Here is a 143,096-nt window from a genome sequence, read left to right on the forward strand (position 1 = left end):
TTTTGACATTTTAGGAAGCTTGTTTCAATTTCTGTGTGATCTTTGCAGAACCGGGAGGAAACCAGACAGAGAAGAACTAATTTCCCTCAGTAATTTAGAACTCCAGCTGAACTCTTGTTCAGATCATAGGAAATACTGAAGAAAGGTTCACTTTCTGGAAGCCTGCCTGTGGCTTTCAGCAGAGATTTAAAGAAGAATTAGCTGGCTAGGTTAAATACTGCTTTACTTGCTCTTGTAAATCACTGCTCTTAATTCTTATTTTGCTTTCTTTGCAAGAATTACAGGCTGAGGATGTGTTCTTGTAACATGAGTACCTACAAAGCTTATATAAAAAGTACTGATTAATATACACTAGAGATGTACATATGGCTGGGATTAATAGAAGAGGAGATAATGGACCCTGACCTTTTTTGACCAATGCACTGCTCGGTTTCTGGCTCGTTCCTTTGTTCAGTTTTGCATGTGGTCCATCTAGCTCTTTCCACGAGGAAGCTCAGACAGGGTTCTGAGGAGGGCTCGCTACCTTAAATGCAAAGAAGCACTTTTATCTATCTTAGATTAATCTACCACTAGTTTGATCATGCTTCCCCTAGTTCTAGGGATGAGTAACCATTCTACAATCACCTCATCCACTGTCTTCATGATTTTGAAAACATCAGTCATAACCCACAGTTTCCTTGTTTCCAGAGCCTTCCTTAGAAGTTGCTTCATTACCTTGATCATTTTACTTGTCCTCTCTGCCCTTTCTCTAACTTCATTGGAGAGGACATGGCTTAACATCAGTAGGAATGCCTTCTGTGTGGGTTGTGAAGTGGAATTCCCTAACTCCAGACACAGTGGCGCCCTATGAAGTGTCCTTCAGCCTTTCTGTCCCGCAGGCCACCTCATCAAGGAACAGTTTGGCTGTTCCCACTACATTGTCCTGATCACATCTTACTGCACAAGTCTGCATGGGCCAGCATGGACCCTAGACAGAAAGTCTTTAAACTGTGTGAAAATTTATGATAAACATAGGCAAGTTCACCCCCCTTATTCCCTCCTACATACAGCGTGAAGTCACCCACAAAAACACCCAACAGTGTAAAGAAGAGATTGACTTTCTTTCAGTGCCTCTGCCCTTCTGTGAGTGCAGGGCAGTGGCAGCAGTGTCTGTCTGGTTGCTCTCTGAGGGATGCTCCTCTGAGGGCTGTGCAGCAGCAGAGCTGTGCTGCACCCACAGGGCCATGGGGACAGCTGCCTGCTCAGTGAGGCAGAACAGGTTTGGCTGCTGAAGGCAGAGGTTCTCTGGGCTGTTTCACAGAATCAGTTATTTTCACAAGGTAGTATCAAAACCAAAACTCAACAGGCCAAAGAAATGGAAAGAAAAAGAAAACCAACCCAAAACCAAAACCAAAACAAACAAAGAAACAAACAACCAAACAAACAAAAAAAACCAAACCAAAACAAAACAAACCCAAAAACAACAACAAAAAAATTCTCATAGGATCAGGAAAGCACTTGGTGGTTACTGAAGATTTTTCTAGTAAGTGGGATGGCTAATGTCTTTCCTTAAACTCCTGGCCCCCTTCCAGCAGCCAGCCAACTACCATGACCACTTGACAGCCCTGCCTTGGCTCTGGGGGAGCAGCTGCTCTGCAGTGTCCCTCGACAAAAGCCAGGAGCAAGTGAACCTCCTGCCAGCCAGCAATATGAAAATGTTCAGTTTTGCAGAGAACTCAGAAGCCCAGAGTGTTGTTGGGGTTGGGCGAGGGGAAGATGTGTTGCCAAGCCTGGCTTCCTGGTTCCACTGTCCTTCCCCTTTCTGTGGAATTCCAGCAGAATCATATTCATTTGTATGCATGCATCTATCTGTGCATTTTTAGAAGCGTCTCTATTACCCTTGCTGCAAGGCTTGAGCCCAATGGAGAGAAGAAAAATGTGGTTAGGAGCTAATAGAAATGCATTCCTACAGATTGCTTTTGTCTGACTCAGCCCATTACAGTCTGTGTTTAACAACTGAGTGAAGCAAAATATGCCCATCACTAGATTGAAGAGGAAAAGCAGTGCTTATCTACCTGCTTTACTATGGGAACTTCCTGGGGTTCTGCTAAAGGTCTTCAGATGGACAAAAAGAAATTAGTGTCTTTAAGAAATACATCTTGCACATCATCTGTCTGTCACCCTTGCCCAGGGTCAGAGCTGAGGCATGAGATGTTGGGCCAGAAACCAGTGTCTTTATTTGCTCTTTTCCCCAACACAACCATGAAATCAAGTTTATTGACACAGAAGTGAGTTCAGTTTTCATGAGAGAGGTCAGGTGGACTCAGGTCCATACTGCTATATCCAGCCTTTGTTGTAGGCTTCAGTAATGGCCACAGGTCTTGCCCGTCCCTCTTGGTGCAGCTCCATTGCTTTTAGCTCACAGCAGCACCCAGCTGGCATGCAATGGAAGGAGAATCATGTGTGGAGAAAACAAAGACTTTTTGGTCTTTTGGGTCTTCTGAGCTTACATTTCTCTTTGAGTAAGAATCAGTCTGCTCCCAAACAACACTTGCCTTGCTTGCTCCCCTCCACACATTTCCCAAGGACAGGCTAATTACTGTGGGCTACAAACCATCCAAAAGAGATTTTGGCTAACACAGGAGAGGAGTGAAGACAGGGAGAGAGGATAAAGCTGCACCAGGGATTGACAGTGGTGGAAATTAAAATGGGGCCAGAAATTAAAATGGTAGCAGCGCTGATAAGGGGCAGTGCATGTGCCAAGCAAGGCAGCAAAACAGGATGGAGGAGAGCAACAGCCTGATGGCCTCCCACGTCCTCCTTCCCACAAATCTGCCTCAAGCTGATGGAAGGAGATGTGTTCATCTATTTCCAGTGCTGAGGGTGCCTGTCCTTTTATAAATCAAATCTGATATCTCTGGTCCTGTTCTGACTGTAAGTAGCTGTGCAACTTCTGGGCATGCCAAGAATGAAAAAGGGAGTGGTGTAAAATTCTGAGAGGTGAATATATATTCCTCATGCTGCTCTTTGTGTTTCTTTATCCCTCGCTTTCTTACATGCTTAATATATGTCTTCTAACACCAGGTCCTGTGAGAGTGCAGCACTGTAATAGCTCTTTCTGTCTTCCTATAAATACCTTCTAAACATTAACCAATAGCTCTTCTGCAGGGTTTGAGTTTGTTCTTGGGAATCACTCCTCTTCCTTTAAAATGCTCTTTCAGTGGGACAAGACAGTCTGCCAAAGCTCTGCCGTATCTCAGCATTCACTCAGGGCAATCAGATGCAATTTAGGATTACTCCATCATTTCACGATGGGTTTGTGCTTTGTGCTGACCCACTTCTCTGTTATTCTTTTCCTATGTGTGTTTGTGTCCTGGTTTTCTCTGGGATAGAGATATTTTATTTTTTTTCTCAGTAGCTGGTACAGTGCTGTTACAGTTTTGGATTCATCATGGGAATAATGTTGGTAACACAGTGATGTTTTGGTTATTGTTAAGTAGTGCTCACCCTAAATCAAGGACTTTTCAGCTTCCTGTGCTCTGCCAGTGAGGAGCTGCACAAGAAGCTGGGAGGGAGCATGGCCAGGACAGCTGACCTGAACTGGCCAAAGGGATATTCCATACCACAGAACATCTTGACCAGTATATAAACTGGAGCCTGTTGATCAGGGGACAGACTGATAGTTGTTCAAAGATGGGCTGGACATTGGTCAGCAGGGGGTGAGCAATTGCATTGTGCATCACTCATTATTTTTTTCAATTAAGTTTTATGATTATCCTTCATTGTTATTGTTACTGTTGCTGTTGCTGTTATTGTTTTGTTATCATTGTTATTATTACATTTTACTTTGTTTCAATTATCAGCTGTCCTTATCTCAACCCACAGGGTTTTTTTCCCTTCCTTAACTCTCCTCCCCATCCCATGGGGGTAGAGAGGAGTGAGCAAGCAGCTGCATGGTGCTTGGTTTCTGGCTGGGGTTAAACCACAACAGTTTGTGTATGTGAACCATCTCCAGCAGAGTGATATACACCTATACAGATGGGATAAGTGTATTTCTGATGAAAGATGGGTCTGGTAATTGCATAAATAAAGTACAGATAATGGAAATGAAATCAATGTACCCAGGCAGGAAATAAGCAAGTATGATATGAAATGCACATTACACCACCGACAGGTATTTTAATATAGCTTGTGAATAAGGGATTTATTTATAAGGAAAACGTTAAGACAAAACCTCAGAGTCTAATTATTTATCCAGCTATGCAATTATTAGTTATAAATCTCTAGAATGGCTGAGAAACTGTTTGGGGAAATGCCAAGTCTGGCTCAGTGTGAAATGCTATTGCTAGGAACTGTGTTATTCCTAGCAATATATTATGGCCAAAGACACCAGAGACTTTCCATTTTCTGGGAGCTCTGCCTTTTTGCAGCAAAAAATGTGCTTTCAGTGATGGCTTTAATATCATGTTGCAGACTTCAGCCACACAGGGGAGGAGGAATGGAGGCAGTTCCATTTAATCCAGACCTTTCTGGATTAAATGTCTGTTATGTGGTTGCAAGGGACAACAGGGGACCAGGTTTAATGGCCCAGGTGGTCCCTTCATATTCTGTACTCATATCCTCTGCTATTCAAATGGTTCCTTGGGGATCTCTGCCTGATCAAATAAGAATGGCACTAAATCCTGAGACCTGTTGGAAAGCACTGACCTGAGTGATATAATATGTGCTGAGGCAGAAGAGGAGCGTGTGAGTTAGCCCAGGTCAGTTTGTCTTACCCCAACCCCAAAACTGCAGTATTTGAGGCACCAGACAGTGACAGGTCCTCAGGAGCAGGGGACACAGCTCTGCTTCCCTCACAGCTACTGCACAGAGAGGTTCTTTGTGAGAAGCTGACTCTGTTTCAGTGCTCTTTGCACCTTCCCTCCAAGGCACACCTAATCCTGTACCTAAAATCTCAATGTCACTAGACTTTTGTCAGTGGTAAAACAACAAATGCCATCATGTAATCAGTAGGGTCTCCTGGCACACTGAGGACAGTACTTTGCCCCCAGAACTTTAGATATACGTCATAATTTCATCTTTACCCACATTTATGGTGAGTATAAAGAATGAGCTATGTACCCCTGTATAGCTCTGACAGGGCTATATCACGACTGCACTTAGGGTAGGGATGGATACCTTAAGCAAATCTCCCACAAATTTCTGCTGTGTTTTATAAGGAAAGACTAAGAAACTGGACTAATAATCAACATTAGATCTCTTGTTAGTGTAAAACCTGTCACACTATTACATATATTGCACTAGCCAAACATGGGAAAAAGCTAAATGGAATTTGCCATCTGGGTTAGAAAACCCCACAAAGCAACAGCAAAAAATACTGATGTGTTTGGAATGAAACTTTTAGGAAATGATCCCCAACTGACACTTGCCAAAACCCAGTGCAGGCTGGTTTGAACTAGGGTTAGAGAGCTGTCCATATACAAAGATTTCCTGGGATGTGCTGCCTTCTCAGGCTTGGTACAGCTCCACTATAACAAAGAGCTGCAACACAGGCTGTGCTGAAGAAACTATTGCTGCATCACTCTCAGCCTAAAAGGGAGGGGAGGAAGCATTAAGGATCCTGCCAAATGTTGTCCTAAGCTACACTTTCACAGCTGCTGGAGCCACACGTCTGACCTGTGTCTGCCCCAAGCCTCCCCAAGCCTGGTGGCATTTTTGCTGAAGGAGGCTGAGCACAGGATGCAGGAGGCGTGACTCTGCTGGCTTGTGTGAGCTTCCTCAAGTGGACTGGGGATGACAATGGGATGCTTTACTCTGTGGGCTGCTGCTCCCATCACCACAAGTCCCAGGACACGTCCCCTTCACCCAAGCCTTGAGGAGAGTGTTCGCACCCACCTCGATGCTGTTACTGGCCTTGGGGCTGCAGCTCTGTGGAACTCCTGCACAAGAACTGTGGCATGCTCCAGGCCAGAAGAGGAGTCTCCTCCCCTGGGAAATGTCAGGAGATGGCTACTTCTCCATTGCAAGCCCTGGAGCAGCTTGGTACCATCCAGGCTTGAGGTCTGTGCGTGAGTCATGGTCATCAGATGGTGCAGGGAGAGAACAAGCCCTGCCTAGCTATGGTCTTGAGGGCCTGTGGACTAATCTTTCTCTCATTTGCAGTGTTGAGTTTTTCATGCTACACTGATAAAAGCCATTTGTACCATCCTGTAGTAATTTGCTGAATTGTTTGACAAAGAAACAAATTTGGCAGGGTGTCTCTTAGTTGTTTTGCAGTGTGCATCACCACTGTTCCCCTTGCCTTGCTGGACAGCAATGGTGTACTTTGCAAAATTGGCTGGGAGCAGAAATTCATCATAACATAAGATCAGCTGCACTGAGTCAACCCAAAAAATGCTTGTCAAGGTGATCCTACCTCTGATGGCAGCTGAGAGTGAGATCCCTGTGACTAAGTGTAAACACAAGGCAAACAGAATGATACTCCCCAGGCCTCCTATTAATTCTGGCTGTACTTAAAAGCAGCATTTGAGCCTGCACAGGATAAGCCTGTGCTGATCCCAAGTTCAACACCACAACTACTCAGGCATCTTCAAGTGCAGCCTCAGCTCCACTGAGCAGAACACACTGCACAGAGATGAGCACAACTTCCCACCTTGCAACTAAGCTAGCAGAAGATCTAGCCTCCCAGGCTCTTTCTGCAGGCAGGTGTAACCCACAGAAACGAGAGGTCTTCTGCCATTTGAAGGGATAGAGTGGTTCAGGGAGAGATTTGCTGAGTGCTGGTGCTAAAGCAGAGGTGGTGATGAGACACTGGGACCAGGACTGAAAAAGCAATGGTTGGGATAAGCACACAAAGTTATGAACCACCTCCTTCCAGTGCCTGCAAGATATCAAATGTGCTCAGTGGTGTTTGAAGCCACAGCGTTTTCATGTGATGTGCAATCTCACAACTCAACCTTCCTTACCCTCCAAATTTGCATGGTGGCAGGATGTGGGAGACCCACCCAGATCCCCTCACACCCACTCAGCAGTGCAAGAGGCTTCCTGGGGCAGCTCTGTGCATCACACAGCTGTCGGTGGGTCTGCAATGCCCATGGCCACAGATGAGCACCTCTGCATCCCACAGGAAGCAAACCAGCACGCTGTGCCCAGTGCCTGATGAGTGATGGGAACACAGCCCTGGTGGGATCCTGCTGTTTCAAATTAGCACATTGAGTATGCTGTCATCTGAAAGCTCCTCAGACCACACAGGGCAGGGGAAAACCAGAACATGCCACAGGGGATCTGGGAGAGAAGAGGGAAGAGAGGCAAGAGGTGATTCAGCATGCCAAATCAGCCCACCACGGAGTGAGTGGTGATGCAGGACACTCAACACCTTGGAAAGCAGGTCAGCCTCTTCCAAACACATTTTACAGTGAAGTACTGCAGGTAGCTATCACTGAGGTGCAAATGTGATAAGTCATGAGCTCTGGGCTTCAGCATCTGAGAAATGTCAGGCTTGGGGAAGCACATGCGATCCCATGGAGAAGTGGTGGCTCTGGTGGGATGGGGACTTGTCACCTCATGGGAGCAAACAGCCTGCTGACTCTGGGCATCTTGCTGAGTTGGCTGAGCTGTGAACAGGCAGGAGTATGTCACTGTTTGTCCCCCTTTCTGGTTTTCATTTCTGCTACAAAAGACTGTTTCCAAGGTTGTCTGAATTGTGTGGGAACAGGAAAAGTTCAGTTGACTTTTGCTAAGGAGTTGGAACTAATGTGTTATTAGCAACCTCTAAATTTGAGCCAAGTCTGTGCTGCTGCCAACGCTGTCAGAAGGGCTACATCCTTCAATTTCAGTCAGAAAAGCCCCCACAAACTTACAAACCAAAGACCCTCGTTGGGAAATGAAGGTACACTTCTGAAATGTAGCAGCCCAGGAAAAAAGCCAGCTGTGGGTGGGATGGGCAGTGACCAGCAGGGGTTTTGGTCCCCATAACAAGCTTGGGCAGAGTTTCCTGCTGCTATTTCACACCTGTGAGTGGTGTCACTGGTGTGTCATGGGTAAGGTCTGCGCTGACAGAGATCTGCAGCAGAGGTTGCAAGCTGGTCAAGAGCCCCAGGTCAGTCATGCTTTCTGTGCGGCGTGGGTGCTGTGCCAATCCTACAGACAGGGTGAGGGAGGAGAAGGAGGGCTGGCCTCTGGGTGACTCTGTGGTGACTTGGTGTGAGCTAGGGGAAGGACAACAAAACCCCACAGGGGCATTCTCGAGACTGAGATACATCAGCACAGCATTTACACCACGCAGAAGGGACACACCGTAAGCCTCACAAGGACCTCTGTTAAGGTCCCCACGAGTAGCAATGGGGACCAGAGACTTGAGGTAGGTGAAAAACAAGTCAATAAAGGGGAAAAAAGGTTGTTTTCAGCCAGATCAGGTATTGCTTATCAGGTGGCTCTGCCAATAGGTGCATTGATCAGGAGGGATATGGAGGAGACAACAAACACAGAGAGGGATGAATGAGTGAAGCAGGCACTGAAAGGAATGCTTGGGAAGCAGCCTGAAGGGAGAAGGGAGAGTGGGCACATGAGATTTGGGGAATGAGGCCAGGGCCGAACCAAGCAATGGGGTCATGCCATGAAAACTATTATTTTCTGCTCTTCAGCAATGCTTCTGCTGAAGGCAAGTGAGGCAAGATATGCTTCAAGAAACCTCAGTATTGTTAAACATAGCTCAGGACTGAGCTGCAGCTTGAACTGTGATAAATGACTGCCTGCTTTGGTTTATGTCTGAAGCTGCCTGGCCTGAGAGAAGGAGGTAAATCTGTCCACCACCAAAGGTGTGTGGTCCCCACAGTGGTGGTAGAGCACAGGGACACACAACTACAGCCTCACAGCTGCTGGCAGGAACTTCCAACATCCCCTCCCATCTGCTGAGGGCGGTGGCAAGGCTGGCACTGCCTTTTGAAAAGAAATTCCTTTGATGCAGCAAAAGGAATAGCAGGAAGCAAGTGGCCAGAAGATACCATGCTGTTCTGTTCAGTCCCAGAGGACCAAGGGGGCTCTTGCTGGATCAGACTGACACCCTCCGAAGTGCTGTGCCAAAAACCCAGAAAACATTGTTTGGGGATGAAGGCAGTGGTGGCACTCTCTTGGGCAAACACAGGAACAGTAAATCAATCATATGCATGTACAAATGGTGGTGAACAGCAGCACAGCAGGCAGCAGCCTGCTGCTCTGAGGCCTCCCAAAGCATCCCCTGGCCTTGCAAGAGGTCAATGGCACACAAGCAAGTCCCTGCCAGCTCCCAAATGGCAGAAACAGCACTGCCATAACTGCAACATCATCACACCTTAGTTTCTTTAGGTGGAAAGCACATCCCATTTCCTCTCTGCACCCCAAATCACAGCTGCCCCTTTGGTGTCTGGTTCCCTTCCCCTGAGGATGAGCAGGAAGCTCCAGAGGACAGCATCTGAGCAGCTCAGTAGGCAGCCAGCACCAAGCCCCGGGAGCTCCTCTGTCTAATGAAATCATCTCACAGTGTGAAGATCCTTGCAGCTGAAACTGAAAAGTTATTTATTTCTCCTCTAAAGGGGAAAAACATCTCACTGTGGAGGCTGTTTGTCCTTTGGGGCAGAATCTCACTTTTGCCAGCTTCTGTGTTTCTATGTGCTGGCTGGGAGCAGCGAGATGCTCTGGCAGGCAGGATGGAGCAGATCTGATGCTCTGCTGCCCACAGCCTCCCTGTGCCAGGGCAGGTACAATGAGGAGCACGGTTCACCACTCCCCTCTCCATGGGATGTGGGGATCACAACAGCCCTGCCAAGAGCACCTTTTCCTCCACTGCAGTCAGCCAGCAATGCAATGGCTGATTCTCCACCCTCACCCCTTGGGGCATGGAGCTGCCTTGATGGGAACCACGGCTGAGGTGTCCTGCATGCTCCCTGGCAGATCCAGGGATAGCAGTCTTCTGTACCCAAGGGGATTGTGAAGCTTGTATCTGTCCCCTACGTGCTCCAAAGGAATATCATGACATCCAAAATCCTTCCCTCTCCCAGGAGTCCGCATGTTCTCTGCAAGGGTGCTGGTAGGCTCTGCTGGGCTCTGCAGAGCCCCTCATTTTTCATGGGATTGCTCATCCTGCTTACTCCAGTGGGAACATACAACTGACTTAAAATCACACAATGAATGGTTTTACCACTATTCTCAGCTTTTACTGTCCTTTCACTTATCGTGGGTGGACTATTTCCAAGCATGGGCTAGTCTAGCTCCCAGTGACATCCACAAGTGGCACACCACTGCCTAGGGCCAGTGCTCAGTGCCTTGCAGTATCCCATTCCAACAGAGCATTGGAAAACTTTCTGTGACTATTAAACCTACTACTCTGCTAGAAGAAAGTAACCTCAGAGCAGGTGAGAGCTGAAGAAGGAGTCCAGTGACAGTCTTTTCTCCATGCCAGCAGAACTACTTTCCCAATCTTCAGAGACACATTTGGAATCCTCACCTGGCAGAGGTGTGACTTAGACCAAGCTGATACTGCACAGGATGATTTTTCAAGCTCTGGGAAACCAGGAATCTAGGAATTACTGCAGGAAACCCTTGTGGCTGGTGCACACAAATTTCTTATTTCACTCGGATTTTACTTGCTTGCTCAGATCCTGTGCTAAGCAGGACTGCTTCCTTTGGCACAGATAGGGGAGGGGTCCTGCTTCAGGGCTGGGCCTCCTATTTAAAAGAATAATAAAAACCAGCATTCAGTAGTAACAATACACCTGTTCAGAAATGTGGATGCTTTTGCATTGCTGTCAGGCTTCAAACCGTGAGGGAACGGCTCGTGCTGATGGGGCCGAGTTTCCACTAGAGGGTTGTAGTGCTGTGAGGAAGCAGACGTGGTTACTGTGGCAGAAATATTGCATGCATTCCAGGCCTTTGTCAGCAGATCAAAAGCAACCTGCCATATCCCGGCTTCCAGCAGGCTCTGCAGTGTCTGATGTGCACAGCCGGCAGGCTGGGAGGGCTGGTGTCTGAGCAGCCTGCTTCCCTGCCTTCCCTGAACAGCCTCAGCAACTACAACATGGTTAGAAACACAAATACACAGATAGATAGATAGATAGATAGATAGATAGATAGATAGATAGATAGATAAGAGAGAGAGAGAGAGAGAGATGGTAAACAAACACACTGTGCCTATGCATATGCACCGGTGGACAGAATGTTGTTTGTGCACCTGGGATTTTGATGCACGAACAGCCTCAAGGTGTGGCATTGGCATGCTGTGGCAGTGAGTCAGGGCACCATTGGTGAAGCAAAGCCCACAGCCTGGCAACACAGAGAGGGGAACAACTAGCAGCATCAGCACAATGATAGAATCACGGTATCATTCAGGTTGGAGAAGTCTTAGAAGGTCATTGAGTCCAACTGTTATCCCAGGACTGTCAAGTCCAACACTAAACCATGTCCCCCAGTGCCACATCTACACAGCTTTTAAATACCTCCAAGGATGATGACTCCACCACTTCCCTGGGCAGCCTGTTCCAATGCCTGACCAACTCACTCAGCAAAGAAATTTCACCTAATATCCAATCTAAACCTCCTCTGGTGCAACTTGGGGCTATTCCCTCTCGTCCTGTTGCTTGGCTGTTTGGGAAAAGAGACCTTTCAGGTAGTTGTAGAGAGCAATAAGACCTCCAGTGCCACATCAGTGCTGAGTACAGGGGGATGATCCCTTCCCTGGTCCTGCTGGCCACAGTGCTGCTGATCAGCAGAACTGGGAAGCATTAGCTCTTCACATACAGCTGTGGCTCCAGGTCAGAAGCTGCCATGCTGTGTTTTGCATCAAAAGTGTGCTCATCCCTGGAGCTTTCAAGCCAGCCTTACGCAGGAGCCATCAGCCACCAGAGGGGACTGCCACTTCTGCCACCAACCACATCCCCAAGTCCAGTGCAGCTCAGTAGGTCCTCATAGGCTCTTGTGTGTGACCCCCGCATGCAGGTTTACAGTGGTGTTTGCATTTTTCCATGTTTGTCTGTAGAATCATAAAATCATAGACTGGTTTGGGATGGAAAAGACCTTTAAAGTTCATCTAGTCCAACCCGGCTGCAAAGAGCCTGTGTGTGCAGCTTTCTGAGTAGATGGTGTGCTAAGTGCTGACAACTGTACCAACAAGATCAGTTTTGCTGCTGAAAACAAAAACTGGAGCTGTGTAAGACTGTGGAAAAAGCCCAAATATCACTGATGTTGCCTTCTTTTCACAGAAAGAGTGGGAATGCAACCACAAGACCTGCCTGTAATATGAAAAACACATTGTGACATTCACCAAGAATTTACATAGTAATCAATTTATGTTGCACCTGTTTGTCTGATACTGCCACTATTTCCATTTACAGATAGATGGAAAATAGATGTTGCTTACATTTTAATCTCTTTTGTTATCAGAAAGGCTTTGAGGAAGCAAGTAGGAGATGTTCTTGCAAAATAAAACATTGCAGCAAAAGATGGGGTTTGGTTCCACTGAAAGATGACCGGATCATACCTAAGTACAACTATGTAAAAACCAACCATGCAGTTGACAGAGAATCATAGAATATCTTGAGTTGGAGGGGACCCACAAGGACCATCAAATCTGATGGAGAGGGCACAGAGTGCTGATATGTTATCTGACCCGAAATAGACACTTGAATATTCTTCCCTTTATAGCTGGCTGGTGGAGAGTCACTTCTCATGCTAACAGGGGAAAGCAGGAGTTCAAGTGAGCTGTTTCTTGATATAGAAGACAAAAAATCCCCAGGGGAGACTCAGCCATCTGAGGAGACCTTCAAGGTGGACACAGAGTTGGAAGAGTCACCTCCCACAATAGATGGTTTCCTGTAGCAAGTCCCAGACCTCAGGGAGACCAAACAGGCTGGAGAGCAGGGACTGGTGCTGGTGAAGCTTTTTCTTCTCTGAACTGGCTAAAGGTGGTGGCAGCATGAGCCTTTGCTGATCCCAGCAATGCAGAAGAGCTCTGTAGCTCCAGACCACTGGGGTTACCCCTCTCCTCCTGGGGTGCTGCTGTCCCTTGGTGGGTTGACACCATGGTGCAGAAGGGTCTCCACCAATGACAGGCAGCTGGCATCAGCTGTGAAGAGAGCTATGGCAGAAAAGCATGGTGTGAGGAGTATTTGGAGTGTGTTATGAGAAGGATGGGAGGGAAGGAACATGAGTGCCCTGCCTGGGAATAAGGTGTCTCAGCAGCTATAAGTTGGAAGGCTAGATTAAATATTTTTAATTACCTCTTCTAACATTTGTCATCATCATGCAATAAATGTGTCTGTTACTAATCTTTCACATCTAAGATTCCTGTAGAACACAAAGAAAAAAAAAAAAGGTGCATGTGACTTGCCAGCTGCAGAAGAGAGCAACCGTGCACAAGCACCTTTGCCCCATGAGACAGAACCAAAATCCTCCAGCCTTGGTGTAGTAGAAAGGCAGATGGCTTTCTGCACCTGCTTTTGTGAACAGCTCTGCAAACCCTCATCTCACATAGCGAGGAGTCTCATTCTCTCCCGAAGGAGTCATAAAATACAGCTTTATCCATCCTGCATGCAGCAATCAGACAGGCTTAAGAGCTTAAGCGCTCGGAGGGTAGCAACGCTTAAAAAAATTGCACAGACCCGTTTGCCTGCCTCGGTCTACACCACTAATCAAAGCTCTCCTCAGCGAGGACTTGTGGAACACATGGTCAGAGCTGGAAGCAGAGCACTGAACGTGCTCACGGAGGGCAGCTGCTAAGCTCGGTTCTCTCGGGATGCGCACAGGGCGCTCAGCAGCTTGCACAGAGCCCGGTTCTCCTGCCCTTGCTCCACTCTCCAGCCAGCTGCTGAGCCACGGAGCACTGGGATCACACACCGGGCAAAGAAGACGGCAGCAGACACATCTCATCGCTTTAGACTGTTTTATTAAACAAAGCCAATCAAAACAAACCGAACCCCACCGGCGATACACCAGCTCCTCATTTACACACCACTCCTTTTCCCAGTTCTGGGAGAACAAAGAGGCTGAAGTGTAAATGAGATCAGTGTGGTGAGTGTTATGCGCATGAATATTTATCAAGGAAGACCAGAAAGGGGCCAATTTGCCACCCTCCCACAACAGCAAGAGCTTGGTCATCAACAAGTTGGAGGGAAAGGGTAGGTGAAGAGGCTGGCCCATGCCTTTGTGTGGGCAGGAGTGTGTGGAATGCTGGTGAAAGGCTGTTCTTGCATCTGAGTGTGACTGGGGGAGCCACCAGTCAGGAACGACACTGGGAGGACCCTAGGTTTTGGGACAAAAGCTAAGTACGACACAGTTATGAAGCAAGCATATAATGTCCCTTCCAGTCATGCAGTCAGCTTGCAAGATGCCCTTTAGGGAAAAAATTCTAAAGTATTAACTGAAAAGTTGTTACCATTCCTTGGCCATGCCAAGTGCTCATGATAAATCTTTTTCCTGAAGAAAAAAAAAGCAAGGCTAAATCAAACTACAGAGCTTGTCAAGCATGAGATTTACAGAAATCTCACTGGGTTATGGATTCGTTTCTTAAACAGTTGAATAATAGCAGCTTCTGGGCATCAATACATGAAGCATGCTGACCCCCGCAGTGCTGTGGGGAGTTAGGGTATGAGCAGCAGTGGAGAGATGGCGCTGGTTATCGTCTTAATATGTATTTCAAAGTCACTTCCGAAAAAGAAGACGAGATAATAGTTGAGTACTCCAGCCACAGACATGAGGAACAGGAACAAAATGATGCGCTTTCCAAACAAGTAACCAGGAGTGCTGAGGAGACAGAAATGGGGGAAAGCAATTTGTTAATGTGCATCATCTCACACGAGAATCCCCAGACTTTGGACTCTACTGCTGAGACCAACTGAAAGACCTCAGGGGCTGAGAGAGTGGGGGAAAATTTATTTTCTGTCTTGCATCGGGCAGTTGAGAGGAACTTAAATGTAAGGATCCTGAACTTAATGTTCAGGATCCATTTGGATCTGGATTAGGCCTTCTGTTCTCAGCGTAGGCTGCTGCTTACAAAGGTGTCTGTTCAGAGGCACTTGAATGTGTTCTCATCCATTACAGGCTGTGGGACAACTCTGTTTCACATGCTGTAATTTGCTTTATCAATATAAATAATATAAATATATATATAAATGGATAATCTTGTGCAAATAGTGGCACAAACATGCATACCTGTGTTTGCAGAGAGTCCTGTGAGCAGGAGCTGCAGGCCCCCAGACCCCAGTGCTGCTGCATGTCTGACATCTCCCACAGCTACCCTCATTCATCCAAAAGCGAGGGGCTTTCCTGCACTGCCCAATGCCAGCAGCTCTTGCAGGCAGCTCCAGAAGCCAGTGGCTCTGCCTGTGCAAGTGCAGCATCCAGCTGTGCTGCTACCACATTCTGGATTTTTTGAAGAGGCTCTGTGACTCCTTACCTCTGAGTCCTCTCCCCGAGGTAGCCCACAAAGTACTTCTGCCTCACAAACAGGTACATCAGGCCAGCAAAGGCAGCAGGAGCTGGGTAAAGGACAAAACAAGGCATTAAAAACACCAGCCCAGGTCTCACTGTACACACTGTCTCCATCTACTTCCTGGGCTGGAAAGGAAACAGGAATCTGCAGTCTTGGGTTATGGGACAAGCACTGGAACTGGGATGGAGACCTCTGCATGGGAAACAACACTTGCCTTGCCCTCACTCTAGCTTTTCTGAAGACTTTGTGGGTAATCCTGCACACAGCTGTGCCCACTGCAGAGCACACACTCACCACCATCCTTCCAGTACCTAAAGTGAGCCTACAAGAAAGCTAGAGATGGACTTTTCACAAGGACATGAACTCATAGGAAAAGGGGAAATGGCTTTAACCTGAAAGAAAGCAGGTTTAGATGACATATAAGGAAGTACTTCACTGCGAGAGTGACAAGGCACTGGCACAGGTTTCACACGGAAGTTGTGGATGCCCCATCCCTGGAAGTGTTCAAGGCCAGGCTGGAGGGAGCTTTTAACTACCTGGTCTAGTGGAAGGTAACCATGCCCCTGCCAAGGGAGCTGTAATGAGATGATCTTTGAGATCTTTTCCAACCCAAACCATTCTATGATTTTGTGAAACCCACTGTGGGCCGTACCAGGCTCAGGAAAGACAGTCCCAGCTCAGGCACCGTCCTCACCAGAAACAGAAGGCTGTTGGTAGATGTACTTCACTAGGAGCAGGTGGAGGATACACTACGGTCCAACACTGAATTCTGAGCATTAAAAAGGGGCTTTCCCCCACAATTCTAGCTTTTCCTACAACTGCAGATAAAATCTCTTTTTCTCGTGATCATGAATCCCATTTTTTTTCCACAAAGAATAGACAGGTACCCCAGGTAAGCACTCATCTTCATATTAGATAAATTCACAGTGCATTGGAGGGGATCACAATTAGAAATGCAGGTCAATAGTCCCAGGTGGCCCTCAGCACAGGGGAGAGCTGGCAGTTCTGGCAATTTAATAAATTAAGCCCATTTCCTGTCCCAAGACTGAATAATGTGGCAATAATCCAGCAACCAAGCACTAAACCTTCTAACCAAAACAAAGGAAACTCATCCATAATGCCAGTATAGGAAATGTCCCTGGCCTGGACTACCTTGAATTAAGTCTGGGAAACATCTATTGGCATAAGTCAAGCCACGCCATGAATGCTGCTACTCAAGCAGCATGCTTAGCCCCAGGACAGGGGGGCAAGAGAGGCTCCCCTGCTGCAGGAGGCTTGGTCCCTGAAAGTGTAACTTCCAAAATGCTCACCATCCTTTGCTGAATGTGATGCCAGGTTGAAGGGGGAAAAGAAAACAAACAAACAAAAGAGTGTTACCTTGGCTGCAGAGAAGGCCAGCACACCAAAGCACAGCGAGGAAAGTAGGGTATGCATGTCCACAGTTCTGGCTGGAATGGAATTTATAGGAGGGAAATCAGAGCACAGGCAAATAGAAAAAAAATCAGACTGGTGGCAGGTGGATTTGGGCTGCACTAGTGCCCTTGAAAGCAGATTTTACCCCAGAGCAGTGGGAGGCCCCTGACCTGCCAAGGGCTGGGCTCCTCACCTAGGTCTGCTTCCATGTTTTCCCACTCAGATAATGGATGCCTTTGTGCTGCCTGATGAGGAAAACAAACCACCCTGTGCCTGCCTGGCAGCTGTGAAAGCCACTTTCTCCCTAACCTGTTCGATCATGATAGATGATGTGAGCTTTATTGGCTTAAAGTCCTTTTAATTGAGTCTTATTAATAAAGCTATTGGATGAAACCAACGAATGTAGAATTACATCACAACTAAGAGTGTCTCACAGAGTTAACATGTGTCTTTGCAGGGGAGCAGGAATGGTGTCCAGCTGCCTCCTTCAGCTGTGAATGTTTTCTGAGGGGGAGAAGCGAAGAAGTTGAGAGTGATTCCACGTGACAAAGGAGTGGAGAAGTGGAGAGCTGTGTGCCAAGGGAGGTGCCAGAGACCAAGGGATTTGTGTGAGCTCTGCCACCTGCCTGCTCCTCAGCAGGCTGACGTCTCTGCTGGCTCTTTCCTTTTGAGCCCTTGACACTGTGGCTGTGCCTGTGCCACACTTCCAGCAGGGCAGAGTGAACTGGTTCCCAAATGAAGGGACACATTACTTGTGATGGCTGTAAGACCTATATAGATGCAGCATAAGGTGGCAAGAAGGGTGCTGGATTCAGCCAGCAGATATATCCAAAAACCTCATGTCTGCACACCGAGCCACAGCTAGGGATTAAGTACAAAGCCTTCATCTGAGGGAAGTTGGGATCCACCCCTGGCCCCCAAAAGTGTTTGGATTTAATGTTAATGCAGAGCATGATGAACCCCACTCTGCCCTCACTGACCCCTCAGTACTTGTCTACTCACTTGGCAGTGTAGACACGGTCGAAGGAGGAGGATCCCTGCCGCTGCAACACCTTCCCATTGCAGTGTCTGCTTTCATGCTCCACTTTGTTAGCAAAAAAAGCTGTTAAAAAACCACAGAGTATTCAGTCTGAGATGTCACCTGAAGATATTGCAGAAGCTGGGCATTGTGGGCTCAGCACTGTTCCCATGGAGAGATGGCAGGAGAAGACACAGGCAAGTGAGGGTGCAGGATGTGGCCAGTGTGCTCACACTGTCACCCAGGTTTAACCAAACCCTCCATGCCAGCATGTGACTGGTAGCAGGCTCTCACCTCCAATCCCTGCTTAATCCCAACTTTGCACTGCATCTCTGCTGCAGAAGCACTGCCCTGACCCAGTCCTTTGAGCTCCCAGTGGGAAAAGAACTTTCCAGTCAGAGCTGCCAACCCCAAATCTTACTCTCCAACAGAGTAGGGAGACAAGGGAGTCTGTTCTCTTTTAGTGAAACCCATTTGCCAAACCAAGGACATCCTGCAGGGCTGGTTCTTTTCCCAGAAAGGCCCAAAGAAAGCCTGGACTTAATGGCTGATCCTCGTTTTAAGCAACAGAGTTGTGTCTGAGTGTTAGCTGCTGCAAAAAGGCAACACCTCAAGATAATGTATCATGCTCTTGACAAACACGTTTTATCTGATGACACTAAACCAGAGACCATCAATCATATGTCTAAGTACTCCAGAGAGAGCTCTGGCAGGCTACAAGCTGCAAGCTTTCTGTTGTTGTGCACCCCATCTCAAGTGCGTCCAAATCACTCTATGGCTTGGAATATTAACCTAATATATACACATGAAAGATAGCCCATCAGGAAATACATTATTATAGCAATAAAAATTTAGCTAGATAAGCTGCAGGATTTCATCCCTGCAATCTGAAGAGTTGCCTCTTTTCTTCCCCTTCATCAATGCTGTAAAGAGGTCTTTTGTACTTCCATTGTCCTTAACAAAAACTACTGAGTTTTTTGGTTCCCAGTATTGTGGGATCCCCTGGGTACATGCAGCCCTTCTGCAGAAAAATCCACAGTGCTTTAAGCCAGCACCCCTACTCTGAGCAAGGCTGCAGAGCCTCCCAATGCCACCAGCACAGTGTGCTGGCTCCTGGGGGACCAGACACCATCTGGTGGCAGAGCTCTCAGCATCTCCATCTGCACACCAGCACAGCCTTTGGCAAGAGATTACCCTGCCTACAGCCACTAAGAGGACCTAATTGAAGAGGACAGAGTTGATCAGCACTTTTTTGTCCAGTGCTGAGCTGCAGCAATGGACTTTCTGCAGGTCTGGGACCACATGGACTTAGTAGCACACCTCCTCCCTTTCTTTTATCATGCTTGAAAATCTCTAGAAAATACCACATATTTGGCTTTCTCTTTTCTAAGAAAGCCAAGCAAGTTATTTATCTTCCTCTCCACTGCTGCAGGTGCTGCCACTTCCCAAATATCAGCTTGCTGCTGCAGAGAAGTTCCACTGTGCTAGGAGGCAAGAGGGTGCTTTCACAAGCCATCATGAGAGGAGTGAGCAGAGCAAGGCTGGAGTGGAGAGGTTTAATTCACCTCAGTTGTTCCAGAAGATAATGCCCTGAGGCTCCAAGGTTCCACAGACTGCCCAGAGGCTGAACAGTGGCAGTCCCACTCTGATCAAGGTAATGTGCAAGAGTTCAGTGTAAGCCTGGTTGTTTCACAAGTCCGTGCCAACAGAAACTGGGAGCTGATGATCCCGCATAGCCAGTGCTTGCAAATATGCCCCTTATTTCTTTCCACTTTGCTTCCTCTGTCCTGATCTGCTCAGAAAAGACCACTGATTTGCCCTGAAAACTGCTGGATTGCAACATATCTCCAGTAAAAGACCAAAACTTTAGGCTGCATGCGTCAGTCAGTGGTATGCGGCCACAGGAGTCTTTCCGCAGGATGTGGAGATTCCATCATGAACACGGTGACAGTAAATGGACCAGACTGGGGCAGCACCACAGCCCACCTCCATCCTCAGGAATAACAGCATTCAAGCTGTTTTCTAGTCCTGCAGCCTATGCAGAGAAGCGTTTAATCACAATTTTATGTGGTACTGACTTCATGCAGTCAGAGACAGTCAAGCAGAGGCCCAAGTGCTTTGCTGAACGAGAGTCACAGCAGGAGTTCAGCACTCCTGATACCCCTTGACAAACATTTCTACTGCTTTCATAACTGCATTCACTGCAAGACAGCGTATCAAGCCTGGTTTTCTTGAAAGCAAGCTTGGGAAGAGGAAATCAGATGACGCAAAGCTTGAATTCATGGTTAAGGCTGACTGCCTCACGTGCTTGGCAGACTCTGCCAAGCATCCTACTTCCCCTTCGTAGCAGCTGGGTCCATAAACTCACAGACAGATAAAAGGATATGGATGGAAGTCTGACATGTCTGAGTGAGAGGAAAAAAAACACCTATATATAAAGTCATATGATTACATAGCAAGAAACGTATATTTGACACATTTTCTTAATTATGGTATGTGCCCTGGTCTTAATGTGCCATATTCTGGTGATGTCACATGTCATGCATTTGCCAGAGAACAACATTGGTTAAATGATGTGGCATTTACTGCCTATGTTGAAACTAAACCAGTCTGCATCTCTTTTTTTTTTTTCTTTTTGCTCCTTGGCAGCTAGGCTCCCAGCACTTCCCCCTCTCTGCAGCAGCCCAAGAATAGCCCATTTCCTAGGACTTTGTGTTCAGTGGGAATCTCCCATTTGTAATAAGAAGCCTTCACTACAGATTTCTGGAATTTTCACCAGCTGCCCAGCCCACTGCTGAATCTCTTTGAACCTGGGCGAACTTAGTGCAGCTGAGGCAAAACTCAATCCTTTCTTTGAATTCAGGGCAAAATTTCCTGCTAAAAAAAGTATTTGTAAGAGAGGATGAAGAAGTTAAAATCAAATTTGCACAGGAGAGATACTTATTTAATTTAAAAGATTTTGAAGACTATACATGGGACTATATAAGGTCTGAGTAAGAGCTAGAGAAGAAAACTTCACCATCTCAGGAAATGTACAGTGTTCTTGGGACCACAGTTAATTGGGATTAGATATACTGCAGGACTTGGAGATGCAGGAAAGCAGGAGAGCTGCCTGCTCACAAATAGCCCACACAGACTCCTCGAGTTCTGTTCCTTTCACCCAGCTCCATGCAAAGGTCTGACCCATTGCAGCCCCCCGGGACTCCATCCCCGCCCATGGCAGCAGGGCTGCAGCCTGAGAGCAGCTCTGGCTGACAGAGGCCACAGCAGGGACCTAGGTCAGAAAAGGAGGTCTTAGTCATCAAATCAAAATTCATATTGCCACAGGGTATCCCAGCATATTAGTCCTTACATTAGCTGAAAAGCATAACAAACTCACTCCAGAATGTCAGAGAGTAAGACCATGTGGCAGTCAGGATACTGCCACAATGTCACACAAGATTCCATGCTTAGAAGGCCGTTTCTAAAGCCAAAGCCATGCCTAAGCATGCATGCACTTATAACTGAAGATTATCTATCCAAAGATCAGCTCAGCATATATCACCCTGAACTTTCCTCAGCTCCCTTCTATCCCTTAAATAAATATGTTTTTTTGTCTTACCGTTCTGGACGACACTGATCAGGGTGACAATGACCAGCAGGACAATGCTTCCCAGGGTCTCATGGTCCATTTTGTGAGAGGGCTCTCAGGGTGAATGGTGCAGCCTCGGTGGCAGCTCAGTGCTAGGAGCACAGAACGAGGAAGTGAAGGTCTTATCTTGAATCATGAAACACTTCCTATGGTTTCACAGGAGAGTGGCAGCACCCTCTGCTCTGGTGCCTGTCAGACCAACAACCGCAGGCTCACTCACTCGTCATGTACAGATGAAGCCCAGGAAAAAAGAGATTACACATCTGTGATCTAAGATGATATGAAATGTGGAAATACGCCTATTGCCCTTCCTACACACAAGCAAATCCTGGATGTCTAAAGCATGTCCGAGCATTTGGCCAGCTGTGTGGAACAGCAGAAGGCCGGAAGAAACCAGTCAGGCTACCACAGCATTGTCAGCAAGTGCCCAGCCACTCCACAAGCAGCTGGGAGAAGAAATAATGTGGACAAGTCTTAGCAATGGTGTTGGCCTCGTGAAGATGCTCTCCCTGGTCACATCTCCATCAGTCTCAGCAGTGAGGAGACCCCAGGGCTTCACGTCACAAGCCAGAGCTCCTGAACCCCCTGGTGTATTGGAATGGGCAGTACAGCAGTGCTGTGAGCACTGCTGCTGAGCACAGAAATATGTCCTTTGTTACCAGGTATGGATCCTGCATCCCTTCCCCTACGAATAACTCCTTGGAAGACAGTGACAGCTACAAGCATTCAGTGTTTTGCAGGCTCAGACTTCACAGCTGTGCCCCAGTTTTAGTCCCTGGAGGCCAATACAGCAGATCACAACTGCTGCAGCAGGTTCACAGCTTGGATCCAAGCCCCTGATGAAGCTGGCACAGAAGCACAGGCTGCGGTGTTGTGCAGAGGGATGGGTTGACCTTGGCTGAACATCAGGTGCCCACCCAAGCCACTCTACCTCTCTCCTCCTCAGCTGGACAGGGAAGAGAAAATATAACAGAAGGCTAAAGGGTTGAGATAAGGGCAGGGAGAGATCACTCACCAGTTACTGTCACAGGCAAATCAGACCTCACCCTGGGTGGGACACAGCCAGGCAGGAGCTCCAGCAGGAGCCAACCTGCAAAACCTATCTTTTTCAATGGGGACACATTTATTTACAATGGTGTTTTTACCCAGTCTCTCTATCATGCAAATTTTTATAATCCATAGTCTTACATATGGAAAACTCTCATATACTTTGGGTATAAACAAATACACAGAAATGAACTGGCAGAGGGAGGTGATTAACACCGTGAGCTGTGACATAGTTATCAGAATAGGAAAATGGTGTCTCTCTGGGATGCCTTCCCTACAGTCCATACAGATACAGCTGTGTGAGAAGCAGCCCATAAAGAATATCAAGGTTTAGATTTGACCTGTGATTTTTTTTCTTCCGATTTTTAACTCTTGCCAGATTTGCTTTAGGAAAAAACTCAAATCCAAGAACAAAACGCAAAGGAGTACAGCTTTTTGAGAATGCTTTTATTCAGGCTAAAGTTCTCTTTTTCCCCAGAATACAATCTTTTCCTACTTGAACATCAATGTTTATGTTTTGTTGTCTATTAAGCACAGGATTGTAGCTGGTATTTAGGGATAGCATTTAATGCTAAGCATCTACTAACGCTCTGAGAAGAAGAACCCATCACCTAAAAGCCATGATGTAATTAAGTCAAAAGAAGAATATTGTCTAAGCAGTGTTATGGCTGTAAAGAGAGGAGCTCTGCATGGGTATGGGCAAGCAGGAGGGAGCTGCTGACAGGAGAAGGCTAAGGGGACAGCACAGAGGTCCTCGGGGCATCTGTGGTAGGAGGATTTCCACTCATCCTCCTGCAGCAGGCTTTCTTCTGCTACCTGTTTTGTGCTGGTGCAAACCTACCAGGCCGCCTGCAGCTTGCTTTTGATTTACAAGTGGCAGCACAAGCACATGAGCCTGCTCCAACCTACCAAGAAAACACACACACTTCCCCGCTATCAAAGACTTCCCAGAGGTGACCTCAGCTCAGCAGAACTCTTGTATAAAAGAGGGTAAGAATCAGGCTGCTGAGGTGTGAAGTTGCCATAATGCAAAAAACCCCACAACACACCTGCAGTTTATGCCAGCAGGCTTTCCAGCTGGCTGACCCAAGCTCCCAGCCCTCACTCTGTGCGCTGGACACATCGTCAGAGATGAGCTGTTGATGCCTTTGCTTTCTCCTTGTCCTGCTCTTTGTTCTGCAGCTCTTGGCTTTGCTGCTGCTCAGTGCCTCTCACCACAGACTCATCCCCACTTTGCTCTCCTGCTCTGCTCCTTCTGATTTCCCCCATCCCCTGGCACCACTTTGGCATTTTGGCACTTGACATCCCCAGTGCTCTTCTGGAAACTCAGCCCGTTCCCTCCTCTCACCCAGGTTTGCTCCAAAGCCATCCCACATGTATGCATGGAGGAAAGCAGGATTTCACACTCCTCCCTGCAGTAAAAAAAACAAACCATGACATCAGCTCCAGGGCTTGTTAAAATGATTTCTTGGTGTGCAAGGAGAAAAAAGCTTTGCCAGCAAGAGCCTCTTTGGTATGGCTGCCTTAAGAAAGGAACTGCAGTGTTTTGGGTTTTTTTTTTTTTTTTTTTTGTTTTCTGTTGTTTGGTTGGTTTTTTAAGTGCAGCATCACTCTGAGGCTCTGCTTGAGGAAAAACAAGGAAATCAAGATGGTATGTGAGACATGGAAGAAGTCCCTTTACAATGGCAAGGCAACACTGTTGTGTTGCCAGACAGAGTAGAAACCTCTTGTGGGAAGGAATATTACCTTTTCATACCCCTTGGCACTGGAATAGCTGCAGGGTAGAAGGAGATTCTGGCAATATTTTTGCAATTTGGGGAATTGCATTGGCAAGGGAGGGCTAAAATGACTCTGCCAGCAGCTTTTTAAACATCTACACACTAAATCATTCCCTCTTCCTGAGACCTAAACACACACAGGATCACTGTCTGGATAAGACAAAATTGGCATCACTGAAAAACCCCGTCCACCTGGGAGAAGCATCAGTGCAAAACACCTCCATCATATCTCACTTGGCCATTTGAAATAAGGGATTTTCCCGAGTAGAAAAAAAGAAAAGAAAAGGGGGTGTGTGGGAGGGATACATCCCTTGGGGAACAGTGCCTGCACCTTCTGTAACCCCCAGCTGTGGTCAGACCTCTTCAGGCACAGGCAATTCAGCACTTCAGCAGCTGCTGTCAGACTCCTTGCTGCATGGCTGTTGGACATCCACATCATCCTGTCCAAGGAAGATAACCTTGACACAGTGAGCCATGAAGCTCACGAAAATGTGCAAAGCCAGTGAGCTTTTCCAGTTGCGCTGCGAGGCTGCCTGCACATTAATCTCCTCCCCTGGAAACTTGAACAGCCAGTCAAAATAATCACTTTGTAGAATTGCTTTCATGGTGAAGAGGAAAGGAGTGGGAATGCAGATCTATAAATATCTTTTGGGATGTTCATCCTCCTCTCATGCACTCTGATCAGAGCTCAGGAGAAAGGACTCTAATCAAAGTGTGTCTCTTGATAAAATAAAGGCTGCTCGTGTGAAGCTCCCACATATGAATGCCAGGTGACACCCAGCTGTCATGCTTTGTCATAAATGCAAGGGGACACAAGCCCCTTGGTCTGTCTGGTTAATACGAGCACTGTGCTTTGCAAACTTGAAGCGCCGCCGCCCCATCAGATGCAGCGCACACACACGTGTGGGTGACTCCCTGCCGTCACCACAGCCTGCCTCAGCATCACAGCCTTGCTGAACCCTGACAAAACCCCAGTGGAGTACATGAACAGAGCTGGAACTGTGAAGCGCAGCACGAAGAAAAGGGCAATGCTGCAGGTTTTGAAGTGCTGCCTTCATTCTGCACAGCCAAGAGAATGAGCCGACAGAGCACCGCATCAAAACCCCCTCCTTCTACACATTTCACAGGCTTCCTCCTTTCACTCACCGTTTTCATGTTCCTTTGGTACAAATTCAGCTCAAAATAGAGCTGGAAGACAGAAGCTGTATTCCCTCCAGGTCCCCTGGCACAGCCTCCTCCTCCTCACCCTCTTTGCGCCATTGTCACGATTCAACCCCGGCCGGCAACTTAGCCCCACACAGCCACTTGCTCACTCCCCCCCAGTGAGAAGGGGGAGAGAATCAGAAGGATAAAAGTGAGAAAAGGGTTAGGAAATTCCACACATGCAAGCAAATAAAAACAGTGAATGCATTCACCACTTCCCACAGGCAGGCAGGTCTTCAGCCATTTCCAGGAAAGCCATCATGCACAGTGGTTATTATGGAAGACAACGCCATCACTCCAAATGTTCTCTCCTTTCTCCTTCTTCCCCCAGCTTTATATGTTGAGCATGATGCCATGTGGTAAGGGGTAATCCTTGGATCTGCTGTGGTCAGATGTCCCCACCCTGTCCCCTCTCAACTCTTCTGCACCCCCAGTCCACATGCTGGTGGGGTGATGTGGGAGGCAGAAAAGGCCTAGACTCTGCATAAGTCCTGCTCAGCAGTGACTAAAACATCACTTTGTGACCAGCAGTCATGTTTTTCCAGCACCAATCCAAAACAGAGCAACATGCCAGCTACCAGGAAGAAAATTAACTCTACCCAGAGTATTTCAGATGTAGTCTCACCTGAGCTGAGCAGAGGAGCAGAATCACTTCTCTTGACCTGCTGGCAATGCCTTGTCTCATGTGACCTGGGGTACAATTGACCTTCTTGGCCACAAAGGCCCACTGCTGGCTCAAGTTCAACCTGCTGTCCACCAGGATACCCATATTCCTTTCTGCCAGGTTGAATTCTAGATGGGTGCCCCCAGCATGTCCTGGTGCATGATGTTTTTTTTGTCTTACAGCTGCAGGACTTTGAACTTCTCCTGGTTGAACTTCATGAGGCCATTTCTCCATCATTCATCAGCCCATTTCTCCAACCTGTCAAGGTCCCTCTGGATAGCAGCATCACCCTCTGCTCTGTCTGCCACTCCTGTGAGTCTGGTGCTGTCTGCAAACTTGCTGAGGCTAAACTCTGGCCCATCATCCAGATCATTAATGGAATGTTGTGCAATATTGATCCCTGATAGTTGTTGGCATCCAGCTACATCATGCCACCACACTCTGGACACAGTCTGGCCACTTTTCAATCCACCTCACTGTCTGCTTATCCAACCCACACATCAACAGCTTCTCTGCAAGGATCTCACAGGAAACAGTGTCAAGGGCCTCACTGAAGCCCAGGCAGACAATACCCACTGCTCTCTTCTCTTCTACCAGGCCAATCACTTCACCATGGGAGTCTACCAAATTGTTAAACATTACTTCCCCTTGTTCAAGCCATGCTGACCAACTGCCGGCGATTCCACTGTCTTTGATGGTTTCAAGGATTAGCTCATCCATCACCTTCCCAGGGACTGAGGTGAAGCTGACCAGCCTGTAGTTCCCTCAGTCATCCTTCCCGTCCTTCTGGAAGATGGGGGTGATGTTGCTTTGTTCCCATCCTTGGGCACTTCTCATTGCCATGACTGATCAAAGCTGACTGAGATTGCAATGGATCTGCCATCTCTCTCAGCACCTGTGGGTATATCCCACCAGGGCCAATGCACTTATGTATATGCAGGTTACCTAAGTATTCCCAGACTTGCCCCTCATCCATCTAGGGTATATTTTCCTAGCTAATTCGGTTTTTGTAACTCATGTTTGCTGCCATTATCACCTTATTAGCTTTTAGGTGGCTGCAATTTGATTAATAATTCATTTTATGGATTGTTTAGAGCTGAGGTGAGGCTGCCTGGGCAGCAGATTCACAGGTCTTTCTCTCCACTTCACTCTGAGAAGTCTCTTTTGCCCTGTCTCATTTCTGTCAGTGTTCCCGCGTTCCATTAGCTCTTGCAAATAATTATCAAAGGTCTTTGAATCAAAAGTCACTGTGGAGCGAATTTTGTCTTCTGTTCTTCAAGTCTCTGGTCACAACTACTCCTTTTGTTACTGTAATTATCCAAAGGAAAGATTTTGGATCCCTTGACCACCTTAACAACAGGGCAATGCTAATTTTTGTTTTCCACATCCCTGACACATGCTGTCAGAGCTTCCTCTTGCCAGCTGAGCTGTCTCAGAGGGCAGCTTTCGGGCTCCCATTTGCAACTGTTCCACAGTCCAAACAGGCAGAACTTCAACCACTACATTTTTCTGCTTGTCCACTCTTCCCCAATCCCTCAGGAAAACAAACAGAAAAGGCCACAGAGAAAACAAAACAATAGAGAAAACAAAAAAGGAAAGCCAAGTGTGAAAAATGCCAATCACTTGTTTTTAGAATTTTAAAAGTTTAATAGTAATGAAATGGTTATAAAATAGTAATCTAATTAGAGTAATAAAAATTTGGACACTTAGGATTTAGGACAATACAAGACAATAAAAACAAAGAGTTATGGACAGTCTGGGTACCTTTTTCTGGGCCAAATAAGCCCCAAAAAGGACACACGTTAACAGAGGATTAACCCTTAAAAGCAACAGCCTGTTGCATATTCATACATCTCATACCTGATGTATAACTTCCATTCAAACAAAGGATTCTGTGTGGTCACTGTCAACTTCTTCCTCTTAATCCTGACGGCATCTTCAGGGCTGAACGAGGTGGGAAGAAGTTAGTTTCTTCTGACAAGGGAGCAATAAATTCCTTTTCTTTGAAAATTTAGGTGTCTTGTGGCTGCTATCTCAGCGCAAGTACCTCATTCCTCTCTTTAAATAAAGTAAGTCACATAGCATAGTTTCTATTTTAACATTACGTTATAACCTAAAACTATATTTAACACACTACTTAAGAAAATTAATACAGCATAACATAACACATATAATATTAATTTTAATATTTGCGAAAAGCCAATCATAAAATACGCATTTTTCCCACCGAGGAAGGACCGTTTTTCAGGTTAGAAAAGCAGTGAGGCCCCAAAGCTGGTGATTAAAAGCCCAACCCACGCAGCGCCCCGAGGGAGCGGGAGCAGGAAGAGCACAAAGGAGCGCAAAGCCCGCCCCAGCCGCCGCGGGACCCAGGTGTGGCTCGGCGGCGCTGGCTGCCAGCGTGTCTCTGTGGCGCAATCGGTTAGCGCGTTCGGCTGTTAACCGAAAGGTTGGTGGTTCGAGCCCACCCAGGGACGAGGGGCAGTCATTTTGTTGTGCGCCGTGTGTTTTTTACTTCCCTCCTGCAAGAGGCGGCGGCTGCAAGCGGCCCGCGCCGCCTTTATACCGGCGGGAAGTGCCAGAGACCAGCTTTTTGCTCCGGGACCTCGCTGCTCCTGCAGCGCCAAGAGGAGTTTCACCCGCACCGTGTGCTCCCGGGGCTGCGTGTGCTGCGTCCGATTGCTCAAGGGAGACTGCAGGAAAAAATTCTACAACGGCAGTTTCCGTAGTGTAGTGGTTATCACGTTCGCCTAACACGCGAAAGGTCCCCGGTTCGAAACCGGGCGGAAACACCATTTTTATTTTCCCTTCCCGTGTCACCACGGACGTGTTTCCTCTCTAGCCGCGGGGCTCGTCCCCCGCCCCGCAGTGGGAGAGGGCGAGCGGCCTCCTGGGCTGCAGGGGGGCCGGGAGGGAGGAGCAGGGGTAGGGCTGGGGGTTGTGCTGGAGGTCTGCTTGATTCCCATTCTCCAGCTCCTCGGCAAACGCACTTTCCCTGGAAAGATAGCCCAGAGGGGGGAAAGGAGCTTCAGCTGAAACGGTCTGAACATCAACAGAAAACTTGAGACAAAAGCTACAACCACTTGCCGCGGGCACTACAGAACCCCCTTTAGATATTAACTTACATACAAAGAATAATATAGATCCAGGTCGGGGCAGGAGCATCTCCTGAGTGTTTCCTCAGCCTCCTCCTCGAAAACATACGCTGGAGGCACCCCTTCTTCCTTTACACTCCTTTCCCAGCATTTCTCTCCTTTGTGAGCTCTGTGGCTCCACTGTGTTCTCTTGGGCTGTGCAGCTTCAGCATCTCCCTTGCAAACAACCACACCGTGTTTGTACACAGCAGAATGCAGAAAAATGCCTCAAACTCCATCAGCCTTGTTATCCCGCTAACCTTCTCTCTTGCTCTGTCTACACACTGTCTTTGATCAATACTCAGACTGGAAGTTCTTCCACTCCAAGACCGAATCCTGGTGGTCTTCAAAGCACAGCTTTGAGTATAAGCTGCTCAAAAGGCAATGTGTTTTGCTCCAGGCACGAAGGGGCTCACATCAAGAGCAGCTGTTTAGCTTTGCAAAAGGAACACAGACAAGACACACTGGCTCTCGCTGATATATTGTCAGGAAGGGAATAATTATTTAAAGCAAAAAGTAGTGATAGAAGAATAAATGGCAATGCCCAGCCATGAAAAACATCAAGATCAAAGTCAGATTTGTAATCAGCACCACAATAGATTTCTTGAAAAGTGCTCTAGCAGGTATACAGCTAGAAATCCATCCAGGCAGCTCCTTTGCAGATATGTTGGTTTATTGTAGGCAGGATGCGAGAAGGCAACCCTGTTTTTCACCATTTACTGTGTTATAAGAAGTGTTTGAATGTATCATCAAGTAGTCAGATCTGAATCACAGCACCTTCTCTGCAGAGCTGATTCCAAACTTGAGTGCTAAGATTATGCCTTTCCCAAAGCAGAAGACACAGACTAACAAGACTCTGCAGAGGGCTCTGGACAGGCTGGGTTGATGAGCCAATGTTTCCAGGGAAGGGAAACAGAGCTGGGGAAGGGTCTGGAGTGCAAAACTGATGAGGAGCAGCTAAGGGTGTTTAGCATGGAGAAAAGGAAGCTCAGGGGTGACCTTACTGCTCTCAACTACTCTACAAAGAGCGTGTAGCCAGGTGGGGGCAGGCCTTTTGTTGTAGGTAGTAAGACACAGGATGAGAAGAAATGGTTTCAAGTTGTCCCAAGGGAGGTTAGATTGGATGTTAGGAAAAATCTCCTCTTTGAAAGGATGGTTAGGAATTGGAAGAGACTGCCCAGCCAAGTGGCAAAGTCACCATCCCTGGAAGTGTTCAAAAAATGTAGATGTGGCGTTTAGGGATATGGTTTAGTGGTGAAGATGGCAGGGCTCAAAGCCCTTAGACTTTGGGAAATCTACCCTAGAACACTAATAAAACCTCCATAATACAGGGATCAGTTTCTGATCACTGCCTATGTGCCCACCTGGTATACTTTCAATTGACAGAAAATTACTACAATACTTTGTGATCTCTTCATGGCAAATTAAGAGCTGCATTTAAAAAACTACTCTTAATATAAAACACCCAGTAACATTTCAAATTCCAAACAATTTCTTTAGTCATAAGGTTTTCATTCAACCTCAGCTGAATTCTCACTTACACAGGATCGGAGGCAGTAAAACATTAATGGAAACAAACAAATCTGCACTGCATCATCTTCAGTTTTCTTTTTCAGAGAAAAAGGCAGGCAGGAACATGCAGCACCAACAGATTTATTTTCATACCTTCTTTAATCTCAAGTGCTATTTGTTTGCTCTTGGAGCTTCTATATATACCTGTTCACACACTGAATCCCACACAGCTGCAGACCACACTCCCAAATTCAGTTTGTGGAGGTGGTGCCAGTGGTGACCAGAGGTTCTTGCTTCTGTCTAGGTGTATCTGCACAGCAGGTATGCCCCCACACCCTCCCTCCTCTGGCATGAACTTCATTATAAACCTCTCCACCAGGACCTCCTCATCTTCTAGCAGGGTCTCTCTTCCTCCTGTTGCCCTGTGCATTCTGCATCACCAACCCTGGGCTCACTGCTTTACTCACCCCTGGGTCTGTGTTTGTAAGGTCCCAAGCCAGTGGTGAAGGAGCTCCCATGTCACAGCTACAGCTGCATTGCAATCCATTCATGGATAAATCAAACTCATTTCAGTCAGCTCTTTTGTTTTAATTAAGGAATTCACAAATGGGCAAATATTTCACAAGCAGTACACCAGCCCTTAACATTCAGAATCCATTCATTTGTTTTCTATTGTAACATTACCAATTACAGTATTTAAAACAAAGAAGAAGCTCAGGTTCTTCACAATAACTTGAATTTCAGAAATTCATTGCCTAAAGTGCCAGTTTGATAACAATGTACCCAATTGCAGCAGAAATAAGTGGACAGAGCAAGTTCAGGGCCAATGATAGTTTTTCAAACACTTTTTAAACGTAGTTCAAACAATCCAAAACCATTAGAATCTGTAACCATGCCTTGTAATAGCATTATGTTTAACTGCATCCACTGGAAAAGTAAGACTGAGCTTTTAATGTTTTGAACTTGGGATCTGAAAGAATGAAAAAACGCACAACAGCTCTAAATATGCCGGATATAAAGACTTCCTGATAAAATCCTTCTTATTTCCAAGAACATGAAAAATGTACAGCTAATCTAACTTGGCATATAATACCCTCAGCTTTGTGGCCATGCATTTTAAAAAGACTCCAATCTAGCAAAATGAAAGCTACACATATCCAGAAACACCAAGGTGTGAATCCCTCTGCTTACTCACTGCTGTCTTGCCACATTTTTCCATTTTCTTCCTACTGACCTTGCCTCTCCTTGGCATCTCTCATACAGCTGGGGGTGCACTGCCTGAGTCATGAAAAACTCCAAGTGACAACAGTAATAGGCATTAACTTACAGTTAAATTAATTCTAAGATACCTGTAAACTCATATCAGAGGATGCAAAATTCTCTAATTACAGAAGGTACTTTAATTTTTTTAAAAATGTTGGACAAAGTAACTTCAGGAGTTGAGTGGTCCTGTAAAATCATTACTACATAAATAGTATTTCTTATACCATTACATCATCAAGACTACAGAACTTAATTAGTTCTCAAACTCACTAGAGTATGGAAGTTTTTCATATTAAAAGCAGCAAAAATTAAGACTCATAGGAGCTTTTAATTAAAAATCAATGTCATATCTGACAGCTCAAATAACTGCTTCGCAGAAGAATAAAATACATTAAACCCTGATTTGCTTGTTACAGTAAAATATTAAGAAAAAAAATCTCAAATGTAAATTGTTCAAGTACAGCCAGTGTGCAATTAAACTAGTTATAAAATATAATTTAGTAGTGCTTTGTTTCAAAATATACATAATACTGAAAAAAATACTTAAACTGAGTTTTACCAAGTTTCAAACAGAGTTTCATCAAAATGAGGTAAATCCATGTCACCTGCCATTGAGCTTGGTGCTGAAACGGAGAACAGGTCTTCGAGGATATCATCTCTTGTAGGACTTTCAAAAGAAAGTTTTTTCACACTGTGTTTGTTTATTGCATCAAGCTCCGAAGTAGTGTCCTTTACAGGACTGTAGTAATTGTGGTCCTCACTTGTCAGTGCTGCCTGTGGCACACTGGTGTTCTCATGGGGCACGGCCGCTGCCACGCTGCTGTGCACCATTTCCATGTACATACACTCATCTTCGCTCTTTGGTGTCTCCAAGGAAGCGACAGTCGAAGTAGGGGACAGTAATTCCGCCAGTATTTCATCAGTGTTATCATGGCCAGTGCACCCTGGCACAGCATTTGCATTGAGTTTGGATTCATTACCTGTCACATCAATCTGATACTGCAGCTCCCTTAAAAAGCTCTGCAATAATTCACTGTCATTCTGAGATTCAGTCTGCGATGGGGGGGTGCTTACGTCTCCACTCACAGGTTTTTCCTGTTTCACCTGTTCCACTGCTAATCTATCCAGTGAAGCTAACTTCTTCTTTTTAGCATTAAGTTTTTTTAACAATTTTAGGCGAAGTTTTTTTGTTTTGTCACTGTCTGACTCTTCTGCCTTACCAGAGTTATAGCCAGGTGAAGGGAACTGAGTCACTTTACCTGAGGTACCCAACGTACTTTCTGACTTAATCCAAGTTGGACCTACAATAGTGGTACAATTTGCTGTCGGAAGACAAGTGTTTTGGGAAAATCCTTTGAAATCTGATAGAAGATGAGTATTATTAGTCTGAGGAGCCAGTAACTTTGGGGTCTCAGTTGTTTTCTTTGTACCTCTGCTTTGAAATCCATCAAAGTTACTTGCACCCTTAACTGGCAGCCGAACTTCACTTATTTTTTGCACTGCGGGAGTTTTGCAACTTCTCTCATTCTTGAGAGCTGAGGCACTTGAAGGCATAAAAGAAGTATTCCTGCTTAATTTCTTTACCCAGCTTCCTACAAATCCTCCTTTTCGTTCTTTGTGTGAGGACTGAACTAAATTACTGGCACCAGAAGAACTGCCAACCTGAGAATTAACTACAGTTTTGCCTGCATCTTTCAGGTCAGGTGATTTTTGTATAGTATTTTCTACTGCTAACAACTTCTTGTTTAGCAGTAGTTCTGAATTTAATCCATGTTCACTGTTAGCTAAATTAGTTCTGTCATTTATTTGAAAAGACGATGAGTCAGATGAATCAGGGTCACATTTTTTGGGCACAGGAGCAATAATATTTACTGGGTTCAACTCTTCTAGAGGTAAGCAAATACTGGAATTTTCATACAACATGGATTTATTGTTCATAGCTAGATTAGTTCCAGCAAACTCTCCTGTATATGGAGTGCTAAGTGAAAAAGCTGGTTCCTGCTGTTCTGGTGTGCCACATCCACCAAGAAGGTTATTTCCCACCATCTGTCCATTAGGCAGCGATTTATCTTCTGAGTCAACTAGAATTTCTTCAAGCATCAGTGTTACGAGATCATCATCTCCCAGATTTTCTGAACCATGATGAACAATACTTTTGTCCTCAGTTACTTGCTGCTGTTTCTTCTCTGGAGTCCTCACAGAATCCTCTTTGTAGTGTTCTGCAGGTGTTTTGCTGACAGTGTTATCAAAACCACAATGAAACACTGTGGAATTTGAATGTACATTATTAAGAGGAATATCTTCACTATTTTTACTTTGGAACTGTGAATTCAGTTCTTGTGGCACATGGGATGCTTTCTTTTCCCAGATAACAACATGAATCTCTGAAGGAGGAACTTCAAATCTTTTATGTCTCTTGCAATATGGACCCTTTAAATCATCACATTCAAGCCAAGTTCCTGAAAAATAGCAATCAGTGCAGAGACTCAGAGACTTTTAAAATTGAAATCACTATCCTCACACTTGTCAAGTACTTTTATTAACCCATTCCCCTGACAAGCAGAAAATGGAGTTTGGTTGTTTTTTTTTCCCCTCCAGAGAAAACTGGGAGACTTCCACTGTAAAAAGATCAACTACAAGAAGTTGCAGCAATATTATTACAGGTCAGAGTAAGTCAACCATAAAACAAAGCTAGCTAAGGGGTTTTTTTTGGCTGAAACATCTTGTCTGAAAACACTCTCACAAGTCTGAGGTAAGATCCACCTCTCAAATTAAGTTTCTCTGTAGACCTTTTAATCGCCTGGGTAGGAAGCACAGGGGCTAAAAAGAAACTGATTATTTTAATACTCTTGTCTCATCACCTGCAAACTGTTCATAGATCATGAAAGAATATTTTGTAGCTTCAAGAATTTTAAAATAGATATATATCACGTATAGGAGCTTCTTAACTAGGCATTTCCCAGCTGCTTCCTCCTCCCATTTATTTTATCTCTGGCAATATGACCTAGACAATTTTCGTATTGTCACACTTCATAAGACTGTACCCCATGCTCTCTACAAAGGCATGATTATCAAAATATCACCTTTTCACCTTCTCTGATTATGGATCTTCCATCAGTGGTACAACCATCATACCATTAGTAAAGTTTCCAAGATGGATTTGTGCCTCCCACCCCTGAGGTGCCATAAAGTTCAGACATAAAAAATAACTTCATCAATTGCTCATAGCACCATAGGTTACCTTGCTTCCAGCCAAGAAAGGATGAATCACTAGTTTAAAAATAAACAATACTATTTGTTCCACAGTCATGGTCAGACTGCATTTTTTAACTTTTACGAAGTAATGAAGGGGAAAAAAACTCTACAGCCAAATTACTTTTTCCAGTAAATGCACTGTAAAACAGCACAGTGCAGTCAAACCAGCCGAAAACCTTCACTCTGAGAAACAAGTCCTCCCAATTGTTCACAATGTTTTAATATGAAGTTTAGAACGCAGACAAAAGAAATCTTTGTTATTATATATCAACGGTTGAGAATACTGCAGTAACCCATAAAACATTTCATGTAGACTCATGAAATATTATGGTAGATAAGAACCATAAACTCTATCATATCTCTCTCTTTTATGAGGAAAGACTGAGGGAGTTGGGCCTGTTCAGCCTTGAGAAAGGACAACAGAGAGGGGACCTCATCAATGTCTGTAAGCATCCAGAGGGAGGTGTCAGAAGACAGACCCAGGCCCTGCTCAGCAGTGATGAGCAATAGGTCAGAAGGCAACAGGCAGAAACTGATGCACACTACGTTCCACCTGAACATAAGGAAGGACTTCTTTACAGTACAGTGGCCACACACTGGAGCAGATTGTCCAGAGAGGTTCAGAATTTCCCTCACAGAAAATATTCAAGTACCATCTGGATGCCATCCTGTGCCGTGTGCTCTGGGATGGCCCTGCTTGAGCAGGGAAGTTGGATGACCCTGTGGCCCCTTCCAACCTGACCCATTATGTGATTCTTACCATCAGGATTCAAAGACCAGCTTATGAAGTGCTTCTTATCTGTTTGGTACTGAACAACAGATGTTATTTGGTAGGTGTCTTCTTCAAATTGAAATGAATATTTCTCCAGGTTGTTATGTGGCAAGCCTTCCACAAAATGTAACGTTAATATTGAGGGTACTCTGACAAAGAAACAATAACCAGTTTATTACAATGTCTTTTACAGTTTATTACAGTGGCAAAAGTTCCTAATGAAAAAGTAAGATGTCTCTAAGAGTATTTGGTTCTGCCCTTACTATTCTGCTTCCTCACAGACTCTTCAGATTGCTCAGTAAGCGCAAAGGGAAAAGAATATCCCAAGTGGATGTTCCATTTAATTACAGATTAGGGGGGAAAAAACCCAACACCCAAATAAGGGATTTGGGAAGTGGGGAAAAGTTGAGGAAAAAATGCTCCTATGCCATAAACACAGTAGCAAGGGACATTGTTCCCAGGTCAAATAAGTAAACAAATGATCAAACAACTTTTATCCACAGCAGGGGCTGTGAAAAGGCTGACTGGATATCAGTTGTCTGTATTTACTATTTGATAGTTAAGTATTTATGACCTAGTTCAAACACGTGCTGGTCAGCATGTTAAACGCTGCTCTGTTTCATCTCCAGCAAACACTATTTGCTATTTCAGCTTTTAAGAATGATCTAAAAATCTTTAAAAGTGAGTACTGATCAGAATTTAAGGTTTAGAATCTCTGCAAATCCACAGTAATAGTTTGGTTTCAAAAGTCATAGGTTCAATAAATGAAGGCTCAGAAATTTATGTATGTTACTTTCAAGTTCACATATTCAAACTTACTCTTCCAAGATCATCTGTTGTCTTTGAGATGTATTTCCACAGTTAATACATGGTCCAATATGAACAGCATTGAGCGGATGCCAATCAGGGATTACATTTGTGAACGTTGTTAGTGTTTTCTTCAATCTGGACACACACAAACACATTTAAAGAGGAAGCTGAGTTGGTGATCAGAAAACAGTAAGTATACATACTTTACCAGGAAACAAGTTATAAAAACATTATGGCAAACCCAAATTCCATTCATGTTCATGCCATTTGTGTGGAATTCACTGTGAATCCCATCCAAGTCAGCCCTGAATTCAGTTCTGCCAAACAGCATCAGTCACAATTTGTTTTCAGCAGCCCTGTGGCCTTCAGTTTCACATTATTTGCTTTTTCTCCATTTTAATGTTATCTCTGTTTTCTTTCCAACATGAGACAGAGCTTGTTCCAGGATCTGCATAATTTACTACCTAATACAGATATTTTTCAAATAGAATGAGCTGTCTTCTGAAAGTGTCTCTCTTTTCCTACTGACTCTAAAAGGAGCCTAAATTACGACCTTGTACCTGCAGCTACACAGAACTAAATCAATTCTCAAGGAATTGCTCCCCTGCAATACTATTTCAAAATAGACAAACTATGTTAGAGAACCTCTGTTTCTTTGTAACCCAAGTGAGTATTCCAGGTATTTCTAAACAGCAAAAGTGTACTGGGCACACACTCTTTAGAACCACAGCAATTTATATACTCTCAGCAAAATATCAGAGTATGTCCAGAGACTCACACAGTTACCTATTGTTTCTTTCTTAATTGATAACATGATTGCTTAAGACATGGAATAGCAGTAAACTATTTGCAAATGAAAAAGCAGATCATGCAAAACTTCAACAAGCTTCAACCTGGAAATCTGAAGAAAACCAACTATGACATGCAGATTTAAAAAGGTAAGGTAGAATAGCTACGTAGAAGCTACTTCTGTACAAATCTCACCGGTCCTGGTATTTGTGGCCACAATGTACACATTCAAACTTCCATGAAAAAGAATGCAAGAATAGTTTCTCAGCTTGTTGATCCACTTGTAAGAGTAGCTGAAGTGCAAACACTGGATTCTTCATATTACCTTCAAAGATGGGGCAGAAAAAAACGATTACTAAATATGTGAAATCACCTTTCAGTACCTCAAAAACGAAGAAGATAAGCTTATTACTATGATTTAAATTTCAGTTATTATTTCAAGGCTCTATTTGCAATTCTCACAGCAAAGGAATTGATCCATGTTATTAGGTTGTTATCAGAGACAACTTCATGGCTACAGCATAATTACAAAGATTATCTGCTCTCTAAAATGTCAAAATGGGCAAAAAACAAACCAGCTGATCATACTGTAAAGTATGTGCAAGTCACCAATAGAAACAAATGTATTTCCAAACGTTCTTGTATGCATTCCTACAAACATACTTTTATGTATGGCATAAAAGGCTTTAACATCTAGGTTTTCCTGAAAGTAATTACTGAGACGCTGCACTAATTACTTACCCAATTCACACCTCAGCTGAGGTTGAAGTTCTGTAAACATTACGTTTCTGATTTCATTGAGCTGAGATTCTGCTTTTGGAAGAACATCTAAAGAAAAAAATACGTATGTCTTCATACAGTCACATTTAACAGCCCCCACACCTTTTCACACACATATGTACCCCCAGCATGCACTCGCTGTTTGCAAACCAATGCCTTTCATATTTACCCATACTTGCCTAAGACTTGTTGGTAGAACAGCCAGTTCTTGGTATTAATCGATTTGAACATTGGAGAAGAATTTACACAAGTTACTCACAGTTTACTGCAGTCTGCTGACTAAAAACAACTTGTTCTGACTTAAACTATGACTAAGACCCTGCGCCAACAGCTTTGTAGTAACAATTTTTAAGAATAGTGTGACCACACATGACAAATCCTGAAGATTTAGAGATTAAAAGAAAACTTTAAAACTTAAGCATTAAGATCAAAAGCACAAGAATTTGCTTACATGCTTTCCAAGGTTATACAATTCAAATAATAAAATATTTTAATGTATTGTTTCAGATTAAATATCAAATTCCTAAGTGAGCCTTTAAAACAATAAAAATAACTTTAAAAATAATTATTTACTTCATATATCTTGGTATTTTAATTTTGCATGTTGTTTAAACACAAATACATTCTTTAAACACAAGCAAGAAAATAACTTCTACTACACAATCATGATCATGCAGAAATTAAAGGAAATATTTAGAATAGCTGTTGAAACTGCTTAATACATATAAACTGTGTATAGAAATAAAGAAACAAAGTTTCTTCCAGCTATATTGCTTTTAATTGTTTTTAAAAACAGCTGCATACAAAAGATACTGTAAAATTATACAATAGAATGAATTTTACACCTATTCTCCACAAAGATATGCTTCACCCAATCCTCTCTCTACTGTTACCCAAATAAACTGATTTGTTTTGCAGCAATTGAAATGAAAAGGTTTAAGTTCTTTCAAAACAACACTGTATTCCAACACTTATTCCCATTTAAGGGTTACTGCACACCAGCAGAGCTCCTTTGCAAACACAGCCCAACAAAGAAAAACATCTCAGACAGGTGCTAGGATAGCAGAGGGCTTCCCAGTAACAGCTGAACACCTAAACTCAAGCAGCCTGACTTCCTGGCAAGCACAGTACATAAACTAGTTCAAAATATTTTGGAGTTTTCTACCTGGTTTGTCACACGGATTAAACCACTTCCCATACACATTATTTTTCCCAGGAAAGATAGGACCTTTTTCAAGTTGCCTAGGGCTGTTTTGTGACTGGACTGTTTCTATATTCAAACACACATAGTCCAACAGTGTCCACTGAAATTCAGGAGAGGTACTGGCTAACCAGAGAGCTTTACTCCTCCTGAAGCAGACCATATCTTAGAAGTTTAGACTTATGACACCAGTGGTCCAGTTCAAGAGCAATAAAAAAATCCATGATCTTAGTTTAGGAGTCTTAAAAAGAATACACAGAACAGAAAATTACTGAAGGCCACAACAGCAGAATACAGTGACACATCCTCCTCAGTTACAGTCCTCCAATGTGTTAAGCTGAGCTGACCTGTTAACACCCTGTTAAGGGTTACTGAGTTATTAACCCTTTCCAGACCATATGATCCAGTGTTTGTTTCATGTGTTTCACTACTTCTGACTGAAGCAGGTCAGGAAACTCTGTCATCTACAGCAGCTTGCAGACATCAGGGGAAGCATTCCTTCCATGAGCACAGCTGGAGCCAGAAAAGAACTTATGTTCCCAGCTTTACTATTTTCAGTGTGACAAGGCAACTGTCCATTTACAGAAGGGTATAAACCACAACAGAAATTGTTTCCAAGATCAAGATTATAACAGTATCCTAACATGTTAACCAACAGAGGGGAAGGAAACAAAGTAAGGGTGAATTACATAAATAATTCATAATATCTTTATGTTGGATATGACAAAAAAAAATTAAGAGATGCTTGGTGTTTGATGTCTTCAAAGAGTGCATGCTTGCCCCAAGAAAAACAATTTCAGATGTTACCAGGATTTTGCTAGATAAAGCACACTATTTTGCAAATTCATGATAACAGTCATATTTTTTATCATCTTGAAATAGAATGGAGGCATATAGAAGTGCGCTGTACTAAATTCCACATATTTGTAGCAAATCAGTCTAACTATGAGAAAACAGCAGCTAAATTTACCCACCTTTTACTTTACTCCTTTTACAGGTATTCAGAAGAACAGATGCTTGATTATACTTTGTTAAGAGCTTCTGGAGTAAGCATTTTCCACCACTGCATTCTTCTGCTAGAGCAGATTTTAATGTTTCTAAGTGTACCAGTGCTGACAAAATACAATCTAACCAACAAAGATTATGTGTGTTTCTCCACTGAAGACACAAATCTCTATTATTAATGGAACCTTTATCCTCTTTGAGTGAAATTTCAGATGCTGTTGATAAAAGCTCAGAATTTGGCAACAGTTGTGTTTTGGAACTAGAAGTCTTTGGTGGACTTTCTTGGTAGTTGTTGATCTTGGTGGTTGTTTCAAAATCCACATTCTGCATGCAAGACTCCACATGGTTGCCAGGGTTTTGCTGGCCATTTTGTAATACATCGTGTTGGCTTGCCTTGGGAATACACAAACTATTCTGGCAGCCTTTGACAATGGAATCTGCACTAATGGCGTGCTCAACATTGAACACGTTGTTAGTTCTTGCTTTTTTTGGATCTGATTCAACAGCAGAAAAGTCACTGGTATTACCAAATTTCCTCTTCTTGTGAGTAGATGGAGCTTGATGATTTTCTGAACCAGTAGAAGTAATTATGCTGTTTAATGGTTTATAACCAAGTGGGTAGATACACTAAAGGAAAGAAAAAAGGTTACAGTGAAATCTACAAAGCAATTTCAGATGAACAAGAGCTAAAAAAAGTACAAAACATACTTTTAAAATGGAGTTGAATCACAGAATCATAAAATGGCTTTGTTTGGAATGGATGCTACACACCCTCCAGTTCCAAACCCCCTGCCATGGGCAGGGACACCTTCTACTGGACCAAGTTGCTTAGACCTCCATGCAACCCAGCAATAGGGACTCCTGTAAAGTGATATTTTAATTAAATCAATACATATATTCAACACAGGTATGACTTGAAGTGTGTGTTATCCCACCACTGTCTTATAAGAAACTGTGAAATAAATATATCAGTAGTGCTACTTCAACACTACTTTTCTAGCAAATTCTCCCAACCTCTACAAACAACTTAATTTTGCTAAGGAGAGTCCTCTTGTCTTATTCTGCTGAATCCATTCCTTTAGGGTACAGATTTGACATTATTATCTCATGCCTGAGAGATTACTGTGCCCAAACTGACAGGGTACCTTTCAGGCTAGCTCAATGAATACAGACATATCCCTATTACCAATCTCCACAACTATACTATAGTTAAAAGCAGGAAAGAATGGGAAAAACAACTCTGAGACCCATATCTAGTCAAGTTTTCCTAATTTAAGGGCAACTTAAGTCTGTTTGGGATTGCTATATCCTCGCCACATACATGGAGCAGTGAAGGGAGCAGTAGCAAAATCACAAGTCAAATATTAAGCAGCACAGAAATTCAGCTAAAGTTAAATTAAAAAGGGGGGAAAAAGAAATAAAAACATTGTCATTGCAATCATAAACCTATATGCATCACCCAGCCTTAAAGAAGGGAAAATGGGAGACTCAGATCTGCCAGTTATGTATTAGTTCCATGGATCATCAAGGATTCACCTTCTACTCTGACTTGTACAAAAACTTATTTAGTACCACTTGTGATCCCTTGCTAATTGAGAAGAACCCTGCTTTATTTCATTATTTATTTACTCTTTATTTATTTACTCTTTTTAATGCTTTAGGGTAGCTACCTATGCCTAAACACTGCATATACTCAGGTTAGTTCTGTTTTTCCCTACTTGCAAGCAGATATCCTCCAGCACACAGACTCAGAGGGGTCCAACAGTCTGCTTACCACCAACAAAATCACAGACTGAGAGAGATGTAACTGCTGAATGTAAAGGCCTCTGCAGGGCCAAATAAAACTCTTTATTAGTGTAATACCTGAGGATTTTCACAAAGGAAAATAGACTCTTGAAAATTAAGGCGGTAAGTCCGTAAACCTTGGATCTGACCCTTCTCTTTGCAGACTGGGCAATACTCATGTGCAGTTGTTTCCACAGGATTATAGTTCTAAAATAAAAACAAGCCAAGAAAGATAAAGCAGCATAAGTTTATGTATTTCATACATTATCCCAAGGTAAAGCATACTTATACAAAATCATCGTTCAATTTCTAGATATAATATGATACAATATAAAAAGCAAACTACATTGGTTTCTTTTTTATTATTTTTAATATATTTGTATGGTAGCATGATTTAAATAAATTTATCTTTTTATTTAAATATTCAAATAAGGTGTCATTAACAACAAAATTATGCACATTTTATTTTACTTGAACTAAACCACAGGACCCTTATTGCCAGGGAATAGCAATATCTGAACAAGCTCAGATCTTTGAAAGACAGATCAATTTTCATAGGAATGCAAACAGTTGTAAAAATAGTGCCAGTAAAAAACAGAGGCACATATTTACTTAGAATAATCTTTCGCCATTGTTATAGATTTCCGTGGAAAATAATTTTGAGATTTTTTTTTTTGTAAAATTAAGACCAATTAAAAATCTCTCAAAAAAGAGAAAGATATAAACTTTGCACATATGTAAAACAAGTTTCAACTGACTTTTCCCAAATACCCCACCATGTGGAGTGTCGATTTCCCTATACCAGTCCCTTCTCCAATCACTTGCAAACCATTTGTTGTCTTCTGGGTATCCATCATTCTGAGCCACTGGCTAATTTATGTCACTTGTAACAATGTCATGACCACTAAGGATTTTTCAAAGACTCCTGAAAAATAAGAAGTAAATAAAACAATTAAAGAAAAATTAGACTGAAGTTTGGGGGAAAAAAAATACCAACAACAATGCAGCTTGCATAGTTTGCGGAAATTAATTCAAAAGAGTATTTCCTAAACTGAAAATACTTTTTTTTTGTTCTAGTGCAGACTGTGAACTCAAAACTTTAAATTAAGAACTACAGGGATCCAATCCTGCTCCTGTTGACTTGAAATTAACTAGAATAAATATATATCTCTTCAAGATGCATGAGGAAGTTGAATTGCAAAGTCATCAATGCAGTATCTTTCCTTCAGCCACACTGCTCCCTTTTCACTACTTCAATGAAAAACATTCTCTCCCACACCATGATGTCCTTTCAGCCCTTTATACAGTACAGCAACAACTCCTTACAAAAAAAAAAAAAAAATTCTCCAGGCATTCTATAAATACTAGTTCAACCTAGACCTACTTATAATATTTGGCAAGAAGAGACCCGACAGAACTGCATGAAATGCTAAAAACCAACAGAGCTTGAAGTAAAAAAGCACAAGAGAAAAACACAACCACTCAGATTTCAAATCAGACCCCCCTGGCAACTTAAGAGTGGGTCAAAATGAGATGATATCCTATTTAAACCTTCAGTGTGTCCAGCAGCCCTTTTCAGAATTACCACTCTGCAGCATGTAGAGACAGTATTCCCTGTCTGATGAAACTAATGGTTGTAATAGAAGGCAAGAACATAAAAATATTAACCCATGTCCCTTAGAGCATGTTTAGCTTTCCAAGTAATGTTGTAGGCTGCACAAGAAACAGCATGGCCCAGGGCTCATACAAGGTGAAAATTAATGAATTAGCTCAAGTACACAAGCTTGTTGAAGTGTAAAGGAAAGACAAGCACCCGACTTTTCACACAGCGGCAAGAGCACTATCACACTGCTACTCAACTCTGTTATCATATATTTTGTCTAGCCAGGAAGTTGACTTGTTTATACAATTACAAGCTGTACAGATAAGAACCTTTATCATTGGATATATCATACTAAAATACATAACTTTATTTTTCAAGGGACTTTTAGTCAATTCCTTTGCATGAAGCAGTCTCAGCACTCCAGAGTAAATAAAAAACAGATTACACGACATGATAGAAACTCCTGAGAAATTTCTCACCACAAAAATTCATCACACACTCAAAGGTTAGCAACACTAAGAACCTGCAAGTTATTCTGTTTTAAGCATGCCCCTTGGTTTTCTAAAACGTTGGTATTTCTTTGCAAGGCCCTGTTTACCCTATCAGCTCTCTCAAAAGGAAAACAAGTTTTTTCTTCTGATTGTGTTTAGTTTCTGTTACTTCTGCTTTTCTTTTTAAAGACTGAATACTGAGATGTATAAGGTTTTCTGAGATGTACAATACCTTCCCCAGCTATAATCACCCAGCCAATAGTACCACAACACTGAAAGAAATACTTTTATTTCTCTTACAAATTTAATAGCATTAAAAAAAAATTAGTTCAAAGACAAATGCAATGAGCAAATAAAATAGGTCTGCCAATACTAGATATGAAGAGTGGTACCAAGAGGCCTGCCTGTACTCTTGAAAGTTTCTAACATCACATTACAGGAAGGTAGTGGTGATTTTGCACAATGTACAAACACTGGGCATCAGATGAACACTGCCAGGAAGAACAGCCAAGTAAAAGACTGCTGCATCAAGTACTGCAACAACTCATCACAGCCACGTGCAGTAACTGCATTACAGACGGGCAAGTACAAAGGAACACATGCTCAGCCTTACTAGGGCATGTTCTAAACAATTAATGCTACTTTCCTTCTTTAAGTCTGAATATTGAAAAATGTAATGCAAAATATGCTGTGAATAGGACTAAATGATCATTATGCCGTGGCTACACTTCCTTGAGTAGATGAGTGAATCTAACAACTTGCTGCTGCAGAAAAGGGGCATCACTTTTCTTTTATTTCCCTTCCCCACACTTTCCCTGCCAGCTCACGTCCTAATCAGATTTTTTATGAACTAAATGAACTCACAAAACAGCAGAAAACTTAGTAAAGAACAAGTTTTTCTGCTAATCCATGGAATTAAACTGGCCTATGAAAACTCCAGTGACCTAGGGAGGGCAGAAGACAGAAAATAAGGAAAAGATGAATATCCAGAGACATATGGCCTTGAACTGCTAAATGCCTGAGGAACTAGCTGGATGGCCACAACCAAACAGCTGCAGCTCATTGTACCAAGCACAAACCAGTGGTGTCCCTCAAGGGTCCACAGTGAGGCAAACACTGTTTATTATCTTCAGCAAAGAGACACAGATTGTGGGATCAGGATTCTGCCCCTCCAGTCTGTATGGCGAGAGTCCCCATTAAGTGCTGCGAACTGAGGAACAATGTGGACCTGCTGGAGCGAGTCCAGAGTGCCCCTCCTGTGCAGAAAGGCTGTGAGAGCTGAGGTTGTTCAGCCTGGAGAAGAGCAGGCTCTGGGGAGACCTCACTGCAGCCTTTCAGTAACTAAAAAAGGCTTGTGAGGAAGAGATAGAAGCCTTTTACTGGGATCTGTAGTGACGGTACAATACAATGTGCAGTGCTTTTAAATTTAAAGAGGGCAGATTTGGATCGGATTAAAGGAAGAAATTATCTACAATCAGGATGGTGAGACACTGGGAGAGGCTGCTCAAGGAAGCCATGGATGTCTTATCATTGGAAATGTTCAAGGTCAGGTGGGACAGAGCTTAGAAAAACCTGGTCTAGTGGAAGGTGTCCCTGCCCGCTGCAGCGGGGGTTGGAACTAAATTATCTTTAAAGGTCCCTTCCAGCCCAAACCACTGCATCAAACAATTCTACAGAAAAGGGACCTGGGCCTTTTTGACAATAACTGTACTTTGAGAAATGATACCTCATGAATTAGAATCAGTTACAAACTGCAAAAAGCAGGCAACAACAGTGATTACACTACAGAAAAGAGGACATCTCCTTGTTTACAGGCTAAAAGGACATTTAAAAATAACCTTTTTGTAAATCTTACAAGTCTTGTTTCCTTCATCAAGGGGATATGGAAAAGATTAAAAGAAAGAAATGTGAAGAAAAAGAAAGTGGTATTAGTTACCTTTCCATTCTTTATACAATAAGAAATCAGAGTACTAAGGTTTTTCTTTATCTGAGGTCATAACTAGAAATATCCAGATCCCAGTCCCTCCCTCAAAAATTGACAGTTTTGGCCACAAAATATATTTTATTACATGCAACAGTAACGTTGTTCCTGTGAGAAGCAACTCTCTCTCCGGCACAGCCTGCAAGTACTGGGCAGAACTGCAAGGCTCCATGGTGTGGGGGCAAACATAATTCCCTTCCTGAAAATAGTCTAACATAGACGAAGCAAATAAAGATAAATCTGATCACACTGCAAAACGAACCAGTGTGCAACATCATTACTCCACTGTTCTAAGAGTTTCTTCTACAAGCAGACTTCTCTGAGATGCCCACATATTAAATGCTTTTATGGGTGTATGACAAGGGACAGGGACTACGTTTTGCTGGCAAACAATTCAGTCCTTCCGAAACAAAAATGCGAATGTAGGAGAAACACAGCCTGAACTAGTGCTGTTTATTTATTATAGCTGCAGCGAAGAGGCAAGATTTCAGGAAGGCAGGCGATCTGTGTCCCAAGGCAGTGGAAACGAGAGGCACGGGGGCGTGGATGCCTCCTAACCAGCCGTCAGGGCAGGGCCGGCCCAGCGCGGGGCTGCTGCCTTCCCTCCCTCCCTCCCTCCCCGAAACGTGCCCGGCCTTTTCAGATAAACCTATGGGTACACGCTGCCTCCTGACTTCTTATTCCACCTCCAGAGTGATCCACACGCTACTGCAGAGGAAAAAAGCGTGCACAGAGTTAATCGCTGAACACTAGAAAGCCGTGCCAGGGGCAGATGCGGGCGGACACACACACGCGGTGCCTCTCTGGGCGCATCTCTGACGGGCGAGGCGCGGAAGGCCCGCACCCTCCCCCGCAACGCTACTGACATGAAATACTCAGTCGGCATTTCGGGACCCCCGACACCCCCCCGCTCTCCGCTCCGGTCGCACCGAAGGGACCGGGCCGGGCCAGGCCGGGCCCGCGGGCCCTGGGCTGTGCCGAGCGGGGCCAGCAGCGCCCGAGGTATTTCTCGCTCCCTCCCTCCCTCTCTCCTCCGCGTCCTTCCGCCCCGCTCCGTCACTCACGCGGCGCGGTGGGAGGGGACGGCGGCCAGGGCCGGTCCTGCGGCGCCTCCCCGGGCAGGGAGGGGCCCGCACCTGCTCCCCCCCAGCCGAGGCCCGGAGGGAGGCGGCCCCGCAGCGCTCGCCCCTGTGGCGGGAGCGGCCGCGCCGCCGCTCGGCGCGGTGCCCGGGGCAGGGAGTAAATGATTAACCTGCGGGCCATTGAATAGCTGCCTAAAGGCGCGCCCAGGGTGGGGTTTAACCTTGTCCGAGGCTCGGTGCCTCCCGTGTGACTCTGCCCGAGACCCTGGGGCGGCCAGTTCTGCTGCTGCCGCCGAAGCGCTGCGGGGATGCGCAGCTCCCTGTTGAAAATCTCTGCTCTAAATGTCAGCCTAGAGCTCGCCTCGCAGTCGTTTTTGGAAGTATCAGGCTCAAGAGGTCGAGGCGATGTGGGGGTTTCGGCGAGCGGCTCTGCAGCAGCAGCCTCGGGCTGCAGGAGCTCGAGTGCTTGTGGCTGGCTCGGCGAGCGGCTCTGCAGCAGCAGCAGCAGCCTCGGGCTGCAGGAGCTCGAGTGCTTGTGGCTGGCCCTTGAATCCATGCTGGTCCCTTTTCCTCGGGCTGAGCTGCAAGGAGCGCAGCAGCTGCGGCATTTAGGTCAGTGCTCCGCTTCTCTTGCGTCAGGAAAGCTGTCAGTGCGGCCCCAGCCTCCTGCTCCCCGGGGCTGAGCAGTGAGTCAGGAGATTGTTCCAGTGATAGCACAGAAATGCCTTGTCTCCTGCTGCCTGCCTCTGCTCTCCTAACACGCTGCTCCTGGTTGCGTTTTTAAAAAGCGCTTAGCACTGTATGATTTGCATTGTGAAATGTTGTGTTACTATAACGGGTCCGTTGTAACATCCGTAATCTAATTTTTTGCTGTAGTTATTCCTTTAATTTGTGCAGCAGTGTTGTCAAGGTTGAATTAATGTTTGAGAGTATTTTGTTCTATTGGAGGAAGTTTCTCCTGACTGGAGAAATACTGCAATGAGACTTGTGAAGAATTATGTCACGAGTACCTGTTTTTAAGATTGATGTTGGGGTTTGCTTCATTAGTTTTGATTGTAGTGTAAGTTTTACCTTTTCCCAGGGGTGACTATAGTCTGCCGTTTTGTTTTAGCCTTCCACAAACTTTTGTTTCAAGTGTGTACAGCCTAAGAGATAATGTGGTAAAAGGTGTTTACTTGTGTGTGTTTGTGCTCTGGAAGGATTAAATAGATGTTTTTTCCTGCTTGTTAGCATGGGCTGATTTTGAAAAAGCTCTAGTACTAGATCCCAGTTCTCTGGTAAGTTAGAATTCATAACTCAATACTGTTAAGATTTTTAAAGCCACCTAATGCCTCCACTTTGTCTCCTCCCTCCCACCCCCAACTTTTTTGGTAAATTAACTTATATTTGGGGACAGACATTTTAGCAAGGTCTAGAAAGAAATACTTTACAATGAGGGTGGTGAAAAACTGTCAGTTTGCCAGTGAGGTGATAGATGCTTCATCCATGGAAACATTCAAGGTCATTTTGGTCAGGGCTCTGAGCAACGTGGTCTTGTAGATGTCCATGCTCATTGTGTGAGGTTGGACTAAATGAGCTTTTAAAGGTCCCTTCCAACCCAAAGTATTCTATGATTTCAGGTGTTTTTTATATACCCCTGAGAACCACAGTAGGATTTACTGGTGTCCTTTATCTTTTTTCCTCCCTGACATTCAAGTTGATTAAAGGAAAGCTCCTGCCACAGACAGAATCCAGAACCTGAGTTTTTCCATATGCCCGAGGAACAGAATTTGTGTGTTGGCAAAGAAAAGAAACTGATGTTTTTCATCTCATTTTACCATAGAACTTCATTTCTCCTGAACAAAACAGTCCTATAGTAATAATTACTGCTTGATGCCAACTCCACAGTCACTAGGAATTTATTTGAGTGTTCCAGATGCGGACTGGTAATGACTTTGGGATCTAGCTAGACTGCTGTTTGCTCAAATAGAGTTTCGTCTTGCATGTTGTGTCAATTTGACTAGATTTGGTTGCGATTTAACTAACAGTGCATGAGCACATGGCTCATTTCTTGTTTTATCAATTTCTATCTGCCTTTTGAAACTTTTTGCATAACATAGAAAGAATTAGGAGTGTTTTAAGATACAATTTTTGAAGCTCCTTTGGTTCAGGCAGGTGAATGAACATCCATGTCTGATTTAACTTCCTGAATTGGGGAATCATCCTCTTGTTGCACTCTGTTCAAGCATTATTTGCCAACTTTGTGATTACACAGACACAGTGAAGACTCAGTCTCCCCCCAAACCCCAAGATGAACTCTTGAAATGAGTGTTGTTTAATGCTTGATATATACATATGTGTGTGTATCTATGTATATGTATGTATATATCTATACATATAGATATGGTGCTTTCAAAGAGTAAAAAATCTGTACAAGAAACCATTATCTGGAACATAGTTAAGAATGTTGGGGAAACAATATTCAGGGCATTTATTTGTGTAGAAAATTGTACTTGGGCTGAGAGCATACACTATTCATGTGTGTCTTCTAAAAATATTTTGACATGCAAATTACACACCCGCTGCTCAGTTCTAACCATGTTGTTGCTGCATGATGGTCTCTGAGAAACTGAGAATGGAGTGGGAGCTACCAGCTGAAAACTTTTGCTTTGAAGGTTTTGTTTCTTGGATTTTACTTCTGCTTGACTTTCCTCTTTTTTCCAAAACCTAACATAAGAACATTTCCAAAATGGCACTTTGCAAGTTTAAATTTTAATGTAAGAATAATAAAGTAACTAATTATAGATGTACCTCATTTTCTCTGTTTAATTGCTTAATATATTAATTATGTTCTGTTTTTCAAGTACAGACCACAAGAAAGCCATTGTCTCAGATAATTTGTATATGAAGTCCAGGTGACTGTGATGGTAAACTTTCTTGTATTCCTCAACTATTTTTAAGCCCACAAATTAGTAACAGTACTGATTGTGATATATACACATAGTATCCTTTTGCTATTGCGTTGCAATACTTTAACCAAAGGGAGGGAGATCTTTTCTAAGAGGGAGAGTCTAAAATAAGAGGCCACGGTTTGTTGTTTTTTTTTTGTCAGCTGCTGCCTTTTTCAACCCTTTTTTTTTCTGGAGTAAAAACCTCTTACATTTTTATGACTCATTTTCAAAAGTACAGGGGAAAAAAAAAAGAAGTGCTGCATTTTTTCCCTACTATGGTGCCTGTAGCCTTGACAGAGCAGGAGAAATCTATATATTGCTCTGAGGTAAAGGTAGATTTCTTTTTTCTTCTTGGATCTTATAAGAGTGCCTCTTACTTTGTCATCCTTAACAGGAGTGTGTTTTTTGCCGTGTAGAAAGAGAGAAGCTGAACACTTGACACCTGATGCAGTGCTCTCAGAAATCGCTGCAGAGATTTCCATTTGGGAATTGCAGCTGGCCTTTGAAATAATTTCTTCATTTTCATGCTATTCTTAAAGTTATTTTACTTTCATTTCCTACAGCCTGTAGGCTTCTGACCCCATTCTAGTAGGGAACAATATCCAAGAGTTAACTTAGTATCTCTTGTGTTTTCAGAAGTGAATTATTTTCAGGGATCTTTCTAGTGGGAAAATACCAGTGGTGAAATGTTGTTTCTGAAAACCATGGAAAGCTGATTGCTATGTGATATGATCATAGTGGTTGTGTTGTGCATTTGTGTCCTTAGGAATCTTCCAGTACTTAGGTTATGTTTCTGTGGCATTGTGGTGTTGTATTGCTACTCTTGTGAAAATTGGCGAAAATAGAAAATACAGCTTAATGTTGATGGAAGGATTTGGATAGGACTCAGCATGAAGCAATATAACAACAGTCAAAATTCATGTCTCTGTAGTGGCAAAGATGTTGGCTAGCTTGATGCTAAGGACTTGAAAGTTTGGAGATGCATTGGTTAAAAGACTTACAAAGTAAGGAGGATTCAGCAAGCCAAGGGTTTTGAAATTAAATGAACAAATAGTTAACACTAGCCCAGATGTGATATGCTGGTTTCTGGTTTCATACATTAATTGCTCTTTTAAGCCAGGTTATATTTGACTCTCCTTTGTTTGGCCTTTATACTGTTTTTCTCTTCCTCTGTATGAAAGTCTGGAATTTCTAAGGTGGTTGTAGGTTTAACTGGTTGACTTACAGCAGAATTCCAAGAGGTACTGTCAGTAAGGTTTCATTAATTTTAAGAATAGTGATTTTTCAGCAACAGCTGCTAAAGACAGTGTTGTACTGGGATGGTGTAAAAGGTGTTGTCTCTCTTGTGTGTTTATAAAAGGGAAATTAATACTAAATTATATCTATGCAAGTAAACAATAATTGATATAATGACACTTCCAGAAAGAATCTTAGTTGTTTCATTCTGTTTTCAAAGTAAGCTTAAAGGCTGTTTGTTTTCTTGAATAAAGAAGTGGTAATCAAATATATTAGTTAAAGTTGAACTCTCATGAATCTTGGAAAAAAAAATAAATCTAAGTATCTTAGCTGCAGAACTCAGTTCCTGTGTTAACAGAACAAAGAATATTAAGTAACACACTTGCTGTCCAAGAAATTGGCCAGTTCTTTTTGTACTCCATAATGTGCTTGAAGATATTTTTCATGTATTCCGGTGCTTTCAGAAGGAGGAAGTCTTTTCAAGTAGACTGATTCTAAGTTTGTAAGATGTACTGACAAAGGAAAAAAGAACAATAATCCATTTTGTGAAATTTAAAAGTAAGAGATTATCCATTCTTACTTACTGTGTAAACTTATACGGATGTAGCATTACCTGTCCATTGGAGTCTTCCCCCTCTGGTACTTGAAGCAGTTGAGCTACATGTTATCACCATTATTTTGTGGTTCTTTTCTTATTTAGTCTGGGAGGTTTTTGCTTTCTGCAGTCCCATTTGGGTAAACGTCCTGGGTAAGGATGCTGGTGTTGTTACAGCCACTTTACCCTGTGTGTGAACAGAGACTCCAGCTTCTGGCATCTCTTTCGAGTGAGTGCTGTGCAAATGCAAAGAAAGACTGATGCTTTTTCTGAAGAGTTTCAAATGCCTGTCTTGTCGTCTCTTTCTGGAATTGCCAGGATATTGCATACTTCCCTGATTTTTCACAGAGTTGCTTGAGTCTAAAGAGCTTGTTAAAGTTGGTAGGACTAATTCTGTGTGAGCTTAAAGCCCTTACAAAGTATTTCCTGTTTCTGAATTATCCTGTGGTGGTTTTGTTTAGTTTTTTTAATGTCTGAAAAATTTATTTGTATATGAAGTCATTCCTTAGGTAGGGCTAATGAAAGAAAATAACTTGTCTTTATTAAGGTGTAGGACCCAGATATTTTTGTCACAGTTTTCATTTGCTTCTGGTGCTGAATCATCGCATGATTTTGTTACGCTGGTTGCTGTAAGAATGCAGGTAGTTCTTCACTCTCAAATAGGAGACGTTTTGGGCCTGGAGACCACTACCCTTTTCTAAATAAATTATTTTTTTAAGTCTCCAAACTAATTTTAGAACATTTTTTCTGTACTTCTTGGACCCTGGGTTGACAGGGGGTGTAGGGAGTCGATGAGTGGGATCATGGTGGTAAAAAATGATTACCTTTTTTCCCTCTAGCCTAAAATATCAGTAGTTCAACTTCTAGTTGAAATGAAATATTGCTGAGTTCTGGTTTGCTGATGTAAATTTAGTGCCTCTCTCCTTCTCAAGTGTTGCAACCCACTGGCCTGTTAAGTGTATCTAATTGTATGTCCTCTTCCCTGTCAATCGCTCAACCTTTCTTTGTACTTTAAAATTAGAGATATATTCCAAAGCTGTGGTAGTGTTCAGTACTTAAAGCACCATTCAGTACTGTAAGGCATCATTTCTGCCTTTGCCTTTAGAATAGAAGGGAATGGCTGTAATTGTCCTTTTCAGCCTGACAGTGCTTTTTCCAAATATCAGAAATGTTATTAACTAGGCAGATTGGTAATTTTTATGTAACCTGTGGTGTGCTAATGCAGAAGTTTTGAGGTGTGCTGATGTCATTCTCTGTACGCAATACGCTATAATTGACATAACTCTTTGTTTCTTTCTCTCTCTCTTTTTTTTTTTTTCTTTTTTTTTTTTTTTTTTTTTTTTTTTTTTTTTTTTTTTGGTTGCTTTTCTCCTAGTTAAAGTTTTCACTAAAGTAATTTTGCACCTTGGCCAAAACTCAGAACCAATCATCTGCTTTTTACATGGCAGCAGCACCTGGCAATGTGAACATACCACGGAACATTTCCTTGCAAATTTGTTCTGTCTTCTCTCAGACAGGGTGCCAGGACAGGGACTTGTTACTTTGGTAGTCAGGTATTGACCTTCCTTTCTAAACTACTATGCCAGATGCCACACTTCTAAGAAGGGTTGCAAACATGGAAATGCAGTTAGTTTTGTTGCAAACAACTATTCTAAAGTAATTTTTTTCCTTTTTAAGACACAAAAGCAATAGAGTTTATTGTTAAAGGGGAACTTAAATATTTAGTAGAATCAATTACCTTTATTAATCAGAAAAAATATTGAAGTTTCATAACACAAGTATAAAATAAAGATATCTAAGGTAGGAATTTGCTGGTGAAGATGCTGTGTCAGTTTGTGAATCTGACTGACCTCTTGTTTTTGGCTTTAGAATTGCTGGCTTGATTGTTGTCTCTTGCTGCTTCTTAGCTGCATCTTTGAACCATGTCCCTTTATTTCATGACTTCGTGGTTGATGTGGGTGCACCATCCTGTGAACTAACTTCTGCCACTTAAACACTGGGGAAAATTTCACTCCTTTTGTGGATGTTGTTGGAGCATCCTGTAGTTTAAGTGAGTGAGGTCAAATAGGGACAGGCCCTCTATGCAACCTAGCAAACAACAGAGGCTACTAGTGAATGCTTGGGGAAGTCATGTAAATAATGTCTGGAACTGCAGAATTTAAAAGGTTTTCAGTGTATTTAAAAATACCCCAGAACTCAGTGTTTTGAAATGTCTTTTGAATGGTCCTAAGACCAAAGTTAGCAAAGCTGCTAAAGTAATTTTTTTTTCTACATATTCTGCTATTTATTTCTTGTTGTTACCACTTAAATAGTGCTTATATTGTTTACAGTAGTGTGCACAGTATTAATATTTTAAGTTACTTACAATAGCAGGTATTAAATGTTCAAATGAAATAATTATTTAGAAGATTAACTTTTTTTATTTGGCAGAGTTCATGTATTGTCACACAGCATAGATAAACTGTCACTATAAATCATGCTTCAGAACAGAGGATATGACTGAATTAATATAAGACAAATTTATTTTGTAATCCAGCTTGGGTAATCATGTTTTTATAAAACATTTCAACTTTTTTTTATTATTACTTGTGGATTGTTTTAGTGAGTGTTTAACTTTTTTTTTTTTTTTTTTTTTTTTTTTTTGTAATTAGCAATACTGTACCATATTTCATGCATGAAATAAAGGTGTAAACTTAGGCACAAATCCAAAATGGAGGTCCTTATCAGAGCAAAACTGGAGGAACAAAACAAAATGTCAGTACTATAGCAGAGGTTCCCAAACTTACTCTGCTGAAGTTTGCTCACTGACCTTGATATCTAAAGGACTGTTGGTGCCAATGGTGTTAATTTCTATTTATAGGTGTTTTTATTTTTTTTATATTACTTTTATAGGTATCTCTCAGCAGGACCTCTATCCCACATTCATCAACCTGTGAACCACCTGAAACCAGGACCCAGCCCTGTGCTTAGGGGTTCATCAGCCCCTACTTCACTCCATCCTTTTGTCATCCATCAAAATCTACCCCTGTACAGCAGGCCCCCCTGGAAAGCTGCTCTCATCACAGTACCTGATTAGAAGACATTTGAAGTGAAATGCAAGTGTGGGACTGGTTCTGAGTGCAGCTGGAAGTGCTGTGATGTTCCATGCTTAGGAATAACGTGTGGCCAGTGACTGGTCCCACAAACCCTTCTGCAGATAAGTAATCCTATCAAAGGCAGTTGAGTGCATTTGATTAAGGATTACATGCGATTAGTGGGCTGCAAGGTTGAGAGTACAACTCGTATCATTAATGAGTATTCACATATAAATGCTGCTTTGAGCAGAGATTGAACTAGATGACTTCAGAGGCCTGTTCCTACTAGAATGATTTTTTGATTATCACACTTGTATTATGCAAATAGATAACTTCCTTTATAAAAAAATTCATTAGTTGCATAAGCTGAACTCTAGTAAGTCACTGCCATTATTTTACCTAATTGCATCGTGTAGTAGCGTGGAGTTGCAAATTTGACCCAAGTTTAAGATTAAAAACAATAAGAGGAATACACCCCTGCCTTTTTTGTGTATTGCCTCAAATTCTTTGTATACAGTTTTATGTCAGATTGAATTCCTTGTGCAGAAATTCTTTCCTAGCATACGGTTGACTTTTTCTAGAATTAGTCCAGAGTAGAGTGCCTGAAAATTGATGCTTTATGCACAATTGAGGTGCGTGAATGGATTTAAACTTACTCTGCCTAATTCTTGTACCACTAGTACTGAGATTATGGTAACAAAGGCATCAGTGCAGGTTAGCAGCCTAAGAAGGGCTTGAGGCCCTAAAAACTTTCCAAAGCAAGGGCTCAGAATGTGAGAGGGCATTCTTATATTGAAAAAAAAATCCCAAACCCACTGCCACCCCAACAAATCCCCCCACTGTTAGAATATACTATGTAGAATCTGAATATATGTAGATGTTGAGACACAGCTGGTTGAGTTTAATAAACAATAATCCTTCTTATGTGCAGGGAATCATATGGATTCCTGTGCCTGTATAAACTTTCTACCCATTGATACTTCTGTAACTGTTCTCATTTAGTATTGTTAATTGCTTCCTTTTAAGCAAGAAGTTGGTGGTAAGAAAGGAAATCTCTTAACTGCTGTCTGTAAAAGGCCAATCACTTTCACTTGCATGCAATTAGAAATGTTTTTATGTAACATTTTAAGCCTCCCAATAGTTACATTAATCTCAGAAACAGGCTATAGTTGTTGTCCTGTCTTATTGGTGACAGTATATTTCAGGAAAACACTTGGTTGTATGCTTTTATTTAAAAATACAAGGAGTATGGTAGCATTGCAAGTAATGTGTTAAGGACCTGGCAGGTCTCTTGGGCTTTTAGGGAGTTTAGAAAGCAATTAAAAGGAATAAGAGGTGCTAGGAAGGAGTGGAGTTATTTCTTTATGCTGCTCTTCACCACAGTGATGTTGTGAGCATTTTATTCTTTTCAAATAATGTTGATTGGATGTTATCTGATTATGGGATTAGAGTGGCAAAAGACTGAATGCTAGAATGAAGTGCTAAAGACTCCTAAGTCACCAGGACTCGGTGCTATTCATTCCTTTAGTGGTTGTAAAGGATGAAGTGGCTGATCTGCTAAGAAGAATGCATCTCGTTAGGATGAGATGCTGTGCCAGGAGACCGGAAGCTGTCAAGGGCTGTACATACTGTACTTCTAAACGGAACACAAAGAGCAGAGCTGGAATTTGCAGACCAAGGACTCTTATTTTAATGCCACTTAAGTAGCTTTGAATTCTGCATGGATAGTCTAGTAGTTCAGTGAGCACAAGATACAACAGCTTTCTATGCAGTTGTATCTTAGAGGTAATGAAAAATACCAGCTGCAGCTGGGGTACCTGTCATGTGTCTCTTGCTTGTGTGTTTGTTCCCTAATAACAAGGGCATAGGCTGCAGTCTGTACTTCACTTTCATCTGTTTGTGGCTTGGTCTTCTATATCTATTTGCCCACTACTTGGATTTTTGAAGTCTCTGAATTCTTATTGAACTATAAATGTCTTTTCAATTTTCCTTTTTGATAAAGTTTGAAATCAGGTAGTGGATTTGAAAGTTATAAAAGGCCAGGCCTAACCTAAGCAGGCATGTTTAACTGCATTAATCTCGTCTGTGTTTAGCAGTCTAAACAATTACTAAGTTGCTCCTGTTATTAGCAGACAAGAGAGGGATGAAGCTATACACTGATACACTCACGCACCCTGTTTAGTTCATCCCACCTTAAACTTGCAGTGTATATGGCCTTTGGCAGGAAATTATATTCCATGCAATTTTTGTGAGGCTCTACAGGTCTTCATTTTTGATGTCATTGTGGGGATGATGACCAGTGATGCAGAGGTGGAGCTGAAAGTTAAAGCAGTTCAGTAGTATGGTATGCTGCTTTCAGTGGCAAAGCTGTGATGTACCTTGTAGTTTACACTCAGGTGACAACAGCAGTTTCCTAAGTACTGACAACTGTAGCTGCAATTGGCTGTGTGGTCTTGTTCCCTCACTTTCCCTCCTGTTGCATTAGCACAGTGATTTGTGCCATCATGCAGTGACTTGAATCAGAAAATTGATCCTGACTTCGAGAGGGGTCTGTGGCAAGCAGCAATTTCTAACCCAAGCTAGTTCCTCACTCTGGTCTAGTGGGAGGCTCCACCAGGAGATGGGATCATGGCATAAGGATGAGAACAAGCAGCAGGAGGGTCCTCTCTCTTTGAACTGGCATTTTACCAAATATATGCTCATCAGATTATGTCTCTAGAATCTGTGACTCATCTTGCCCTCAAGTAAGCATCTCCAGTGAAATACTGAATACATTCTGTAAAATCAGAGAAAGTTGTGAGAAACTTGAAGGCAGCCTTCTAAAGCTGTCTGTATTAGTACGATGGTAGTAGATGATATTTGGTGGTTTTAGTTACAAAATAATTTATGCTGGAGGGAGTAACTTGAGCTACTTGAAGATTCTGTAATACAAGCAAATATTCTGCAAAATATATGTATCGTTATAGATAGCCAGGTGAAAGCCTCTTTGAAGAGAAGAAATATATAATGTATGACAAACATCCCTAAAATGCATGGCAATGGTGCTCTGCAGTAGCATTAAATGGAAGTTCCTTATTTGGGCATCTCTGCTTAGATGAACTGTCTGGTTTAATGAATTCATTTATACTTTATCAATCACTGCATATACATATCCTTTATGTATTTTAAATGATATTGTTAAGTAACAAGTTCTTGAAAACTAAGTAAAGTATTTTTAGTAACTTTAGACCAAATAAAGTTGCTGTATTTCTTGCTTTCAGTTCAATTACTTCAGATGATCTGTAAATTTTCAATAATGGCAATACATTCATTCTGCCATTTGGAGGAGCCTGTGCCACAGAATAATGATCTGAAGAAAGCTCACTCATTTGCAAGGAAGAGTCTTCATTTGGGAATTAGCACTGATGCAGCGAAGGGTGCTTCTTCAAGTCCAGGTACATTTTCTTTAATTATACTTGGGTTTGGTATGCTGGCATTTCATTTACATTAGCATATATGCTGTGTCCTGTCAGAGCCTTTGTGTTGGTCATTTGACACATGAAGTATGTTGAAATTAAAAGGCACATGTAGGAGCACAGATACTTATGAGGTGTGTGGAGGGAAATAGTCTGAAAAATAATTCTGGCACCATTTATTATCTTGAGAGTAGCTGTAAATGGGGGTTATGGTCTTAATGATGCAATTCCCTTTTGCTGCATGCTTTTTTCAGACTTTTTGTATGTGTTTATTATATAAATTCAGTATTTTGCTAAGACTGAGTTGTTGCTTTTGATCAAAATGTTATTAAGTCTCAAGTCATTCAGAGGCAGTAAAAAGGAAGGCACAGTTAGGTTTCCACAACTTGGAAAATTTCTACTTTAAAAAAGTCAGCTTTGGAATTTTTAAAAATTTATTTTAATTTTAGTTTTTAAAGTATGTTATCAAATCTTGGCATTGTAACAGCTGACCAGGATTTAATTTTAGACTAATGGTTTCTGTATGTTGTGTTTATTTTTTTTTTCAAGACATCCAATTATTTTTATAACTTAATCATGACTTCACAGCACAAGTTGTTTTCTAGTAATATTCTGTATGGGAGCTATATGCAATGTACAGTCAATAAGAACTATTGGCAGTAAATTAATAAAATAATTGTGAATATTTAAACAGGCACTTGAATTTCTTGTGTTCTCTTTGCAAACTGCGGGGATTCTTTAACTGGCGATGGGTTTAGTGTTCCAACCAGCAGACGAATAAATGATAGTTTGGGAAAAAACCCAACAGCCAAATGCTTCTTATCAGGTAGAGTACAGTTTGTCAGCCATTTCAGTGGTGCACAAATCAAGAATCCTTTAATGATATCTGTATCTGTCTACTCTGTTAGTTAAATTACTCGTTTGGTTAGTTAAATTAGATTTATTAGTAAAATTTCTGGATCATTTGCATCTTTCTAGATGCATCTGTAATCTGGGAAGCCTTAACAGTATCATTTGTTATGCTAAAAATCCTGCAGAATTAAATGAATTTCAAATTTCTTAGGTATATTACTGTGGTATCTTTTGGATCTGGAAACAGAGGCTCCTGTTCTGTGTGTTTTCATGCACGTTTGACTTCCTGTCAGTGCCTTCCTGGTAGAGAACTGATGCTGAGAACTTTCGTGATGTAGAAAGAGCATTGCTTTTTTTTAAGTGTAAGCCTTTAGTTTAGTCCCCTCATTCTTGTAGGAATCATGAAGATGTTGTTTTAAATAAATGCTTTATAATGTAATGGATAATTAGAGGTCAGAAAAGAGTTTAAAATAGCTTTTGAACTGTTAGTGTACTCCAAACAGGAACAGCAGTAGTGAAAAGGAGGCTGTTGCTTCAGTGTACTTCTAAAAATTGAAATGCCTGTCAACAAAATCATCACAAACCAGAATTATCTGGTCCTATTTTGCAGTGTGAATGCTATGAATAGTGTTCACTAGATACAATTTTGAATTCTTGGGGTTTTTTTTAATGATGCAGAATTATAAAAACTGAGGGCTTTGGTGTATCCAAATTTATTTTTAATGTAATTGAAGGACAATATTTATTAAGCTTATTAGGTCCTGCTGGTGAGAATCTATTCTGGCTGTACATGAAGTCAAACTTTAATGGAACACAGTTCCATTGAACCCAAAGTAGGACAAGAGTAAAACAGAAACAAAGTTCAGCATTATTCATAAAAATGCTTATGGTGTCTATAATATGGATATTGAGAGCAGCAAGTGTGGGGTTTTTTTTCAGACTCTTTCAGCAGAACTGTTATTTTCCTCACACAACCTCTGGTGCAAGGATAAAATTGGGTTTTTGTCAAAGAACAGAGTCCTGTATCTAAACAGTGAGAAGGTAAGGTATTTGAGATTATATCATTTCAGCAAGCAGTTAAGAGTAATTTTGGTTATATGTTACTTTGCAGAGAAGCATACAAAAATACTTGATTCATAATGCATCAAGAGGTCTCAAACATTTTATATCAGTTCCTTTTTGCTGGCTGGGGTTTTTTTCCCTCTTTTTATCTCATGGGTGGAATTTCTGAAAGCATTCAGCTCTGCTTTCTAAAAGTGTTTTCTGTGAAATCAATGACTTGACCTGAGTGGGAATGAAGGTTGGTTTATCTTTGGTGAGTCAAAGTTAAGTTGTCAATAACTGATGTTGAAATACCGTCCTTCAAATGCTAGGTCCTTGACATTCAGTGGGATGAGAATCTCAGAACTGACTACTGGGAACTCCCAAGCTGCAGATCAGGTAAATAACTTCTTTGGAGGAGGAAATTGCAGGGGCTTCTTTTTAAAATTATGATAATTAAGTAGCAAAGTGTGCAACTTAAACTATAAATATTTCTCACTTAACATTTAATTTAAAATAGACATGTCTATATTTGTGAGAGGATTTGTTAGTTGCAGTTTGAGCCTTACGTAATTATCTAGTATTCCAACAGTACTGTTTCTAAAGAGGACTTGTGTACTGGCAGAGAACATGAATGTCTAGTTCTAATCCCATTTTCCTACATGAACCTGTGTGTAGTTCAACTACTACAGTAGTAGGTCCAACTACTGTGGTTTCCATTTTTCAAAGACAGAGCTTTTGATATTGAATGTATAATTTAGAACTAAGAGCTTCCATATTAGAGTAAGTGACAGGGGCTCTGTTCAGGTCATGGGATTAACTTGGTTTGTTTCCTGCTTCGGCTAGTCCCCACTTTCTCCAAGGACAGGGTAACTCGGTTAGTGTTGTGACAGCTCAGTATGGTTGGTAACAGAGAGCCTTAAAGTGCCCCAGAACTGGTGCTGCTGTACTTTATTTCTGCTCTTGGAAAGTACAGTGGTGCTGCTGCCTCAGTACTGGGGGCAGGAAACTTAGAGAGGGGCGGTGTGCAATGGCAACAGGAGCTGTTATGGCCGTCTCCAGTAGCTTGTCCTACTTCATGATCCAAGGTCCTCTTTTAATCTGCTTTTTGCGGGGGGATGGGGAGGAAAAAGTGAAAAATAGTTCTGTAATTGTTAAAAAAAGCAGTAAATTTTCCTTGTTAAAAAACAAAGTTTTTCTTCTGTCGTAGTGTTTCAAAGAGAAAACATGACAGATTTGGGTATTTGTTTTTAAGACTTAACCAACTTCAACTATAGACTTACTTCCTTGCCATGTTCAAAACCAGAAAGATAATATAAAAGGATCAGTATTTTGAGATCAAGAATAAAAATTGAGAGTATTTTAAGATAAAAGATTACAACAAATCAAAGAAATACATGATTTACCTTTTAAGATATTTAACTTCAATGGACTGTTAACATCAATGAGATATATTTAGGGTTTTCTATGTTCAGTTTATAGGCAATATAGAATGTGAGAGAAACAGCTGCATCTGAAATAGATCATCTGCTTTAAAAAGTAAGCAACTACTCCTTCCAAGCAATTGCTTAAAAAACCTGTTAAAATACAGGTGGCTTTATAGTAGCTTCCTAATTCATTTACGTAAGTAGAAGGGGAATCACATGCTTATTATAACTTGTGTGTTCCTAAGTGGTGAAGAATACAAGGTTTGGGGGTTTTTTCCCTATAGAAATGAGTAATCCCTGTAATTCTTGCCACAGGATATGCTAAATGATTTGGGCGCAAATTCCTGTACCTCTTGAATTCGTAAAGTTATAGAAAATCTGAGCAACAGTTATTTAAGGTTCTTTATAATTTAAAAAAAATGGTGTAGCACACAGCACATTCAATCTTAGAGAAGTGACGTATTTTAAGAGACAGTTCATTCCACTTTTGGTAAGTTTGTGCCATTAGCACTTTGAAATACAAGTATCTGAGCAATACATAAGCTGTGCATGTACCTCTCTCTGTAGGTAACCCATTGATATATTAGTTTTATGGAATATCTTTGTTCCGCTGTTCTTTGGAACACTGTTAGCTTCCTGCCTGCTCAGAAGGACGTATCTTAACTTGTTCTTGGGATTTGTGTTCCAAGAATGTCTGAGAGGGCTCATGTGGGAGCTGATGTGTAGCTTACTTTAGGGCTTAGCAACAATGGCAGGACTGGATACCACCCAATGTGCTACACTGATTTTGGGTCCCAACATCTTGACATTTTTTTGGGCGCAGACCCAGAAATTTGTTATCCTGCTTATGAACATCCAGCTTAAATGGTCTCCTCTTGGATCCCACTCTTTTATTGTTGTCACATTGAACTGGTTGGCTATATTTTTGAAGGAGGAGAGTCTGATTCCTTATCTATAGCAATACAGCTATGGGAGTTTCAGGGTCTTCCAGGAGAGGACATCTCATTCCTGACATGCTCACCAAGAAGAGGTGATGAAGCCTATGTAGTGCTTTGAAGATTAACTTCATTATCATGCTGTGGAATGGTAATTGTGTAGGTTATGGAATACCATCAAAAAGAGCAGTGAAGCTGATTTTTAAGGAGTAGATTTAAGTATTGCATCCTTCAAGATGCTTTCTGTAAGTTAAAAGTATTTTAGATTGATTTTTACAGAATTTCAGAGCATTGAGAAATTATAGTCTCTGTATATAATAGACTACATTTACTGGCAGGTCTTTAAAGTGTTCTGTTAACTATTTGCAATGAGAACTTTTCTAAATAGAGACCTCATGTTTGTTTAACAAGATTTTCTATGTAAGTATGCCCTTCCCATTAATTTATGATAGCATGCTATACAAGAGTTGTAATGTTAAGTTTTATTTTCAACTTTTTTCTTTTTACTGAGGTTCATCAACTAGCAGAGACCCCCTACTTTTCAGCACCTCACTTTTAATACAGATTGATCCCTGAGATGAGAATGTTCATTCTGTTAAATGTCAATATTTTGCTATTTTTTTAATAACTAATAAACCTATCAGTACATGTGCTAGGTTATGGTCACTGCAGTTCATATTCTTAGTGAGGCACATACAGTTCACCTTTGACAGGTAAGTTACAATTGTAGATATTTCATTTTATCCAAAGAATCCTGGGAGCAGAGGTCTTATTTTAGAGGGAGGTGGAGGTAGGGAGACATGCATTTCTCTTGAGTCTGTTTTGGAAGCTGTTGTAAAGAAGAAAATGCATTCTTGTTTTATCAGGTGATGCTGGTGTCCCAACTCAGTTGTCTGGGAGTTACCATTCATAGTGTCCCAAGGGCAACACAGTAGTTAAAACTTTTTTTTTTTAATTTCTTTTGTCCTTTAAAGAACCCTTGGATAAATAACTAAACTTTATTCCTTTAGAAGCAAAACAGTTGTTTTTTATTGTTTGTGTGTTTTTTGTCTTTTTTTTTTTAACAGCACAGCTGGAATTGGCAGACGCTGTTTCAAACAACCAAGTAAAGTGCAGTTAGTGTGGAAGTACTGTTGTGCAGCTGAACTAAAGGAATTTTGCTGGATAACTACTTGCCTGTTATTGTCATTGGCAAGTTGCAGGTAATTTCCAAAGCTGTGGTCTGACAGAGAAGTAATAATTGCTTTTATGTGTATTTTTCAAGCTAAGGTACACACTTTACTTTTACCAGTGTTTTTACAAAGATTCAAAACTACCACAACCTTGTTGCTAAAAAAATATAGATATATAGTTTTAAAAGAAAAGGAGGTATGAAGAGAATAGTGACACCTGAGCAGCACAGAGAAAACTTTTGTCAGATGAACTCCTGACAGAATCTGGCAGAAATTCAAAGTCTGGTTTGTCTCTAGTAATTCCATTAGCATTTCAAAGGTTGGTGATGTTCTGGGAATGACACAGGAGGGATTATTTTTTAAGTTAGGAATTAGTACTCTAGAGTGTTGCCTGTGCTAGGAATGTTGTTGCTGTCTTGCAATAGGTAAATGGACTATATCTGAGACACTCGGTTTTCTATCAGACGTTTCTCTACTTTATCTGTACTGGCATAATTAAAGTATCAGCCACCTTTCCCCGGTGTGAATAGAGCTGTATCAGTGTAAAACTGTATCTATTGGTACCTTATTTCCTCATAGAAGGAAACAACCCAGGAGCACTGGCCCAATTCCAGGAATTGTTTTTAATTATATTGCAGTTGCTATGCCAGTATAAATTATTCCTATTGGAGATCTTGCACCAGATGAAAGTGACTTCAGTGTAGTTTATTTGCCCTTATCCATACAGCCCCATAAAAAATTACACCACTTCAGTTTCACGGGTTTGATTTGCCTTTGTAGGCAGACTTGCTCTTTACACTGACTTATCTCTATTTGTGCTAAAGGATATAAACAATGAGTGTTTTGACAATGAAAATGCATCTTCCGTTCTGATATAAGCCTAATCTATTCAGTTAACGCTAGAACAAGTACAGTTTACTGTGAAGGTTAGAATATTTCCATCTGGCTGTGTGCACCAGAGCCTATAGAGCAGCTGTACCCATCCTGAATCCTAACAACTCTGTTATTCAGCATGAAGTACAATGTTTTATGTACTCTTATCAATTTTCAACTGCTGTTTTATAGAACAGTGTGTTGCCTCACTTTTCTACTATCCAGTATGTGTTACCTAAGAGAGTTAGGAAGGTTGAAGTCAGAATATAAGATATTGGATCACTTGCATGTGCTTGTTCTATACAGATATTGTTGAGTAGATTCAGATAATCTCTGTTTTAGAGCTGCAAGTGCAGGAGAGATCTTTGATCCCATCTTAAGATGGGGGGAGGGGATTGTGATGGAGAAAAGAACTGAAAATAAGTATAAAATAAGTCTAAGTATACTGCTCTGAGCCTGGGAGCAGTAATGAAAGGACCCTGCTAGAGACTAACTCACAGGAACAGAAAGAGTCAAAAGCCCAGGGACCTTTGACCATTCAGAGAACATTCACTAACTTTAATTAGCTGTTCTCTGTCCTGTGCTTACTGATTGTTTCTTCCACCTCTTGCTGTCCATTCTACCTCTTCACTTCTGCTTCGTTCCTGCATACTACATGAGCTTCCTCCCACCCAACGTGCCCTCCTTACCCTGTACCTCCTTCTATGTTGTTTGCAAGCAAAAGCCACCTGCAGAGTAGAACTACTGTTACATTTACTGCAGTCCTGCTGTTTGTGCTGTGTGTGGACTTTTCCCTTGTGCTGTCTTACCTGTTTAGACTTGTTTTTTTTTTTAATGTGGTCAGGGACCTTTTACTGTTCTGTGTATTTGCTCTATCCAGCATAAATGGAATTTCAGTTGTCATAAGTCCTTAGAAGACCTTAAGTATAGTTTAGAATAATGTTCCTTTATCCTGTTCTTTTATAAAAATCATTCATAAGCAAATGACCACCCTTAATGAGATGAAATATAAGAGATTCCATGGGATAAAAAGGAATTTTGCTCTTGCAGTTTTTCTATAGGTGAACCAATGATTTAAAAGTATAATGTTACAGCTGTGGTTATATTAGTGTCCAGCATAATAGGATGAACGTTTCAGAATGAATTTTCTATTTGCTGTGTTTGCATTTTACTTGCAGTGGTTTGCAAATTGCTGGTTTGTTTTCCATGTCTTACAGCTATATAATTTGCTTTCTAGAAACCATCTTGGTAGGTGTGGATTGCTTGTCAGAAATCCGTTCCGAAGCTTGAGTGCAAAGGAAGCAGGGTACTAATGATGAATAAGAATGGATATCTTGAGGATAACAATGGATACAGCATCTTCAAAAGCAGTGGCATTCTGGTAAGAATTTGCATGTAATTTATTAAACACTACGTGATAGTTCTCAGTAAAATTTGTTTGTGTCTCTCTCTGAGGATTTGTCTGATGAAATTTTCTTCTAAAATGTGAAAAGTAGGAGGATTGCTCTATATCATGAAGTATTTTAAATTCTGAAGCATTGCACAACAACTTTACTTAGCATTGAGTTCTTGCATATAAAAATAATGAAAACATCTTTTTAGAAAAGTGAGTTATTTTAGAGAGGGAGTTAGTGGCCATTTATGGCTCACTGTGAGCCTGTTTCTCTGAATATTTGGAATTGAATATTTTTGAACTGTCATTTTAAAAAAACTGCTTTTTTTCACTCAGAGTATAATCTCTCGTGGCATATTTCACCACTACACATGAGAATGTTCTAACAGGCATTGCATCCAGCTTTGCAGGAGATACAAAACAGGTAATTACTGTCAAACTAATCATAGCTGGAAACTTTCAATCCTCATATTGGTTAAAAAAATATGGCAGCATGCTGAGTGACTGATTGGTACTACTTTGTTGGAAGTTTCACACCATTTAAATAATTTACACAATTAGAAAGTGCAAGCAAAAACACCAATGAAAGTTTTACTGTAACTGCAATATAGTACAAGTGATTCCTTTAAATTCAGTATTTGAAATAACTTAGGCCAACAATTCCCTAAGCAAAAATTTTTGTTTTCACCAAAGCCAAGTATATTGTTATCTGTGTAGATAATGACTTCTTGAAATTAACAAAGAATTTATGCCTCTTGTTTGTCCTACTCTTTGAATCCCACTGCTGGTTTATATTGAAGTGGAACTGTTCTGGTGGCAGCTGGCAGTTCTCAAAGCTCCTTGGTAAGGGTATTTTGAGGTGCTGGATGTGCATATGCTCTGTAGTAAAGAGCAGCACAGACACTGCACATTCTTCTGCTGAGCCAGTTTCATAGCTGAGATAGCTGTTCCAGAGTGTGCTACTTCCAGTGGAATCAGGGTTTAGACACACCTCAGGAGCTCTGAATTTTGTCGTGTCCTGCAGAAAGCAGCAGTGGCTCGGGAGCTGATTCACAAGCGGATTAGGCATTAATCGGATAGTCTGTGCTGGTCAGAGGGGTGGTGGTTCATGTCTCAGTGGTTACAGCCTGTCAGAGGCCTTAGCCCTGCTCAGAGGCAAGGATAAGGAGCTCAGACACATCCTTGTGCAGGAACCCATACTTCCCATGGGCACACAGGGAGGGCAGGAAAACAGGGGTGTGTTCTCGTGGGGGTGAGCACCAGCCAGGCTGGCAGAACCCAGCTGCTCTGGACTCCACTGCACGGTAGAGATGTACATCACAGGAGGTACCTAGGGCAGCATTAATTGAAACAGAGCATCCTCACTAAGATACTGGGGGAGGAAGGACAGAGAGTGTCTGGTAGGGTGAGCTCCTGAGAGGTCTGTGGCCACGCTCCAAAGGTCTGATATAAGTGCATAAGTTAGACCTAAAAAGATTAATGTAAGCAGTCTCCTTATTTGAAATTAGATTGGCAAGCAGGTGACTAAGAGTGACTATTTAATATCCCTTTCTCTAACATACAGTTTTTCATTCTTACTTTCAAGTGGGAGGGAGATAAAATCTGGCCTTCAAAGTGCTATGTACTCATTCCAGTGCCAAAATACAAAACACAAATCAGCAACTTAAATTTAGGGGCATACTAGATTCCCTTAACTGCACTTGGACAAATATGCCTGTTAGATATAGGAATGTAAACTTAGGTAGCTACTTTGATGTACTTATAAATGTTTTGGTTTTTTGACTGCTGTGATTTTGTGGGCTAGTGTAGTAAGAAGCTAATGGAGAGGAAGCTAGGCTGCTCTACAACTTTTTTTTTTTTTTTCATTGCCAGGCTAATCTTTCACTGAGGTTCATTGCACATCAAGTGTTTGGTTAATTATTTTATCTTATTTCTATTTTAAACCAATTTTTTGGGCGGGGGAGGGGTGGAGGGAGAGGGGGCTAAGGGAGTGGTGTTAAGTTCTTAGTTTTAAATTCCCTCAGATCCTGAAGGAGGATACCAATGAAGAAAAACCTACTTTGCAATTTCCATATTGTAGAGGTATCTTATCTGTAGTAGTTATAAAAGTCAAGTCTGGAGTGTCTTTTTCTGTTGATCTTTTCTAAGATGACTGTACTGACTTGTATGGTTTCAAATAAAAACAGTAAAGTTATTGACTTGTAAAAGAGTTGACTGTCATTTTCTGCTTAATTCCTCTTTTGCTGAACAATTTCTGTGATATTAAGTGAATTTGTGGCACTTTAGTAGCTGCAGGCCTGAGGGGGAAAATGTTATAGTTCTTTCACAATTCATTGGTTTGTGGATATTTCTGTTATGTTGTTTCCACACTGAATGACTCATATGTTAAATGAACATGCCAGCCCCAAGGCATGCCCTCGCTATTGCAGCCCACAGTGAAACTTGATGCCATTGCACATAAAAATGTGGAAGATGCTCATATCCGTTTGAATCCTTGGGAAGTTTTGTGCACTTCAGACGCGTGTGCTAGCAATTACTCAACGTATGTTCTTTCAAAAAGCTGTGGTTTACCATGTCTGATTGCTCTTTTTCACACTGTTAATTTGCTGAGTTTGTAAGCTACATCTGTCTTGTAAGCCCAAGTTGGAACTGAGAAATAGTAATTTTTAGTTGTTTTTTTTTGTTTCTTTTAACAAGGTGGAACAGTTTCATTGTATTCATTTCTGGACTATTTGATGAGAGGCTACAGAAGTATCTGATTTGCACTGCCACCTGTGTATTTTTTAAAGTATTTTGACAGATTCAGAAATTGTTTTATTTCGGAAGTTGACAGCACAGATCTAATGCTCTTCACGTTGTGAAAACACTAGTGTTAGATTGAACTAGTTGGACCTGATTACCTTAGCTGTCCTTGAATTTGGCTTTCTTACCCACTGGATTTTTTGTTGTTTAATAAGAACATGAAAGACGAAACAGATTTACCTATTGATGAAGTCACAAAAATTATCACATTACAGAAGCTTCACATCAGAATGCTGCTAGGAGCAGGCTCATTGGTATCTGTAGGGAGAGAGGTGTGCACTCACAGCAGTGAGAGGAAAGGCTTTGAAAAGTATATGAAGTAAAACTTTTCTGATACTTTTTGATTCTTTAGGATGTTTGGGCTTTTTTTCTGTGCCATATAGTGGTGGTAACTCTAAGCCTTCATTGATTCATGTAGTGAAAGTATGTGTATGTCTCCAGAATTTTTGTTCTGTGGTTTTGTTTTGTGATTTTGATAGGAGTAAGACAGATTGCTGTGACAGGATAGATAAAACATATCACAAGTCAGGTATTTTGGCTTTTAAATAATGGTCTTGTTCTGTCGTGCATAGTATGTAATGGAGGAGTTTATGCCAAAGCGAACAGATACATCTATGGGAAAGACCACTCTTCAATTTAAATTTTTCACTCAACATTACTTATGGCTGTACATTGGGTGCAACTTTTTCTGTGTCCCTGCTTGTTTTCATGAGGAGGTTGTCACTGCCCATCTAACTCTGCTTTCACTGATGGGAAGCTTGTGTGTCCCATCCCCTGTCAGCTTTGGCAGCAAGACTAGGCACGTTAATGAAAACTATGTGCAAACTGTTAACAACATTGATCGCAATTGCACAGGAAACACTGGAAGGCAATAAAGGCAACTGTTTCAATCCTGTTTGCAGTTCTAGCGCCCCCAGACCAAGTCGTCTCAGGTCACTTAAGGATGTCTCACTAAAATGGTATTACGACATATAAAGTTATAACAAGTCTACTGTTTAATGTTCAAGTGCTGTTGATGTGCAGGCAAGAAGAAGGAGGTAGCAAAGTGAAAATACGTCAGAAATTACTGCTCTGGCCAGCTGATGTGTTTGAAAGAATGGTGTGAAGGTGCAGAGGGTGGTACAGCTGCATTTGCTTTTAATAGACCATAGTAACAACAGCAAGCCAGAAAGTGGATGTGCTGGTGTATTCCACATCTAGAGGTTTAAAAGCTGCCTCGCTGGATTCCTTGCAGTCTTTGGCTTGTCAAGAGCCTTCGTTTGTTTGCCAGGAGAGATTCTGGAGTCGTGCTCATGTCTGCTGCACCATGTACAGTTTTAGTCCTGCTCTCTCACTTTCCCACCTGTTCCAGAGCGTTTTTTCTGTTTCTGTACTGCGTGATGAAGATGAGCAGCTCTCAGGTAAAGCTAAGGGGCTGTGTTTTGACAAACAAATCAGGGTTTCTTACAAGTATAGAAGGAGCACCGATGTCAGGGGCTGGTGGGGTACCGTCCTTTTCCTTTTCCCGTGGAATCCTTCCGTGCTTTTCTCTCGGGGCAGGGGGGAGGTGGTTCCACCCGTGGCGGTGCTCAGCTCTGCCGGTTTCCGGCGCACGGACCGTGTTGCACATGAACGCGTCCGAGTGGCCTCGGGGTGTTCCCCGTGAGATCTGCCCTCGAGCCAGCGCGGCCAGAAATTTCTGCACTGGGATGGTCCGGGCATCGCCCCGGTGCCTTCAGCCCGCCGGGGCGAGAGGCGAGAGGCTGCTGCCCGGGCTCGGCGGCATTAGGACCCGGCGGGTCGAGCCTCCTCTCTGTCCCTCCCTCGGCAGGGCGCAGCCGGCGGCCCGGGGAGCGGCAGCAGCCGGGGCCGGAGGGACCTTTGGACGCCGAGCAGCCGCTCCAGCTGGCTTCATGTCGGGCTTCCTTTGTTCATTTCTAGCAGAAACTTAGCTCTTCCTTCAGTGGTTGTGCAGGGGATTGTGGCGCTTGATCGTCTTCAAAAACGTGCTTTGGCTAATGCTAAAATGCGTCAAATTTAATGGTTACATGATATTCGCACTACAAGACTTTTACAGCAACTACTATGTATCCTGCTGAAGTCTTTGTAGTATCATATTTGAAACAAGACCGTAAGAATAAGAGTTCTAACCATTAAATTAGAATTAGACTGGAGCAGAAGTTGATAGATTATCTGACGCTTGGCTTCTGTAGTGCCTGTCACAAAGTAATGGCTCTCTTAAACTGTACATTAATCATCAACAACAAGTTCAGAAATGTCTGTTTCAGTCCAGAAACTCCTATTACCAAATAAATAGCTTTTGTACTGTTGGAATGAGCAAAGAAGTGTCCTTAACAATAAATTCCTTTACATCTAAATGAAATAAAGTTTACACCCTTTCTCCCATGAATTTAGTTTATTGCTCTTGCCCACCTTCTACTTAAAAGGAAAAAAGCATGGGGCAACTTTGCAGGTAAATGTCCAATGAGGTATATTTCAAGTTATGTACATTCAGAACATACTATCAAGCATATAATAGCTTTAGAAAAGCAAAATGTCACTTTTATTTTAGAAAGTGACAGTATTTGTTAATGGGATGTGTTATTAAAATGATCACAGGTAGAAACTATACAACTGAAAGGTAAACCTGCAAGTTACAGTTCTTGCACTCAAATACACAGCCCATGGAAACTGCAAAACAGAGTAAGTTACCCAAGGAGAATAATTTTTATGTTCTTAGAATCGTGGCGGTGAATGGTCTGCTGCTTTCAGAACACAGATGATGTTGCCTTTTGGGTTCAGAAATTTTATATAGCCTTTCTGCTCCCTGTTGCATTGCTTTTACTCCAATTTTCCTGTCATTGCTGGCAGTAAGGTGTTCTCAGACCCACAGCTGCCCATGGACTGAAATTCTCTTCTCTACCAGAACCAGAGCCTACACTCAAGTGTCACCACATGAAGTTCATGTAGCTTTTTAAATCTCGCAGTTTCTTGTGTCCTAGTACATGCCATATTCTCTCTATCCAGGAAAGAGTTCCCAGGCAATCTTTCCGATTCTTTGTGCTCTGTTATTGATGTATGAGTCTTCGCTTTTACTGTCTCTTGTACTGTGTGATGCTTCTGCCCTGTTTACCTGACCCAGCCCCTGACTAAGCCCAGCCTTGCATTGACAGTGCTGGCATCCTCTCCTGCTCCCCCACCTCCAGACAATATCATGTTCTCTTTACCGTCTCAGATATGATGGAAAAAATCAACCAAAATATATGAAGGCACATCATTATGCTCTCTTTCATTTTTGTCTATCCTAATAAAATTAGACTCTGCTCTTTGATGAAAAATGATAATGTTATATGTTTTATATAGGTTGCAATGTTATGTATGGTTTTGTAATTGCTAATACAACAGGGCAGTGTGGGGTCTCAGTATGTGCAGTGACAATGTGCATTTCAAACTAAACCAGGATGATCTTATCAAGATAACCAAGCAGTATAGTTGTGGCATGCTAAGGGCTCAGTGCTTAAGCTAATTCTAGCTGGCTTGTCTGTGGGTGAGTGGTAAGTAGTCAGTTTTTGGGTGCTTGTTAGCAAGATTTGTGATGAGAATCCTTGTTAAAATAATCTTTTAAAAAAGTGATAAAGGGAACACTTCAATATCAGGTCTTTGAAAAATAGACAAGCTTCTAGGAAACTGGCTATGATTGGAAATGAGGAAAAAAGATATTTTAGATAGAACCTGCAGTGATGGAGTAAACAAGTTCATAATCATGCAGTTTTTACTTTTTCGTGTACTTGACTTTACTGCTCACATAAAAGCTCAATGTGTCCAAACTTTAGTTGTTTCAAAACCTTCTAAAGCCAACTACTGTTGTTAATTAGATTATTAATAGTATTTAATGCAAACTGTAGAATGAGTTGCTGTGAGATTGTGAATAAAATTTCAATAATGAAATCAAGTTGCTATTCCTTTTTTTAATTTATATTTTTACAAAGGCATTATCTTATTTGCTTAAACCATAATACAGTTTCCCATTTGACTGGTAAAATACCTCCTAATGCTTCAGTTGATGTTTACTACGAGTAAGTTGCTTCCTGATTTCTCTGTGTAGTAACTGGTTTAATTTATACTGTCGTTGATAGGGATATTGTGTTTAGATTAATAACTGAATTTTCATGATAATCAATATGAATGGATTATATATGATGTGAAAAAAAAACATTTCTTCTGCTCAGTTTTGAATTTTCCACATTTTCAGTCCTTTGTATTTTTCTTGTGTTGTAAGATAGAAAGCATACAAATGTCTGATCTGACCTCTCTAGAGCAATTGCTTTACATGTTCATGCATAATATTCCTGATTTGAAACTTTCTAATTTCTCTTCATATGATATTTTCTATGTTTAGTACTGTTCACACTTGAACCGTGTCTATATTTTTAGTATCCTTTTGGAGGAAGAGTGACCTGTACCTCACATGGGATTTTTTTTTTCTGGTAAGGTCACAGCATTGATCTTTATAATCCTATTACACTGGTTTTCCTCTAATTGTCTTGCATTGTTTAAGCTGCCTGGGTTTTTTTTTTTTTGTAGTGGTGTGTTGAGCAGAGATTTTTCACTAAACTGCTGAAGTGGGCCCTGGTTCCTTCCTGAGGCTAAAACAACTGGTGTGTTTTCCCATTATGGGATAACTGATGTAATGATTGACTTCCATTAAACAGATGCAATCCTACCACCCCCTTGCACCTGACACTGGCATGTAGTGATAGGACAAGGGTTAATGGCTTCAAACTGAAAGGAGAAAGAGTTAGATTAGATGTTAGGAAGCAATTCTTCACTGTGGTGAGGTACTGGAATAAATAAGAGAAGCTGTGCATGCCCCATCCCTGGAGGTGTTCAAGGCCAGGTTGGATGGGTTTGAGCACCTGGTCCAGTGAAAGATCTTCTTACCCATGGCAGGGAGTGCTGGAACTAGATGATCTTTAAGGTCCCCTCCAAACCAAACCATTTTATAATTGTATGACTTGTCTAATTGATATTGATAATTAAAACAACTCCTGAAATGGGGTGAGGACTTTATAGCTGATGGCCCTTTTATTTTTCATGGAAGTTATCTTGGCCAGACCTTTAAACAGACCTTTAAAGTGTCAGTGTTTGTGAGTAAGTGAATGTAAGACTGTGAGTAAATTAAATCTATGTGAGACTAAATGTTAGTGACTAACATCAATTTATCTGGAGATTTTGTAGGTAACTGTTACCCTCCCTTTGCCTAACACATTGAGTTTTATTACACTAAGTTCCTTACAGTTCTGTCTTTAATTTGAAATCTCATAAAACACACTGGTTTTTTTAAATGGGTTTATTTTAATATGTGTCTTTATCTGCCTACCATAACTTAAACTTTATTTAGTGTTTCTGGGGTCCACTTACTAATTTTGGTTAGATTAATAATTTTCCTTCATTCAGAGTAACTGAAGTAACTGCAGATTTTCTGCCATGACACTTGCCCCAGTTTCTGAATTATTGACAACTGCACCTGACCAAATACGTCCCTTTCAGCATTTTGCGGTTAATTCTTTGCTATTAAGGACATTTATTATCATGAAATCAAATAATTTAATTCAATATTTTCCCTGGTTAGATTTTGATCAGATTTTTATCTATGACTGACTGTGTCCTCATTTTTTGTTTGATTCCTTCAGGAGGCATTTTTCTCTTTGGGCTTTGGAAGAACTTGTTTTCTGTTATCTGGAGCAAGAACTAGATTACCACCAGTAGCAGTTGTTCTATTCTATTTTCTCTTTTACATGGTGCCTCGTGTGACTTTTGATTATTGTTTATGCAGCCCATTCCAATATCGAATTACCCTTTATATGACTAAATTCTTCTTGATATCCTAGTTCTTCCTAATATTCTTATTTTCCCTTCTCGGCTGCTTCAGCTATGTTGATTTGTCTTGAGGATTTGCCCATGATTCACAATGGGGAGAAAAAAGCTGGTGCCAGCCATGAACACATTCCAGGTCTTTATTATAGGACTGAGGAATTTAGTAAATACCAGAGTTGAAGCTGGTGTACAGAGCTGTGCATCATCCACCAGGCATATGTGTGTAATGCTATGATAATTGCATGATCAGGATGTGTATGATGAAATGCTGTATAGCATTGTAAGACTGTTTTTGTATGATTGTGAAATAGTTAGTTCCTATGATGCTTTGCATCACACAGACATGTGCTGGAAAGGATGTCTGCAATTTTAAATTTTAGCAGTGAAAATATAATACAGTTGAAAGTAGAAAAATATACACAGAGGACAAGGGAAATGCTAGTAGTCAGGGAACATTCATACTTTAGGGATCCAACTCCTGTAACTAAATCAAAAGACTGATTTCCTTAGGCCATTTCCATGCAGAGACTCCTGCACAGGACATTTTGCAGTGTTTCAGGAGTTCCTTCAACCAAATCTCTCCCAAGGAGCCTCTCTCTATTTACTGTAGGGTAGGATCTGTCTCCTACATCCCACTCTTGCTTACTTTTGACATTTGAAAACAGGTGATGTGTATATAACTACTTACCACACATTTTGCTCATAGGGGCTGTAGGGGCACGTTAGTAAGCTGAATTTCAGAGAAAGCTTTGAACAACAGTAATGCAGTATGTTTTCAGATATTTAAGGGAGTTTCCATAAAGTGTAAGGTGTAAGACAGAAAAAGGCACAAGAAGTTTGTTTGAAAATACACCATATGGGTATGAGAGGAGCTGGAAACTGGACTCCTGACACTGAATGGCAGGTGGGAGATGGAAGGGAAGAGATACAAGATGCATCCCTTAAATTTATTTTTGTATCAGTAAAAAGTGGAGGGTTTTTAAAGTGTTTTAGCCAAAAACAACATAACAATTAAATTAAACAGTATGATCTCATGGTCTTTTGAGCTTTATGTTTTATGAAAATTGGCCTGGTTTCAAACATGAGCAAACCACAGCTGTCTTCCTGACAAAGATTGAGGAGTAATAGGTGTGGTGGTGATGAGCAAGGATGGACCTTAAAAGTGAAGTGGTAGATGCTGCAGAAGTAGCCAGGGAGAGCTGTGGAGATAGTGAGGTGTTCTCCAAGTGACTGACTAGGAAAAGGGTCTTTGCAGCAGTTCTCTGAGTGAATGTGTGTGATATTAGGCTGTGTTTGTCAAAAGCAAAGAGAAAAAATGTTGCTGAATCAAAAAGCAGAGAGCAAAATCTTGCTGAATCAAAACATGATGATGATGATTAACCTGATTGAATACTTTAGCTGATTGGGAGGATTAAGAAAAATACCATCTTGGAAATGTTGCGTTGAAAGTATCTGCAAATTATGAATTTGAATCTTGGGATTTGGAGTGTCTTTGGGAGGTAAGGTGATGCTAGAGTTACATGTCTGAGCAATAGGCAGGATGATGCTGTAGCTGTGCAGCTTTGTGTGTGTCACCAACAGTTAAATCATTCATAGAAAAAATTGTAAAGATCTGCCCTCAAGTATAATTGTATTATTTAGTATTTGACATTCTTCACTCCTACAACTGCTTCCCACATAATATTGCTTAGAATATTTCCCCACCTGCCACAAAGGACTGGACATTAATTGTTGAGTTTCATTTGTAATGTCACAGTGGGATACCTAGTATGAAAAGATGTTTTGCATTTGCTGGAAAGGCACTGATCTTTTCATTTGGTTTGTAGTAATGGTGAACACAGATGCAGTAATTTCCTTACAATTAAATTATGAAGTCAAGTCTTCTAATAACAATACTCCATAGTATTTCAGTAATAATTAATTGATTCTGTTCCTTATTCTGATTCTGCCTAATGATACAAGAATTCCCCCAGGAGAGGAAGCTTTCAGTTTGCTTGAGAATTTTATAGCCAGGTCCCGTACCAGCCACAGTCATTTTTTCCTTCCCCCTTCAGCCTGTACTGGAACTCACAGGTAGAGAAAGGACAGAGGACATCCATCTGCTCTTGGCTAACTTTTCCAGTGGTGTGTAGTTGTATGGACATGGTAGCAAACAGGTGTGAGTTAGAATTGTTTCCAGGCTTTTCTCACTTAAACCGGAGAAGAGGCAGCTTTAGTATCAAGGAGGCATAACCTGAAGAAAAAATGTGAACAGCTTTTTTGTTGTTTTTCAATAAATTTCTGCCAGGTGTGGAAATCAAAACTGTTAATGTTATGTTTGCAAGAGCAAGAAGAAAGGTTGTCTTAGGTGTTGAGTAGTTAGGTATCCAGATGAAAAAGATAAAGCTTCAGGAAAAGAAATTAAAACGTGCCTTTCTTTGGAAATGTAACTCTGGCAAAGAATTTGATATTAATGGCCTATCAATAGTTTTAGGTTGTTCAAAGAAAGAGCAGTGATAGCCATATAAGGCAATAAATTTCCCTCTGCTTGCTAAAAATTTGTGAAATCATAAATTCATTGAGCAAATATACCCCATGGGCATACTGGGTCCTGGGGCTGGGACCTCTCCCTGCACACGGCTGAGCCCTGCCGGCTGCATCTTCCCCCCAAGTCCCTGTGTGCCTACAGAGTAACCCCAGGTTTGAGGTGTAACTCTCTGGGGATAAAATAACCAAAATCTGACACTATACTTGAAGTCCAGTGTTGTAGATTCTTTACCATGTACCAGTTCAAGACATACATGTGGGATATAACTGGGAATTCAGTATTAAAATGGGAGAAAAGATTTTGTTATCTGTCCTGAGCTAACACCAATTCTAAAAAGACAAACATATTTCCTTTTTTCACAAATTTTGGAAATCTCATCTGCCTTGCATATGTGTATAAAAATGTCTAAGTCAGTGTGTCATCTTGGCAAAAAAGGCTTCTTAATGTCCATGTGCAAGAAAAACTTTGTATATACTACTATTTTTCATATCTAGAAATAATAGCAGTTTGAGTCCTTATCTCTCCTGAGTGCTATAGGCAAATCAATGTCTCAGTGAATTTAAGATGTTCATGTCCTCATGTATCTTGAGTTTTTAAACTTACTATTTTTTTTATGTAAAGGATCTTGCTGCATCTTAAGCCGTCCTGTAGGAGATACAAAAGTAATCAGAGATTGTTGATTGTCTTAAACATTTTTGGGAAGAAGATGTATTTAAATTGATTTGTCTGGTTACATGCTGATCTCTGAAGGTATAACTCTGCCCTAGTAATAGGAAGAATGGTATCATACTCCTGGACAATCCATCCTGTCTTTGGTCTGGCTGTCTCAGAGAGGTCATGCTAGTGCAGGAACAAGGTGCAGTGATGACATTTACAGGCATGGCGAATTGGCCATTGTGGCCTCCCGAGCTGAGAGACAGCCTCAGGTAGGGAGGAAGCATGGACCCCTTCCTGGGGTGGATGAGAAGTGCTGGCGTGGAAGTGTGGATGACACAGCTCCCCACAGTGTAGCCTGTGATTCCATGTGCTTGTGCCACCATAAATCTGATATTCCTGTGGTGTATTCACTGCTTCTGTCACACTCTCCTGTTGTGTTAAAGTCTGTATTTCAGTGGGCAAACCTCATTATGAGGTAGGCATTTTTTTGCTAGTCTCTTTTCTCATTAGCAGTTATATGATACTAGGTGCATGCTACCTTGGGGTTTTACTGGAACCTTGGGGAGATACACTGCCAAGCTAGAACTTCTCACAACCTTCAGACAGTCATAGCAATGATAGTTCTTATAGAAATATTATTTACTTTCTGTCAGTTGTACAGTGTTTTAAAATACAAGCAGATTATCTCATTTTGGTTTTCGCCATGGTGTTACTAAGAGGCTGGAAATCTCCATGTAGAGCTGATGAAGATAAATACATCACCTTTATTGATTTTAGACCACTCTCTTTTATTAAAAATAATAAAACAAATTACATATAGCAACAAAAAAGCAGCAGCACACAGGAGGTGAGCAAACACACTGCAGGTACTTGTGTTTGCCTGAAGGGGAATGCACTGTGATCAATTAATGCTTTATAAATTTCATGGCATAAGAAATTACTGTTGCCTTTGCTGTAGCTGCAGCATTTTAAGGTAAAAATAGAGATCTTGTCATGGTCTAGGCACTCAGATTATTTTTCTGTGATTAGTTTGGTGTCTCTTTAATTAGAGCTGTGTGCTGTGTTCCCTGATATCATTCTTTTTCTCTTTACATATTTAGGTCCTGGTCCTGCAACTGGATTTGTTCAAATGGACCTCGATAGCCTGGGGACCTGATGAAGTTCATGGGACTCTGGTGACTGCAGGTTCTCACTCTGAAGATCTGATTGTAGGCCTGAACCTAAATTTCTATTTCATTCTCCTGTCTGTTTGCTTCTTAAATGATGAAAATTATCCTTTAAAATGGTGTTGTCGTTGAGTCTCATGCACATCCACTTTAGTAATGTTCAGACACTGTGTGCCTGGGATGTTGTCAGACGTTGTTAAATTGTTTCTTTTCTGTTGTGTGCCTAAACCTCATGATTGCTCTGATTATTGTGTTAGATTTTCCATTTAGTGCCTTTCTACCTAAAATGGAGGCGATAATTGCCTTCTTTTAGCTCAGATTTTTAAGTCAGAGTAACTGGTGAAACTGTTCAGGTTATTTTTAAAGATGTAGGTAGATTTGTTTATTTCTTGCTGGACACAAAGTATAATATTTTAATTTGCAAACTTGGTAGCCTATTATTACTGAAAGCTTTCAATATGATGATACTCTGATGTAATAAAATGAGTAGGAAATGACCCTTCTACTAGTGTTCCTGTTGCTTTTCCATTCCTGTGGCTGTGGTTGCACAACATACAACTGAGAGTGAAGATATTTTTTTTTTTTGTGAGCCAGTGTATGCCTTTTTTTGACAATAAGTGCTGTTCCCTGTCCTATTCCATATTGCAGTTTCACTGAATAGTGAAGTTATAGCCCTGGTAGAAGCTGTAGGAAGGACTTTGAAAAATCACATGTAGAGTGTGACCATAAATAGAGTGTGAGAGGAAAAACAGATGTGTTCTATCTCTATACATGTTAGTATTTATGTTTTATATATTTTCAAAGCAAGTATGTAGCAGTGTACCATAATTAAGAGATTAAAAGATCCAAAGCATCCTTTCTATACAGACAAACAGAAAAACTTTTTTGGTTTATGTAGGCTTATTACAATGATATTAAGGAGCTTCACAGTATTTGATGAATTTTTGCATATTCGCTGAACAGAAAAGAACCATTGTCCTGCTAGACCAAGGAGAAAACTGAGCCGCTTTTTTAGTCAGTAGTAAAGTCAATGATATTAAATGGATTCTCCTGCCTTTTAACCTTGTGCCTCCAGCTCCATTTTTCCCTCAAGACCCAAACCTTCCCTTAGCATCATCTGCTTTGCATTTCTACATGAAAGGCCCCAGGTGTTTCTGTTTGGACTCCCAGAAAATGAGGAAGAGGAGGTTGGTTGGCCATCTGCCAGGGTGCGAGGTCTGCCTCGCCCCTTGCTCACGGTTGCTGCTGGTGAAGGCAGAGGCAGAACTGAGTGTTCTGTGTGGCATTCAACTGCCTTAACCACATGCCCATCGCTCTCTTCCTGTAGTTGTCTGTCTTGTTCTCAGCAGAACTCCTAAAGACAACATGAATACCAACCAATAAATAATCTAATTTGATGCACAGCCCTGGTTCACTTCCTGAGCCGTGTTCTGCACACACGGAGCGGCCGCAGTCCTGTGGAAAAATTCAGCACAGCGCACGAGGCCAAAGAGTAAGGCTGTTAAGTGTCTTTAAACTTTGCAATGAAACAGTGTTCTTTTAATGTCACTTATTATAGCCATAGCTCAAAGTATTTTTAACAAGAAACAAGAGGAAAATGAAAGCTTTTAGAACTGGTTGTAACCAATTCTCTGTCTAGCCTGTGAACGTGAATATCCAGCTCGGTGAAACACAGAACATCAGCCAGGGAGTAAGGGAAGGAAGAAGGATGGGTGCTTAACACCATGGCTATATCCAATTTGCTTCCAAGTCCCAGGGACTATTTGTGGAGTATTGACCTCAGCTCTTCAGCTTTTGTTTTCCCTTCAGCATTCCCACACCCAAAAATTAGCCCCTCCAGAGCTTCTCAGTGCAAGAGACATTGGGGGGGTGTTGCTGTAGTTTGGTAATCATTTAAATGAAGAAACAGAAATCAAAGGTGGTCTTTTCTCCTAAGTTTTCACATTGAAAAATAAGAGGAGATGCTCCCAGTTCTCTCCACAATGAATTTCAGGGGCTATCCTTCTGATCCTTGATTTCACAAATAGATGGCAAAAACTTTAATAATAGAAAATTTGCTCTTGGCTTACCCCTTTAATCTTCTTCACAGTCAAATTGTAGTGGCCTACTGTGTTTGTAAGCTACCAAAGATGGTGTGTAGGCTCCAGTGCCAGAGCAATTGTGCTGAGAACACAAGCTCATCTTGTTATCTTTTATGGTAGAATTTGGTAGCATAATAATTTTTTTTTCAGAGAAACCTTGCCAGACCTTGGTCTGAGTTTCAGTTTTTGTTAATGTCTGCTTTATCTATGGGTAGTGCTTGAGATTTGGTCACCAAGCCTAGTGATTTGCTATGAGGAAAACAAAACAATCTCATACTTTGCTTTTGCTTGTTTTTCTCTGGGATATACAGTCTTTTCTTGCAAGTAATGCAGCAAATTCCTGTTAAAAGAGCTGGTGGGAATACTGTTAGGAAAAATTTGTTCAACCCATTCACTGAAATTTGTAAAAATCAAAATACTTGCAAAAGTATTCACTGGCATTTTGTTGCAAAATAAAAATGAAAACCCTGATTTTAGTACTGATTTTTTTTTTTTTTAAATAAGGATCAGTTTTCAACATTTCATAGCTGTAGAGAAATGGTGGGAATGGGACAAAACAGGCTTGATACGTAGAATCACCATAAGTCTGTATCTCAACTCAACACTTTGTATCATGAAAGCATGGCCTGGAACTGCTGCCTGTCATATCAGATATTATTATCATTGATTTATTATGTTACTTCATCTTACCTGCTTTTTGTAATCTTTTGGCAGGGATTCTGTGTTTTGGGTGTCTTCTTTTGGTCTGGGGTTGGGGTTTTTCTACCAGCACCTAACAGAGCCCTGATCCATGATTTTGCTTCCAGGTACTAGGAAAATACAAGTACTAATCATGCCTGCTGCTAAAAATTTTCTACATTATTTCATTTGCATTTGTTTGCTTTCAGCTTCTAGTAGTTGATTCTTGTTATGCCTTCCCTGATGGATTAAAGAGCTCTTTAGGACTCACGATTTTCTCCCCAGGAAGGTGCTTTTACCCTGTGATCAAGTTACTTCTCAATATTATTTTTGTTGTTGTTTTTTTTAAGAAAAAGCTAAACAGATTGTGCTTTTTAGGGTTCTCATTATTTTTTCACGTTCCTAGATGATTTTTGTGGCTCTTTTCTATCCATAAAAATGTGTGTTACTAGTCACATGCACAGGAGTAAAATTGCTCCTCTAGTTCCTCTTCTGTTAGTTTGGTTAGAAATTGATGTTATTGCAAGGTCAGAGAAAAAAAACCCCTACCTAATATGATTTCTGCACACCTGAGTGTAGTTATTAGAGGACAGAAAATGATGGATGACTTCAAAAACATTTAAATATTTTAAAGTGATCCACAAATCAGCAAGAGTGGGTGTGCAGGAGAGATGCCAAAAGTATTTATGTTGAGGTTTTTAAGGAGCTAGCAGTGAAAATAAAAATAATAATTTTAATTGTGAAGCAACAATAATACATCAAAACTTAAGTGCTGTGTTTAGCATAGTAATAGTTGCAGAAATTTTGTAGGATTGAATGAGAAATGTTTAAGTGTTTGTTATTAACACGCTGTTATGGGTCACTGGAAATAGAGACTGTAAGTGGATGTGAATATACATATCCCTTTCATCCATGTAATCCTATAAGTAGCCACTTGCTTATATTTGGAAACCCAAGAACAGTTATGTGATCTGTTATGCTGAAATAGAAGAAATAACATAGTATTAAGAATTCAGTTTTTTATAAAGATTGTCACTATTAAGTCATATAAAAGTTCAAGCAATCAAAATCCAGAGCTTGAAAGAGGCTCTTGAAAGTTTTACTGCTTCAGTATTTCTTTCTAAAGGGAGTGGCTATTTATTTTGATTTGCATCCATACTTTAGGACAAAGTTAAGTTAAATTTACACAAATGAGACTAATCAGATGCCTGTCTAGTCAAAACATCTCAGCCCCCAATGACTTTTATGCATATCATGCATATAAGCATCTGAATTGGATCTGCGCTCCCAGCCCCACACTTATCCCTCCTGGAAACCATCAGATTTTCATTGAATTCAACTTCAGACTGCTTAAACTCTTGGTGGTGCTGCACATTAGTTTGATGCAAGTTTGTCTAATGTGTCTGACAAAACTTTGAGGTCACCACATTGACTATCTGTCCAAACTGACTTGAGTTTTGACTTTGAAAAGAATGTGTCTTTCCCTCGTGGCAGCATTCCCTCTGTGAAATTCGGAGCATATTCCATAAGGGTCTTCATGTGTTTCAGCAAAATGAAAGTTCATGGAAATATGGTAAGTGAGGAAGGAACGAGATTTAAAGTAGAGCAAAAGACTTAGAATCCTCTAAAACTCGTGGAAAAGAAGTAAAGGTGAACAAGAACTTAATAGAAAGCCAAATGGCCTCTAGTTAACAAAGTACTAAACTATACAGATTTAGACTATACATTCCTGTGTGTTAATGGAAAAGTTATTACTAAGATTTTGTAACACTGGGTGACTTGGGGTAGAAGCTGTCCCCCTGCAACGATGAGCTCACAGAGCCCTTTCTGAAACAACCATCTGCTGTTGGAAAAGGCAAGAGAAGTGGGCGTTCCCTTGAATGCTTTTTGGAATCACAGGCTTAGTCAGTGTAAAGTATGTGATTTCTTACATCCTAGATTGCCTCAGTTTCTTCTCTTGAGTCTCAGAAATCTTGGAATAGAACCGTTAAATAGAAGGAGATGACATCACTGGGAAAGAAGATAGTAGAACAGGATGATTATGATAGAAGCTGGAGACAGTCTCCGTGAGAATACTAGCATGACGTCTTTTCTCTGAGCAGCCAGTTAAAAGGTGATCTTCCTTTCTGAACCAGTAATAAATTGCTATGGCTGCATATAATGGTGAGTTTTTGATCAATGCAGCACCCAGTGCAGTGCAGTGGAAAACTGTTTTGAAAGTGGGGGAGAGGGGTCTGGGTAGAAAATTACTGTCCCATTAAATAATGCTACTGATGACTCACTATTTGGTGTGCAGATACAGCTGCCAGAATGCATTTTTCAGCTTATCTTTGCACAGGAGTGTGGACAGAAGAGGAGAAGAAAAAGGGGACAGAAAAGAGAGAGATGGAGAAAGGTTAAGAGTTTTTTGAGGCTGCTTCTGCTCTTCCAGGATATGTTCTTTGCCCTCCCTAGTGAGTGGTATATGCTGATAACTTGTAGTACTTGTAATCTTCCTTGAGCACCCTATCTCCATGGGAAGTTAGCAGGTTTATGAAGTTCCTGAGTATGTGGACAACTCCTTGAATGGATGAAAAACATTCCATTGCATTGTAAGGGATGAGCCAGACACTACTCAGTGACACCCATGTACACTTGGCTATATTCAGCAAAAGGGTAACACTGTCCTGTCAAACTATGCAAGTTCCCCTTTTGAAGCTGTGAGCAAATGGTTGTTTCCTCCAGCAGTTCCTGTAACTGCTTGTATGCAGTCAACATTCACAGTAGGTCCTGAGTAGTTACTAGATAGAGTGATGTGTGCTGCATCCCGGTTTTTTGGATATCAGCATCCCCTAAATTCACATAAGACTGTGCTAGGATTTCTAATATCAGGGGCTGTGTTGGCATTAAGGTGTCATCTTCATATCCAGAAGCAGATGGTTTAGTCTGTATTGCAATCCTGTATAAAGGACCAGAGTACAGGTCAGGTGATGTTTATATATTGTGTATTTTCAGAAAACATGTAGGTAAGGAAACAGTAGCTCTGTCCCAGTACTATGCCTAGCTCTAGGAATCTTTCCAGTTTGACATGGAGCATTGAGATCTGTCTAAAGGAGTCCTGGCTGTGAGACAGCATGTCCTGTTGAATCTTCTGGGCTGGATAAAATAGGAAGGAAGGGCATCTCAGGTACTTTTCATCACCTTAGGCCTGGTTGGATTCTGCCTGTTCAGAGGCAGAAGTCTAACAGTGGTGTCAGCATCAGAAGCTTACCTGCCTCTAGACTGGAGTGAGTGAGACGGAGTACTAACACCTTTAGAGCAGTGTCTATGAAGGTGGACAGCAGCATTTTGGGTTTATTAGAAGCAGCTGATCACTCTTATCTCAGTGGCAGGCTTGAGTGTACAATACATAAATGATTGGGAGATTTTGGAGGGGTCTGAATGTTTGATGCCATGTTTCCAAAAAGTTGAAGAGATAAGTGGATATTGCACTGCATGTTGTGTTCTCAGCAAAGCAACATCTCAGCAGGTCAGCGATTTCAGAAATAGTGCAGTCCTGAAAGAACATTTTTTTGAACTCCTTTTTGCTGTTGAAGCTGAACACAGTTCCATCTGTCTGAAACTGTACATTGAGAGCTTCACAGAGGCACTTAAAGAAGTTATGTACTTATGCATAAGGAATAAGATGCTGAAGGAATCATATTTCATAAATCTATTAATCTTACCGTAAAATGGTTACTTTCTATACACATATTCACTCTAAAAAATGTTTGTGGTTTGCTGATCATCTGAGGAAAAGTCCATACTGATGTATCTTCACCATCTTTCTGAGCTGAACAGTGTGAGTATATGCTTTTGCTATGAAAATCTGTTTACTTGGATACATTGCCATGCATCTAATTCCACAAAAAGTGTACAAATTTTCTTGTTACCCATTTTGTGGCTAAAACACTGTGTAAGTACTGACCCTGATTTAAGAATATATCGGCTCTGGAAACGATGGAATTGTCTTCAGGGCTCACATGTCAACAAAGATCAGCTGGTTCACACGTGAAGCTTGCCGAGGGAAACGCTGCAGCGGCACCGGTGCCATCCCTGCTCCCTTCCTGCCTCTCCCAGACCGCTGCCTTTAGTCAGCCGAGGTTACCTTGCCTGTCTGCCATTGCTCCACTGTTACCACTTACACACCTGGATCAGCCAGCCACTCACCCATGGGGAGTGGACAAAAAGCCACTTGAAACCCTGCTCACTGATAGAAGAGGGACAGCAGCCTACCCAGATTACTTGATACAACGTGAGCAAATCCAGAGAGAAAGGTAAAGCAAATCGGGTTCCATGCATTGGTACTGTTTGCAGACATGCTGATTCTCATTCCTTTGAGTGACTCTTTCTCTTCCAGAGATTATTTTAAGGAAGTATTTAAAGTGTATCTCCTGAAGATTTCAAATAAGATACCAGAGGAAAATACTGACTGCAAGTCTGCATCAAATAAGCAACTGAGAATTGTGTTCATCTGGGCTGTGCACAGGCTGGCACTGCACCCTCAGGAAAAAGGCAAATATGGCCAGGGCTTTTTCTCAAACACGCTCTGAAAACCCTGCCTGCTGTAGGGATGGAAGTGTTCAAAAGCAAGAGTGAAAATCTACATTACCAGCAGCTCCATCAGAAGTACGTGTGCCCAGGTGCCCTGCCTCCACAGATGTTTTGCTCTCGTTTTGAGCTGAAAATGTAACTTTTTTTGTTGAAAAAGGTTTTCAGATCTTGTTAAAAATAGCCTAATAGTAGCTTTGGATTTGACTGACAAGCTAGTTGTTACTGTGCCATTTTCACTGTAACAGTCTAGTAATTTTGACCCAAAGAAACAATGATCTCATTCCTTGAGAGGGAGGACAGAGTGACAAAATCTGGAGGTCCCGTGACGACACTGAATCTCTTCGTTGTCAAAGCAAGCTATGAAATCATCTGCTTTCCTGCCAAATCCCACTGGGGAGTAAGCAGTGTCCTTCACAGAGCACACATTTTGCAGGAGAAGATGAGGGCACAGAAGAACCACGTTCCTGCCCTACGGGAGGTGTGCTGCCCCACACCCTGTGACTTCTGGAATTGATACAAGTCTGTTTTCCCACCTCTGTCAACAATCACAGCACTAAAGTGGGCAGAAGCTTCCTAAGGTTCTTTATGTACTGTGACTTCATCAAAAATTCTGCTGGCGTAATGTCACCAAGGTGTTTCACGGTTATTTTGGGAATGGGGGAGAATGAGATCTCTGCATCTCTTTCTCAGTCAGGCTCCACTGCCAGCCAGGTAGTCTGTACTTGTTGGAATTCTCCATCGTGTTTCTTAGAAGTCTTTGGTTGTGAGCTACGTGGGGGATGATAGGAAGTGCGAGGAAAATGTTAATAAAATTTTTTCGTCATTCATTTGGAACTTTTCTGTTCCTATTCAGTACAACATTGTTAAGAACAGTTCTGTCTTTGGAGAGGCCTTCCTCTGTTACCTTCAAAGAAAACTGGAGAACAAAAGGATGCTTTAAAAAAAGCTTGATGATGTAGATATGAGTATTCCGTTCAAGTTCAGCTTGCCTTACATGGAAAAGGAGTTGAATGAAAATGCTTCTTTCAATCATTTCTTCAGGTTTCCAAGTAAGTAGCTACAATGGGTATCCTAAAAACTGAAGTATTTGAAAACACATTTCTGATAGAAATCCTAGTTTTACTCTTGCTTTGCAATATGACAGCCAATCTGTGTGTCTTTTCCCAAAGTGTACCCTGGTTTGCAGAACATCAAAATTACTAAACATGGGTTTTGAAACTTCCTCTGCAGCTACATACTTTTTTTTTTCCTGGAGCAGTTGTACTGGGCTGTTGTGACCTGAATGTTCTGTGGGCAAAGCTTATGTGCAAGAACTCAAAGGTGTTTCGTGTTATCCAAGTGATCTCAGTGACTGCACCTGTCTAGTGGAGTGTAATTTAAAACAGATTTGAGCTTCAATGAGGTTTGCAGAAGAAGGCATGTTTGTGAAGTATCAGAAGGGATGTGGCACAGCATGAACAAGAGAAAAAACATATATTGCTTCCGTAAAAAAACGCTACTGTCTGCAACTGATGAGTAAATTCTTTTGTATTTCTGTCATCAAGGATTGCAGAAGAAACCCACTGGAATATGCAAACCTGTACAGGCCTGAGCATATAACTGACAGAGATGAAGGAAAACCCTTACAGGAGTATGTCACATAATCAAATTCTCCTCACTTGCCTTTTACTGAAGGTTCAGCTCTAGACAAGAGCAAGAAATAAAAGCATTACTTTACTTTCCTTTCAGGTCTGGTTTTCACGGAATAAACCTTTAAGTTCTGTATGTACAAAGCTATCAGCTTCTGCACACTAGATATAAATACTAGTGCTTTTTACAGTTTTCTTCTGTTCCATATAAAAGCTTTAACTTTAAATGCAAATCAGAAAAAAAAAAATTAAACCACAAACAAATCTTTCCTTGAGACAGGAACACTAGTGTTCCTTATTATTTATGTGTTTTTGCATGATGTCAGGTAGCAGAATCACTGCCGTCATACATCCACCAGTGCTTTTTCATAAATGAGGCAATTTTAGAATTGGGGTCATTTTTCAGAAGGACCTTTGCCTTCCATGAAGCACCGTATCTTCCCAAACAATTGCTATCCCTTGTGTGTCAGACCACAGACCCTTCCAAAACTCCATGGATAGACTTTGAGAGAGCATGATAATTAAGCAATTATTGAAATCAGCTATTTACACTCGAATATTTTTGAGCAATTTATGCCTCTCTTCACTCAAGTTTGTGTTACTACAGCAAGTGCACTGACACTGCCTTTCGGGGCAGAGCGGTGGTTTTGGATTTTTCTCAGCTGCGCTCCTCCCAGCGTTGTTTGCACTAATAAAGTAGTGTAAACAGCAAAGCTGATGTTAAGGGGTGTTTCTCCCCTTCGCTAGTCCTGTGCAGCAGCCTCGTGCGGTGCAAATGACAGTAAAGGAGCAGAGAGAGGAGCAGCAGCGCAGGACAGGTGAGGTGTGGCTCAGCGCGCCCCTGCAGCGGGATGCCCTGGACGGCGCGGGCCACCGCTGCACCACGCTGGGAATTTGGGGGAAGCTGCCCGACCGCTGCGGACTGCTCCTTGTCACCCGGGGGTTATGGAGAAAACCAGTCTCTTCCAACTGTTGCTCATACAGGTGATGAAGCCATTTCTGGAAAAAGAAAAAAAAAAACCAAAAAACCACGAAACAACAAAACAAAACAAACGTGCCCCAACCTCGGGGAGGGGGCAGAGCCGCGCACGCCGCCGCGGCACCGGAGGGGAGCCCCGTGCCCCGGCTGGAACGGGGCAAGAGGAGCCGGGACTCGCGGGCTCGGCTCCCCGCTGAGCTCCGGCTTCCGCGGCGGGGCGGCGCGGCCGCAGGGGCGGGGGAGGAGGCGGCGCTGCCCCGGGCGGCCACCGCCGCTCTCCGGGCCCCGCCGCCGCCCGGCTCCCTGCGCTCACTTTTATATTTGCGCGCCCTTTCCCTGCTCGGTGACGTGTCCCGCCGCGCGCCCAACCCGCGGCGCGCTCTGGTCAGGACAATGGGAGCGCCTGGGCCAATCGGCGCGGCGCTCGGCTTGGCGGCGGCCAATGGGCGCGGGGCTGTGCAGAGAGTAATGTTACCAGCGCCGCGAGTGTGAGGAGGCTGCGTATCGATCCCGCGCTCAGCCATTGCGGTGCACCGGGCTGCACAGCGACCCAGCCAGCGCTGGGGCCGGGCGGGCGGCCGCGGGAGCGTCTCTGGGGCTCGGGGCCGAGCGAGGGCTGCGTGCCGACTCTGTCTGACACGGGTGAGTACGCGCCGGGGGCCGCTGGGCCGGCCGGGCGCGCTCGCCCGCTCGCCCGCCCGCTCGCAGCCGGGCGGTGAGCCTGTGGTGGCCGTCGTGCCGCCGCCGCTGCATGACCGCGGAGCGCGGGGCAGCGCCGGCTCGGACGCCCGTACACAAAGGCGAGCGGGGCTGTGCCCGGGAGACCCTTTCCCAGGCGGCGAGCCCCTCGGCCGGGGCGGGGCGGGGGCGGCGGGCGACTTCGGTAGAGCGGGGCGGCGGGAGGCAGGGAGCGAGGTGGGGAGAGAGAGGCGGGCGGTGGGAGCCGGGCGAGCGGCCGGGGGTCGCCCGCCGCGGGGGGCGAGGGCCGCGCCGGGGGCGCCGCTGGCCCCGCGGCCGCCCGGCTGTAACATGGCTGACGGCAGCCGCGAGCGAGAAAACAAGGCGAGCGGCGCGGAGCAGCAGAGGAGGCGCTCGGGCGGGCGGGGGCGCAGTTCGGGGGAACTTTTTTCTCCAGCAGCCGCCGCTCGCCCGGGCGCGGGGCCGGCAGCGCCGGGCCCGCACAGCTCGGCGGGGCGAGCGAGCGAGCCGGGAGCGTGTGCGCCAGGGTAGCGGCGCGCTCACACAAAGGGAAGGGAAGGGAGGAAGGAGCCATGTTCTCTGCGCGGCGGCGGCAGCGGACGACGCCACAGCGGCCATTCCGCGCCGCCTGGGCTGCGCTGCCACCGCCGCCCCCGCGGGCGGGGGTCGCGCTCCTCGGCGCACAAAATGGAAGGAGGCTCGGCGGCGGGTGACCTCCTCCGCCAGGAGCCTGCGCCATGGCGGCCGCTCCCGCCGACACCGCCGCTGCGGCGGCGCGGCCGGCAGGGAGGGAGGGAGCGCAGGCCGGGGCTGCCTCGCCTCATGGCGGCCGGAGCGGGCAGGGCTGGCCATGGGGACGCTCCCCCCGCCGAGAGGGGACGGGGGCGGCGGCGGGAGAACGCTTTGTCCCGCCAGGGCCGGGGGTCGCCGCCGGCGGGCAGCTGCACCCCGGTGGGTGTCCGGCTCCTGGGCATGTGCTCGCCGCTGCGAGCCCTCGCCTGAACGCGGAATAAAACTTAAACACGTTCTCTCTAATAACGGGACTAGTTTTTGTTGGGTTTTCCCCCCCGGCTTTTTTTTTTTTTTTTTTTTTTTTTTTTCCACCCCCAGCAGATCTCTTGAGAGACTTCCGAAGTTTTCCTCTGCCCCCCTCGTAGGGGAAGCGTCCAAAATGGCGGGAAGGAGGCGGCTTTTAAACGCAGCCCCGGGGTCGCGGTGCCGAGCCCTGCCCGCAGCCCCCGGCCCCGAGCGGCTCCATGGCGGGCAGCAGCGGTCCTGCTTCTTCAGCCCTCTTGTTTACTTGGTAGAAACTTCAAACCGGACGTGTTTAGTCACAGAGCAGAAATCTGTTTCTGTCCATCCGCCAAACCGATAGGAAATACAGCTTCTGTGGCAATACAGGCAGGCACCGCCTGCCCTTTTTTTTTTTTTTTTTTTTTCATTTTTTTTTTTTTTTTCTCACTTTTTCTTTTTTATCCTTCTTTTAATTCCTGCTGAAAAGCAGAACTTGTCAGGGTGCAAGTGACTTTTTTCCAGGGAGCTATGGAGAAATACTCCAAATGTCTGACTTGGGTGTGAAAGTCCCAGGAAGGTATTTTTCAGTCCCTGAAAGTGTCACATAGTGCTCTTGCTGAGCACAGCTCTGCTGGCTGTACATAAATGTTGTGCTTTTCCCTGCGTAGGTTATAACATATTTGACCAAGTGAGCTATTTCATTCCCATATTTCAAGGTTTACCTGAAAAGAGTAGACTTTTGCAGTACACATAAAGATTGGTCATAACATATGGCATAGAAAATAATAAAAAATATATTTTGTAAATAACCACCCAGGGCCTACAGGGAAGAGGTAGAAACATGGGCTGTGAGAAGAAAGAAATCAGTAATCCAGAAGGCCACTGAGACAGGATACTTGGGTACTTGTTTCCTCCTTTCAATAGCGTTTATTCTTCCCAACATATCATTAATACACCGGCAATAATCGTGGTATGCAGTCTTCACTGCAGTACTTGCCTTCAGATTGCTTGGAAGGGCAGTTCTTGTTTGCAGGAAGCCATTACTGCACATTTTCAAGGCCCTTTGAGACTTCTGGTTACATACATCCAGGTCGCCTCAGACAGGGATGACAGAAATGTTCAGCAAATTTTCCAGAATGTTTTTCTCATTGTATGATTTCAGAATACTGCTCCAGTAGGTCCTGTTTGGTATGACCCTTGGTTGTGACTTACTGCCTTGGTTTGTTGCAAATACATGTTTTAAAGGTGTCTCATTTGCTTCATTACAGAAAATCAGCAAAAATGGGTAAAGGTGATCCTAAGAAGCCGAGAGGTAAAATGTCTTCATACGCCTTCTTTGTGCAAACCTGTCGGGAGGAGCACAAGAAGAAACATCCAGATGCGTCAGTGAACTTCTCAGAGTTCTCAAAAAAATGCTCAGAACGATGGAAGGTAGGAATAGCTGCCTAAAAAATAAAAAAAGCCACAAAACCTTAAATGACTGGTTTTTTGAAATACCATTCAAGATTGTAAATTATTTCTTTAAAAGCTCCGGTTTTGGATAAGTATGAAGTGTAGTTGCAAAGTGACTATAACTATCCATTGTCCTCATCTTAGCTTTAGCTCCCCCAGCTGAAATTTTGGAATGGGCTTTGGTATGTTTCTGAATCTTAAAATAGTATTTTGATCCTTATGGGTCCCTTCTAAGGTACTCTGTGATTCTAATTGCCTTCCAGACTATGTCTTCTAAGGAGAAAGGGAAGTTTGAAGATATGGCAAAGGCTGACAAGCTTCGTTATGAAAAAGAAATGAAAAACTATGTACCACCTAAGGGAGAAACAAAAAAGAAGTTCAAGGATCCAAATGCACCGAAGAGGCCTCCGTAAGTAGATTCCTAGCTTTAGGTTGTGTTGTTTGGGACCATCACACTGGTGTGTATCTACAAAATGGTAATTTTATCCAGGGGCCTCAGATATATACAAGAGTATATGATCTTCCTCACCAGTGGTGTAAAGATAGGTTGAAATTTTAGTTGTGAATGCTGAGCTTTTTTTTTCAGGTAGGTGGTCCCACTGTCAAAGTTGGAGTAATGGCAGCCTCTAAAAGTAGATGGAAAAATAGACTATGTGTGATTCTGACTGATTTTTCTAATTTCTGTTAAGAGGGTCATTCCAGTGTAATAGGGCAGTAAAGTACTGCTGGCCCTGCTCTCATCACCTGTTGGCTTGAGCAGAATTTTTCGTTGGCAGTCAGTTTAAAATTGGAGGCTTTTACACAGAACAAGTTTGAGGGTGAACTTGGAAAATGAAACATAATGACAACTGGCTTCAAATTCATCTACTAGACACCAGTACTTTATTGTGTGTGTATGTCTGTGTTTTAAACTGAGCTAATGCTGAACGGGGCAGGGAAGTTCCTTTACAAGCTAATTTTGTTCCTTGGGCTGGTGGTGTGGTCTGGAAATCCTACTTTTCTAACAAATATTGCAGCCTCCCACCTCTAACGGTTCTGAAATAACATTTTCTGCCCTAGTATCACTGACTTAGTTTCATTTCTAAAGCTTTTCTCTGTGTTGGGTGTATAAAATCTGCCTGTCTGGGGATCCTGCCAAAAATGGGACCAGATGTGCAGCATTACTTAGAGGAAAGGGTGCATTGAGTTCGCAAAGTGGCTCGTTCAGTTCTGATACCTTCCATTGTAATCAGTGTCTCACTTTTAGGTGCTTTTTCCAAAATGCTCTTAAGGAACAGCAGCAAAGGTCCCAAAAGTTGCTGCTGTAGTGAAGTCTAAAATTTAAATAATCTTCTCTTATTTTTCCTCTGTAGTTCGGCTTTTTTCTTGTTTTGCTCTGAGTTTCGTCCAAAAATCAAAGGAGAACATCCCGGTCTGTCCATTGGAGATGTGGCAAAGAAACTGGGAGAGATGTGGAACAACACCGCTGCAGACGATAAACAGCCTTATGAAAAGAAGGCTGCCAAGCTGAAGGAGAAATACGAAAAGGTAACACTGACATTCAGGGACATGCTTTGGGGAGCTCAAGCCTCAGTTCAGACACTTTTTTCCTTTTTGTGTACCCTGATACCTGATGCTGCAAGTTATAGTATGCTTATGACATAATTCCTTAGATTTCTTGGAAAGGGTTGTATGTAGGGGCAAAAGATTGATTGGCATAACACTAAATTTGAGTAATTTACCTTGAACTATTTGCATTTGTCTGTAATTTTGGGCTGTCAGTGCTGCTTGAATAAATACTGTGGGTTCTGTATTGTTACTAAATCCATAGGTCACAGCAGAATTTGAGTTGGTAGCAGTAAGTAATGCTGGTAAGGAATGAATTGGTTCTCCCTAATTTTGGAGATACTGGTGAGCATCCTTGAACGTTTGGATAATTCATACATGTAGCTGATTTTTAAAATATACTCCTGGGAAAATGACAAAACACAAAAGATATGCTAGTTTTAGTCATGTGTTTTTCCTGGACCTACTTTGTGTCCATGTCCTTTCTAGTAATGAATTTGGTTAATTATGCATATGAAGCAGCTTGTCATACAATTTTTTAAATTATTAAGGCTAAACCCTGCCATCATAATTGGAGTTGTAGAATTCTGTTGTGCACACAGGACTGTGCTATGCGTGGTTTATTTCTAGAGGCAGATTCCCATCCCAGTATGTGGACACCAAGGGAAGAGGAGGGATGCACATTGGCATTCCCTGACAATGCTTCATAAGGGGTCAGTGGACACCTATAGCTGGCATACAGCACCTGTGTCCATTGTGTGCTGTCACCTTCCTCTGGGTATTTCCCTGCTGGCAAAAATTCAAAATTTTTGCACTGTAGTGTGCAAGGTGGAACCTTGGAGCCCTGTTGATATGCCAGAGAGGAATTGCAGATCTAGGCACTTTCCCACATAATGCTTTCTGTAGAGCTTCATAATAATTGCTTGTATACAGCAAAGGCAACTCAGACATTTTTTAAATGATAGAATTATTAGTCTTTATTTGCAGATATTATTTTAATTTTCAGTAGTAATGTCTATATTTCTTAGACTTACATGTGGGATTTAAGGGATAGTAATCTTCACTATTTCACTGCTTGGCCTTTGACTTAGTGGGTATCATGTCTTCTCAAAATTTCCTGCTAAGTTTAAGAGAGTCCAAGAGAACAGTAAGATTAGTGGTGTAGTGTTTATTAGGTGGGGAATATTTGAAGATTTGGACCATCTGTGTGAATGTGTCTGTCTGTAACTGGTGTGTGTAAGCTTTTTAGATCAGTTCTCCTACCTAATAGTTTTACTGTTTTGGCATAAAGTTGGGAAGTCTTAACTGCTTTTATGGCTGTGCCTTCCAGGTACGGTTTTAACTTCCCTATAACAGGAACTGAGTTCTGTGCATTTCAGACTACTGGAATAAATTTATTGCATGCAGAAGGTGGCAGTGTCTACCCTTTAATCAAGTTCTTATACCTTTTATTTTGTAAACTTCTGTTAGGCAGAGTTCAATCTAACTGCTCTTTGCTGAAGCATAACATTGCAGCTGTTAGGCTGGGTCATTCTGGTGTCTTCTGGGCGGCTAATCCCAGGTTTGTGCCTCAGACGAGGGTTTCCTGTGCGTTTCTTTAGGCATTGTAGAAGGTAGGGCTAGAAAGGGAACTTAAGAGGTCTCCCTTCTTCATTTCCTTATGGGATAGTGGGCTCAGCTGTGCCTTTACCATCAGAGGTAGCAGCTTTTCCAGCCTGTTCCCAGAAGCCCAACAATGGAGATTCCTTAGCAGCCTTAAGCAGTGTGCAGCAGCATGCCAGTGTCATTTCTGTGTTAGAGGGTTCCCGTTCCTTTGGCTTCAGTTCACTTTGGAGCTGAAGCTGCAGCTCCCTCCTGTTCCTGCCCCAGTGGATGTGCAGAAAGGGCAGGTACCTGGGTGATGCTTCCACAAGTGCTCTGTGGAGGTTGCTCAGACCTCTTGGCTGGTTAAGTCTTTGAGAGATTGTTCCTGCTTTTCTTCAAGGATATCGCTGCATACCGGGCCAAAGGGAAGGTTGATGGAGGCAAGAAAGTAGTTGCCAAGGCTGAGAAGAGCAAGAAGAAGAAGGAAGAGGAGGAGGATGAGGACGAAGATGAAGAGGATGAAGATGATGAAGAGGAGGAGGAAGAGGAGGATGAAGATGATGATGATGATGAATAAGTCTCTTTTAGAGCAATTTCTTTCTTGTCTATAAAGCATTTAACCCCCCTGTACACAACTCACTCCTTTTAAAGAAAAAAAAAATTGAAATGTAAGGCTGTGTAAGATTTGTTTTTAAACTGTACAGTGTCTCTTTTTTTGTATAGTTAACACACTACCGAATGTGTCTTTAGATAGCCCTGTCCTTAGTGGTATTTCAATGGCCACTAACCTTGCCTGGTACAGTGTGGGGGTTGTAAATTGGCATGGGAGTTATAAAGCAGGTTCTTGTTGGTGCACAGCACAAATTTAGTTCTATTTGGGGATGTAGTTCATTTCTCATCTTCAGTTGTCTCTGATGCATCATAAAAATAATTGTTGTTCTGTTAACTGAATACCACTCTGTAATTGCAAAAAGGAAGAAAAAAAGTTGCAGCTGTTTTGTTGACATTCTGAATGCTTCTAAGTAAATACAATTTTTTTTATTAGTATTGTTGTCCTTTTAATAGGTGCCCTTGAGAATCATACTTTTTCTTTTCTCTCTTTTTTTTTTTTTTTTTTTTTTTTTTTTTTTCTTTTGAGGGGAACTCATCTTTTGCTTTATTGAATGCCCGTATGGGATCACGGGAATATTACAGTTTTCATCTTTCATATAACCAGCTGATAAACAAAGCTTTGATCTGCATACCCTGAATTATCATGATAGGGTAAGAAAATAAATATATAGGCATATGATGAAAATCTTCCATAACTGGAAACAACAAAAATTCAATCTCAGCAAATGGATACTTGTTCAGATTTTTGTGAAATGTAATATTCTATTGCGTTGCATGAGTTTACCAGTCTTGGAGAGTTGAGAAGTATAGAGTTCAATTTTACAGAAACTAAATACTTTGGGGGGTGGGGAGGGAGGGAATGTTAAATTTTGTCCTAGAAGGACCCATAGGAAGAGTGTATGTCCATCCGGTGTAGAGAAATTTACACGTGTGACTCTGTTACCATGTAATGGAAGTTATATTTGTAAATCTCTGAACACCTGGGAGTGATGAGCGTACCTAAAATGTGTAAAGTTAAAAGCATGAAATGACCATATTATTTTTTGGTGACAGGTCTGGTGATGGCCATGGGCTTTATACCATGAGACTCCTGGTAGCAAAGGGCCCACAAGAAATGATTTTTCTTTCTAAGATTTCTATAAATGGTACCATTATTATTTGTTAAATCTATGTAAATTCATATTTGTATTCTTGAAATTCTAGTTTTAGCCCTTTAAACAAAGTTGTATATTGTCTCAAATTGAAAATGAGATAAGATGTATTTTTCCTGTTAGGTTTTATACCGCACTCTTGATGTTTGCCCATTTTTAAGTTAAATATAGTTGTATGGAAAAGTACATTTTATTAAATTTTGCATTAAAAAGTTAAATGTTTATGGTATACCAACAATGTCTAATTTGGTCAAATACAGTTCTCTTCCAAAACCAAAGCTAAGGGGTTTTTTGCATATTTAGTAAAACTTCAAGTGCTGGCAGCTGTAACTATTTTCACATATACCTGCTTACCAGTTTGGGGGACAATTCGGCAATTTTGTGGTTACAAAATTATGGTTCTCTTAAGTGCCAGTGTTTAAAAACAAACAAAAAAAAAAGCATTCTTGTAATTTTACACGCTTTTGTGATGGAGTATTGTTTTGTTATACAATTTTGACTTTCAGATTCTTATTTCAATTTGCATTTATGTATAACTTCAGGAGAAATATTGAACATCTGAAATCCTGGATGATACTAATAAACTAATAATTGCAGAGGTTTTAAATACTTAGTTAAATGGCTCACTTAATACCCTAAGGATTTGGGGCTTTTTGTGTGTGTTGGTGTTCTCAGATATGTACATCCTTGCTTTCTGTTTCAAGCAGAAGAATGATGCTGTTTGCAAGGTCTCGATATAGAAAGGGTAGGACAGACAGACTTTTTTGTCTCCTTAAACTGGATATTACACATTCAAATGCTCGTAACTGATGACAAATAAATTTTCTGTGCTGAAGGGTTTTTTTGTTTCCCCAGGTCATCAGAGGAAAGTAGACACATTTCTTGTTCTTGGAACAAGCATACTTAATGAGATCCCCATAATTTTGTGCCTTTGTTCTCGGTGCTTGATGTTGACAGAAGGATTCATCTGTAACCTAGAGGATTCAGCTGAACTTAAAAGATGAGTAGCGAGCGCTTCCCTGGCAGCCAGGCTCGGCCTTTGCCTTGCCTTTGACTTTAGCACACTGGTAACACACAGAGCGTGCTCGAGGCTGGGGAGGGTAGGTAATGTCATTACCAGTGCTGCTTACTGAGGAAAAGAACCCCCTGTATCACTGCAGAGGCCAGTGTTGGGTGGGAGATGCTCCAAAGCTTGCCCAGCTCTCCAGAGTGGCCATGGTTTTCTCAGAGCACTCAGCAGGTGCCTGTAATTCTGCTGAGCTGGCACGTGGATGTTGGGACCGAAGCCTTTGCCTGTGTCTGCTATAAAATGTTCTGAAACAGTGGAAGTGTTCTTCGGTGAAGAGGAATGCATAGGGAGATTGTCTGTTTTAAGGAAGAGCTGCTGAGGGTTGTTGCTGGAAAGGACCTCCCTGTTCCACAGCTGTGCTCCTCTGCAAGCTCCAGTGGTTAAATAATCCTCTTGGTCAAAACTGTCTGAGCCTCTTCACTCATAGGTCAGACTTGGCCGCTCCAAGATTACTTGGTCGGAGGGCAGTTACTGCTGACACTTGAGCTTGAACCTGCCTCCCCTTGATCTTTAGAAGCGGGTGCTTGCTGTAGAAGAGGGATAATGAGTGGTGAAATTACAACTGTTTAGGTGGTGGCTCCCTACAGGGGAACTGACAGCATTGACATCACTATCAAAAAGCATCTCCTAGGGCTTTAACCTTCACATAAATGCTCGTTGCAGAGGTCAAGAAAAGTCTTTTTGTTTTCTAAACAACAAAAAATTGATTCGTCTGGAGAGATCTTGAATGTTAATATGTGGGAGTTACGATACCTTGAATGCCAAATGAAGCCAGACTGACGTTTATGGTTGTTTATCTCGAGTTGGTCCTGAAAGGAGCTGCAGTTGCGGCCACCTAGATATGCTCTGTAATTTTAAGCTGTTTTAACTAAATGTGTGGACAGTGTTCATCCATCCTGCCAAGCTTTCAGCGATCACACCAGCTCTAGCAAAAAGCTGAGCTTATTTAACAAAATGTTTCTGTCCAGGCAAACGGGCCCCTGGAAACCTGAACTAAGGGGTGTGAAGTGGCTGATTTCTGCAGCTTAATTAGGGGCACTGCTGACACAGCCCCTTTACAGCTGCTTTTATCAGTGTAGCCAGCCCATCCTGAAAGAAAAGGCTGAGTAACAGCTGGGTCTAGGCTTGCGGGAAAGTGGGAATATTGATTTGAGTGACTCCTCCAGAAGAGGAGCCAGGTGGACTGCAGTCAGAGCATTAGGTTCTCTGGATGGGGGACAAGCCGAGCTTGGAAAAAATCTCTCCGAATTCTTGCTAGCCTAAGGGTTAGACCTGCTGGTTAGAATAAACATTCCCATTCTGCCTTCCCAGCTATGCCTGACAGGAGATTAAAGGAATAAAGGCAATGTGCTGCGTTGGGTTGTAATAAGTTATTCAATACAGAGTCTGTAATGGAGACATGGCAAAATACAAAGATAGTGCTTAATAGAAGAGGCGATTAATTTTCACCATTTCTAGGCTGTGCCAGTGGCAGCTGACTAGCTACAGGCTTTTAGGACTCAAATGTACCAATCATTTCATTAATAACAGTAAAATGCCAAATATTTTCAAGCATTCCTCCATTATGTTCTTTAGCTTACAAGTCTGTACTTGTCTGCAGATCACATCTTTTTGGGGCGCTTTAGCAGAAAATAACTGTGTGACATTTTCCTTTGGCAGGCTGCAGCAGACATTATTTTAGCACCTGAAATACATTCAGAGACATTTTACAAACATGCAAAGTCCAATGGAGTGCCTAAATGTGGGTGTGTATCGATAAACTTTTCCCCAGACTTAGCTACTGGATTGCGTTCTACATCTGAAAACCACTTTGAGGTGGCCTTAATTTAGCCTGGTATAGAGCCACTTTAAATTAACACCAGCCTTTATTTCAAAACAATGTACTTGCAGGCAAGCTGTCAGACTCTATTCTAACGTTTAAATAAGAAAAAGCAGGAAAAGTAAATCCCTGAGATTTTTATCATTTTGCTGAAGTTGTCTTGTATTTTTATTTTGTAAATGTTGTGTGTGCCCTGGCTTTTCTTTTGACAGTACTTCAAGCTGAAAAACAAAGATGGATTTTTTTTTTTCCCCAGTGAATTTATTATGAAGAATGAAGGTCAGATTCCTCTTACGGCTGCTTTGTGCTGTTCAAAAATACAGTGTGGCTTCTGCTTCAAGAGCACCTAATTTTGAAATCCATCTTGCTGAAGCAATTGCTATTAGAGGTGACCCACAAGAGAGACGAGCCTTCCCTTTTGCCACTCTGTGATGGAATAAAAGACTTGAGTGATAAATTAGCTTAGTCTACCTGTTTGCCACATCAGAAGCTCATCAGAAGCTCCTTCCCTGCAGCAGGAGTGCTCGAGATCAAGCTAGGCAGCAAGAGGCAGAGCAGCAAGGAGGACAGACAGACAAATGTGGTTTTTTTTTTAACTACACCTTTTAAAATTTTGCGTCTATTGTTAAAAAGTGTTTGACTTAAATGACAGTCATTTGGCACAGAGGAAGTTTATCCACGTGCTTCCAGCAGCCTTTCACCTATTAAGGCAGCAAAAGCTCAGTTCATGTATTCCTGACCTCCCAAAAGTTCCTCAGTAAAAACAGGAAGGACCAAGCACTACAGCTTGAATGCCTGGAAAGGACCCATCTCTCTGCACATCTTACAGCAGCAAGAGGTCACCATGTAAATGCTTTTTCCAAGAAGCCATTCAAAAAATCAGGCTTATGGAGGGGAAACCGAGGACGTGTGCTGCTGTGTTTGGCAGGGGCATTTGTTACCAAGGATAAAAACAGTTTTGAAGAAATGTCTGGGATGACATTCCTGACCCCTCCTGCTCCTTCCCAAACTGAAATGTAGGAAAACAATGAAAATAGTATCTTTATGGGAAAAAGTCTCCCTTGCCAAAATGCTGAGGTTAACCATGCTCTTCCTCATCCCATCCCAGGGGAAAAATCCCCTGAACACTGTCCAGCAGCACTACAGATGGCCTGGGGGGCATTGATGGCAACTGGGTGGGTCAGTCCCAGCAGCCCTCTCCTTGCTGCCAGTTTACTCTTGGTGTTGGGGAGACACTGGGTGTGAAAATTCCTGGGAAGAGCATCAGGTCATGCCAGGGCTGGGTGCCTCATGCCTGGCTTTGAAACGCAGATGGAGAGGGAGCATGGGACAGTGGGCTGGAAGTAGGGATAGCAGGAACCAGCCCTCTGAAAACTCAGCATCAAGGTGCTCTTTAAAACAACTCTCAAATTTGTGTGGTGGTGATTCCTAGAAGAGAGAACTTTCATGCAAGACGTGCGCCGGTAAATGATTGAATAACAGTGACTCACGTTTTATTATCAGACTTGACTGTAGCGGCGCTTACGCTCGCTTCAGATTTGTTGACACACATTTCTCCTGACGCCTGCCAATAAGGAAGATGCTGTGAAGCAGCACTGTACTGTAAAACTGGTATGGGAAAATGCAGGTGAGGGCTGATCACAGCCTGAGCCCCTCGGCACAAGAGCAGCTTTGGGAAGAGAGGGATTGGTTTTGCGATACCAGCCACGATGGAAAGTGCTGGTGGGTTTCTGTTCCCGGGCGCTGAGAGGCTCGGCACCCACGAGGGTTGTCAGGGTATTTCTCAGGACTAATCCCTTAGAACCTGCCTGAGACTGATGTCTGGTCCCTGAGTCACACCCCGGGATGTTTAAGTGGCTCCCAGTGGGAGGCTGACCGTGAACGAGACCCCACCTTGCACCAGCCCTGCTGTATCTGAGTCTCCTTCCAACACTGTTTCCTTTGAGGTGGAAGAAAGGAAGTGATCTATTTTTGGGGAGCATTCGCACCAGATGTTCGGTGATGGCAACACTGTCTCTATCACTGCATGCTCTGCTTCCGCACAGGAGCCCCCGGGCTCTGCCTGCCTCTGCCGCCGGTGACCCTGTCCCTTCCTCCTGCCCTGCCTGACCTCCACTGCTGCCAGCCCTGCTCCAGGAGGAAGGAGTGAGTTCACCTCCCCCAGCTGCTGGGGGCTGGATCCGCGTCCTCCAGGTAGGAGAGGAGCTTTTTCCTGCTGTCCCACCACCGCCGGGCAATCGATGCCAGTCCTGTGGGGCCAGGGGTGCCCAGGGACACCCCCAGTACCGGGAGCAGCACTTGTCTTCCACAGACCCCGGTGCAGAGGGATAAACCATAATGTTGCTGCTGTCACAGGGTGCAACATTCTCAGGATGTGCTGCTGCCTGGGATCGATGTCCCTGGTCTGCTGGCCTCGACACTCGTCTTTGAATCCCCTGTTCCTTCTGGTTTTTCTTTCCATCTGAATCATTCAGTATAACTTTGGAGCACAATGGAGCTGTGATTTTTTTCGAAGCCGCCAGCCTGCAGGAAACAGAAGGTCTCTGAATAAAAGGGAGGCTCTTGTTACAACTTCCCTCTTATTTACTGTTCCCAGTAGCAGAGAAGTAAAAAGACAATGAATGAAATGGAGGATTAATCACGCGTAGCACTGAAATATAAACAAGGAGACAGCGCGTTCCAGAGCGCTGCTCTGAGCAGTGGCTCATGCCTGCAGCATGCAGAAATCTCTCATCACTGAGACCTCCTGGATTTCATGAAAAAGGCCAAAAGGCAGAGGAGGCTTCACAGGTGGTTTTTCAAAGGTAAACTTGCAAACTGAGTCTTTTCCATGGACTTTTCTCTGTTCGGTGCTCTCAAAACTTGAATTCAAGTTGATATCCCCTGTGCTTAATCACTGGTCCATGACTTTTGCAGAGGCAACTCCCTATTTTCCTATTTTTCTGCATTAATTTTAAAACAATAAAAGTAGAGGACAACTCCTTTGTCCCACAGAAGACTTTTAAAAACACTTCAGAGAGAACCTACTGTGCTGCACAGTGTGTAGTTCTGCTCATAAAAGGGGTGTGTGGTCTTTAGCCTTGCTCCCTTTTCCACTTGCTTTGGTTGCCAAACACCAAAGGATTACTAATAATGTTCCTTATTTATTTTTTTAATCAGAGATTTACCTGTATTTGATTTCCAGCTATAGACTTTGAGCGTTCACACCAGCCTTTGCAAAGGTGTTGAGCTCCTCAAGTTAATTGGTAATAAATTAACCTTGGGAGGTTGTTTGTGTGAAGCAGATTACGTGCATGCAGCTTTGTGGAGGTTTTTAGTGAAGCAAAATGTAGGAAAGAAAGGTGGAAACAGGGATGCATGACACAATTCAGATTGCCTGAAATGCCTGTAATAAACAGTTGTTTTGTGCACCAGAATATCTGCGTCTGTCAGGTAAGTACTGTTGATTTTTTTGGCATTGGGACGATGCATTTAATGTCAGGGTTGAGGCAAAGTGGAGTGCATAATTGTAAAACTGATGAGGAAACTGCTCCCCATCATTATTCAAAAGCTCCAACAAACCTCTTCACTGTTCATTTTACAGTTCACTTTAGAAAACATACAAGAAAAACCTCGGGAAAGTTTATTTGGGCCACCTGCAATAATAAAATTGAAGTGGCCCAAGCCTGAAAATCACACCATGCCTCTCCAAGTGAGTATAAAAAGCTGGAGCATGGGATATATTTAAGCTAAAAACCAAAACCAACCCATGCTGCTTAACTAATCCTTGCTGTAACCTTCTGCCCAGACTTTGCCTGGGACTGGGAGCCTGGAGCAGGCACTGGGCAGGCAGGAGCCCTGCCAAAGGCTCCTCCTGGCCTTGTCTCCCTGCCCTCCCGGGGGCTTTCCAGCTTGCACTTTGTTTCACTTTCTCTTTCTGCTGTGCAGGCCTGTGCTGGAAGGGTTGCAACATCCTCTATCAATTATTTACACTCTTTGCATTGAAATCATAACAAAATATATATTCTTTTTAATATTAGGATTATTTTTTTTAATATTACTAAAGCCACGCTGGTGCTGCATTAAATTAGTTGGTGATACTCTTTTAAATGCCCTTTCTAAATACTTTTTAAGGGGGGAATTGCATTAACCTCTCAGCTGCAGCTTCCCTGTTTACACACAGCAAAAGGCACTGCCAGCCTGAACCTGCCAGGGCAGGAGCAGAAGGGTGACCCCTGCAGCTCCCACCACCCTGATCCCCTGGCACCTGCAACCTCCAGCTGACTTGATTTGCCAGTGGTTCCCTGGTGGGGAAGAGGAGATGGGGAAGAGCTGCCTGCGGTCTTTGATCATGGTATGAGTGCTTCCCAGACAGGTGCTTCTTTGCTTGCCTTTGGTTGTACCTATTTTAGGGAAATTGATAATAGAGAGCTCCTGAGCAACCCAAATTTAGACACTCTTTGGAAATCCAGATAAAAAAATTCTGGGGAGAGTTTGTGGTTTTTTTTCCTTTCTGCCCACTACAGCAGAGGATGGAGGATCTCAAGTCAGAATGGGGGTTTGCCACTGTGCCCTGCTTGGTCCCTGCTCTGATTGCAACCTCCAGGCTTGGCAGTCTACCACTTCCCTGGCAAGCCTGTCCCAATGCTTGAAAAAATGCTAACAAATGTTTTGCTGCATTTTTTTTTCTCTTTCCCCCTAACTTTCAAGTCTCAGTACACTACCAGCAGAAACTTGATGAATCTTCATGATAAGAAGGTTCCCAAAATTTATAGGGCTTTGCGGCTTTTGGTCTTGGTTTTGACTACTCCAGCAAGTCACTTGGAATTTTATAAGATTGTCATTCTACAACAGATTGAATGAAATAGATTATATATTGTTACGAGGTTTGAGGGTCTGTCCCTGCCAGGGTTCTTGCAGGCTTTAGTCTCTCTGCCAAGGCTCGTGGGTGCAGGAGCCATGGCCAGGAGCCTTAAACCTCAACCCTCAAAGTTAAGGGGAATTTCTAAAAGGGAAGGTGTGTGCTCCATGTCTTACCCTGCCAGGGTGAGAGGGAGCACAGGGAGAGGGGTGCAGGTCCTGCCCACTGACCCAGAACCTTGTGCCTCACTCCTTCTGTGTCCCCCGGGGTGCTGCAAGTGAAAGGAGCTGCACGAGGTGGTGACAAGTCCCCAGCATTCCAGGTACTTGATCCGAGGAAATCACCAGTCAGCCAGGAAATGTCAAGATTACGTCACATGCATAATCTTTTAAAGCCCTGAAAAGGAGCTTGTTAAAATCTGTATCTCTGCAGTGTGATCCCAGTTCCTTTCATTTTTGCTTTGCTCTTCCACTTTTCGGGAACAGGCAGGCAAATCCTCTTCCCAGATATTATTTTACTTTTCCCTCCCTTTGACTTACACCACTGTTGTTTGCTATGGCCTTGCCACTCACTGGGGCAGGACGAACAAGTCCTCACTTTGCTGTGTCCCCAAAGGGAAGATGTGATGCCCAGGGCCTGTGGGGTACAGCTACAGCCCAGCTTGTCCACACTAGGAAAGGTGGGAGAGGACATGGGAGTGGAGCCCCATCCCTTCCCCTGGTGCTTGCTCGTGTTCCGGGTGGGCGTCCTGGGCAGCCCAACAGCGCTGCAGGAAGGTGCCAAAACTTCACAGAGCAAAACTGCACCTCGTTATTCCACTGATCCTGCAAAACTATTAAGGAGCATCCAGCAGAGTATGTGACACACCCATGTTTAATTTCTTTTACAGTTTCTGTTTTGATATATGCTTGATGTGTTTTTATAAAACAAAGATTTATTGGAACCTGGAATTTTATGACTTTAAGGTTTGCTTGAGTCCAGATTGTGAGTTTCTCCTTTTAGAAGAGGAGGGGAAAGTTTAAAAGAGCCCATCTGCCTGTGGCACTTATGAAACCCTAGGCCAAGGATGATACCTTTTCCCTTAACTTCTACTATAATGTCAAACAAAAATTTACCATCAAATATTATGCCTTCCATATGCAATGCCCTGCTGTAGATTTAGATCACAGCAATGGTGTTGGGCTTCTCTCTTTCAAGTTTTTATCTGTGCCATAAGGAAGTCAGGACGCAGTGTAGGGTCCAAGGAGGAGCAGCAAGGCAGGAAAAACCCAAACCATACATAATTAATGACAATGTGCCTTCACTTGTGCTCTTGATTTTTCTTGTAAAAGCACAGCAATGCCCTTACTGCCTGCAAGGCTGAGGAAAGCAGTGTATTTTTAAAACACAGTGCCAGTGTCAGACAGCTCCAAGTGCTCTGGTAGGAAACAACCAGCATCCAAGGAAGCAGAGCCTGAGTCCAGCTCTCCGGTTACCACGACATAAGTAAACAAACAAGTTCATCACAAGTAATGAGGGCATTGTGCCAGTTTCAGTTAAAATAATGAAATAAATAAAAAAGAAATCAATCCCAAACCAACAAATCATTACGGCATTAGGAAAGTCCTGAATGAAATTGATTGTTCATGCCAACACCAGAAATATATCTTGTCATAAACTCGGGCCTCCACATCTGCTTCAGCACCAGCGGATTCTTTATAAACAGCCTCTTTAATTTTATCTAACAGCCTGTTAGCAGACATGGAGTCCAAAAATACATCTCCTTTTCTTCCTCGCACTATCCTGAGCTTGGCAGGGCACCAAACATGAGGTTCAGCTCGTAATTCAAAAAAGCCCTTCTTTAAGCATTGACTGAGCTTGATTTAATAAAAATCCTGTCCAGCTTCCTCCGGGCAGCCCTAATGGGATGCAGAGCCTGGTGCTTCTCAGGGGCTGCTCCAGACCTGCTGTGTGTTGGCCAGTGAGATTTTTTTGTGGTGAAACAATATTGCTCTGCGGTGGAGTTGGGGAACCGGCTGGTGTTCTCCAGAATATCTCCCCTGAGGGGTGCACAGCTTCACTTTCAGCTATGCCACCCTCTGAAAATGGAATTGAGCAGGCAGCACCATAAAAACAGAGCAGAGCCACTGCAAGGGATGTCCTGGTGCCCCTGGTAGCCCCAGGGATGCTCGAGTGTTGCTGGTACCCAGCCCCTTCCCACTGGCCCTGCCTTCCCCAGGGGAAGGAGAGAAAAGCATCAAAGACCCTAAAGTGACTTCCAACACCCAAGTTATCCTGGGGGGAGATCTATCCATTGTGTCTCCAGTGTGACACTGCCAAGCACTTGTAGGTGCTCCTGAAGGAAAGATTGGGCATTCACTGAAATAGAGGGGGTGTTGCACTGGGGCTGGTTCCCAGAGGGCAGCCCCGACACCAGAAGCAGGACTACCACATTCACACTTCCTGACGCTGGTGTTCCCAAGCACAACACTGATTTTCTGGCTGCTGATTGCATGGGAAAGCTGGAAGGGGCATTGGCTGACTTTTAATGCCAGGACAAGAGTGGCTGACGTCACCTTAGAAGATGAAATACGTTCCTGCTGTGAGGACTGCACCAAATTACAGACCCAGATTTCCCAAGAAATTAGTGTGAGAAACACTGTACAACACCACATTCACTGCAACACAGGAACTCATTAGCTGGATAGTTGAAAATGTTAATAATTATCCCATTTGACAAACCAAGGTATGTATTTCAAGCCTCAAAGTTTGCTGTGCTAAAGAAATATTAATGGCCTGCCATGTCATGATGTTCAGGGGAAAAGGATGTTTTGTAGTTTCTCCTCATGGCTTAGTTGTTTACTTAAATTACTTGGAAACTAAACCAGCAACAAACATAACCACTGCTGTTGTGAGGTGTGGTTAACAATAAGTAGATTTTATTTTGCATTACATCAAAGGACGAAATGGAGTGAAATAAAGGAAAGGGAAGTTTCTTGAGTGGTGAATGAGCCAGATCCCAATGCCAAGACATGGAGGAGGATCAACAGAAATCCTGCAGAGCCCATCCTGTCACTTTGTCATGCTGACAGAGGCAAATAAACGAGCAGCACAGGTGTCAATGAAAGGGAACTACTACATTTAGCAAAGGATGCTGCAGGTCTGTAGTGATGGAGGGGCTCTACTGGCTGGCCTGGGGGATGCTGGTGGCACCCTGGGAGGGACTTTCTGACAGGTCCTTGTGGTTGTGCCAGAGAGGCTTGAGGGCCTTGTGCTGCTCGGCTGCCAGTTCTCAGCAGCACCTGACCCAACAATAGGGAGGGATCTGGGATTTGCTGGGAGGCTTGTGGTCCCTACAAAGAGCACAAGCATTCATCCAGAGGTACCTTACTGATCTGAACATGGCTGATGCCTTTGAGCTGAATTTCAGCTGAATATTAAAGAGAAACAGATCAAAGGCAGATGATTGAACAGGAAAAGTGGGTTTAGCTGCCCAGCTGTGAGCTGCAGTGCCCTAATCCTTCCCCTTATGTGCTACAACAGGGTGTAATTCAATCCTAAATTACTGAAAATCTTGATGTTTTGTAAATCACATATCAGAAGGTATTTTATTTATACAAGCATCTACCCATTAGCAGTATCAAAATACTGGCAATACTATGCACGCTCTGCAGGAGTTCTTGTCAGAGCTACATTTCACAGCTCAGATAGCCCCAGCTGAGAGGTACACATAGGTCTTCCTGGCATCTCTTTTTTTGTCCAGTCCTATGACTGGTGGGAACAAATGGAAAAGCCACAGAGGCCTAGAGTGCTATGGTGGGCAGGGGAGAAGGACGTGGGCAAGCAGTGGCACCTCTACTCAAGTGGTGGCTCTGCCATCTTTAGAGACTTACCAAAGCTGCCTTGACAGATCTCTGGGAAACTCAATCCCTCTCCAAAGTCCCTTCAGTCTTGCTTACTCTCCCTGGAGCTTGCAGGTAGTGACAGTCATGCTCCAAGCATTCTGTGCAGGTTGCTCCTAAAAGCTTCTAAAATCTTTCTCCCAGTGAAGGCTGGAGGAGCTGATGCTGCAGTTGGAAGGAAGAGAAGTAGGAGCCTTGAAAAGGTCACACCAAGGCTGCAATTTCCAAATGAGTGTGAAGGAACTGGATGCCTTAACACTCTCCAACTTAAACACTCAGTCTTGGCTGTTAATGGAGTGTGCTGTAAAACTGCGTCTTCTTTACCTATTCAAGGAGAATTAGAGGGACACACCTCTTAATGTTAAGCAGGACAAAGCTTTTTGGCTGTGAAGGCTGTTCTTCCACACAGGAAGGTTGCTGGCAGAAAATGATAGCTTGTGGACAAACAGAGTCAGAGTGGCTGCAACAGCGAAAGAGTAGAGGAAGAGAAATGCAGCCTCAGAAAATGAGACTGTAGAGAAATAACCAGTCTGAGGTGTCCATATGTTTCATGGACTCACTTCCCTCCTTTTCTAGCATTCTGCTGAGCACTATAGCAATATTCAAGCCATTATTACATTAAGAAGTCTTTCAGCTTTTCTGCCTGAAAAAACAGTCATCACTTGTAAATTGAAGGCATCACTCTCTTATCTGGTCTGCAGCCAGAAGGGCTGGAAGCAATAGAAGAAGTGTGAACTTTCTCCTTCATCTCAGAGAACATTAACTTCAAAGCCAAGCCATAAACTTTCAGATGTAATGACTATTTGTCCAAAAGAGAAACACATCAGCTTGATCAATGAGTGAAAGGTATAAAACACAGAGGTTACATTTGCTAAACACTTGGGAAAAATGTGTGGTTATGCTTGGGTGTGTAGAGAGGGGAGTTGTTACTAAGTTATTTGGGCAGGCAGGCAGGCCCAAGGGGCAGTGTGAGGATTGTTGTGGGTGGTTGTAGGTCCAGCACCGAGTGGTTTCTGTCCCAGAGGAGGCTGGGCTGCCATGTCAGGGTGTGCTTCCGTGCGCCCTTGAGTGCAGACCTTCATCACTGTGTGGGGACCTTGTCACTGTGATGGCAGCCACACTGCTCTGCTTTTCCAATAAACCATGGGAGAGAGCATCTCTCCTTTCAGCTGCTCAAACAAAGCATTCCGGACCACCAGCACTTCCCCCTGTGTCCTTGCTCCAGCTGTGTGAACGCTGACTGGAGAGAAGCCCCCCGTGGGTGCACTGCTGTCCCCTGAGCATTGCTGAGCTCCAGGGCACAGGGTCCAGCAGCGCTAACACAGCCAGGCAGGTGCACTCAGAGATTTCAGACACCTTTTGTAAGGTTTCCCACCTCCTTCTTCCTATTTTTTAAACATGCTTTCCATTTTTCTGATGAAAGCTCCATGGAAATAGAGAGTAACAACATCTTTTTGTTTCCATGGCTTTAGAGGAACAAAAAATTTATATTATGTGACTTTTTTTCCTGAGGATAACCATTGCCCTTCCTGATAACATCCCTTCTCCCCTCACCCATTAGGGCTTCCAGGTGAAATCTGGACCCCATTCTCTCACTGGGCAGTGGTTCTGTGATCTTTGTGCATGGTACAGGTGCCCAGAGAGGGCACTTTTAGTGTTAATCAACTCTTTGGTGAAAGTGTTTTTAGAAGGAGTAATTGGGAGGACTTGCTGCTGGGCACCGGCTTCTGCTTGCTAGGGCTACAGAGCTGGGTAGTGAGATCCAGACCTGTGTGATTCCTGTCTGAGGACGGAGAGGAGGAAGTACTGGAGTCTGAAGAGGGATTTTGAAAGGTCTGTAACATCTTCTGCCAACATCTTTTTTGGATCAGCCCTGCATGAACAAGTGAGAGTCCGGAAGAGCCGTGTCATCCTTGAGGACAGCTGGGCTTGCTGGGGGGCAGCTTCATTTGGGATGGGAGGGTTGATGCCACTGCTGGGGGAAAAAGAGATGGTGGGGTTGCTGGCTCCCCAGGCTTCAACAGCATCCTGATTTCCCCTTGTGCTATGCTTGCCTGTACCCTAAATCCTTGTGAGGCCAAAATGCCTCTATAGGGAACCAGAGAGCAAACCTGAGCCCTTCTTGCTCACCACACATTTTTGTGTCCCCAAATTCCTGCTGGAGTGAATGGAGCTGGTGGGGTCTACTCACGTTCCTCACCGTACAGGTGGTATTGCGAGGACATGGTGGCTCAGCTCTTGAAGTTTCTACCTGCCCCTAGATCTGCTTTGGCCTCCTGAAGGTGAGCTATCTTCTCCAGGCTATCCCCTCTACCCTCCTGAATTCCAAATTCCAAACTCCCAGCATCCCGGGGAAAAAGCCATGGGGATGGCCATGAAATGCTGAAGCTGGGGGTGTTGGTGGGGGTTGAGATGACATTCTGCAAATGTAAAGAACAACTGCATGCTTTATCCATCTGGTCACCCTCCTCCTCGAGGCATATCACCTGCCCCACCTTGGTCCCAGTGGAGACTCCAGAGACAAGGGCAGGTAATAGTGGGTAGAGGTGGGGCAAGAAGAGCAACAGGAGAGCAGTTAAGTAATTTGTTTTAAGGGGCAGCTGGCTTTACCCAGGTAAAACCAGTGCAATGCTAGCAAGCTCCACACTCAGCAGATCCCCAAAGGTATTGGTGAAGCAGTGCTCAGCCTCCCTTGCAACACCTCTGCTTGAGGGAGGCAGCTGGATGCTGGGCTCGTTTTCCACTGTGGAGCTGTACCTGTGCTTTGTAGGTGTGTTGTGTATTTAGGTCTGGTCTTTGTAAAGGGATCCGCTGTAGCAATCCCTTTTACGTGCCTGGAGTCCCATTTTCTACCTCCACTGGATGATGTCCTGGGCTTCAAAGCACATGGGGAGCAGTGACCTGTTTTATTGCATGGTCATAAAGCAATGGCCCTTCCCTGCTCTTGAATATGAATAATAAACAGTATGTATGAATAATAAATATTAGTGGTATTGTTATATTTTTACATGGAGGCCTGCCAGAGGCTCTTTTTGAGTATGAGACTTGAGATTTAGTCTGAGAAAAAGGAAGCAGAAAACAAGAATCCTGACAGTTTTGTACCTGGCTGTGCAGCTGTGCTGAGAGGTGCCCTGCAGATCAAAGGGAACCCACTCCCGTTCTCCCCAGGTGCTTCAATGCTTCCCCTATTAGAGCAGATACTGGTTATCAGGCAGCAGTGCTATGAACAGCACAAATGTGCACTTTGCTCTCCAGAGGTTATGGCAGCCAGAAGGATGCCAGATTAGATTTAGGAAAGCACATATGGATGTATTGCCTTCTTCAGCCTTGCACCATTCCTTAAAATCCTCTGTTGCTCTGGAGGAAGACAGAAAGCACGGCTGTGGACAATCACAGCTGTAGAAGAATAATTGCAATTGCTGTCTCGGAGCTGCTCAGTGCTTCTGATAATCCTTGGGACCTGCAGTGAGTCACTACAGGATGAAGGGAGAGCATTTTGGGGCAGGGATACAGCACAGGAACAACTCCATAGAAGTATTAAAAAAAATACCTCCAGTTTACATTTCACTGAGGGGAAAGATGCTCTGGGGCAGCACCAGCACAAGTTCAGACTGAAGCCCAGACTTCCTGCTTTGGAATTCCAGGTGTTTGGAGAGTGTCTGTGACACCAAGTCCTATACCATGCCTTCCCCTCAAGGCTGAGATTCCAGCATAGTTCATCTCTCAACCCAGTCACTGGCCAGAACTACAGCTCCAGTCCACTGACAGCAAATCCCACCAGTTCACCTCACATGCTCACAGGGGTGTTTAGCTTCTGGAGTGGTAAACAGGAAGGTAACAGGAGTGAAGTCTCATTTCAGTGTTGGGATCTCCTCCTTTCTTTCAGTACTTCAGCAAACCTCTCTCTAAGCCCCATACACCGCGTAACAGATGGCACATCTGTTTTGATTTCCAGGGTGATCTCACTAATCACTTTTTAAGAATCCAGCATCCAGGGTTAATCAACACGAGCTGAATTACAGCAAAGGTTCCTACAGCAGTGGAAAAATCCTGTGCAACTCCCTTTCCTCAAGTTATCCTCTTGGATAGTGGGGTTTATCCTCTGCCTGAGTTCTGCCCAAATCCTCATGATCCCTGCAAAGCCAAGGCCTCTTTCCAAAAAGCTTCTGCCTCTCGGGGCCTTTGTCTATTTGACAAGGCAGATCTTCCAATAGTTGATTTTCTGTTTGGCAGTAAAACTAAAGGATAAAAAAGCATGATACAGGTCAACCCCAAAACCCTCACAGGAATGGAAAGGGAGATTTCCAAGGAAACTCTGTCCTCAGACACAAGGCCTATGAAGAGAAGCTATCACCCACTGCAATCCACTGCCTACAACAGAGCCTCAGAGCACACAGGATGAAAGTTCAAACTCCTTCTGTTTCTCACATGGAAAATATTTTAAAAAAGCTTTCCTGGAAGCAGTATCACACCCAGTGTGCCAGGCAGCACCAGAGGCACATGGAGATGGAGCACAAAGAGGCAGGAGACTGGCTGTGCCTTGCTGTGCCTACACTGCTCAGCACAAAGGCCAGAGCAGAGTGGCACCCCTGGGCTTGCAGGCACTGTGCCTAGAGCTTGCTTCCCAAGGAGAATATTTACCTTGGAAACAGCTACTTGGAGTGATCCACACCAAAAGCTCAGAGATAGCAGATAGCCCAGCAGACAATGAGCACAAATCCAGGGCTGGAGTCCATCTCTTCTTTGCTGGTGATGTAGTTCTGCCTGTCAGATGTGCCTACAATGTCAGACACAGCTCCCCAGCTGACTCTGGGTCCTCAGCCTTGATTGTTCCAGTGGTGTTGGTCAGCATATGCCTATGCTGTCCTCTGGACCAGATCAAGCCTCTGGCTACCAAGCAGTGCTGCTCTGGGCATGGATACTCCTGGGACAACTTGCAAGAGCCACATGAACAAGCTCTGTCTCATTTCCCCTGGGATGTTCCTCCAGCATGGTCACACAAGCCTTTCCATCCTCCAGCTCTCCTGAACACTGTCATGCCTCAATCCAGGCCATACTGCATACTCTATGGAATTCAGCACTGGTGAGCTATAGCATCGTCTTCCTGGGCATTTTATGCTGGGATAAAAAAACACCAAACTTACAAAAATACTGGTTTGCTCTTAGGTCCATAGGCCCAACACACAGAGCCAAGCTAAGCTGGAGTCAAGTGCCATGCTATGCAGTCGAATTCAGCCTCCTTTTTGTTGGCTGGTCCTGAGTAGCCAACGCTGCTCTGGAACAACTGCTCTTGTCCACTACCTACCAGATCCCAGCCCTACTCTTTGGGGCAGGCAGTTTAGTCCTGCTGGTATTCCTGCTCTATCTGGTCCAATAAACAATGTAAATAATTCTACTCTGATCAAGAGGATTAGGAGAGCCCTGTTGTAGGCTGTCCTGTGGTTTGGCCACACTCTGAAGACAGAGCATGTCAGTAAATCCTTGCTCCAGCTGGGGTTTCCTTTTGAGATCAGCTTCAAAAATAAAAAATAAAAAGAACCTCAAACCAACAAAGCAAACCATTTTTATGTTTCTAGTTTTTGGGGCTTATTCTGATGAATGGCTGCACACCAATTGACAGATAGCTTCTGTCAACCAGAAACTGCTTTTCAGTGAGTAAGCTGTTCTTCAGACATCATTGGCTCTACTTGTACCCCCTTCCCACTGACACAGGAGAGGGAAGGGATACTGCAGGTACTGCTTCATGTGTGATCCTTGCTGCCCTGGCTCTCATGTAGCCACCAAGTGGTCTCGCCCACTTCTGCCTGCTCTTCTTCTTGGAGACATTAAGGACCTTCAGCAGTTACCATTTCTCACTCTGGGTAGCTTCTTCTTCCTCAGCTGCACCTCCCCCAGTGCTGTCAGAATGGCCATGGCGAGTCTGTCAAGACTTGCTCACCTAATTTCCATATCGAGGATTTTTAGCTAGTATAAGTGGCATTTCTATGTCCTCCTTTCAGGACACACATCTTTATGAGCCCATCAGGTTAAGCCATCTGCTGCCTGTTAGAATGTAAACACCTTCTTAGGGACAGGTACATGCACAACAGTGGTAATGTTTGTTACCAGGACATGGCAGTGGGGCTCCACAGGTGGCGTAGCTGACAATGGCCACAAGCCATTGTCACAGCATCATAGAATGGCTTGAGTTGGAAGGGACCTTAAAGATCATTTAGTTCCAACCCCTCACCATGGGTATGGATGCCAGCCACTAGATCAGGCTGCTCATAGACCTGGGGTGTCCTCTGAGGACAAACCACTTGGCCCTGAGTTTTTGCCACCTCCATCACCATACGTACCAGCATCTCCCAGAGCCACTGGAGCCAGGACAGGCTGGTTAAAGGGTGGCTATGGAGCTTGTAGGGTGACCACAGTAGTGGGGGTGACAGCCACATGTTTGTGGGGGTGCTTCTTTTAAAGCTGATTTATTTTAGCTACACTCTGTTTACACAGAGTGTAGCTGGCAGTGGTGGCCAGCACATATGGCAGTGTCCAGGCTCTGGTGACAGACTGACAAGGAAGCTTTGGGGCTGGCAACAGGCTCCTGGAACCCTTTGGGGACCACCTGGTTAACCTTGCTTTGGCTGACCTTACTCCAGTAGAGGACTTAGCCTGGGTGATCTCCAGAGGCGCCTTTCAACCTCAGCCTTTCAGTGAGACTTACTTAAACCACTGAATAAAGCACAGATTGGATATTCAGGTGTATATATTCAAGTATTCCATAAATTCTCAACTCAGTACAGGAAATTTGGCTTTCAAGTCCAACAGCACATTGAATCTTTACCAGGCTGTAAGGCCAGAGTTTCATGAGAATTTTAACAACCTAACAAACCAGGGAAGTACAAAACATGCCATGCAAGTCAGATGTTTCTATGCAACAACCATATGATCCAAAGTTTCTCAAACAAAACCATTTGCTGTCAAGACAGAGTGGAGCCAAATCCATGTGATTCAAGGTTTTAGAGTCAATTTTGTAAAATGTCAGAAGGAGTTACTTAGTGCCACCCAGTGTTGGCAGCTAGAAAAAGGAAGGTTAAATATGGTTACAACTGGGTGTAGCCCAGTGAAACAGGAAAAAAAAAACCCCAGCTCTTGCTTTCTGTATCAGGGGTGAGTAATGTCACAGAAGCTGGGCAGCACCAGCATTCAGGGATAGGTGTCCCAGAGCTGAAATGAAGTTTAGCCATCTTTTTTAAAAAAACTCCCAAAACTCTCTACTTTTTATATTCACTTTTCAAAGCAGGTAATCAGTTTGAGATGCAGATGGTCTCTTTTGTCACAAGACTCCCTCCCCTAGTCTGATATCTGTCTAGTGAGAAAGTTGCACTGACTTTTCTGGTCAGATGGAATTTAGATGAGACACAACTATACAAAATGTGTCTCTTTCCTAGAATAAATAGAGTACAGTTAAACATGACTCTTTTTCCCCCTTCCTACCTTTGTCTCAGGTGCTGCATATGACTCGTCTTTTCCTTGAAGCCTTTAAAATTACACAGGATCACATGTATATCAGGCATAGAAATACTCTCCCAGTTATCATCTTTGGATGGCTGAAGAATTGCATGTCTGCTTTTGCCTTTCCATGGACTGTAGAAAATCACAGAATGGTTTGGGTTGGGAGGAGCTTTAAAGACCATCCAGTTCCAACTCTTCTGCCATGAGCAGGGTCACCTTCCACTAGACCAGATTGCTCAAAGCCCCATCCAGCCTGGCCTGGAACACTTCCATATAAAATTAGAGTATCATGGTCCCATTTAACAGATATGGAAAGTAAGATGCAAGCAGGCATTCCCATCCTCATCACAGCGCTATCCCAGGAGAGCTGGGCCTGACCAAGATGGGATGGAGAAGATTTGGAGCCAAGAACCCAAGCAGGAAAGAGAGGAAGGGGAAAGCAAGGCCTGAACATTCCCCAAAACCACCAGTTGCTGTCAGGATGAGGGCATCCCAGGGTTGTGGCTTCACTATAGTGGCAGAGAAACTCTCCTTCTACCATTTTGGTCTCATTCACTCTGCTCTGAAGTATTCTCGTTGCCCAGAGGGAAAATTAAGACAACAGAGGTTTGAGTGGTTCTCTGCTGGTTCTTTATTTCATCCCTAGAAGATGAGAGCCAAGGGGAGACTGACACAGGAGTTTATCTCAGATTGATACAACAAAAAACCAACGGTGAAGGGTGGCTGCCCTCTGAAACAACCTCACTTCCATAAGCTGCCACGCTGGTGATCCACGCTTCTGGGTGTGAGGACAGGCATTTTTACCTTTTTCTCCTACTCATGGAGCCATCTATCTCCCAGTCACACAGCCTGTCCCTTGGATTTGTGCTTGCTGATGAATCTCCTTTCTCACTTACCTTTCACTGACTGCTGGGAAACAGGCCAGGCAGAATGGCCACAGGTCACAAGCCAAAAACTCCTCTTCTGGGGCCAACACACTTGGGGTGGTTTTTTCTTTTCTCACCAGTCCTGTGAGGCTCCTGAAGGACCTGGGTGCTGGGCTAACTCTGCTATTTTTTTGTTGGAACTAATTGCATCTGCATTTTTCACTAGGGTCCTACATATCCTAAGTGCTCTCCATGCTCTCCACAGCTATGAGAACTTCAATCTTCCTCCCACAGAGCTCACAGTTTAAAACCCAAGGTGGGAAATCATTAATTCCTGTGATGGCTGCTCAGCCTTTGCCTCAGGAATTCATCAAAAAGAGAATTTTCTCCAAGAGGGCCACAGGACACAGTGTGTACAGAAAAAGTTGGTAGAGGAAGGAGACCAGACAAGTACAGCATTCTTGGGGAAACAAAAAAAAAAAAAAAAAAAAAAAAAAAAAAAGAGAATCTGTGTGTGTCCCTTCAGTTAGGAAGGTTTACAAAGTAGCTTCACAATGAGAAACAGTGCCTGCTCCAGAGGCTTTACAGTCCCAGCAATCAGAATGAAATAGCAGGAAGGGGAAAGGCAGAAGCAGGAGACCTGTGATTCCCTGCCTTACACGGAGCAACTGCGCTCAGTTTGCAGTTCCAAGGCATTTTTAAGCCTATAAATAAACTGGGGACGTTAATGAAGCCATTAATCCCCGCTGGCCGCCGTCCCAGCTATTTTCAGCGGCGAGGTTACCTTGCCTCTCCCAGCAGAAGTAGGTCTCGAGGGGAGGGTCGGGATGCCGTGTGCCCGCGGCCACCGCCCTGGGCGGGAGGACACTGCCACCGTCCTTGGCAGCCCACCAGGAGGAGGTGTCCCAAACGCCAGCCCTCCTGGCTCCCAGCCTGCAGGGAAACACACGAAAACAGACGTCAGATAATAAATAACGAGAAAAGGCAGAGTGCTGCCGGCTGCACAGGGAGGCTGGTGGCTGCTCCTGCCTGCAGCCCTTACGGCACATATGCCTTCTTCATCTCCCACAAGAAGATACCCCCGATGGAGACCCTCTGCTTCTCTGGAGCTGCTGGGAGCCTGCTCCCCCAGCTCTGTCTTTCCAAGGACAGAATTCGGCAGAGCTCGGAGCTACAGAGCAGAGGGGGAGCATGGGAGGGGCAGGCCAGGGCATCCCAGCATACAGGTCTGGGGCAGGGAATGGCCGGGGTGCCGGTCCCTGCAGAGAACAAGGCCTGCCCGAGACAGTCTCCTGCCCTCACACCGATAGTGCTTCCCTCGCAGGCAGCGGGGGAGAAGAGCTCCCTTTCTCTTCCACCCAGGAGGAGCAGGAATGTCATGCACTTGGATGGTAAAAGCTGCTTTTCTCCTTCCTGCCGTGAGGAGAGAAGCCCCAGGACAGCACCTGCTTGGGAAAGAGCGGCCCAGCATTTGCCCTCAGTGCTCACATAGCACCCAGAGCTGGCTTGCCTGTGGGCAGTGTAGCCCTGAGGTTCATCTTACAAAGGTACCTCTTACAAATGCTTGCCTCATCTTACAAAGTATACCATGCTTTTGTTTATTTTGCTATTTCTTTCACAATATGCCAGGAAGAAATTTATTCCTAACAGTAAATGAGGTTCACACTCACTGAAAACTGATGCCTTTGAAAACCACATCTACACACTGCTTTCCTTTGACCTGCCCCCTCAGGTATCCAAGCTGGTCAGATACCACCACACAGGGTTAGAGAAATTAATGTTCCGGTACCACCAGAAAACACTGGCCAATATTTTCTTTTCTATTCTGCAATGAGCTCAAGATGTTGAGACGTTTGCCAAATAATATTACAAAAGAATTGTTCACACGCTGGTCCCAGGTGACATTTGGCTACTGCAGCTATTAGGACTTATTCTCCCAAAGCATTCAGTGGCACAGGACTTTCCCCCCAGTCTTCTCAGAAAATACACACTGTTCTCTGTTCTTTGTGTTGCTTAGTAATGTTTCCTGAATTCTTACTATCTATAGTGGTTTGACTGCCAGTTGCTCATAAAGTACCATCTAGAAAGAATTAAGAGAAATTTGGATATTTTACTTACCTTCTTACAATTATATTTTGGGGCCAGAGGCAACAATTTCTCTGTGGAAGACCCACCCCACTTGATGTGGCTTGCAGCTCACAAACAATACAACCTGTTCACTCTCAGGAATTGCTAAGAAATGCATTTAATTTACTTGAGTTTTGCTCAACTCAATTGTGCCTCGACTATATCCAATGGACAGTCTGAAGGCTCTACTTGTGCTACAGCTTTCCTGCTGCAGTTCTGGATGGCCTCTTTTAGGGACCATGCAGGATATGACCATTTGAAGGTCTCTGGAGGCCTGGGTGGCTTGTGCATGGCAAAGTTTGGTCCTGCCTACAGCCACTTTGGTAAGCAGACATACACCTGGGTCCTGCACTGTGCACTGGCTCTGTGAAGCGGGGCTATGGACTCCTATGTCAGTGGCAATCTGTGACACCAACCCCAGTGACAATTGACAGGAAATTTCTTTCCTACTTTAATGAGCCTATGCAGTGTTAAGCCATTTTTTGCAAAGCTGTCACAAAGGCTCCTGACTGATCCCTACTGCCTGTAACTGGTACTTTGGGCAGCCCATCAGCCCCATCACCCTCTTGAGATTGCTCTTCCAAACCTGCTGATGAAGGGCAGCAGGGAGCAGGCACTGCAGTGATTCTTTGGCTCCACAGCAGTGTCTGTTGGTCACACCCCCAGCAGCTTTGGCAGACTTGGTACAGTTGTTATTAACTCCTAATCTCTACTTGAGGACTTTTCTGGGTAGTTGCTAGGATGAGAATTTTCTTTATCAATGGAATTTCATCAATTGGGTTTGCTTGACATCCACTAGCTTGACAAATTCAGAGATACAGCCATCTAAATCTTATTGGTATAAACTGCAGCAACATCACTCTCAGGAGGAAAGTGGGGGCGGGGGGGGGGGGGGGAATATCCCCTCAAAGGTATTCTGTGTCTGGAGAAACTGCATGCCCAATAAGAATCCAAGATTGCAACTGCAATCTTGCAAAAGACACACAGAGATACTCCAGACAGACTTAACATTCACCTTGACAAAGTAATCAGCTTGTCAAGCAAAGGAAGTCATTTTGGCCAGAGTGGTCATGGAAGGTAATTAATATTCTCGACCTGCAGCATCAGTCAAATAAGGATTTAAAATATTACAAGAGAGGAAATCTGAAATGTTAGAGAAGAAAACATATACACAGGAGTGGAAACAGCAGCATGTGATGGCCAAAAATGGAAAATAAATGCTAGAAATGTTCCTTATTGACCCAAATAAATAATAACCTCAAATGAAGTGGTTTAGGCTTGTTTCATATGCTAAAGATATAGGCTAGCCTGGCCTCAGGCTAGTATTTTTCTTTCCTCAAAACAAAAGGCATCTGTTTATCTTGTCTATGAAAATGTCCTTGTCAGATGTCAGCTGAGCTCTCTCTGGACAGGTCACCTATCTCCTCCCAGCTTCAGAGGAGACCCATAAACCCTGCCCCCCAAACATTATACATCTGTGCATCCTGAGCAGTTATCCCTTCTCTTCCCTGAGCTGCCCAAGTTGTCTCAGAAGGCATAGACTTTCCCTATGCCTGGAAAATCCTGCTAGGCAAAAATGTCATTGCTGGTAGTAGTGATAATGGAAGACATCCCTGCAGCCCCTGAACTCTCACAGGGTTACATTAAACGTGCCTTTCATGGCAATACCAGGTACAAGAATTCCTTCTTGCTGACCCTTCTCTCACCATCCCAGAGCAGGGCTCCTGCAGGCACAGTCCTTCCTGGCACCAGGAGGAGAGTGCCAAGGACCAGCACCCAGAATGACCCAGCCATAAATAAAATCCAGTGAAAACTTGTTGCTGCTTAGAAATAATCACCAGACAAAGAAAAGACCCAACTCAGAGAACTCCCTGCTTGGCATACCAATGATGAGGTGATGCACTGCAACTCAGAGGTAGGAGGGACCAGCTAGAGCAGGAGAGGGCATTGCTGCCAAAGATTGGCTTCAAACTAAAGCCAGTGTTTCCACATTTCCACAAAGATGGAGAGAGGGTTGACAGTGTCTCAGAAGTGCAATAGCTGGTGAGGTGGAGCTGAGCGCTGCACCAAGGCTTGAGTGAACCACACATGCAACCTCTGACTGACAGCATTGGTGTCTCCAGGGAAACCTGAGGACTCACATCGATCTGCACATTTAGGAGAGCAAGAAAAGCAGTGATTTATCAGATCAGTCATAGAAATGCAAAAATCTGTCTTGTTAATGTTGACAATTAACACTTATATTTGCCTGGGGAAAAGGGTCCTGGTGCCTTTCTTCTGGGATGCTCAGGTATGTGGCAGTGGAAGCCTATTGTTGCCTTCTGTAGGACCAGAAAAATGCTGTGCTGGTAGGCAGGAAAATGATGTAGCTCTCTGGACCCAAGTGATGGCTAAGCAGGACACAAGAACACTGGAAATGCCCTCAGCTACACAAACGTGATATTCCATCGTGCTGCTGAGGCAGCAGAGCCTCCTCCTGCTGCTGCTCTGAGCAGGCTGCATTCACTGGTTTGGGTTTCTCAGAGTGCTGTGATGGTTGTGAGATTCAGTCTCTAATTAGGTCCCTGTAGTGGTGAGATTGCTTCCTTTATAACCACTCAGTGGGAACTGGTACTTTATCCTCTCTACTCAAATTTTTATGTCTTTCACCCTCATTTTCTCTCCAATGCCCAGAGTCTCCAGTCCACTGGATGACAGCTGCAAAAGCCTCTGACATTCACTTTAAGGACGATTCTTTTCAGCTGCTTCACATTTCCTTTTGACAAGCTCTTCCAGTGATATTTACTGCAACTAATGAATTAACTCACAGCTGGACCACTTGCTAGCCTTTTCAGTCCAGAGCTGTTTTAAATCTTGATTAGCTGTTATGATTTGTAAATCTCACAGAACTGCTAAGTCCAAGCTTTCCTGTCTCACACTGTGATCAGGAGACTGTTCCCAGTCATGCAGAGCAGCAGTACACAGGCATTAGGCATTCAGGGGGACTCTACCTCTTCAGCAGGTAGCAAAACAGTGCATTATCCACAGGAAACAGTGCAATTCACAAGGAATTTGGATAACTCGTAGTGTGCCAGTTTTGCATGGCCTGGTTTTTGGTACCAGGGGAGCCACAGAGGTGGCTTCTGTGAGAAGCTGCTGAAAGCTTGCACCATGTCCAGCAAAGCCAATGGCTGATGGCTCTGGAGATGGACATGCCACTGGTCAAGCCTGGGCTAATTAGGAAGGTTGGTAATGGCTCTGTGATAACAGATTTAAGAAGAAAATCAAAGCAAAGTGAGGTGTGCACACAGTGTCAATTCCAGCTAGAGAAGAGGAGGAGGGGAGAATGTGTGAGGGAAAGAAGATGGAGACACCATGGTCAGTGGAGAAGGAGGGGATGAGGTACTCCAGTGCCAGAGCCGAGATTCCTCTGCAAGCTGTAGGGAAGGCATGGTGAGGCAGATGTTCCTCTGTAGCCCATGAGGATCCATGGGGGATGCAGAGATCCACCCGTGGCCCATGGGGGAGGTGCCCATGCTGGAGCAGGTGGATGCCTGGAGGAGGCTGCGGTCCAGTGGAAGACTCTATGGAGAGAGGGGCCCTGCTTCCAGGCTGGACCGGCCTGTCCTTGGAGGACTGCACCCCATGCAGAGTGACCCACGGTGCAGCAGTTCTGGGGGAACTGCTGCTTGTCAGATTGGAAACACACTGGAGAAGTTCATGGAGAACTGTCTCCTGTGGGAAGGGACCACATGCCTTAGCATGCTCTCCCTGAGCAGTGGAAGAAAATCTCGGGTGGTGAACTGATCAAAGCCCCATGCCCTCTCTCCCTGCACTGTCAGTGAAAAGGAGGGAGGGGGTTGGGGAAGAAAAGGTGTTTTAAGGGATTAGTTTACTTCTCATTATCCTCCTCTGACTTTGTTAGTAATAAATTCACTTTGCACTTCAATGCTGAGTCTCTTTTGCCCTTGGAGTGTTTTCTTCTGGTCCTTATCTCAACTCATGAACCTTTCATTAAACTTTTCTCTCTTCTGCCCAGCTGTGGCAGGGGAGGATGAGTGAACAGCTTTTGTGGGTGCCTGGTGTTTGGCACTGTCAAACCACAATAGATTTTGGTGGCGAATGCAGGCACTGACAAGGACTTTGAGATAAGGATATTAATTCAGAGAAATATTGGACAAGACAACTATTAAACTGTGTTATCAAGTAGAATGATAGTAGGGAATTTGCATTGTAGTGAAGGGTCTATGGGTGGATTTTGTGTAGTTTGTCCATTTTTGTTCTGCATTGTGATGATATTATTTTTGGATCTGGTGTGAGGAACTTTTTTTTTTCCTTTTCTTTCTGTTTAGTTTAGTTGTTTTGTTGTTCTAAGATTGTATGTTGGATGTGGACGATTTTTTTACTGCAGACTTCCACAGTTGTTGCCAATCCTTATAAGCTGTCTGATACTGTAAATATCATTAGCCAGTACCGCTGTTATTCTGTGGAATTCATGGAATTTGTCATCATCCTAGTGCAAAAGAAAAAACCTTTAGGTGAGGAGCTATTAAAATGTGCCCTGAGGCACCCAGTTCCTGGGCGGAAGGGTGTGTGGAGGGATTTGGGCAGGTTCCTCGGGCCATTATATTCTCCCATTGCCTGGGACTTTACTCCTGAGCAGGCAAACACCCCTAACAAACCGGCCCCTGGACTGCTAGAAGGGAACCATTACACATGCTGAAGCCCTGCCTCCCAGAGGTGTCTGACATCACTTGCTGATGGGAAGTAGAGACTGACTTTTCCCTTCCCTTATGCACGTGCAGGTTCTCACTTATTTCTTTTCTTTCACTGCAATAAAACTGCCTAATCTCACCCTCTGGTTGCTCTCCATCTTATTGTCTCTCCTGTCCCATTGGCTTAGTGGGCACCTAGTATGAAGCCAGGGTCAACCCACTACAGATAGCTGGAAAAGAAAAGGCCTTACTATTTTAAGCATGTGTGAAAAAATATGCAATGCAGCGTATACTACATTTCACAAGCATCTTGCACAAGTGATATTACACAAATGCACCTTTCTCCACATTATTTTCCTCTTTTCTGTTTCTAACTTCTGAGCACATCCTGAGCAATGAACAACAGCCCAACATTTAAATTAGGTTCCTTACTTGAGTTCCTAAATAAAATTAGTCTGATTTGTATAGATTCTGCCCTCTCAAGTCCCAAGACACTTACAGGGTCAGCAAATCAGGACCTTTGTATTTTGGCAACTAACTGTGCATTTAGGAATCTAGATTTTCAGTTATTTGAATTTCAACTGTAAAATTCTGGGCTGGAAGTAAGCATCAAACTGGAATTTGTAGCCCAGGGGCTGGGAATGCACCAGTCATGTAGTTGCCTAAGTTCAGGATGAAAAGTCAACACACATGGAGACTTTTCACTTATCAGAAGACTTAAAGCAAAACAGGAAGTTATTAATATCAGAGCCTGAACTGACTTGAGAGTCAGACAATATCAAACAGAAGGTGTCTCCCCTTTTTCCTGTTTATCTCTTGCTAGCTCAGAAGACAGGGGAGATGAAGAGGCAAAGAGTTTCATAATTTGGTGCTACAAGGCAGTGAAATTGAACTGGCAGGCTGTACATCATTACACAAAGTATATGGCATCACTTTCCTCAAGTCTTTAAAGCTTTTCCTGTACTTTTAAACAAACAGGGAAGCTATTTTGAAATGATGGGGTGGAACATGACAAAATAATGCAGTGCAATGGCATACAGGAGTTTAGACAAAGTGAGCAATAAATGAAACTACAGGGGAGGGTAATATGCTGCCTTGGTATAGTTATCTTAGGAAAACACTGGAACTAAAGAACTTTCTCTTGAGAAAGTGTCATTTGATTTTTAAATAACACAGGTCATTAGGACTACAGTTTCACATTGTGTCTGCATGATGGTTTATCAAAGCAAGATCAAGTTACTGGCAGGGTCCTGGGAGGAAGCTCCAGGCTAAAGAAAAAATACTGTACAGAGCAGCTTACCACCACACAGTACAGAAATGAGCAAAACTTTCTGGACTCATGGCCCAACCTCATCACATCAGCACAGAACACACCAGACTGCATTCAGCTCTCTGTTTTCACTGCTGCCCAACACAGTATTTTCTTTCAAACAAGGACAATTAAAAAACCTGCCCTTTCTAAAATGGAACTGGACACAGTCCCTCCTTGAAAGACAAGATCAAGGAGGAAGCCCTGCACTGAGAACTAGCAAGATCAAAAATGGAGTGCCAACCTGTTGGGATGTGGGGTCATTGGCTGTCTGAGTTCTTCTGTGTTTTGTCAGCCACTGTGGAGGTGAGAGGGCCAGGGAGCTGCCTCCCTGGCCTCCATGTTTATGGAGAATTTATTAAAAGACTCGTGCTGGGCACAGAAATACTGGCACTGAGCAGGCAAAAGGCAAACCCCAAGAATATTTATTTGTTTTGACTTATGATTGGGCAGGTCATACTTCCTAGTGTAACCCGGCTGTTCTCTAGAACACAAAACACTATAAGTAGGTGTCAGATCCCTGGGAAAGGTTTCGTTTCTTTTGGAGAAAGAGGAGATTTCATGTGAGGATTCATTTGCTGGGCGCTTTCACTTTTTCAGTTATCTAGAGATTTGGGCCTCTTTTTTTCCATCCTATCTTGCTGAGCCACTCACAGCCAGATGAAATAAATTCCTAGAAGGAGATCACTTCCACAGAGCCTTACACCTCTCAATTTACAATGAAAAAAACCTGTTTATACATGCAGAAGATTAAAAAAATAGAGGTGCATCTTCTTTTCTGTCCTTAATAAGGTTTCAGCTGCAAACACAAGGCAAGAGTCACATTTTCTTTCCACTGAGGTTGCCGATGTCAAACAAAAACATCACAAATTTCATTGCTGCTTAAAGGAGATCTGCTGTACATGACTTGCAGGAATCAGTACCTCTGACAAGATTTGTTAACTACAGTATTGATGTACACAGTGTAATCCTCAGGGGAAGGCCCAGCAGTCAGCTGTCCCCCCAGAATGGCCTCTTTTCTCCACTCAGGCCACTTTAGGGGTGCTGGGTAAGGAGGGGTACAGCAAGCAGCTTCCAGGCTCCCAGATAGGTCCTTTTGTGATCCCCAAAGCTCATAGATGAGGAGGAGGAAGGGAGGAAGAACTGTATCAGATGAAATGGAACTAGGCAAGACAAAAGAGTGGTTACTAGTAAATGAAAAAGAATTCTATAAATAACGATATGAATAGTTTTCATGTTTAAGCAAGAAATGTGAGAGGAGTGAAATGAAGCAGAGTTAAGAAAAAGCATTCTGCAGAGTGAATTAGAGAGATTTACAGCACAATATCAGCTCCCTGTGCAGCTCAGGTCAAACATTGCTTTGCATTTGAATGTCAGCTACACGGAGTGCTCAGAAGGATTGCCTTTGCTGTCCATCTCATATGGTAAAAAGGTAATGCAGACCAAACCACTTCAGGGCCTGATATGACTCTCTCTCATACTGTAGCTGAATTCCTCACAGGTATTAATCTCACACACATCAGGGGTATGGAAACACATTCTTCCTTGGAGAAATAGGGGCAAAAGGCAGAAGGATGGGACCACCTTACTCAAGGGAGTCACTGGCAAGGCAGAAACCTGAATGTAGATCACCCAAGTTCCAAGCTAGCATCTGAACTTCTAGACACACCCTCTTCTCCCTCAAAATGTGAGAAAAGAAGAAATAAAACCAAAACCATACCACAGTGGTTTGAGTCATTTGAGAGTCCTGGCTGCAACCTCCCACACAGCAATCAACACACAATCTTGGCTGCTTTCACCATTGCCATCTTACCTTTCCCTCTCAGGCTTTCTCTTGTGTTCTGACATAAACTGGGAGCTGCCTGAGGCAGAAGCTGTTTAAGCCTCCCCATTATTTTGCATGTAACATGAAGTATCATGGGGTATCTCACAGGTTTTGACTCTAAATTGAGTTTTTGAGAGAGAGTCAAATTACTTAATGTCACTTGAGTCTGCCTCCTGAAGCTTTTCCACACCTAGGAGCAGCTGGCAGAAGCAGTGGAAGTGAGCAAGAGCCATCTGTGCACATTGCTCAGGTTTTACTACTTCTGCTCACCCTGAGATTTTTGGTATCAGGGAAGCTAGGCTGCAGGAAATAGCTTTTGAGGGCAACAAGGAACTGGCTAGTGAGTCTGTCCTTAGGCTAGGCAAGCCTAAAAGATGTGCATACAGCAGGAGCTGCTTTGTAGGAACGAGGCCCTGCAAATTTTTTAATGCACATTGATGTCTGAAGTGTTGCTGTGAAGGATTTGTGCAATAGATATGTGACTGTGTTCCTGTTCCACTGCTAACTATTCCTATGTGTCTCCTCTCTCACTGCTCTTCAAGGCTTTCCTCTGAATACAGTGATGCATACTGTTCCTGAGGAGTCTTGGGAGAGAATGTAGAGGGCATAGATTTGCTTCAAAGCAGATCTTCAAACATCTGTTTGTACTTAGAGCACGAAAGTTCAGCACGCTACAGCACATAGCTGCCTGTAGCTTCAAGTCAAACGCAAATGCTACGAGGTATTAAAGACTCATAAACATAAACAAGATAGCCTGGAGCAGCTTATCAGTTAGGTGGTAATGGGTGGGGAAAGGCTCATTATATATTTAAGGCCCAGGCATTTTCCCACTGATTTTTGCCATGTTAATAATGGGCCAGGGAGAGGAAAACTCCCATGTAATTTAGCCAGGAAATAATGCTTAGGTCAGTCATTCCTGACTCTCTCCTGCTGTGGTTCCTGCTGGCTGCTGCATGGGGGTGCAAGGGCATTCTCTGGCCAGACACCCTCTGAGTCAGGAGGGGAAAGAGACAACTGCTCATGCCAGCTCCATTCCTGACACCAGGCCACCACTACAGCAGGTTACCCCTGTAGCACAACAGAGGTTACAGTGAAGGGGAAGGGACTTCCCCGGCAGCAGAGCCTTGCTAGCTGGCCATGTAGGAGCATCAGGGGAAGGCTCTGGCCCCAGATTATTGTTTGGGTGGAAAACAAATGAGCAGATGAAGACACTGTCACCTGCTACTGCTTGACATCACTCTGTGACCACAAGGTAGAGTGGCACTGAGACACTTTTATCACTACCTGAGAGACAGGTATCATGATTAATCTGATAGAAGCTGGTGGTGTTTCAGTCCACTCCACACTGTCTAGGTGAATGAGAAGAAATTTCAGCTGTCTTGAAGTCTCTGTATAATTTTGTATTAGCATCAGATGACTGCCAGTTCTGGTGTAAAGGAGGGGACAGGAACATGGGGCAGGATCTGTTAGGACTTGAGGCACTGAAGCAGAGCTGTTCTAGGTGGGCATAAGCCATTACAGACAACGTCTCAGTATGTCTAGTTCACAGTCTTCTGTTTAGTCTAATCCCACCTCCTTGGAGATTTCAACTCAAGTGCCATTTGGAGCAGCTTTGCCCTGGACATATGCTGTCTTCTGCCAGCTCCACTGCAGGGACTGCAATCTTCGCCAGCAGAGCAGTAAAAGCAGCTGGGTGGGTCCTCTTCAGCCACCTCACCATCGCTTGTTAGAGCTCATTTGTCAGAACACAAACACTAGAATCACAACACAAACACTAGAAATCAACCCAAAATGGATATGACTAGACCACAAGACCCGAAAATTCTCTAAAAATGTGCAATCTAGTTCAATAAATAGTGCCTTCCTCGGGACAGATAACTTGGGTTCTCCAAGCAAAACAGTGTCAACAAGAAAAGCATTTTACACCAATATTTTTGGCAGTATATTACACAGTACTTACTACAAGGGCAGAAGATTCCAGTGTAGATTCACATTCACTTTTGCATTTCTAGAGGTGAAGGGGGCGTTTTCAGTCAGTCATGTTGAGCTACTGTGACTGAGCCAACAGGAATTAAAGCTATGCTCTTTCCTGCTTGTTGAGACATGGTGAAAGAAAGCAGCTACCTGAAATCAAAGGGTCCAGATTCAGGGAGGTACTCCAGCTAGAAATCAGAAGCCAGTTCACAGATACTTTGATAACTTGGGCTTTTATTGTTCCACAGGCCCCCAAGATCAGTTGGTGAGGGCTGGGTAAGTTTCCTCATACGGTATTTGAAGGCAAAGACAATCTACTCTACATTTGCTTCCCACAGGCAAGCCCAGGCAGCTACAGCGTGTTATAAAAAGAGAAGATTAAAAGCAAGTTTTGTAGTACTACTGTATGAAAAGATACAATCGGTTCTACCATTAGGAGCTTAGGAGTTAGGATTGGAAATCTGATGTAGGCATCTTTGAAGCACTAGTTTTGTCAAGAATATCCCATGCTTTGTCCTGTCTTGAAAACTGAATTGTTTAGCTATTAAAAGAGATTAATGTAATCTCTGTGTCTATGAAATTGGATTTTTAAACTGTTTGCTTACTGTGCTATCTCCATGCAGTGAACGAGACCTCTGCTGCTTTTCATGTTACTATAATTACAGGTCCCACCTTGTCTGAGCCCAGCGTGTGCTGGCATCTCCAGCAGGACAAAGTGGCAGACTGCAGGAGGAGGCACGTAGCTGGCAGGGAGAGGGAAGCCTCTGCTCCACAGAGGCCACCGGTGATGTACCGTGCTGCTTTGGACCCCTCAGAGTGAGCAGACCCAGTCAGAGGGGTACTGGGACAGCTGGGGCAGAGCTACGAACTAGGAGCAGAGGCTGAGCAAGCTGAGGGTGGGTTTAGTCCAGAGACAGGGAGAAGGAGGGGTGATCCAACAGGACCCTATTGCAAATCACACCTCCCTCAGGAGGAGACTGACAGACCCCAATCCATCCTGCAAGCAGCAGATGGACAAATGGGGGGCAACAAACCCAGGCTGGAGCTTGGGAGAAGAGAATGGACATTAGCACAAACCATGTCCCAGAGAGACATGCATTCTCCATCACTGGAGGGTTTCAAGACTTGGCTAGACAATGCCAAAGCTGACTTGATGTAATGTGATAGTGCTGTGCTAAGTAGGAGCCTGGATGACCTTGGGCCTTCACAGGACTCTTCCAACCAGCACTTTTGTGCTTCTGTTCTTTTCCCAGTGAAGGAAATGAACACTCTTCAGCTTCATGGATACATGGTTTTTTATGTCAACTAAGGAGCTGGTCCTGCAGTCTTCTTTCCAAGGAGCTAGCAGTAAAGGTTAAGAAATCCTAGCCCCTCTCCCCCTCTCCTTCTCCCACAGGCAGCAGTGTGTTGTGCCCACCTCCAGTCTCCACTTTGCTGCAGAAACATGGCTTGTGGTCCTGTGAGCATGGTCTAGCCATGAATGTTGACAGTCCAACTGCTTCACTCAGAACTAAATGGTAGAAGAAGAGCTATCTCACGGCAGGAGGCAATTGTTGCTGAGTATTCTGCTTGTCATCAGCTAACCCAGACCATGTCTCCTTGCAGCAGGTTCTGTTCACTTGAGGATCCTGGCACAGTTACTTTATGGCTGCTTCCACTCATGCACACCACAGACACTTCAGCAGGCTCCTTTTCTGCTAACACAGGGATCATGAAGCATCCTCTGGCCGCCTGAAGCAATTTCTCTCTCTAGCCAGAGATCTGCAACTCCATGCACCTCCAATCTTTGCAAAGTTTGCTAGCTCTTTTCATCCCCTGGATGTCCTCTGCCAACTTCCCTCTCTCTTGAGAAAAGGGGATCTATTTGCTGAGTTTTTATTTACTCACTATGGCAGACAAGCTTCTGACAAGCCATCTCTCTGCAGTGCTGCAGCCTTACCCTGCTGTCCTACACAGGTATGGTGTAAAAAAAAAAAAAAAAAAACAAAAAAAAAAAAAAAAAAAAAAAAAAAAAAAAAAACCAAAAAACAAAAAAACCCCAAACAAACCAGAGTTTTAAAATTGTCATTTTTTCCTTTTTGCAGCAGATGAAAATCTAACTCGCTTTCTCCTTCCCAGAAGTAATATTGACAGCAGTAGCTTGAGAAGAGCCCCGGCAGTAGCAAGGTCCTTGTTAATGACTGATTGTTCCAGGGCAGGGGATCATTTGGTGCTCTGATACAGCGAGAAGAGCAGGAGAGAAAGAAGTGAAATGAGCGGGTGCCTGTAGTTGTTATGCTTCTCCTGATGTATCTGGCAGAGACTGCAGAAATGGCTGGAAGTGCTTGTGTAACACGGGGAGCCCCACACTCCAAAACACCACAGGCACAGACCAATGGAAGCGCTTGTGTAACATGGGGAGCCCCACACTCCAAAACACCACAGGCACAGACCGTGTCATCACCAGCAACAAGCTGTCCAGCACTGGTGGAAGGGACAAAGAACCAGCATGTGTTCTCTGCTCTCAGACAGAAAAATAATCTTTTGTATTTCTCTTTCTTTTGGACTTTGTAAACAGTTTGAGACTGTTTATATACAGCTTGTTTTGTCCAGTTGGATACATCTGGGTTACTTGTTCCATCTGTTCTCTTCAGTTTTAGGCACCTCTGGACCAATTGCTGTTTCTCTGACCAAGCTTTTGCCCTCTGAATTCCATAATGCATCAACAGCACACCCATACACAGCCCAGTACCACCCTCAAAGCCTCCCAGGGCTCTGAGATGCCCTCAAGGCCACATCCAAACCTCAAAGTGAAGACATGGCACAAAAGTGCTGCCTCAGGGCTCCTCTCCACCCATAAGTGTTCTGGCAGCCGAGTGCCTGTGCTAGCCTTTTCACCCCAAACTGTATTCAGCCCATGATGACTTGGTTGCAGCAGCTCTGCTCTCCATACGTGGCAGACAGCAGCCCTTACAACCTCTGCTCACTGTGCCAGGTACTGACAGAGCCAGACATTCTGGGGAGCTCTGCAGCAGCTGTATTGTGGTGGCTATGATGAACCTAATTAAAACAGATTGAATGGAGACAGAAGCAAAGATGGCATCAGTGGAAGATGACACAGAGCAGCTACATTTCCCTCAGAGCTGCACTAGCACCAAACACTGTACCTTGCTGAAATGTGCTGCCATTAGAAAGTACACGTGAATGTACCACATTTTCAAGTTTCAGGGAGACTGGCACAAGGTGTGGGGGAGCTGCTACATGTGTGGGGCTGTATGCATGCTCTGGAGCTGGAGGAGTACTGGTAAGTGCCGGGAACTGACAAGATTTTATACGTACACACAGCTTTACATGGTCTTTTTGCATCTGAACATTTGCTACTGCTTAAAAGACAACCCTCTACCGATCTACCAACCAAGAGAATCTTGAGTATTGATTTTAAAGGCATGTGGATAGGCCATAATGCAGTCATAGAATCATAAAATCATTTATGTTGGAAACAAGTTATAACAGCATTGGGTCCAACTGTTAACCCAGTAGGTCCAAGTGCACCACTAAACCATGTCCCTCAGTGCCACAGCTACATGTATTTTAAATACCTCCAGGAACAGTGACTCCACTACTTCCCTAGGCAACTTGTTCCAGTGCTTGACAATCCCTTTGGTGAACTTATGAAATTTTTCCAAGTATTTAGGGCAAAGATCCTTTTCCCCCTCTGGGACAGGTATGCCCCATCTGTCACCAGTGGTCTTGATGTCATGTAAACTGACCCTTGATCAAAATCCCCCAAATGTTGTGGGTGACACTGGGCTCAGAGACAGGTATAATCTGTTGTCTCTTCCTATTTCTTTCCTTATCATTCACTGCAATTAGTAGGATAAGGGAGAACACTGCCTGTGGTCCAGACCCCTTAACCAGTTATCCCAAAGCTCTGAAGTGTCTCCTGATTGCCTTTGGACTTCCTGGTGCAACTTCATTGCTGCCTACCTGAAAATTAATAGTGGAGAACAATCTGAGGGTAAGAAGCTTTCTCTTCACATTTTTAACCCAAGTCCCAGACAGGCAGCAGACCTCCCTCAGAAGTGTTCCAGCCAGCATACTGGGTCTTTTTCTCTCTTCAGAAGTGAGTCTTCCATGGCAGTGTCCTGTCTCTTTTTCTTCATGGACACAGTTTTGACACATGTTGACTTAACCTTGGTTGCAGCTCCATCCAAGATGAGACACTATCCTCATTGCTCAGTTCTGCTAGCAGAGCCTTGTAACCATACCTGCTCCCAGCACTACATGATCCTACCTATATCCATCTATTTTTTCTTGAAGTCAACTGCTTTGGAGCATGTATGTCTTGCTCCTTGCTGAGAGTCCAATGCAGCATGATCCCGGTTATGAGCATTTGCTCTCAGGGACTGTAACATTAACAAAATACCTGGTTACATTATTAATAAAAACCACCCACATATCTATAGAATTATTAGTTAATGATGCTTTCCCTTTGGCTAGTGTAGTACAGCTAAGTTATAAAGATAGATTTGTATTGGTAAGTCTTCCAGACCAAAGATTCAGATCATATTTGCCATCAGCAATGTGTTGTTGAGAGTATAAACGGAAAACTCAGTAGTCACCAACCAACAACATTGGCTGAGCACCAGAAAACATGGAAAAGTTCTTGATTCTGGCCTAGTAGGGCTGCCACTTAGATATTTTTGAAATTTAATTCAGCAAATGTCATCATTCCTAATACAAACCATCTTGTGGTGAGCATGCTTTTGAGTGCTCAAAGCAAAGCAGAAAGAAGCACTGGAACTCTGAGGAGTTAGGAATTATTCCCATATTAGGTACTATTTCCACAATGAAATGCACTCCCAGTTTATCCATTTTCATTATGCCAATTTATTGTATTTATGGACTAGGGATGTGTGTTTAGATTAAAACCTCATTTTTGTAGGTGCTACATGAACAAGTCACGATATAGTCCCTGTTCCTGCAGATTCCAATGCAGTGCCACGGTGACCTGGAAGCAGAAGATAAAGGACAGTGCCAATGGGGAGAATGTGCAAATTGATGTGCCTAGCAAAAAAACACATTCTTCAGAGCAGGAAAAAATTTGCTTTTCAGGAGAAAACTGTACAATGTGAAAATGCTCATGGTCTATGAAGACATCTTATTTTTATTTAAGGATGGGTGAAGTGGTTATGAAAGAAGACAAATAAAAAGCCTGAGAAATTTCAGTTTTCTCCATCCAGAGAACAAATATATCAGGTTGTTCCACAGTGACCTGTCAAGCCTAAATTTAAAAGGGAAGAAGAGGACAGTTCAGGCTCTGTGCCCATTGCAGCTTGCTCTCTGTGTTCCCACTTCCATCAACAGCAGGATCTTCACCACTGTCATCTCCCCATCCTTGGAAAAAGGGGCTAAGAAATACTACTCACAGACTTCAGATGTGACAATTAATCCACCCACTGTCTGCAGTGACTTATAACAGCACCTTGCATTTTCCAAAGAGATTTTGGCATGGAGGAGCCTGAAAGTAATTGTTAATGTGTGTAAGTCTTGTGTAAATGAGTCTGAAAACTGGGCTGAATTGTGCAGCTGGAAATCCACGAAGGACTTCAGGATACACCTCCACTGCACCAAGTGACAGTGGTCTGCAGAGCCCAAGGTGCCCCCAGGGCTAGAATCAGCATAGCCAGGTTGATCAAAGCCTGGCTGAACAAGCTTTGCTCTTTTGCTGCCGTGTAACCCAGTGCCAATGCAGATGCACAGCCCTTCCTACCCTCACAGCACCCCTGCATGGCACTGCACAGCAGCACATGGTGGTTCCAGCTGGAAACAGCTGCTGTGCATGTGGTGTGGGCACATCTGCAAGTGCTCACATGCCCCTGTCTATGCTGGGACCTCGGTCACTCCTCACTTCTCTGAGACGACCTCAGGATCTGTTTCACAGGAGCTGGTAGGACCCAAAGGGGCAGGTGGGACACCCAAAATAGCCTTAAATTCAGTGTGGGGGATGGAAAGGCAGCTGAGTGAGCAGTGGTGAGACCAGACACTGGAATCTGAAGGTATAGGCAGCAGATTATTAATGAAGAGGCTTGTTTTAGTGTCTTGGTAATGTGGCAGTGAGAAACCTTGTTATTACTGCTTTCAGCACAGAGTGCATATACAACGTGGTATTGTGAAATCTTGAAATCTTTGTACACAAATACAGTAGGAGAAGGAAAAAAAGAAAAACTTGGCCATATTTCTGAATATACTCACTTATTCTGAAAATAACATTACAGCCAGAACAGGCCTGCTATATTCAATTCTCATGCCCAAGTCCTCATACCTGGTTTAATAATCATAATGAACTATGAGGGAAAGGTAAATACTCTTCATTCCACATCTCTGAGGATAATAGTAAGAAGGAAGAGATTTCAAACATTGGTAATGACTTGTAGAGCAGCGCATTGCTTAAAACATTGACTATGAGCCAAGAAATACCCCTCAAGGCTGCAATCAAAAACAGTTTTTGGCTCTGTGCTGTGAACAGAAACTTTATTTGATCAACAGAGTTATTGCAACAGACTTGCTGTTGAGAGTCTGGAAGCTCATGTCGAATGTAGCACCCCTCACTAAGGCTAAAGCTCCTGCATGGGAAAGCTCTGGGCTCATGAAATGCAGCTCTGGCTCACAGCTTCAAGTTAATTGTGATGACCACTGAGGAGAGTTGATGCTTCTCCCTGGCTGGCACAGAAGTCTGTGTAACTTTTCATGGGGGAAATAGAGATCTGAGACTGGCAAAAATACTCCTCTCTGTTTTTGCAAGTAGCTGTTGATTGGGAGAATGAAATCAGCTGAACTGTTTCTTGTGAAGAGCTTCAGCAGCAATACAAGTACAGGGGGAATCTCTGACCTATAGGCCTTGCCAAGCTAAGAAGAAAACAGATGTGGATTAGCCCCCCTCCTGGCCAGAAAAAAACACCCACCTGCCAGAGAATATTGGCAGGGAGAAAAGGAAGGAACTGAAAATTAATTTTTAATAGAGTTTCTCAGAAAAATGGCAGACCTTCTCAAAGTATTTCAGACTCTTTTTTTTTTTTTGAAATGCAAAGTAGACATTTCAGTTGGAATCTGGAAAACTGAAGGTCTATTACTCCTATAAATATCTGCCATCAGAAATGGGTTTCCTGCTGGCATCACTAAGGAAAAAAAGAGAGTTCTGAGAAGAAAGGGGGTTGTTAATATCAGAAAGTAATTTTCAACAAGAAACAACAATTTCTACTGATCTGAAAAAAACCAAAACATTACACTGACTGCTCCTGAATACTACACACTCAACCCCATCCAACTAATTGCTCAGGGACCTATGGATAATTGGCATCTCCATGCTGACAGTTTGGTGATCTGGCAAAAGAGAACCTCCCCCAACCATGGGAATAAAATTTTTAAAAAATGTAGAGGCTCCTGTTCAGCAAAAAGAAGCCAGTAGTGCACAGAGACCTCATCCTGTGTCAGAGGCACAAGAGTTCTGATGCAAACCAGACATGAGCTGCCTGAGTTCCTTGGGAGAGAAGCCCAGACTATCATGCCACAAGAGAGAGTCCTAGAGCCCAGAGAAGCAACTAGGTGCTCACACAAACCATGTTCAAGAAGACCAGAATACCAAAAAACGAAGAAAGCTAGGAATAAACATATTTTGGGGATATGATGTATGCTGACTGACATCCAAACACTGGAACAGCTTGCCCAGAAAAGTGGATGTCCATCACTAGAAATGTTAAAAGACAGGTCGGATGGCCCAGTGAAAGAATGTCCCTGCCCACAGCAGTGGGGGTGGACCAGATGATCTTTGAAGGTCTTTTCCAACCCAAACAAAGTTATCAATTTTATGATTTATTACTTCAGCACAGAAAGCCTAAAAATTCCTGGTTCTGACAGTCTGAACTGCCATTAAAAGCAATGTGCCTTTTCCAAATATTTTTTTCAAACAGAGGAACACTAACATCACAATTTTTCCCAAATAATGGGGAAATTCAAAGAGTTTTCAATGAGTTGTAGAGATTGTGACTTATTCAAATTCAGGCATTATTAAAAGAGGGGATGATAAATTTTTATGTTCAAAGATTTACCTTTCCAACAAGAGGGAAGATAGAGTGGCAAAGTACAGAAGTAGGGAAACACTGGGAAAGGGGAAAAGCAAGCATGAGTCCAGTGCTGCCTTCAGGCTTTATGTTCGACAGAAATAAAACAAGACTCCATAGAAAAATAGAATGTTTTTCTGTTTGGGGGAGATTATATGACTGTTACACCTGATTCCTGCTTCAAAAAACATGCAGTGTCTCCCTTGCTTGGCGACGGTTGCAGGTAGAAGCATCCACAGCAATTTAACACCAGTGAACCCTGCAGAAAGAGTGGAGAGGACACCACTGCTGCAGGAACAACTTTGTAAGCAATTAAAGCCCATAACGAAAGGTAGTACCTACTACTGTGAACAAAAAGCTCATTTGTAATTAAAAGCAAATCCCAAGAAGACTGTGTTGCATCAGTTGGAAGCACACATGGATTTGGGGCAAAGTGGGGAGATCTCTAAGGTTGACACTTGTGTCTTCTGCCTCAATATGCCCAGAGAGGTGTCTAAACACAATCCTGTGCCATGTGCTCTAGGATGGCCCTGCTTGAGCAGGAAGTTGGACCAGATGCCCCACTGGGGTCCCTTCCAGCCTGACACATCCTGTGACTCTGTGGTACTCAGGAATTAACCCTGGGGTAAGACACAGGCATTTCACGCCCTCAGTGCTCCCTTGACAGGGTGCTGAGGACCAACAGTGCAGCACTGGTTCCTACTCGTGCCTCTGTGTAGCCATGGACCTGTGGCTGGACTCCAGGTCTGTAAATACGACACCTCAGATCAGGTGCAGGCCTGGTCCCCGGCCAACTCCAGCAGAAGAGCCCTGTGTAGGTATCTCAGAGGCTTGCCCAAAGGCAGTCACTGATGCAGAGGCTCCCCCCATTATCCACAGGAACTACTGAGACCAGGAGAAGTGGCTGCTGGGCTGACATGGCCCAGTGCATTGCACACTGTGTTCACAGAGAGACACCACAAGCAGGGCCATTGTTATTTCTACCCCGTCAGGAAAAGAGTGTCCCCATGTTTTCCTCACACAGGCTCTGCATGGCCCCCTCGATTCCCCAGAGTTCCTGCCTGCCAAGGAGGGAAAGGGGCCTGATGGCAACACTGTGGCTCCCTAGCGTGGGTAACATTTGATGGCTCAGGAGAGCTGGGAACAAAAAGCAGGCTTGAAGCAAACAGCCCCATCCCATCCAGCCATGCAACATGACTCAACAGATCCACACAGGCTGGGCTGTGCAGGCTGTGAGTGGAAACCAAACACAGAGTGTGCAGCGGGCTGCCAAGCTGGGGTTTTTTTTTTTTTTTTTTTTTTTTTTTTTTTGGTGGAGTCTTATCCTTCTGTTGTATTTAAGCAACACTTCCAAGAGGAAGAAAGGCTGGAAGAAAATACTGACTTACCATGGGGTAGGGGCCTCTCACCAAGATCTGCAGCGCAGTTAAGAGGGATTTTTCCTGTTTTCCTAAAAATGTATACAACTGGTGGCTTTGCAACGGGATGGAGAGAGGGAGCCGCACGAGCAGGGAGAAGGCTGAGACAGGCAGGATACCCTGTGGCAGACAGAAGCTCCTCAGCTTGTGTAACTTGCCAGGGTAGAGAATTGCTCTGACAAGTTACACAGGCTTCTACAGCAGCTATGAATTTGATCCTATAAAAAACAAGTATCAACAACTTAATCACATGCCTGGGTCACATGGAAGCAAGGACAACACGCAGTAGCAAATGTTGACTTTTTTTCTTTCTTTTTGTTTTTTCCCAGTGTGTTTGTTTTTTAACATAAAGTGGGAGTGAGGAGTGAAAATTGGGTGGGGCTTTCTACTATTCACAGGGAGGAAATAGAACGTGTTTGCAACAGCTCCTGCTTTGTTTTGCTCTCTCCAGGCTCTGCCAGGCTGGTAATGCCGCAGTTTTTCCAGGACTCCCAGGTTGTTCTGCAGCCCAGAGGAGCCCTCACACTGTCTCACTGGGACTCATCGACTGAGCCGAGCTGGCGTGGGCTGAGGGCAGGAGCTTTGGCTGAGCGCCTGGCACAGCCGTGAGCCGCTGGCAGCAGTGCTTGGCAGCGCTGTCTTTGGAAAAAGATGACGGTATCCAGAGTGGGCGATGTCAGGATCGCGGCCCGGGGAGGGCCGCGGTGAGGGAGGCCGTGCAGGGCAGCTGCGGCCCGGGAACCTGAGTCATGGCGCTGCAGCGGGCCTGCCTGCAGCGCCGCGGCCTCCGGAGCTGCCTGCAGACCGGAGCACAGGCCTGGCCAGGCGGCACGCTGCTGAGGGGCTCCCATCGAGACCTGCCTCTTCCAGCGGCGCTGGGAAAGGAATGCTGGCTGGCACTGTGTGCCGCAGGCAGCCCTCCCTGGGGACAGGCCTCTCGCCCGCAGCTCTGACAGACCCCGCTCGCTGCCTGGCCAGATTTTGCTGGTCACTGCGGGGTATATTTTTTTTCCAGAGACACACGTCCAGATCATCTTGTCTGCAAGCATCTCAAAGTGAAACCGTTTGTTTTAACTTACAGAAACCTCTGGGTTTTATACTGTTCTGTCTCCAACTCGCTTCAGAGACCCCAGAGACTCAAATCAACCAACAAACCACTTTTTGTTTTTCTTTACAGTTTTCAAATGAAAACCCTGTCTTTTCTTTACCTACTTCTGTTGTGCAGTATCCAGGTACAGATCTACAGGTCTCACACTTGTGGCCGGTTTCCACCAATCCCGTTCACATTGGGCATAGATTTTTGCAACGGGCCAAAGTCACGGCAGGTCGCTCAATGGTTTGCCTGCTCCATCCACCACTGAGAGTGCAGCAAACCAGCCCTCCCAAAGCTTTGCTCTCTTACACCATCAGGGCTTTATATAGGTGCAGCTATTTCAGCATAGCTTTACTGATGAATCTCATGTGCACACGTGTAAAACAACCCAAGTGTGCCTACCTGAAGCTGGGAGAGCTGCATGGAGCCAGGCTTCTGCCTCCTCACACTGCAACTCACACAGCTCAGCCAGCAACCAGCTGTGGGGCACGCTTGGCTGTTCTTTCCTTTTAACTCCTCTGGTACCATTAAAGCAGCATAGACTCAAATGTGGCTGCAGTGATGCTGCTATAAAAATACAGGAAGGGAAACTAGATTTAACAGAGCATGACCCTTCATACTTGCATAACTGTTCACACTGGTACTTCTACCAGCATCAATCTCCTTGTGAAAATGTAAATTATATCCCCAGCTGAAAGTCCTGCACAGGCATAGACACTGTGGGCAGATAAGACCCATGTGCTACTCAGTGGGAACAGTTTGTGTCTTGCAAAGTATCCTTCTGGTTTAGAGGAGCCAGAAATATAAAGGAGAATATTTGCTTTTCTTTTAAAAATAGCTTGTTCTAAGGAATGTCTTTTTCAACCATGAGAGAATACAACATGGAAGGAATACAGGACCTAATAACCCACCTGGAAATACTTTGTATGGAAAAGTAGTTTAGCCAATTTGGGGATTGAGCCAAAGAATTATCAGAGTGGCCTTGCTTGATATGATTTGGGTTTGTGGCAGCTTTTACATGCCAGCAGGATTTCCCAAAGCTGAGGTGCTTTTAAGCTGCCTGTGTGTGTGCCTGGCCCTTTTTGCAGTCCTGGCATTTGGCCAAAGTGATTTCTGTTTGTGAGGGAGTGAAGAAGTGAGGATCATTACAACTTGGAAGGAGTTCAGTTCTTGCTGGATGAGAGCTATGGAGACATAGAATGGGACAAAACAAGTATAGAAATGTACCACAAAGTGGGAGCTGATAAGGAGATGGCATGCTCCTGCAAATTTCAGCTATTTAGGGCATGGTTTGCAGGCTGTAGGACAATTCTTATGCAGAAGTCGGGGAACCTGGATGCAGGAAAATCAGAGGTTTCCAGTAGGATCTGTGTGTATCTCCTGCTCTGAGGCAATTGCACATCAGCGGGTCTGTACTCTGACCATGGAGGGGTGGCTTCTCCACAGCTGTGATTCTGCTCCTCATCCTGCATGGTGATGAGTGACCATACACTCATACACACCATAGGAGCAGCAGCACAGTGTTAAAAATTGTGAATTTTCAGAAGTCAACAGCAGAGCCTCTGCTGCACTCTCTTCAAGAAGAGGGAAGAGCAGTTCAATGAAAAGGTAAAGATGGGACACTCCATAACCTTCCTTGCCCCACCAAGTATTTTTTCAAGGTACAAAAGGGCTTCTAATGAAACTATCCCACTGCCTGAAGGACAGAACAAAAGAATTCTGACATTCATTAGGCATCCCAGGTAGCATTTCCAAATGAAAATTTATGGGTCTTTTAGGAATTGTCTTTTCGGATGAGGGGAAAGAGAGGAGGAAAGAACAAAGGTAAGTTCCATGGAAAGCTGCTATTCTTCATTGAATCTAAAATAGAACTTCTTGGAAGTTTACCAACCAGGCATTTTTGTGTGGAAAACACTAACTGTGCAGATTGGGCACTGTCCAAGTTAAAATACACACCAGTACTGGATGGGAATAGTGTTAGGGGTCAATATGTGTTGACTCTGAAATACCTGCCAAAAAGTCCCTGCTATGGCAAGACTTGGGACCTCACAGCAGCTGTTGTTTTTCTACAGCATGTTATAGGTCTGGCTTTGGGTCTCCAACTGAGCATCCTCAGGGTTTCAGGGAGGTGTCAGTGAGTTCTGGAGTGTAGTTTGCGCTTTACAGTCAGTGCAGATTCAGTCAGTTCACTAACTGGAGTCCCAAGAGTTTGTTTGGTTTTCCTTTTCTGAGTTTGACACCCAAATTTGCAGAGATGACGTATGCCCAGCACTGCACTTGCAGCAAGGGAGTGGGAGGGAAGGGATGTTGGAGTGTGGTTTTTCAGGGCTGTGTTTTTTCAGGACAGGTTTTTCAGTAAAATGACTGTTTTGTTCAGCCCAAGTGTCTTTTTTAAAGACTAAATCCATGTCTAGCATGAATCAAGGCACAGAAGGAGCAGAAAACAAGCTGGGAAACTGGACATTCTCTGGAGTGTGATGGAATTTGCTAGAATTTAAGGATTTTTACATTGATATGTAGTAGGGCTTGTGTTTCACACAATATTAATGCTTGTCATGAATCTTTGGGCATTGGATGAGGACAGGGAATGGGAGCACAGTTTTCAGCTTGGGAGGTTTCCTCCTCCTACTGAAAAGACCCAGACTTAACCTTGCTGTACAATTGATCTCATGCATGGTAAGGAGAATTTTGAGGTTTTTTCCTAGCCCTCTTCAAACTCTTCCTCTTTCTTCCATGCTTGCCATGATAGTAGTGGAGCACCCACCTTTTCCATCTGCTTCTCTGCAAACACCTGCCCATGCAATTCCTCTGTGCTTCACCTTGTGCTGAACACGATGCTGTTCCTGGTGAGTCAAATCCAACGAGGCATCAAGATGATTTGACTTGTGCCTAGGCAAAGCATGGTGCTGAAGCTCTTTTTTGGTTCTGCACCATGGGGAAACCCTTTAT

At 43.4% G+C, this 143,096-nt stretch overlaps 3 protein-coding genes, 1 long non-coding RNA gene and 2 other non-coding genes across 10 annotated transcripts; 4 read left to right on the forward strand and 2 right to left on the reverse strand.

Moving 5' to 3' along the window:
• Positions 1 to 13,883: 13,883 nt before the first annotated feature.
• Positions 13,884 to 25,602, reverse strand: LOC121342004 (arachidonate 5-lipoxygenase activating protein). Its single transcript, XM_041416055.1, has 6 exons — positions 25,470 to 25,602; positions 21,469 to 21,590; positions 17,852 to 17,951; positions 16,814 to 16,884; positions 15,401 to 15,482; positions 13,884 to 14,748 (listed from the first exon to the last, which is right to left on the reverse strand). Exons 2-6 carry the CDS (start codon positions 21,536 to 21,538, stop codon positions 14,586 to 14,588), a joined length of 486 nt encoding a protein of 161 aa, XP_041271989.1. The 5' UTR covers positions 21,539 to 21,590; positions 25,470 to 25,602; the 3' UTR covers positions 13,884 to 14,585.
• A 2,991-nt stretch (positions 25,603 to 28,593) lies between these two features.
• TRNAN-GUU lies at positions 28,594 to 28,667 on the forward strand. Its single transcript has one exon. It is a non-coding gene; the product is annotated as a tRNA-Asn (tRNA).
• A 242-nt stretch (positions 28,668 to 28,909) lies between these two features.
• Positions 28,910 to 28,982, forward strand: TRNAV-AAC. Its single transcript has one exon. It is a non-coding gene; the product is annotated as a tRNA-Val (tRNA).
• Positions 28,983 to 31,416: 2,434 nt separating this feature from the next.
• On the reverse strand, positions 31,417 to 47,521 carry USPL1 (ubiquitin specific peptidase like 1). Of its 2 annotated transcripts, none has more exons than XM_041416047.1 (8): positions 43,255 to 47,521; positions 42,575 to 42,703; positions 40,681 to 41,338; positions 38,467 to 38,553; positions 37,921 to 38,050; positions 36,946 to 37,071; positions 36,115 to 36,275; positions 31,417 to 34,558 (listed from the first exon to the last, which is right to left on the reverse strand). In XM_041416047.1, exons 1-8 carry the CDS (start codon positions 43,351 to 43,353, stop codon positions 32,655 to 32,657), a joined length of 3,294 nt encoding a protein of 1,097 aa, XP_041271981.1. In that variant the 5' UTR covers positions 43,354 to 47,521; the 3' UTR covers positions 31,417 to 32,654. The 2 variants fall into 2 exon arrangements, with proteins under 2 accessions (XP_041271981.1, XP_041271982.1); XM_041416048.1 differs by having other exon boundaries at positions 43,326 to 47,520.
• Positions 47,522 to 48,129: 608 nt separating this feature from the next.
• Positions 48,130 to 80,138, forward strand: LOC121342037. 4 transcript variants are annotated; one of them, XR_005953496.1, is made up of 8 exons: positions 48,174 to 48,265; positions 55,307 to 58,232; positions 58,749 to 58,922; positions 61,169 to 61,235; positions 64,266 to 64,400; positions 66,481 to 66,624; positions 73,852 to 73,904; positions 79,579 to 80,138. It is a non-coding gene; the product is annotated as an uncharacterized LOC121342037 (long non-coding RNA). The 4 variants fall into 4 exon arrangements; XR_005953494.1 differs by lacking the exon at positions 73,852 to 73,904; XR_005953497.1 differs by lacking the exons at positions 73,852 to 73,904; positions 79,579 to 80,138 and adding an exon at positions 66,973 to 67,055.
• Positions 80,139 to 90,028: 9,890 nt separating this feature from the next.
• Positions 90,029 to 98,474, forward strand: HMGB1 (high mobility group box 1). The gene is made up of 5 exons (XM_041416007.1): positions 90,029 to 90,224; positions 92,564 to 92,726; positions 93,011 to 93,156; positions 94,100 to 94,274; positions 96,277 to 98,474. The coding sequence occupies exons 2-5, from the start codon at positions 92,577 to 92,579 to the stop codon at positions 96,451 to 96,453; spliced, it is 648 nt and encodes a 215-aa protein (XP_041271941.1). The 5' UTR covers positions 90,029 to 90,224; positions 92,564 to 92,576; the 3' UTR covers positions 96,454 to 98,474.
• Positions 98,475 to 143,096: the final 44,622 nt, after the last annotated feature.

The sequence above is a fragment of the Onychostruthus taczanowskii genome, unplaced genomic scaffold, assembly GCF_017590055.1.
Source record: "Onychostruthus taczanowskii isolate IOZ18803 unplaced genomic scaffold, ASM1759005v1 scaffold50, whole genome shotgun sequence".
NCBI lineage: Eukaryota > Metazoa > Chordata > Aves > Passeriformes > Passeridae > Onychostruthus > Onychostruthus taczanowskii.

Coding starts and splice junctions, on each gene's coding strand:
- HMGB1 (XM_041416007.1), top strand. CDS start 92,577: ATGGGTAAAGGTGATCCTAAGAAGCCGAGAGGTAAAATGTCTTCATAC. Junction 92,727..93,010: donor AATGCTCAGAACGATGGAAG/GTAGGAATAGCT, acceptor ATTGCCTTCCAG/ACTATGTCTTCTAAGGAGAA. Junction 94,275..96,276: donor TGAAGGAGAAATACGAAAAG/GTAACACTGACA, acceptor CTTTTCTTCAAG/GATATCGCTGCATACCGGGC.
- USPL1 (XM_041416047.1), bottom strand. CDS start 43,353: ATGATGGATACCCAGAAGACAACAAATGGTTTGCAAGTGATTGGAGAA. Junction 38,051..38,466: donor TCAGCTGAGGTGTGAATTGG/GTAAGTAATTAG, acceptor CCATCTTTGAAG/GTAATATGAAGAATCCAGTG. Junction 37,072..37,920: donor GGCCACAAATACCAGGACCG/GTGAGATTTGTA, acceptor GTGTGTGTCCAG/ATTGAAGAAAACACTAACAA.
- LOC121342004 (XM_041416055.1), bottom strand. CDS start 21,538: ATGGACCATGAGACCCTGGGAAGCATTGTCCTGCTGGTCATTGTCACC. Junction 17,952..21,468: donor GATCAGTGTCGTCCAGAACG/GTAAGACAAAAA, acceptor GTTTTTTAACAG/CTTTTTTTGCTAACAAAGTG. Junction 14,749..15,400: donor CTCGGGGAGAGGACTCAGAG/GTAAGGAGTCAC, acceptor CTGTCTCCTCAG/CACTCCTGGTTACTTGTTTG.